This window comes from Hyperoodon ampullatus (genome assembly GCF_949752795.1).
Source record: "Hyperoodon ampullatus genome assembly, chromosome: 17".
NCBI lineage: Eukaryota > Metazoa > Chordata > Mammalia > Artiodactyla > Ziphiidae > Hyperoodon > Hyperoodon ampullatus.
The window spans coordinates 56,312,354-56,456,532 of record NC_136930.1 but is presented as its reverse complement, the minus strand read 5'-3'; positions in this window follow the sequence as shown (position 1 = coordinate 56,456,532).

The window sequence follows — 144,179 nt, the reverse complement described above, 5'->3', positions numbered from 1 at the left end:
AAGAGAAGGGAAAGCCTCAGGCAGGTTTTTTGGTTTTTTTATTTTTTTTCCCTGTGGAGGCACAGCTGCGGCTGTATCACAGCATTTCCCAAGTGCTTCCTTTGGATCTCTTTACCTGGTGCCAACCCTGTACAACGGAAGTAGAAGAGAGCTGCTTGATAGCAATCGAATCCCAGTCAAAACGCTGAGTTTTCTCCTGGCTACTTTCTGGAGCACAGGGTGGGTCTGATTTGCTTAGAAATGCAAGGGACCTTCCCTGTCTGCCTCCCATCTTCCAGTTCTGGAGGGACAGGCTGCAGGCAAGCTTTCCTGCTGCACCAGTGGTGGGAAGGTGGAAAATCTTGGCTTGCTGAGTCTGAAATGAGATGCAAGTGGACCCAGTACCACAGATCAAATTTTCTATTTTTGGCCTTTCAGCCACAGAAATGCACAGCTATGCCAGAGTAACCTTTTCTCTGGAGGAATCGTCTCATGGCTTGTTGCACATTAAAATCATCTAGGGAGCTTTAAAAATACTGATGCCAAGGGCCCACTTCAATCCTATTAAATTAGATGCCCTAAGGGTGGGAATCATGCATCCAAAAATTTTTTTTAGCTCCCCAGGTGATTGTAATTTGAAACCAGGGTTGAGAAATCGTGACCCAGAGCTCTTGAGCCCACAGACAGCCCTTTTCTGTCCTCTGGGTCCACTCTCCACCCAAAGAGCTCTGTGATCTCCATCAGTGGAAGCTAAGACTCTTTTAGTAGTTTAATTCAGTTCAATTAAAAACAGTTCAATTCAATAAATACTTATTCAACTGCTTTCTTACCCTTCATTTCTGATTGTGTCTCCCATGAGAGTGGTGAGAACCATGTTTCTCAAATAAGAGGATGGAGATACTTGAGTTTATCTCATTTTTTGGAGCCATATTATTTTTTTTTTAAAAACTGTTAAACACGGATTACAAATTTTTAAAAATTATGCATTGGATTTGGATTTTTTTTCTGACACACCACTCTGAACAGCATATGTTTGCATGTATGTAAAACATTGTTTTAAAAACATTTCTTAATTTTTTTAAAAAAATTATTTATTTTATTTATTTTTGGCTGCATTGGGTCTTCATTGCTGTGCGCAGGCTTTCTCTAGTTGCGGTGAGTGGGGGCTACTCTGTTGACGTGCGCGGGCCTCTAATCGCAGTGGCTTCTCTTGTTGCGGAGCACAGGCTCTAGGCGCATGGGCTCAGTGGTTGTGGCTCGCAGGCTGTAGAGCACAGGCTCAGTAGTTGTGGCGCACTGGCTGAGTTGCTCTGCAGCATGTGGGCTCTTCTGGGACCAGGGCTTGAACCCGTGTCCCCTGCATTGGCAGGCGGATTCTTACCCACTGTGCCACCAGGGAAGCCCTAAAACATCCATCTTTTAATGTGTTTCTGTATTCAGTGCATGTTCTAAAGCGTTGATGTGCTGAGATAAATAAGACAGAGTATTTAGCTTCTGAAGAGCTCCCAGGCTGGTGGGAGACCTGAGATGGGAACAAGAAATTAAAGGATTGTGAACTGTTGTAGCTAAAAGAGGTATGTATAAAAGGATGTTTCAGATGAATTCAGAAGAAGGAATTGTGCCTGGCAAGGCAGAAAGGCTCACAGAGGAAGTAGAGGGGAGTAGCCATTCTCCACGAAGGATTCAGGCAACGGGAGGAGGACGTGCACATTTTGAAGGTGAGAATTAAATGTTTGGCTAAAGGCTACACAGGAAACATAGGAGGAGAAGATAGGGGAGGAACTTGAGGCCTCCCAACTGTCTGTTGAGCTTTATCTGTTGAAGCATTTCTAAACCATTCTTGCCTCAGGGCTGACTTTTAGATTCATAAATTTGCAGCTACACTTGGGTGTGCTGTGGTGGACAGAACACGCTAGGTGGATGAGACCATAGCTGGTCTGCTTCTGGAAAGTGATGGACAAGCCTTTGAGGAGGCTCTAGAAATGGATTGACGTGGATTTCATACACTAACTGTGGAACCTTGGACAAATTCCCGAACCCCCTGTAAAGTGGAGATTCTCCTGCTCACCTCATAGGGTTTTTTGTTTGTGTTTTTGTTTTGAATAAAGACTCAGTGTATTAGGTGTTGTGTAAAGTGCTAAACAAACTGCCTGAACATAGGACATGTCAATGAAATGTTGCTCTCCCTGTTGAGATATTGAATTTGTAGTTCCCTTTAATTTTTCTTTGTGTATATTCGGCCTTCCCATTACACCTTCTTCCCAGGTACATACTCAGAGAGACCATCACCCTGGTTGATGATGAGAAGGGCATGACTTTGGACAAACAATATAAAATGTGTTTTAGGGAGTAGTTACTAAATCACCAGCAAGGAACAACACAGTTCTAGAAGGTTCTCTAATAAGCTCATCAAGTCTCTTTTACTGATAAGTCCATTCTGCTGTCCATTGTGTGTCTGCTTCCAAAATTAAAACCACCACAAAAATGACCAGGCTCAGTCCATCTGCAGCATCACATCTAATCTCTCCATGGCTTACTCATCATTCTTCCTTACACTTTAAGACATGATGAGGAGGATGATATTTGAGAAAGAACTTGAAGAATGCATGGAATGGCTTATGGTTGAGAATAGGCATTCCAGGTGGTCAGATTAAAATAAGTAATGGTATAGAAATATATGTAGGAACAAAAAGTAGTAAAATAGTTGTTTTGCTGGAACCCAAGTCGTATTTACAGGAAAAGTAGAGGAATAGACCTCACAATAGAAGCTGAGGCTATAAGGATCCTCCTTAGAGATTCTGCCTTGAGAATGAAAATTCAGAAAATTTATGTACATGCTATAAAATAGCTGACATCTCTTAAATAACTTGGCTCCAAATTTGTTTAAAATAATTTACCTCACCTTGTATTCTGTTCTTTTCCTTTCTTTGTATTTATTTATTTCTTCCCTTGTGTCTTATCGAGGGCATTTGGGGTGAGGTCCCAGTCCTGGCTTGCTGAGAGTTCATCTGCTTCCAATGCCTGTTCTTGCTCCACGTAAAGTCACAATCTGTTCCTGGGAGAACATATTCATTTGCACAATAACCAATTGTAATGTGAAAAAGGAAGGATTATAACGTCAGTTGGGCTATGAGTGGCTGGCATGGAAGAAGTCCAGCAAGGCGCAGATCCTGTTTCTGTACATATGTCCTTAATAATAATGAAGAAGTAGGGGGTAAATTATGCCAGAAGGGAGCGGAGTCATTTCTGAATAGCTGGTTTTCTGAGGGAGTACATATGATGTCAGCAATTAATTAAGGCCTCAATTCTGTTTTCCTATAAAAATCCTATTTTAGTTGCGGTATCTTTGATGCATCTGCTGGCATAAGCAGGATACAGGCCATAAATAAAAATTCAAAAATATCTCTTTCTTGTAGAACTTGGAAACAGACATTCTGAAATTGAAGGAAACCTACATAGTATCCAGAAGGATCCCGAGATCCTTTCTAAGATGAAGGGCCGTGAAGTCCATGCTAAATCCAGGCCCTGAGGGATTTGACTGGGAGGGAAGACAACTCTGACTGCAAGCAGGTCCAGGATTTATAACTGGACGATTTCAAATCCATGTTGGATGATACGTCAGTGGCAAAGGCATTTCTGGAAGAAATGTTAAGCAGTGTCCAAAGCGAAGAATTTACCCAATAATGACAGTAAAAACTTTAATGTTTCAAGGTACTGGTAACAGAGGATGGAAGGGTGACAGGACCAGGTGTCACAAAGTCCTTTTCTGGCAACTTTACCTAAAATAAGGACCAATGGGTTGTCATTAGAACTCAGGTGTCCTCTTTAAAAAATAAGCAAAGATACATCCAGAGCGATAGATTATTTGAGCCGAGAGTGACTTGATTGCACATTGAAGCCGACCTCCTATTTTGCAAGGCAATTCATGTCCAGTGATCACTCAGCTAATTTCCATCATAACCAGGGGCAGAATTATGGTCTTGTAAGAACTTTGTCCATGTCATTTTAACGCCCAGCACTCTCTTTATACATGATCCCAAGAGCATCCTAAATTTTGCTGGGTGAGTCCCAAGGTAGGCGTAAGGAGGAATGGGTATGTTACATGACCACTGTGGAAAATCTGACATGTCAGTGTAAACTACTGGGAAGAGCGAGTAGCCAAAAATCACAAAGAGAGTCCAAACGGCGCTGTGGCCAATTCAATCCAGTTTTTCTGGTCAGCTTCATGATTTGGGGGAAACAAAATAGCGATTTTTGTTTGGAAATGTAGAATGGAGTCGAGAATTTCCTCAAAAGCAGAGGAGGGAGATCCTTCTAAGTCAAGGCAGTAGGAATGAAGAGGAGGGGACCCAGATACCCAGGAAGGGAGTCCAGGAAAAAAGGTGGGGAAGTGGGTCCCAGGCCAGCCGGTGGCTCTGGAAGGCAGGTGGTGGTTGCAGTGATGGTGGTAGTGGTGGAAGAGCATTTGAGAGGCTCTGGATACTTGTGAATCTCAGGAAGAAGGGGGACAGGCAGAGCCATCCGGGGCTGGGGTGGGGTGTGGAAGCAGGAGGCTTCCTCTGTTGCTGACAAAGCATCCCAAACTCCAGCCGTCAGTCACGTCACTGATGGGATATGAACTCGCTTATGGGATACAAACCCAGTGATGTCTTACTGATTCCAGGGGAGGAAAAAAAGATCAAGTTGTTAGAGGTCAGAATTCTTTTTATTATAAAGTAACTCCTCAAAGGTCCATAAATGAATTCTGTTCAGTGAGGGAGACACATCAAGGAAGTATAGAGCTGGAGACTTCGTTTTTTCTCACTATTAATATTGATACATACATACATTTAAAAAAATGTGTCTTCTAGGGCCTCCTTGGTGGCGCAGTGGTTGAGAGTCCACCTGCCATTGCAGGGGACACGGGATCGTGCCCTGGTCCGGGAGGATCCCACATGCCGCGGAGCGGTTGGGCCTGTGAGCCATGGCCGCTGAGCCTGCGCGTCCGGAACCTGTGCTCCGCAACGGGAGAGGCCACAGCAGTGAGAGGCCCGCGTACCGCAAAAAAAAAAAAAAAAAAAAAAAAAAAATGTCTTCTAGTTCTAAGGCCGAACATAAAGATCAAAAAGTGGTCAGTGGCCCAATTCTTGGAAATCCCCCCCTTCCTGAAATAGCTGGAATACTCCTCCCACTCATTAGCCTATGGAATTACCCACCCCTATAAAAACTGACAACCCCATACCCTGGTGCTGCTCTCGCCTTCTGAGATGACCCACACTCTGTCTATGGAGTGTGTTTCTCTTGAAATAAATTCACTTACCTTAAAAAAAAAAAAAAGTGTCTTCTGATATACTTGCTTCACCATAATAACAAACAATCTTAATATATAATAATAATAATAATAATCTGCAGGCATCCATGTATCAAAATTATTTTCAGAGAATATGCTGGTGGAGAGGCTCTCCACAAAAAATATTAATAATGAAGAGCCTGAGTTCCAGAACTGTGGTTTTTATGAAGATCCTGTTTACTTAAGTTCCAACCTCTGCACAGTTACAGAAAGACTGAGAATTCTCAGCAGTTAGTGTTCTTGGCAATGATCTGGGGAAGTACAAATGCAGCATGGGTCAGCACAGAAGGTATACAGGAAGGAGGTAGTGACCAGTAGGCAGCATCCATGAAGGATATAAAGAGAAATATGACCTGGACTCAAAGAGTTGCCACCACCTTATGCTAAGGGCTCACAGTGAAGGCTAATTTTAAGATAAAAACATACCTATACTGCATGGTTTCTCTGAAGGATTTGTTAGTATTATTAAACACACATATATAAACAGTTAATTGACTAATAAATAGTATTTATTTCTTAAATAGTTTCTTCTTATCTCCTCAGTGAACACTTTTGGTTGTTGACATCAAGCTCTGAGTTATAAGAATGCCTGTCAAAGGCCTGTTGGAAAGTTCCTTGAAACCAGGTGGATCGGACTGGCCCTTTAGTCCAGTTGTAGATGCCCACTGTGGGCAGACTGAAGAAGCGACCCTCTTAGCAGGATGTGCTTGAACAAGGCCCAGGACATTTAAAAAAAAAAAAATCTTGCAATTACACTTTTCTACCACTAGATGATATGCACGTATAAGCCAGATGAAAACCCTCCTACCTTTCCTTTCTGCATCAGTGGCCACAGTGATGATAGGTAAGTTAAGGTATCCAGAATTCAATTCCAGATGTTAGTAAGAAAGAGAAACACAATATGAACATGAAGAACTGCCAGCATTGATTAGGTAATAAGTGTGATCATACCAAATTTATCAAACACTTATCCTTTCATCTAGGGGCCATCAAAGTTTACCACCTGCCTATGGGCCAAATCCAGTTTACCACCTCTCTTTGTAAATAAAGTTTTATTGGAACACAGCCATGCTCATTTGTCTGGAACTGATTTTGCTCCACAATGACAGAGGTGAGTATTGAGACAGAGACTGCCTGACTTGTAAAACTTAAAAATATTTCTATAGGGTCCTTTACAGAGGAGTTTTCCAATGCCTGGTCTAAATACATACAGGTCATACTAACTCATTTAATCTTTACAAATCTATGGTTGTGGGTATGTGTTATTACAATTTTTTTTAATTTAAAATTTTTATTGGAGTATAGTTGATTTACAGTGTTGTGTTAGTTTCAGGTGTGTAGCGAAGTGAATCAGTTATACATATACATATATCCACTCTTTTTTAGATTCTTTTCTCATATAGATCATTACAGAGTATTGAATAGAGTTCCCTGTGCTGTACAGTAGGTCCTTATTAGTTCTCTGTTTTATACATAGTAGTGTGTATATGTCGATCCCAGTCTCCGAATTTGTCTCTCCCCACCTTACCCCCTGGTAACCATAAGTGTGTTGTTTACATCTGTAACTCTATTTCTGTTTTGTAGATAAGTTCAATTGTACCCTTTTTAGATTGCACATATGTGATATTGTATGATATTTGTCTTTCTCTGTCTGACTTACCTCACTCAGTATGACAATCTCTAGGTCCGTCCATGTTGATGCAAACTATTTGTTTTACAGATAAAGAAAGTGATTAAGGACACAATGAATCCTGGCACGTACGTTAAATGACTGTAGCAGACATACATGACAAAGGCTGTAAGTATTGATGTACACCATGCTTGATACTCTTGGGTTTGTATAAACATGATGAATAACAGTTGGCTTCAAAGTTGTGGGGAACCTAGAAAGAAGAAATTAAAATTATTGCAAGGTCAGGCCAGCCTTCTGTGTGATCCACAGGTAGAAATGTAGCTGGAACTGAGTAGCTGCCCGTGAGCACCTTTTTCCCAACATGACACTTATTCTGAACATATTGTAAGAAACTCTTTTGACACAATAATTCATAAGACTGAAGATGACTCATCAAATGAAAACAGTGCTTAACTTGTGATTGAAACATCCGTGGTCAAGTGGAGAGACACAGAAAGAAGGCAGTCAAAGGAAGTCTTCTTCTTAGTGTCCTAGTTTTCCCCCAATCAAAGGGGGTCTTTGCTCCTTCAGTGCTGGGTATACTTGGGCCCTCAGGATATCTGCTGGGGATGGTGGAAGCTGGGAGTGGGGCTGGGTAGCAGGGTGGTATTCAGCTTTATAATTTCCTAGATTCCTAGTCATCCTCAGGAAGGTCTTTCCCAATAGTTTATAATATGCAGTGAAGTATTGGGATAACCCCTGATGGTTGGTTCCACATTTGTGATTACTGATCTTTCTTTTTTTTTTTTTCCTCCTGAAGAGTTTAGGTAACTAACTGCCTCAGAGTCATACATCCTGAGGCAGAGAGGGGAGAATCAGGAACTGGGTGAACCAACTTAATCCTTTGTCCCACATGAAGAGATGGGACCATACTGCCTAGATTCCAAGGGTTTTCCACATGGACATGCCCCAAGCTCCTTCTCTCCCCTTCCTTTGCTCCAAGAAGACCTCTTCTATTATTCGTCCACATTTTGATGTCCTCTTTTCTTAGGATAGATACCCCATCATCCCTACAGAAAAGGAAGGTGCACTGGACTGTTCCTTCCACTCAATCTTTGTTGACTCTAAGAAAGGGTAGGTGCTAATGTTTGGTGTCTCCTTGGGGTGAGCTGGGGGTGCGAGTGGTGGAGGGTCAGGGAGGGGAGCAGGAAGGAGACACTCTGAAGCCTGGCAGAGGGAAGTGGGGAAAGAGCAAAGGCTTCTGTATCAGGGAGCTACTGTTTTCTCCTAAAGAGTCTGAAATAAACAAAGCTTCCTGTAATAATAATTAATTTTCTTCTAAAGAGCATCCTATCTGAGTTACATGAGAAATTTATATTCCTCCTAATGACATAGTTTGGAACCCCTCCCCCTGCCTGTTTTTGTAAAATGATAATCCCAACCTCATTACCCTAATGGAGCTTTTGCCCCAGTTTTCATTACAGAATGAATGTCCCAAGTCCAGCTCTCTTTTCTTTAATATACAGGTAGGTATATACGTAGGTTCAAATATATGTATGTATTTATGTATTTACAGTTGAACTTTGGTCAGGACAGGGTATGTGGGATAGTGTTAAGCTGAAAATTGATAAAGATAATCTGGGTTTTTGGAATTTAGGAAAAGGGAAAAGGCTGAGTGAGCAGACATGGTCTTGTGACAGGTAAGTGAGTTAGGTTCTGAGGGAATTTGGATATGTAAAGGAAGGGGCATTTTAGACTATGTGGTGGAGAGGCAAGGGTATGGGCTTGCGTGTGGGCACTTTGGGAGAAGGTAATTCTGGTAAGGCCTGAATTTAGGAGTTCAGAGCTATCAGGTTAAAGTTTGAACTGGATCTCACAGTCCTGGAAAGAACCAGGACTTTTGACTAGAGAATTATCACTGACTATGAACATTTCAAGGGTAAAACCATCATGTTTACCTTTTCTTGTCAGTTTTTAGCTAAGTGACCACTGACGTGTGGTCAGGTTTCAGCCAATTTCAAGCGAATAAATGCACAGCAGTGATATTTTAGGAAAAGTAATCTGGGGACTAGGTATGGGATGGATTGGAGAGGAAAGACAGAAAATAGAGAAAGAACAGGAGTGAGTGCAAAGACATACACATATTACTTTCCTTCACCAAACGGTCCATGTAAAATGATCAAATTTTAAACCTCATTGCTAGTACCACAACTGTAGTTGGAAATGGCTGAACACGAATCAATCACCACAACAGTAACTGTAACCAGAAATAGGAAATGTTTCATAAAAAGTCTGTTTCACTTTTGACTACGTGGCCATGTCTTACTGTGCCCAGTTTAGGATATTTCACAAGTGCATCATGATGAAAAAAATTAATCGGGAAAGTAGATTTTGTGTTTGCCTCAATCACAATCATTTTCTAATTAGTGTGAGGAGTAGCTTATTTAATAAATATTATTTCTTTTTATTCTTACCATCTTCAGATCTATATCTGAGACAGAATTTTTTTTTTAAATTTACTTGTTTATTCAATGAAAGCCAGATAAGAAGACAGGGTTAAGTCTGAGTTATCAAAATAGGTTTTCTTCAATTCTTAATTCCTTATTCTGCCCCTGGTACTAGGTTGATGTGTTTAACTAGAAGGACTGACTTTCAAAATCTCTGTGTTATTGGGTGGAGAAATAAGGGCCCAAGTCCATCCCTGGTTACGTCAAGTGGTGTCAAATTTGGCTTGCAATTCTCACTTCCTGTTGACTCCAAGAGAAAGGCTGCAGTTGGCGTCTAAAAGTGAAAAACATGAAGCTCTGAGACCGGTCTGAATTACTAATCACTACATGTCCTGTTCAGTCTAACCACTTTCCAAGCGATTAAATGAACCGGCCAGGTCAGTGACTCAGCTTCTGAGGGGGTGGCCAGCAGTCCGAGCTGATCTGCACATCCCTGGTTTCACTTCCCAAGGTTTGATCCAGAGCTGCCTCGGAAGGGTGATTTCCCCTTGGAGCCTGTCTCTCTGGGGACAGGAGGACAGACACCGATGATGAAGTGTATAGTCTGCTGGAGAAGGGCCATCTCACCATGAGTCTTTGGCGGGAAAGAGTTGTAAGAATGTCGTCTTTCATCAGCTGGTGTCACTCTTTGGAACCAGTCACAAGTAGCTGGGTGTGGTAGGGTGAAGTTGTCTGAAGTCTGAACGAAGAAAAATATATTGAGTAGGAAACATGAACTTTTTTTCTTTTTTGGCTTAACTGTCAGTAGATACAGTATTCCCTTGTTTGTTTCAGTAACAACCAAAGGTTCTTGAAGACGTCACCATTTTAGAGTAGTGTATTCATTCGCCTGGTTTTCTAAGTGATTAGCTGAACTTTGCTGCTTTTATGAAGCTTAATGTCCAGTTACCATAAAAAAGCAGCACATGGTCAGTGGTGGAAATAGGGGTGGGATTGTAAGGGCCACATGGGAGTGCAATTCCAGGAACTCCCGGCCTCCTATGCAAATTAGATTAAGCTGCTCTGCGGCCTGGGCTCCCAGAGCAAAGAATTCCCATTCCCACCTCTTTTTTTTAACATTGTCTCCTGTGGGAATTAGGAAATCACTTTCCATTTATTTCAGCTACTGCCTGTTTTAAAAAAGGACATCACAGGCCTCAGTTTGTCCACCTTGCTTAGGACAACTCCTTACCAGGTAACCTCTTAAATATTTAAAAAGAAAGAAAAAGATTTTGAGATCCTTAGGAGAAAATACTGTAAGTAAATCAAAGTCCTATTTTCTCAGAAAGAAAGTTGAGTCTTTTGACTGGCTGGTGCCACCATCTTCTTCAGGCGATTTTCATACTTGGAATAAAACTTTTAGTCGTTTCTCATATTACCTTTGTTTGGATTAGTTAAAGCACGATAACTTGACAACCCTCAAATGTGAGAACTTGAGAAAGGGAGGGTGGTGGGGAGGGAAGAAGCCCTCCAGCCAGCAAAGCTTTCTTTAAAACTTTTTTTAAAAAACACGAATATTTTTCAAATACAGGGACTGAAGGTGAACTTGAAGAATACATGCAAAACCACAACCTAGATTCTCTGAAAGTGGCCATTTCAGAGCTCTCTGGAAGGAATGTGTGAGCATGTGCACACCAGAGAGCAAACATGCAAATCAGTTCTTTCCCAGGACACCCCAGTGCTGCTGCTTTATCTGCACAGATGTGCTGTGAGCCTTGCAGATAGCATCTGTTTGTTCTATTTATGGGGGGAAAAAAAGCATGTATTTGTGAGCTCGGCAGGAGCACAATTTTCTTTTTGGATCTTTGATTCCATTAGAATTTTTGAAATTTCACATTTTGGAACAAAAGAATTTGAGTCGTTGGCCATTCTAGGTGCTGTGTAATTTCCTCTCCCGTTTATTTCTTACCTGCTTCTCCTGCCTCCCAATTTCATAGAGTTAAAATCAGGGTAGGGGAGATGAAGAGACTTGCACAAGCACATAGAACATTTATTCTTAGTTTCATTCATCATGATTGATTTGTTTAGTCATTAACCAGATATTTATTGAGCATCTGTTATATCCCAGGCACTGTGCAACATTCTAGGACCCAGTGGTGAGCAAAAATGTCACTGTTCTTGTCCTCATGCATTTTATAGTTTACTGGGGGAAATGTATAAAAATAAGAATAATCACACACAAATATACATCTTCTTCTGTGATAAGTGCTAATTATTGCCCTAAGAGCCTAAAATAGGCACGTTTGAGATGGTCCAAGAGGTTACAGAAGGTTTCCTTGAAGAAATGATGATGCTTCTTAAGTGACCCTTAAGAAGGATGAGTATGACCTAAGGAGGCATATAAAGGAAGGGTCTTCCTGGCAGAGGGAAGGCTGAGAAAAGACCCTGCGATGGGTGGAAACATGAGAGTATGAGAACCAGAAAGACGGTCAACGTGGCTGAAGTGAAGAGGGAGGGAGAGCAGGAAGGAGATGGGCTGAGCTCTGAGTCAGAGCCAGACATCACAGCACACTGTGGCTCATTTTGAGCTTTGTTTTAGGAGTATTGGGAAGCCCAAGTAGTGAGCAATGGGAGGAGGGTAAGACTGGATGAGGAAGACCACGGGGGGCTACTGCAGTAGTCCAGGCAACAGGTAACAGAAGCTTGGTCTAAAGTAGTGAGTGGTGGAAGAGAGGGGAAAGGAGTAGATGCATTCAAGAGGTATTTATAATGTGAAAATGATAAGATATGGGGAGGGAGGGAGTAAGCAGGGGCAAGGATGACCCTAGGCTTCTGAGTGGGACAAATGGATGGATGGTGGTATCATTCAGCAAGACAAGGAGAGCTAGAAGGTGGGGGTAAAGGCATCATGATAAGTTTATTTTAGGAAGTATTGAAGTTAGATGGGAAGTTTTAGGTTGACTATATGGGTCTGGCCCTCAAAGACAAGGTCTGGGCTGGAGATAAAATATTTGTGAATGAGTTGTTTAAAGTTTTGACACTGATGTGATTTATTCCTCTTGAGCATCTTTCCAGAACAACATGTCTGTAAGTAGGGATAAATCAAATGGTTTTGGACACCAGGCTAAGTGAATTGTTGAACAACTTATTTTATATGACAGGGATTTGAAGGACTGTTGGGAGGTAGGTCTACTGTGGATGAATTAGGAGATGTATGGTTTCAAGTATATCAAAAGCTACCCCTGAGCCCAAATACCCATCTTTTCCCCCTTGACCTGCCAGAGGGCCTAATATTGCTAGCGATCATGTTGCTCTTTAAGGAATTCTCATTTTATTTGGCTTACAGTGATAAAACTTTAGTAAAAGTTGTCTACACCAAACTTCTCACTCAAAATGAGTCTGCTTTACAAAATCTCTAGACATAGGGCCTCAGCTTGAACGTGTATGTCTGTGATGGGGAATCCAATATTTGGCAAGACAGTGCCGATTTTTAGTTCTGTTCCAAAAATTCTTCCCTGTATTGATCTTCTCATCTAGCACGACAGAGAACAGTTCTCCTTTTCCCCAGAGCAGACAATCAACTGGTGTTAACCCATCCATCATCACTATTCTCAGCTCAGCTGCCAAGAGATGAATGAGTTAGATTCAACTGTCACTGGAGCCCTTCGATAGACATCACCTCACTTAGAGGTCATAACAACCCTTTGAGGTATGTATTATTCATCTAGAAAGAGAGGAGGAAACTGATTCTCAGAGTTAAATGACTTACCCAGTGATGTCACATAAGTAAAAAGCAGAGCCAGGTTTTAAATCCAAATATTCTGACTCCCAGTCCAGAGCACTATGCAAGCTGCCTCGATAATTTGGGTTTGGGCTCTGTGCTGACTTCTAAAGGTAACACATTAGGAAGGACCAGTGACTGATCAGCTGATAGCACTGAGGTGGTGCTTACCCACCTGACCCTTGTGGACTGAATGATGCCTGACCGGTACTTGACCTTATAACCTTGTATATCTTTAAGAACTGGATAGAATGCTCATCTTCACATTTTTTTTTTTCAGATTTCACTCCCTATTAGTTAAAAACAATGATCATGTATCCCAAATATATTTATATGTGTATCTTTGGATTCAGTACAAATATGAACATAACTTTTTTTTTTTTTTGCGGTACGCGGGCCTCTCACTGTTATGGCCTCTCCCATTGCGGAGCACAGGCTCTGGACTCGCAGGCTCAGGGGCCATGGCTCACAGGTCCAGCCGCTCCGCGGCATGTGGGATCCTCCCGGACCGGGGCATGAACCCGCGTCCCCTGCATCAGCAGGCGGACTCCCAACCACTGCGCCACCAGGGAAGCCCTATAACTATTTTTTTAAATTAATTTTTATTGGAGTATAGTTGCTTTACAACGTTGCATTGTTTCTACTGCACAGCAAAATAAATCAGCCATACATATACATATATCCCCTCCCTTTTGGATTTCCCTCCTATTTAGGACACCACAGTGCATTAAGTAGAGTTCCCTGTGCTATACAGTATGTTCCCCTCAGTTGTCTATTTTAAACATAGTATTGAATATAAGTTTAAAAAAACATAAAAATATAAATGGAAGTCATAATATTTTCTTTTTTCACCCCAGTGAATCATCTTCATGGATCATCTCTGTCTGTTCCCCCTTGAGGGACCACTGAAATGGATTCGGGGGACAGGACAGGAGAAGAGCCCAGTGTGACAGGCCATGGCTAGTTGGAGTACACCACCTGGGGAACGTCTGGAAACATTTCAGATGTGCTGATGGCAAGCTTTGCTCTCTGTGCTGCCCAGCTTCAGCTCGGTTTCTGCTAAGATCTCTCTGGAGGTTCACAGGGGGTGAAGGGCCCATTGCCCTGGTCTGTGTTGTTTGTCCTTGGCTTTAATTGCCACTTGTGTCCTGAGCTATGTGGTAATAGCACTAATAGCTAACATTTGTTGACTGCTTACTATGTGCCACTGTGTGAAGAGATTTACGCACATTACCTTCATTGATCTTGTTACAACCCTGTGAAGTTTTGCTATCCTCGTTTCACAAATGGGAAAACTGAGGTGCGGAAAGCTGTGACTTACCCACAGGGGTATGTCTAATCAGTGGTCCAGCTGGGATTTGAACCCAAGTCTGTTCTCCACCAAATCACTCATTCTTATCTGCCGTTCTGTACTGCCAGTAGGATTAGGGTTGAGATTCCTGATAGTGATCTGGAAGGATTTCCAGCACGAAAAGTGACTCAAATGGGAAGACTCATCAGTTGCACAGACCAAAAGGTTGGGCTCCCATCAGGTGTGGATAAATGAGAGGAAGCCATCAGCTTTACGGAAGTGCAAATGTGCCAGTGCAGTTACAAATGAACGTCTCCAGTCAAATCTGAGTCCTTTGTTTCGAGATAATCTGGCTCTCATTGTAACCCCCAGCTTCAGGTAGCAAATATATGCTGAATACTTTTCTGGATGAGACCACTGGAGGCTGTAGTTGTTGTTTAAGGCACCTGAGTTCCATTACATGGAACTATACATGGTTTAACCTTACATTTAAGTGTTTGAATGTGTGTGAGAGAGGTGTCAAGGGGTCCAGGAGTTTTCTTCATTATCTACCAGAAGGCTTCAGCCTAGTGGAGTCAGATAGACGTGGGTTCGAATCCTCACTCTGGTATATACAAGCCGCGAGAACTTTGGCAAATTATCGTTCTTCCAGTCTTAATTTCTTCATCTTTAAAGAGGAGATAATAGTACCTGCTTCAAGGTGGTACTGTGAGAATTAAATCCTATACATACGCAGTGCTTGGAGCACAGTAAGTGCTCAAAAATTGGTAGCAGGTATTGTTCTCGGTGACCCTGCTTTGTCTAAGAAGAGGCACTGATGGATTGTTGGTGGCGTTAAGTCCATGTCCTCTGCTGTGTTGGTGATGTCCTATTTGAAAATGAAAAGGAATTTTTTTCTGAATCTCCTCAGCATCTTGCTGCCACAGAAAAAGAAATCTGTTTCCAGAAAGAGAAGCAAGAGCTGGAGACACTGGAAGTTTATGGACTGGAGAAGGCGGCTCCGAGAAGAAGAGCATTCTGGCGATCAGTGACGCGCTCCTGAGCCGCCCAGATGTGGGCCAGATGCTGCAAATCTGTAGAGACACGTCGGGCTCAGTGACTTGTGACATGACTTTCATCCATGTGGGCATGGAGGATATTGACTGATCTCACTCCGATTATTAAGAGTGACTTCAGGGCTCTGAAAACATGGGTGTAGTAGGCTGGGACTCGAGGGGTAGTCTTGACAATCCTCCCAGTTGAGCAGAAGGGTTTCTGGAGCTGACAGCCCTGCTCTGGGGATACATGTCTACTTCACATGCCTCGCCCCACACCACCCATAGAAGAGGGCTCAGCAGGAAACACTGAGGGTACTTCAATGGGAAGTGATTTGCAATGTCTGCCTTTGCAGAAGTCATCTCTAGTGACTTTTATTTGGTGTTATTAAAGATGATTTTGATGTGATCTTAACTATAGTGATTCTCCCTATAATCACTTTCTCTTTAATCAGCCTGTATGGCCCCTTTTCTAGCTGGAATTTCACTACACTGCTCAGCCTTCCATTCCGTGCTTTTTAAAAAATATGAATACTTTATTTATTTGTGTAATTGAACTATAGTTGATTTACAATATTATGTTAGTTTCAAGTATGTAGCATAGTGATTCAGTGTTTGGCAGATTATACTCCATTATAGGTTTATTACAAAACAATGGCTATAATTCTCTGTACTATATAGTATACCCTTGTTGCTTATCTATTTTATATATAGTAGTTTGTATCTGTTTATCCCATACCCCTAATTTGCCCCTCCCCCTTCCTTCTCCCCTTTGATAAACACAAGTTTTTTTCTATATCTGTAATTCTGTTTCTGTTTTGCATATATATTCATTTGTATTACTCTTTAGATTCCACATATAAGTGATAATATACAGTATTTGTCTTTGACATGTCACTAAGCATAATATTTTCTAGGTCCATCCACGTTGCTGCAAATGGCATTATTTCATTCTTTCTCATGGCTGAGTAATATTCCATTATATGTATATATATATATATACACTACATTTTTGTTTTGATAAGCATATTTTGTTCTTCTAAATGGATAAGGATGGTGAAAATTTCTCTTTTTATGTTTGGCATTAGTAGAGACACATTAATATACCTCTTTTTAACTAAGGGCTAAATGCGGGAGCTGAAACCTGGACACAGAAAACAAAGAGTTGATCGTAACTGCTTCCCTGCCTTCAGTTTTGCCCTCTCTGTTCCCTGGCCAGTTCTCTCTACTGCAGCCATAGTGACATTTCTACTTTCATCCCTACTGTGTTCATTATTTATTGCTGCTGTAACAAATTACCACAGACTCAGTGGTTTAAGAGAACACACATTCATTCTCTCACAAGTTTGTAGGTCAGAAGACTGACATGAGTCTCAATGGGCTAAAATCACGGTGTTTGCTGGTCTATGTTCCTTTCTGGAAGCTCTAGGGGAGAATCCTTTTCTTTGCCCTTTCCAGCTTCTAGTGCATATTCTTTGGCTCATAACCCCTTCTTGCATCTTCGAAGCCGGCAATGTTGCATCTCTCTGGCCATGCTTTCATGTTCCCATCTCCCTCTGCCCAGAGCTGGGAAAGGATCTCTGTTTTTAAGGATCTATATAATCAGATTGACCCAACCAGTTAATCCAGGATAATCTTCCACCTCAAGGTCTTTAACTTAATAACATCTGGAGAGATAACTTTGCCATGTAAGGTGACATATTCACAGGTTCCTGGGATTAGGATGTGATACATTTGGGTGTTATTCTACCTACAACACCTACCAGTCTGCTCCAAGCCCATCATCTCTCTCCTGGACAACTGCAACTTCTTCTTAAGTGGTTTCGTTTTGTACAACCTGTTTTGCACCTTCACCTTTTGTTATTTCTCTTCCCATTCACTCTGATATAAAACCATACTGGCCTCCTTGCTGTTCCTTGAACACATCAAGCACAATTCTGCCCCAGGGCCTTTGCACTTGCTTTTCTCTCTGTCACAAAGACATTTTCATGACTGCCTCCCTCAGGATTCTGTTCAAATGTCACCTCTTTGGGGAGGAGGTCTTTTCCTGGACAACTTATATAAGTGAGCATCCTTTCCCCCAACTTTCATCAGACTATTCTTTGTCTCATGTTCTAACCTATTGACTCATGACAGATGATATATTTTTTTCTCTCTTTTCCTTCAAGTCTTTATTTCACTTTCATTTTGAAAGATAGTTTCACTGATTATGGAGTTCTAGGGTGACAGTTTTTTTCCAATATTTTATAGATATAACTACACTGTTTTCTGGATTGTATTATTTCTGATGAGAAGTCTGTTATTTTTAATTTTTTTCCTTCCAATATATATATATATATATTTTTTTCAGTATGCGGGCCTCTCACTGTTGTGGCCTCTCCCGTTGCGGAGCACAGGCTCCGGACGCGCAGGCTCAGTGGCCATGGCTTGCGGGGCTAGCCGCTCCGCGGCATGTGGGATCTTCCTGGACCGGAGCACGAACCCGTGTCCCCTGCATCGGCAGGCGGACTCTCAACCACTGCACCACCAGGGAAGCCCCCTTCCAATATAATTTTATGCTTCTGTGATTTTCTCTTTGGTATTAATTTTCAGAGATTTAATTATCATTTGCCTTGATGTGGCTTTCTTTATGTTTCTTTTGCTTGAAGTCACTCAGTTGCTTGGATCTGTGGGTTTATAGTTTTCATCAAAGTCTGACATTATTTCGTCAAATATTTTTACTGCCTCCCCCTTCTGAGATTCCATTTATACATATGTTAGTTCACTTAATATTATATCACAGTTCCCTATTCATTCCTTTCCCCCATGGTATCTTTTCTCTTTTATTTCATGTTGTATAGTTTTATGGCTCTATTTTATATCCTCTACTTCTGCCATATCTAATCTGCTGTTAATCCCACCTGGGGTATTTTTCAACTCAGATATTGCTATTTTTATTTCTATACGTTTCATTTGTATCTTTTCATATTTTCCACACCATCCTGATCATACTTAAATTTTCTCTACTTTAAACGTAAGAAGTCCATTTATTATACTTGATTAGCCTCCTTGATTTTTACTAAGTCTATCATTTGTCATTTCTGGGTCTGTTTATATTGATTGATATACCTCCTCATTATGAGTCATATTTTTCTGTTTCTTTGCATGACTAGTAATTTTTGATTAGTAGATTTTGTGAATTTTATATTGTTAGCTGCTGGATTTTTTTTATCCCTTTAAATAATTTGGTACTTCTTTCTAGAACAGAGTTATTTGTTGACAGTTTTGTTAAGGGAAACCTAGAGCAGCCTTTAGTCTAGGTTTAATTTGGCCCTGCTCCTGAGAAAATATTCTCTAAGGACTCTATTTAATGCCGTGTGTGTTAGGAGTTCTTTCTATTCTGGCTGGTGAAAGTAGTAACTCTTTTTCACACTGTATTTTCCCTGAAGATTATTTTAAATGCTCCCTTTCTTTCTTTGGCCTTTATAGTTTTCTCACACGTATGTCCTAATCAGTAGTTAGCCAAAGACTCCAGGGTCACTCTCTGCCACTGTGCAGAGCTTTTTGAGTGAAGCTCTCCCCTCCCCAGTACTCTGTATCCAGAATATTATCCACCTGGGGCTCTCTGAATCCCAAACTCTATCTATACAACTCAGGGAGACGGCTCAGCTCTGTCTGGGTGCCCAGTCCCTATGCTGTGGCCAGTATGTGCTCCCCAGGTATTAAGATGGGTCACTTGTAGGGCTTATCTTGTTTGTTTCACTTCTCTCAGACATGACTATCCTATAGTACCAGTTGTCCAGTTTCTGAAAACTGTTGATTCTCCTATTTTATCTGATTTTGTAGTTGTTTAAGCTGTTTAATTTTTTGTCTTTTATTATATTTATTTAATTTTATTTTTTTATACAGCAGGTTCTTATTAGTTATCTATTTTAGACATATTAGTGTATACATGTCAATCCCAGTCTCCCAGTTCATCTCACCCGACTCCCCCCCCCCCCACTTTCCCCCCTTGGTGTCCATACATTTGTTCTCTACATCTGTGTCTCTATTTCTGCCTTGCAAACTGGTTCATCTGTACCATTATTATAGATTCAACATATATGCATTAACGTACGGTATTTGTTTTTCTCTTTCTGACATACTTCAATCTGTATGGCAGTCTCTAGGCCCATCCGTGTCTCTACAAAAGACCCAACTGCATTCCTTTTATGGCTGAGTAATATTCCATTGCATATATGTATCATGTCTTCTTTATCCGTTCTTCTGTTGATGGGCATTTAGGTTGCTTCCATGACCTGGCTATTGTAAATAGTGCTGCGGTGAACATTGGGGTGCATGTGTCTTTCTGAATTATGGTTTTCTCTGGGTATATGCCCAGTAGTGGGATTGCTGGGTCATATGGTAATTCTACTTTCAGTTTTTTAAGAAACCTCCATACTGTTCTCCATAGTGGCTATATCAATTTACATTCCCACCAACAGTGCAAGAGGGTTCCCTTTTCTCCACATGCTCTCTAGCATTTCTTGTTTGTAGATTTTTCTGATGATACCCATTCTAACTGGTGTAAGGTGATACCTCACTGTAGTTTCGATTTGTTTGTTTTTTTTGGTTTTTTTTGTTTGTTTTTTTGCTTTATAACAAATTTAATCAGTTATACATATACATATGTTCCCATATCCCCTCCCTTTTGCGTCTCCCTCCCACCCTCCCTATCCCACCCCTCCAGGTGGTCACAAAGTACCGGGCTGATCTCCCTGTGCTATGCGGCTGCTTCCCACTATCTATCTACCTTACGTTTGGTAGTGTATATATGTCCATGCCGCTCTTTCACTTTGTCACAGCTTACCCTTCCCCCTCCCCATATCCTCAAGTCCATTCTCAAGTAGGTCTGTGTCTTTATTCCTGTCTTACCCCTATGTTCTTCATGACATTTTTTTTTCTTAAATTCCATATATATGTGTCAGCATACAGTATTTGTCTTTCTCTTTCTGACTTACTTCACTCTGTATGACAGACTCTAGGTCCATCCACCTCACTACAAATAGCTCAATTTCATTTCTTTTTATGGCTGAGTAATATTCCATTGTATATATGTGCCACATCTTCTTTACCCATTCATCCGATGATGGACACTTAGGTTGTTTCCATCTCCGGGCTATTGTAAATAGGGCTGCTATGAACATTTTGGTACATGTCTCTTTTTGAATTATGGTTTTCTCAGGGTATATGCCCAGTAGTGGGATTGCTGGGTCATATGGTAGTTCTATTTGTAGTTTTTTAAGGAACCTCCATACCGTTCTCCATAGTGGCTGTACCAATTCACATTCCCACCAGCAGTGCAAGAGTGTTCCCTTTTTTCCACACCCTCTCCAGCATTTATTGTTTCTAGATTTTTTGATGATGGCCATTCTGACTGGTGTGAGATGATATCTCATTGTAGTTTTGATTTGCATTTCTCTAATGAGTAAAGATGTTGAGCATCCTTTCATGTGTTTGTTGGCAGTCTGTATATCTTCTGTGGAGAAATGTCTATTTAGGTCTTCTGCCCATTTTTGGATTGGGCTGTTTGTTTTTTTGTTATTGAGCTGCACGAGCTGCTTATAAATTTTGGAGATTAATCCTTTGTCAGTTGCTTCATTTGCAAATATTTTCTCCCATTCTGAGGGTTGTCTTTGGGTCTTGTTTATGGTTTCCTTTGCTGTGCAAAAGCTTTTAAGTTTCATTAGGTCCCATGTGTTTATTTTTGTCTTTATTTCCATTTCTCTAGGAGGTGGGTCAAAAAGGATCTTGCTGTGATTTATGTCATAGAGTGTTCTGCCTATGTTTTCCTCTAAGAGTTTTATAGTGTCTGGCCTTACGTTTAGGTCTTTAATCCACTTTGAGCTTATTTTTGTGTATGGTGTTAGGGAGTGATCTAATCTCATACTTTTACATATCCCTATCCAGTTTTCCCAGCACCACTTATTGAAGAGACTGTCCTTTCTCCACTGTACATTCCTGCCTCCTTTATCAAAGATAAGGTGACCATATGTCCGTGGGTTTATCTCTGGGCTTTCTATCCTGTTCCATTGATCTATCTTTCTGTTTTTGTGCCAGTACCATACTGTCTTGATTACTGTAGCTTTGTAGTAAAGTCTGAAGTCAGGGAGCCTGATTCCTCCAGCTCCATTTTTCGTTCTCAAGATGGCTTTGGCTATTCGGGGTCTTTTGTGTTTCCATACAAATTGTGAAATTTTTTGCTCTAGTTCTGTGAAAAATGCCAGTGGTAGTTTGATAGGGATTGCATTGAATCTGTAGATTGCTTTGGGTAGTAGAGTCATTTTCACAATGTTGATTCTTCCAATCCAAGAACATGGTACATCTCTCCATCTATTTGTATCATCTTTAATTTCTTTCATCAGTGTCTTATAATTTTCTGCATACAGGTCTTTTGTCTCCTTAGGTAGGTTTATTCCTAGATATTTTATTCTTTTTGTTGCAATGGTAAATGGGAGTGTTTTCTTGATTTCACTTTCAGATTTTTCATCATTAGTATATAGGAATGCCAGAGATTTCTGTGCATTAATTTTGTATCCTGCAACTTTACCAAATTCATTGATTAGCTCTAGTAGTTTTCTGGTAGCATCTTTAGGATTCTCTATGTATAGTATCATGTCATCTGCAAACAGTGACAGCTTTACTTCTTCTTTTCCGATTTGGATTCCTTTTATTTCCTTTTCTTCTCTGATTGCTGTGGCTAAAACTTCCAAAAGTATGTTGAATAATAGTGGTGAGAGTGGGCAGCCTTGTCTTGTTCCTGATCTTAGTGGAAATGGTTTCAGTTTTTCACCATTGAGGACGATGCTGGCTGTGGGTTTGTCATATATGGCCTTTATTATGTTGAGGAAAGTTCCCTCTATGCCTACTTTCTGCAGGGTTTTTATCATAAATGGGTGTTGAATTTTGTCGAAAGCTTTCTCTGCATCTATTGAGATGATCATATGGTTTTTCTCCTTCAATTTGTTAATATGGTGTATCACGTTGATTGATTTGCTCATATTGAAGAATCCTTGCATTCCTGGAATAAACCCCACTTGATCATGGTGTATGATCCTTTTAATGTGCTGTTGGATTCTGTTTGCTAGTATTTTGTTCAGGATTTTTGCATCTATGTTCATCAGTGATATTGGCCTGTAGTTTTCTTTCTTTGTGACATCCTTGTCTGGTTTTGGTATCAAGGTGATGGTGGCCTCGTAGAATGAGTTTGGGAGTGTTCCTCCCTCTGCTATATTTTGGAAGAGTTTGAGAAGGATAGGTGTTAGCTCTTCCCTAAATGCTTGATAGAATTCGCCTGTGAAGCCATCTGGTCCTGGGCTTTTGTTTGTTGGAAGATTTTTTATCACAGTTTCAATTTCAGTGCTTGTGATTGGTCTGTTCATATTTTCTATTTCTTCCTGATTCAGTCTTGGCAGGTTGTGCATTTCTAAGAATTTGTCCATTTCTTCCAGGTTGTCCATTTTATTGGCATAGAGTTGCTTATAGTAATCTCTCATGATCTTTTGTATTTCTGCAGTGTCAGTTGTTACTTCTCCTTTTTCATTTCTAATTCTATTGATTTGAGTCTTCTCCCTTTTTTTCTTGATGAGTCTGGCTAATGGTTTATCAATTTTGTTTATCTTCTCAAAGAACCAGCTTTTAGTTTTATTGATCTTTGCTATCGTTTCCTTCATTGCTTTTTCATTTATTTCTGATCTGATTTTTATGATTTCTTTCCTTCTGCTAACTTTGGGATGTTTTTGTTCTTCTTTCTCTAATTCCTTTAGGTGCAACGTTAGGTTGTTTATTCGAGATGTTTCCTGTTTCTTAAGGTGGGATTGTATTGCTATAAACTTCCCTCTTAGAACTGCTTTTGCTGCATCCCATAGGTTTTGGGTCGTCGTGTCTCCATTGTCATTTGTTTCTAGGTATTTTTTAATTTCCTCTTTGATTTCTTCAGTGATCACTTCGTTATTAAGTAGTGTATTGTTTAGCCTCCATGTGTTTGTATTTTTTACAGCTCTTTTCCTGTAATTGATATCTAGTCTCATAGCATTGTGGTCGGAAAAGATACTTGATACAATTTCAATTTTCTTAAATTTACCAAGGCTTGATTTGTGACCCAAGATATGATCTATCCTGGAGAATGTTCCATGAGCACCTGAGAAAAATGTGTATTCTGTTGTTTTTGGATGGAACGTCCTATAAATATCAATTAAGTCCATCTTGTTTAATGTATCATTTAAAGCTTGTGTTTCCTTGTTTATTTTCATTTTGGATGATCTGTCCATTGGTGAAAGTGGGGTGTTAAAGTCCCCTACTATGATCGTGTTACTGTCCATTTCTCCTTTTATGGCTGTTAGTATTTGCCTTATGTATTGAGGTGCTCCTATGTTTGGTGCATAAATATTTACAATTGTTATATCTTCTTCTTGGATCGACCCCTTGATCATTATGTAGTGTCCTTCTTTGTCTCTTCTAGTAGTCTTTATTTTAAAGTCTATTTTGTCTGATATGAGAATTGCTACTCCAGCTTTCTTTTGGTTTCCATTTGCATGGAATATCTTTTTCCATCCCCTTTCAGTCTGTATGTGTCTCTAGGTCTGAAGTGGGTGTCTTGTAGACAACATATATATGGGTCTTGTTTTTGTATCCATTCAGCCAATCTGTGTCTTTTGGTGGGAGCATTTAGTCCATTTACATTTAAGGTAATTATCGATATGTATGTTCCTATTCCCATTTTCTTAATTGTTTTGGGTTCGTTATTGTAGGTCTTTTCCTTCTGTTGTGTTTCTTGCCTAGAGAAGTTCCTTTAGCATTTGTTGTAAAGCTGGTTTGGTGGTGCTGAACTCTCTCAGCTTTTGCTTGTCTGTAAACGTTTTAATTTCTCCATCAAATCTGAATGAGATCCTTGCTGGGTAGAGTAGTCTTGGTTGCAGGTTTTTCTCCTTCATCACTTTAATTATGTCCTGCCACTCCCTTCTGGCTTGTAGAGTTTCTGCTGAGAGATCAGCTGTTATCCTGATGGGGATTCCCTTGTGTGTTACTTGTTGTTTTTGCCTTGCTGCTTTTAATATGATTTCTTTGTGTTTAATTTTTGACAGTTTGATTAATATGTGTCTTGGCGTATTTCTCCTTGGATTTATTCTGTATGGGACTCTCTGTGCCTCCTGGACTTGATTAAGTATTTCCTTTCCCATATTAGGGAAGTTTTCAACTATAATCTCTTCAAATATTTTCTCAGTCCCTTTCTTTTTCTCTTCTTCTTCTGGAACCCCTATAATTCGAATGTTGGTCCGTTTAATGTTGTCCCAGAGGTCTCTGAGACTGTCCTCTGTTCTTTTCATTCTTTTTTCTTTATTTTGCTCTGCAGCAGTTATTTCCACTATTTTATCTTCCACCTCACTTATCCATTCTTCTGCCTCAGTTATTCTGCTATTGAGCCCATCTAGAGTATTTTTCATTTCATTTATTGTGTTTTTAATCGATGCTTGATTCATCTTTAGTTCTTCTAGTCCTTGTTAACTGTTTCTTGCATTTTGTCTATTCTATTTCCAAGATTTTGGATCTGGGAAATAGAATCTTGGATCATCTTTACCATCATTATTCTGAATTCTTTTTCAGGTAGACTGCCTATTACCTCTTCATTTGTTAGGTCTGGTGGGTTTTTATCTTGCTCCTTCTCCTGCTGTGTGTTTTTCTGTCTTCTCATTTTGCTTATGTTACTGTGTTTGGGGTCTCCTTTTTGCAGGCTGCAGATTCGTAGTTCCCGTTGTTTTTGGTGTCTGTCCCCAGTGGCTAAGGTTGGTTTAGTGGGTTGTGTAGGCTTCCTGGTGGAGGGGACTAGTGCCTGTGTTCTGGTGGATGAGGCTGGATCTTGTCTTTCTGGTGGGCAGGTCCACGTCTGGTGGTGTGTTTTGGGGTGTCTGCGGACTTTTTATGATTTTAGGCCACCTCTCTGCTAATGGGTGGCGTTGTATTCCTGTCTTGCTAGTTGTTTGGCATAGGGTGTCCAGCACTGTAGCTTGCTGGTCGTTGAGTGAAGCTGGGTGCTGGTGTTGAGATGGAGATCTCTGGAAGATTTTCGCCGTTTGATATTATGTGGAGCTGGGAGGTCTCTTGTGGACCAGTGTCCTGAGGTTGGCTCTCCCACCTCAGAGGCACAGCACTGACTCCTGGCTCCTCAATTTGGGATGATTTGTTGTCTATTCATGTATTCCACAGATGCAGGGTACATCAAGTTGATTATGGAGCTTTAATCTGCTGCTTCTGAGGCTGCTGGGAGAGGTTTCCCTTTCTCTTCTTTGTTCTCACAGCTCCTGGGTCTCAGCTTTGGATTTGGCCCCGCCTCTGCGTGTAGGTCGCCGGAGGGCGTCTGTTCTTCGCTCAGACAGGACAGGGTTAAAGGAGCAGCCTCTTCGGGGACTCTGGCTCACTCAGGCCGGGTGGGAGGGAGGGGCACGGAGTGCGGGGCGAGTCTGCAGCGGCAGAGGTCGGCGTGACGTTGCACCAGCCCGAGGCGCGCCGTGCGTTCTCCCAGGGAAGCCGCCCCTGGATCCCGGGACCCCGGCAGTGGCGGGCTGCACAGGCTCCCGGAAGGGCGGTGTGGACAGTGACCTGCGCTCGCACACAGGCCTCTTGGCGGCGGCAGCAGCAGCCCCAGAGTCCCACGCCCGTCACTGGGCTCCGCGCTTTCAGTCGTGACTCGCGCCCGTCTGTGGAGCCCCTTTAAGCAGCGCTCTTAATCCCCTCTCCTCGCGCACCAGGAAACCAAGAGGGAAGAAAAAGTCTCTTGCCTCTTCGGCAGCTCCAGAGTTTTCCCGGACTCCCTTCCGGCTAGCTGTGGCACATTAGCCCCCTTCAGGCTGAGTTCTCGCCGCCAGCCCCAGTCCTCTCCCTGCGCTCTGACCGAAGCCCGAGCCTCAGCTTCCAGCACCGCCCGCTCCGGCGGGCGAGCAGACAAGCCTCTCGGGCTGGTGAGTGCCGCTCGGCACCGCTCCTCTGTGCGGGAATCTCTCCGCTTTGCCCTACCCAGGTATGTGGGGAGTTTCTTGCCTTTTGGGAGGTCTGGGGTCTTCTGCCAGCGTTCAGTAGGTGTTCTGTAGGAGTTGTTCCACGTGTAGCTGTATTTCTGGTGTATCCGTGGGGAGGAAGGTGATCTCCCCGTCTTACTCTTCCGCCATCTTACCCGGAAGCGTCTGACTGAGCCTTCAGAATGTAATCTTTCATCTAGATGGCAATGTTCTTCTGTTAATTAAAAGTATGGTTCTCTCTGTGTACAGCCATCTCCTTTTTTTTTTTCCCCCTTTGGGCTTCGTCTAGTTTCACTTGCTCACAGGGTGCCACAGGCAGAGTCCTCACACTCGCACTTCGTACCAGGGTTCCTTGTGGGAAATGGCTGCGCTGACGCCTCAGCTCGGCGAGCCGGGTGCAGCGGTGCTGCGCACACCTCAATCCAAGATGGTGGCTGAGCTGTTTGTTTTTTTAATGTTAGCTTGATTCCATGTCCTGCAATGAACACTGTGGTACATGGCTCTTTTTGAGTTAAGGATTTCTCAGGGTATATGCTCAGTAGTAGTATTTCTGGGTCATATGGTAGTTCTATTTTTAATTTTTTAGGGGACTTCCATACTGTTCTCCATAGTGGCTGTATCAATTTATTTTTCCACCAACAGAGTAGGAGGGTTCACTTTTCTCCACACCCTCTCCAGCATTTATTGTTTGTAGATTTTTTTGATGATGGCCATTTTGATTGGTGTGAGGTGATACCTCACTGTAGTTTTGATTTGCATTTCTCTAATGATTAGTGATGTTGAGCATCCTTTCATGTGTGTGTTGGTAATCTGTCTATCTTCTTTGGAGAAATGTCTATTTAGGTCTTCTGCCCATTTTTGGATTGGGTTGTTTGTTTTTTTTGATATTGAGCTGCATGAGCTGCTTGTATATTTTGCAGATTAATCCCTTGTCAGTTGCTTCATTTGCAAATATTTTCTGCCATTCTGAGGGTTGTCTTTTCGTCTTGTTTATAGTTTCCTTTGCTGTGCAAAAGCTTTTAAGTTTCGTTAGGTCCCATTTGTTTATTTATTTATTTTTAATTTCCATTTCTCTAGGACGTTGGTCAAAAAGTCTCTTGCTGTGATTTATGTCATAGAGTGTTCTGCCTATGTTTTCCTCTAAGAGTTTTATAGTGTCTGGCCTTACGTTTAGGTCTTTAATCCACTTTGAGTTTATTTTTGTGTATGGTGTTAGGGAGTGTTCTAATTTCATTCTTTTACATGTAGCTGTCCAGTTTTCCCAGCACCACTTTTCTCCATTGTATATCTTTGCTTCCTTGTCATAGATTAGTTGACCATAGGTGTGTGAGCTTATCTCTGGGCTTTCTATCCTGTTCCATTGATCTATATTTCTGTTTTTCTGCCAGCACCATATTGTCTTGATTACTGTAGCTTTTAGTATAGTCTAAAGTCAGGGAGTCTGATTGCTCCAGTTCTGTTTTTTTTTCCCTCAAGATTGCTTTTGGCTATTCGGGGTCTTTTTTCTCTCCATACAAATTTTAAGATTTTTTGTTCTAGTTCTGTAAAAAATGCCATTGGTAAGTCGATAGGGATTGCATTGAATTTGTAGATTGCTTTGGGTAGTGTAGTCATTTTCACAGTATTGATTCTACCAATCCAAGAACATGGTATATCTCTCCATCTGTCTGTATCATCTTTGATTACTTTCATCAGTGTCTTATAGTTTTCTGAGTAGAGGTCTTTTACCTCCTTAGGTAGGTTTATTCCTAGGTATTTTATTCTTTTAGTTGCAATGGTGAATGGGATTATTTCCTTAATTTCTCTTTCTGATCTTTCGTTGCTGGTGTGTAGGAATGCCAGAGATTTTTGTGCATTAATTTTGTATCCTGCAAGTTTACCAAATTCATTGATTAGCTCTAGGAGTTTTCTGGTAGCATCTTTAGGATTCTCTATGTATAGCATCATGTCATCTGAAAACAGTGACTCTTTTATTTCTTTTCCAATTTGTATTCATTTTATTTCCTTTTCTTCTCTGATTTCTGTGGCTAGGCCTTCCAAAACTATGTTGAATAATAGTGGTGAGAGTGGATATCATTGTCTCCTTCCTGATCTTAGAGGAAATGGTTTCAGTTTTTCACCATTGGGAATGATGTTTGTTTTGGGTTTGTCATATATGGCCTTTATTATGTTGAGATAGGTTCCCTCTATGTCCACTTTCTGGAGAGTTCTTATCATAAATGGGTTTTGAATTTTGTCAGCAAAATTGTCTGCATCTACTGAAATGATCAAATGGTTTTTATTCTTCAGTTTGTAATATGGTGTATCACAGATTGATTGATTTGTGTATATTGAAGAGTCCTTGCATCCCTGGGATAAATCCCACTTGATTATAGTGTATGATACCTTTAATGTGCTTTTGGATTCTGTTTGCTAGTATTTTATTGAGGATTTTTGCATCTATATTCATCAGTGATATTGATCTGTAATATTCTTTTTTTGCAGTATCTTTGGGTTTTTTTTTTTTTTTTTTTTTTTTTTGGTATCAGGGTGATGGTGGCCTTGTAGAATGAGTTTGGGAGTGTTCCTTCCTCTGTAATTTTTTGGAAGATTTTGAGAAGAATGGGTGTTGACTCTTCTCTAAATGTTTGATAAAATTGACCTGTGAAGCCATCTGGTCCTGGACTTTTGTCTGTTGGAAGATTTTTAATTACAGTTTCAATTTCATTACTTGTGATTGGTCTATTCATATTTTCTATTTATTCCTGGTTCAGTCTTGGAAGTTTATACCTTTCTAAGAATTTGTCCATTTCTTCCAGGTTGTCCATTTTATTGGCATAGAGTTGCTTGTAGTAGTCTCTTAGAATGCTTTGTATTTCTGCGGTGTCTGTTGTAACTTCTCCTTTTCCATTTCTAATTTTATTGATTTGAGTCCTTGCCCTCTTTTTCTTGATGAGTCTGGCTAAAGATTTATCAATTTTGTTTATCTTCTCAAAGAACTAGCTTTTAGTTTTATTGATCTTTGCTATTGTGTTCTTTGTTTCTATTTCATCTATTTCTGCTCTGATCTTTATGATATCTTTCCTTCTACTAACTTTGGGTTTTGTTTGTTCTTCTTTCTCTAGTTCCTTTAGGTGTATGGTTAGATTGTTTATTTGAATTTTTCTTATTTCTTGAGGTAGGATTGTATTGCTATAAACTTCCTCTTAAAACTGCTTTTACTGCATCCCACAGGTTTTGGATCATCGTGTTTCTGTTGTCAATTGTCTCTAGGTATTTTTTGATTTCTTCTTTGATTTCTTCAGTGATCTCTTGGTTATTTAGTAACATATTGTTTAACCTCCATATGTTTGAGTTTTTTACTTTTTCTTTCCCTTAATTTATTTCTAATCTCATAACATTGTGGTTGGAAATGTTGCTTGATATATTTTCAATTTTCTTAAATTTACCAAGGCTTGATTTGTGACCCAAGATGTGATCCAGGAGAACTTTCCATGTGCACTTGAGAAGAAAGTGTAATCTGCTGTTTTGGGATGGAATGTCCTATAAGTATCAATTAAATCTATCTGGTCTATTGTGTCATTTAAAGCTTGTGTTTCCTTATTAATTTTCTGTTTGGATGATCTGTCCATTGGTGTAAGTGAGGTGTTAAAGTCCCCCACTATTATTGTGTTACTGTCAGTTTCCTCTTTTATAGCTGTTAACATTTGCCTTATGTATCGAAGTGCTCCTTTGTTAGGTGCATATATATTTATAATTGTTATATCTTCTTCTTGGATTGATCCCTTGATCACTATGTAATGTCCCTCTTTGTCTCTTGTAACATTCTTTATTTTAAAGTCTATTTTATCTGATATGAGTATTGCTACTCCAGCTTTCTTTTGATTTCCATTTGCATGGAATATCTTTTTCCATCCCTTCACTTCCAGTCTGTATGTGTCCCTAGGTCTTAAGTGGGTCTCTTGTAGACAGCATATATACGGGTCTTGTTTTTTATCCATTCAGTGAGCCTGTGTCTTTTGGTTGGAACATTTAGTCCATTCACGTTTAAGGTAATTATCGATATGTATGTTCCTAATACCATTTTCTTCATTGTTTTAGTAGGTCCTTTTCTTCTCTTGTGTTTCCCACTTAGAGAAGTTCCTTTAGCGTTTGTTGTAGAGCTGGTTTGGTGGTTCTGAATTCTCTTAGTTTTGGCTTGTCTGTGAAACTTGATTTCTCCATCAAATCTGAATGAGATCCTTGCCATGTAGAGTAATCTTGGTTGTAGGTTCTTCCCTTTCATCACTTTAAATATATCATTCCACTTCCTTCTGGCTTGTAGAGTTTCTGCTGATAAATCAGCTGTTAACCTTATGGGAGTTCCCTTGTATGTTATTTGTTGTTTTTCCCTTGTTGCTTTTAATAATTTTTCTTTGCCTTTAATTTTTGTCAGTTTGATTACTATGTGTCTCGTTGTGTTTCTCCTTTGGTTTATCCTGCTTGGGACTCTCTGCACTCCCTGGACTTATATGGCTATTTCCTTTCCCTTGTTAGGGAAGTTTTTGACTATAATCTCTTCAAATATTTTCTCTGGTCCTTTCTCTCTGTCTCTTCTCCTTCTGGGACCCCTATAATGTGATTATTGGTGCATTTGATGTTGTCCCAGAGGTCTGTTAAGCTGTCTTCATTTCTTTTCATTCTTTTTTCTTTATTCTGTTCTGTGGCAGTGAATTCCACCATTCTGTCTTCCAGGTCACTTATCCATTCTTCTGCCTCAATCATTCTGCTATTGATTCCTTCTAGTGTATTTTTCATTTCAGCTATTGTATTGTTCATCTCTGTTCGTTTGTTCTTTCACTTTTCTAGGTGTGTGTCCTTTAATTCTTCTAGGTCTTTGTTAAACATTTCTTGCATCTTCTCAACCTTTGCCTCCATTCTTTTTCTGAGGTCCTGGATCATCTTCCCTATCATTATTCTGAATACTTTTTCTGGAAGATTGCCTATCTCCTCTTCTTTTATTTGTTTTTCTGCGGTTTTATCTTCTTCTTTAATCTGGTACAGAGTCCTCTGCCTTTTCATTTTGTCTATCTTTCTGTGAATGTGGTTTGTAGGATTGTAGTTGTTGCTTGTGCTGGCTGCTCTCTGATGGATGCTCTCTGATGGATGAGGCTATCTAAGAGGCTTGTGCAAGCTTCCTGATGAAAGAGACTGGTGGTGGATAGAGCTGGCTGTTGCTCTTTTGGGCAGAGCTCAGTAAAACTTTAATCTGCTTGTGTGCTGATGGGTGGGGCTGACTTCCCTCCCTGTTGGTTGTTTGGCCTGAGGCGACCCAGCACTGGAGCCTACAGGCCTTTTGCTGGGGCTAATGTCGGACTCTGGGAGGGCTCATGCCAAGGAGTACTTCCCAGAACCTCTGCAGCCACTGTCCTTGTCCCCATAGTGAGCCACAGCCACCCCCTGCCTCTGCAGGAGACCCTCCAACACTAGCAGGTAGGTCTGGTTCAGTTTCCTATGGGGGTCACTGCTCCTTCCCACTGGCTCCTGATGCACACACTACTTTTTGTTTGCCCTTCAAGAGTGGAGTCCATTTCCTCCAGACCTGTTGAAGTCCTGCAGTCAAATCCTGCTAGCCTTCAAAGTCTGATTCTCTAGGAATTCCTCCTTCCGTTGCCAGACCCCCAGGTTGGGAAGCCTGACATGGGGCTTAGAACCTTTACTCCAGTGGGTGGACTTTTGTGGTATAAGTGTTCTCCAGTTTGTGAGTCACCCACACAGTGGTTATGGGATTTGATTTTATTGTGATTGTGCCCCTCCTACTGTCTCACTGTGGCTTCTCCTTTGCCTTTGGATGTGGGTTATCTTTTCTGGTGAGTTCCAGTGTCTTCCTGTCAATGATTGTTCAGCAGTTTGTTGTGATTCTGGTGCTCTCACAAGAGGGAGTGAGCGTATATCCTTCTACTCGCCACCTTCGATCTGTTTAATTCTTAATTAGAAAACCCTGGATCATTAGCTGTGGGCAGAATTTGGGCAATTGTTCATTATAAAAAATCTGAAATGGAAATTTTGGTTTGATTTTTATTTCTCTGACTACTAGTGAGGCTGAGTTTTCCCCAAACATGTTTTGTTTTTATTTCTTCTTTCCTGTGTAGACACTACCCATTCTCTACTTTCTATTGCTTTTTCTGTGTCCCAGAGGCCTCCACAGTGAAAACTTTTGTTTCTCCTGTAGTTTGGATAGATTTATGGGACAATTTTTCATGCTTAATTTCCAGTGCTCCCTCTGTCTAGCAAATGGGGATCTCCTTTCAGATGAAGGACTTTTATGCCTTGAAGTCTTCTTAGAGAGGTTTTTGTTTTAGTTTGAAATACTTATGGGTAGAAAAAAGCATCAGTTATTGGTTTTTCTTCCCATCAATTTACCACTCAAGATCAAATGCCAGGAACAATGCGTAATCACTGAACTTGATTTCTTTTAATTAATTTTGGTTCTGAAAGTATTTTGGCAACTAAGTCTAAATGAAAGGGAGATGAAAATATATCATGTAATGCATCCAACATGTTAGAGAGTGATTAATGAATGCTCTGCTATTGAAGCCTTTTGGGAAGAACTGATGGATGAACTGAGGACAACTGGGAACTTTACTAACTGTAGTTTCACAATTTAAGCACTGGCCTAAATCTTATCTGAGGGATGTTAGTGGATTTATTGATATAGAACAAGTCATTGAGTTACCATTACTCAAAACTGCCCTTGATTTTGCTGTATATGAAATTATCATCATTATAATGACTTTTAAATTTACTAACATATTAGGGTCAGTCACTAAATTTTTGTTACACAATGATTTGAACTCCTGATAGATTTTGATCATATCTGTAACACACAATTTAACTGTCTCTTCCGTAAGTCCAGAAATTATATTTTCCCTTTTTAATGTCTCTACAAAATGAAATTATATTCTAAGAGAACAGTTGGGGTAATGCAATTTTCCCAGCTTGTATGGTGGCTTCATATTAACGTCAAGATTGGACAACTTGTAATTTTCTTCATCTATGTAATAGAGAACAGTTCCTTAGTGATGCCTTATTTTCACTGATACTTTATATGTTGTTTATTTATTTTTATTTTTGAGGGGGAGACCAAAGTGTCAGGATATAACACACTTTTCTTATCTTTCCAGTTAGAGAGTTAGATCTGGTAGCAAGATAGATGGAGATCAGTGGATTGTGTCAGTTCTTTTACTGATAAAGTAAGTTGGAGTACGTGACCTGTATGCCTTGGCCAAGGGAGTTTGCTAATAGATCAACCCTGAATAGACAAACTACATCCACTTCCCCTTCAGTCTATGACACAGCAGGAAAAGTTCAGGTCTTCCTCGAATTGTAGCTTCTTACATTTGGTAGGAAGATATTTAGGAAGAGAGGAGATAGGAAAGGGCTAAGAGAAGCATGCCCTAGTTTTCATCCCAGAGCTACTAATTACCATTGGTTACTTAACCTCCATAGCCTGTTTCCTTATCTGTGAAACAGGATAATACTACCTGCTCATCTTATCTGATTGATATGAAAATTCAGTATGATAACACATATGAATGTGCTTTTTGTTTTTTTCCTTTGCGGTATGCGGGCCTCTCACTGTTGTGGCCTCTCCCGTTGCGGAGCACAGGCTCCGGACGCGCAGGCTCAGTGGCAGTGGCTCACGGGCCTAGCCACTCCGTGGCATGTGAGATCTTCCTGGACCGGGGCACGAACCCGCGTTCCCTGCATCGGCAGGCGGACTCTCAACCACTGTGCCACCAGGGAAGCCTGAATGTGCTTTTTAAAAAGTAAGTTATTCCTAAATGTGTTTCTGGTGGCCAGTTGTTGCTAAATGACAAAAATCTGCTTGAAGAATATAATAGCAATGTAAATAATATCAGCTACCCTTTATGTATGCCTTTTCATATCAAGCCACTGTGCTAAGGGCTTGACGTGCATTCTCTCCACATTCTCTTAACACATATTCTCTTTAAATGTTTTTTCTATTTTCTGTATAAATTCACCATAAAAATTATAACTGCAAGTTATTCTTATTCTCAGTTTACAACTTGAGAGGACTGCTCCTTCTCAAATAAATGTTAAGTTTTTGCTTTAACTCCTTGCAAAGCTTTCCAAGAGTTTGTTGCTTTTACTTCTTGGAAAAGGAAATCTTAACACCTCAGAACTCCTCCACAAGAGAAAATGGGGGCAGAATCTTGCCTTAAGTCTTCTCATCACTAAGTTTTCCACTGAAGACAAAAGTGCCTGTAAGGGGTATAAGAAGTGGACTTCGGGAGTGAGATGACTGAAGGAGAGAAGTCATGTCCTGTGTGTCAGCATATGCTCAGTGAAAGCAAAGAAATCTCTCCCCTCCCATCTAGCTCCTTTGCTGTTTCTTTGCCCTCTCTCCCTCTCCTCCACCGGGTTTGCATGGGCAATGGTCCTGGCTCTAGTCCCCTGAAGGTGGAAGGATGTGCTGAGCCTTGGCTATACTCAGCTTCTGGCTGGTCTCACTCTGCATCTTCTTTGCTCCCCTCTCTGCTCTCTCCCCAGATTTGGGCCCCAAGTTACACTGCCCATAAGGGCAGGACGACCTCTTCCTTCTTCTCCATTGTGCTTGGGGGAATTAACCACAGTAGATGCACTCCGTTCTGGCTTTGCCTCATTAAGAGGTCTCTATGGATTAATTCCCGAGAGATCAAGTCTCATTACTTTACTGTGGCAAAGTGAAATTAGTGCAAAGTAACAAGGATCCAGATTAATGTGACCCCAGGAAATAATCCATAAAAAACTTATGAGGCCTTTAGCAGGCTGTAAATTGGATTTCAGACAGGGTCAGGGGAGGGGAAAGAAACATGTTAAAACACAATCAGTTTTAATGAATAGAGCTAATATTTTATCACTTCCAAATAGAAGAAAACACCAGAGTAAATAACTCTGAGAGCCCAATGGCAATATTTTCTAATGTGTAAATAATTGAAATTGTGATTATAATCCTAACTGAATTTTTCTTGCTTTATGGCTGCTAGGAAGTGTATTGTTCATTAAGCATCACAGAACTCTAAATCAAAAGAACAGAAGAGAAGGGAAAGGCAAAAGAAAGAAATGAAAAAGAAAAATATCTTGTCTGGGTGATCAGTTGTCTGGCTTAGTCTATAGGCAGGAGAATATGTGGTCTTCAGCTTTTTGCAACAAAGCAGTCAGGCTGTTGCAAAGATATATCCCTTCACAGGTCATAGCAGTTGTAGCAGAGCCTCAAAAGCAAATAAACAACTCATTAGTTGTCCATATAGTGTTTTTCTGGGATAAAGAAACTGACTTTGAAAGAGGGGGAAAATTGTTTGGAGACTGATAGGATACCAATTTCTTCCTTTCCTTTCCTTTCCATTATTTTCTTTCCTTTTTAGCAATAACAGGAATGGTGATGTGACAGGCACTTTGTAAGTGGTACCCAGAAATCCTGTGTCATCAGGTGGTTAAGAAAGGGTGTCTTGGATATTTTACAGAAATAGTAAACATAATTCTAAAATTCATTTGGAACTGCAAAAGACTCCAAGCTGCCAAAGTAATCTTTTTTTTTATTTTTTTTTTATTTTTTTATTTTTTTATTTTTTATTAGTTTCTGCTTTATAACAAAGTGAATCAGTCATACATATACATCTGTTCCCACATCCCCTCCCTCATGCATCTCCCTCCCTCCCACCCTCCCCATCCCACCCCTCCAGGCGGTCACAAAGCACCGAGCTGATCTCCCTGTGCTCTGCGGCTGCTTCCCACTATCTATCTACCTTACGTTTGGTAGTGTATATATGTCCATGCCTCTCTTTCCCTTTGTCACAGCTTACCCTTCCCCTTCCCCATATCCTCAAGTCCATTCTCAAGTAGGTCTGTGTCTTTATTCCCGTTTTACCCCTAGGTTCTTCATGACATTTTTTTTTTTTAAATTCCATATATATGTGTTAGCATACGGTATTTGTCTTTCTCTTTCTGACTTACTTCACTCTGTATGACAGACTCTAGGTCTATCCACCTCATTACAAATAGCTCAGTTTCGTTCCTTTTTATGGCTGAGTAATATTCCATTGTATATATGTGCCACATCTTCTTTATCCATTCATCCGATGATGGACACTTAGGTTGTTTCCAGCTCCGGGCTATTGTGAATAGAGCTGCAATGAACATTTTGGTACATGTCTCTTTTTGAATTATGGTTTTCTCAGGGTATATGCCTAGTAGTGGGATTGCTGGATCATATGGTAGTTCTATTTTTAGTTTTTTAAGGAACCTCCATACTGTTCTCCATAGTGGCTGTACCAATTCACATTCCCACCAGCAGTGCAAGAGTGTTCCCTTTTCTCCACACCCTCTCCAGCATTTATTGTTTCTAGATTTCTTGATGATGGCCATTCTGACTGGTGTGAGATGATATCTCATTGTAGTTTTGATTTGCATTTCTCTAATGATTAATGATGTTGAGCATTCTTTCATGTGTTTGTTGGCAGTCTGTATATCTTCTTTGGAGAAATGCCTATTTAAGTCTTCTGCCCATTTTTGGATTGGGTTGTTTGTTTTTTTGCTATTGAGCTGCATGAGCTGTTTATAAATTTTGGAGATTAATCCTTTGTCAGTTGCTTCATTTGCAAATATTTTCTCCCATTCTGAGGGTTGTCTTTTGGTCTTGTTTATGGTTTCCTTTGCTGTGCAAAAGCTTTGAAGTTTCATTAGGTCCCATTTGTTTATCTTTGTTTTTATTTCCATTTCTCTAGGAGGTGGGTCCAAAAGGATCTTGCTGTGATTTATGTCATAGAGTGTTCTACCTATGTTTTCCTCTAAGAGTTTGATAGTTTCTGGCCTTACATTTAGGTCTTTAATCCATTTTGAGCTTATTTTTGTGTATGGTGTTAGGGAATGATCTAATCTCATACTTTTACATGTCCCTGTCCAGTTTTCCCAGCACCACTTATTGAAGAGGCTGTCCTTTCTCCACTGTACATTCCTGCCTCCTTTATCAAAGATAAGTTGGCCATATGTGCGTGGGTTTATCTCTGGGCTTTCTATCCTGATCCACTGATCTATCTTTCTGTTTTTATGCCAGTACCACACTGTCTTAATTACTGTAGCTTTGTAGTATAGTCTGAAGTCAGGCAGCCTGATTCCTCCAGCTCCGTTTTTCGTTCTCAAGATTGCTTTGGCTATTCGGGGTCTTTTGTTTTTCCAAACAAATTTTGAAATTTTTTGTTCTACTTCTGTGAAAAATGCCAGTGGTAGTTTGATAGGGATTGCATTGAATCTGTAGATTGCTTTGGGTAGTAGAGTCATTTTCACAATATTGATTCTTCCAATCCAAGAACATGGTATATCTCTCCATCTATTTATATCATCTTTAATTTCTTTCATCAGTGTCTTATAATTTTCTGCATACAGGTCTTTTGTCTCCTTAGGTAGGTTTATTCCTAGATATTTTATTCTTTTTGTTGCAATGGTAAATGGGAGTGTTTTCTTGATTTCATTTTCAGATTTTTCATCATTAGTGTACAGGAATGCCAGAGATTTCTGTGCATTAATTTTGTATCCTGCTACTTTACCAAATTCATTGATTAGCTCTAGTAGTTTTTCGGTAGCATCTTTAGGATTCTCTATGTATAGTATCATGTCATCTGCAAACAGTGACAGCTTTACTTCTTCTTTTCCAATTTGGATTCCTTTTATTTCCTTTTCTTCTCTGATTGCTGTGGCTAAAACTTCCAAAACTATGTTGAATAAGAGTGGTGAGAGTGGGCAGCCTTGTCTTGTTCCTGATCTTAGTGGAAATGGTTTCAGTTTTTCACCATTGAGGACAATGTTGGCTGTGGGTTTGTCATATATGGCCTTTATTATGTTGAGGAAAGTTCCCTCTATGCCTACTTTCTGCAGGGTTTTTATCATAAATGGGTGTTGAATTTTGTCGAAAGCTTTCTCTGCATCTATTGAGATGATCATATGGTTTTTCTCCTTCAACTTGTTAATATGGTGCATCACATTGATTGATTTGCGTATATTGAAGAATCCTTGCATTCCTGGAATAAACCCCACTTGATCATGGTGTATGATCCTTTTAATGTGCTGTTGGATTCTGTTTGCTAGTATTTTGTTGAGGATTTTTGCATCTATGTTCATCAGTGATATTGGCCTGTAGTTTTCTTTCTTTGTGACATCCTTGCCTGGTTTTGGTATCAAGGTGATGGTGGCCTCGTAGAATGAGTTTGGGAGTGTTCCTTCCTCTGATATTGTTTGGAAGAGTTTGAGAAGGATGGGTGTTAGCTCTTCTCTAAATGTTTGATAGAATTCGCCTGTGAAGCCATCTGGTCCTGGGCTTTTGTTTGATGGAAGATTTTTAATCACAGTTTCAATTTCAGTGCTTGTGATTGGTCTATTCATATTTTCTATTTCTTCCTGAGTCAGTCTTGGTAGGTTGTGCATTTCTAAGAATTTGTCCATTTCTTCCAGGTTGTCCATTTTATTGGCATAGAGTTGCTTATAGTAATCTCTCATGATCTTTTGTATTTCTGCAGTGTCAGTTGTTACTTCTCCTTTTTCATTTCTAATTCTACTGATTTGAGTCTTCTCCCTTCTTTTCTTGATGAGTCTGGCTAATGGTTTGTCAATTTTGTTTATCTTCTCAAAGAACCAGCTTTTAGTTTGGTTGATCTTTGCTATCGTTTCCTTCATTTCTTTTTCATTTCTTTCTGATCTGATCTTTATGATTTCTTTCCTTCTGCTAACTTTGGGGGTTTTTTGTTCTTCTTTCTCTAATTGCTTTAGGTGCAGGGTCAGGTTGTTTACTCGAAATGTTTCCTGTTTCTTAAGGTGGGATTGTATTGCTATAAACTTCCCCCTTAGAACTGCTTTTGCTGCGTCCCATAGGTTTTGGGTCGTCGTGTCTCCATTGTCATTTGTTTCTAAGTATTTCTTAATTTCCTCTTTGATTTCTTCAGTGATCACTTCATTATTGAGTAGTGTATTGTTTAGCCTCCATGTGTTTGTATTTTTTACAGATCTTTTCCTGTAATTGATGTCTAGTCTCATAGCATTGTGGTCGGAAAAGATACTTGATACAATTTCAATTTTCTTAAATTTACCAAGGCTTGATTTGTGACCCAAGATATGATCTATCCTGGAGAATGTTCCATGAGCACTTGAGAAAAATGTGTATTCTGTTGTTTTTGGGTGGAATGTCCTATAAATATCAATTAAGTCCATCTTGTTTAATGTATCATTTAAAGCTTGTGTTTCCTTATTTATTTTCATTTTGGATGATCTGTCCATTGGTGAAAGTGGGGTGTTAAAGTCCCCTACTATGATTGTGTTACTGTCGATTTCCCCTTTTATGGCTGTTAGTATTTGCCTTATGTATTGAGGTGCTCCTATGTTGGGTGCATAAATATTTACAATTGTTATATCTTCTTCTTGGATCGATCCCTTTATCGTTATGTAGTGTCCTTCTTTGTCTCTTCTAATAGTCTTTATTTTAAAGTCTATTTTGTCTGATATAAGAATTGCTACTCCAGCTTTCTTTTGATTTCCATTTGCATGGAATATCTTTTTCCATCCCCTTACTTTCAATCTGTATGTGTCTCTAGGTCTGAAGTGGGTCTCTTTTAGACAGCATATATATGGGTCTTGTTTTTGTATCCATTCAGCCACTCTGTGTCTTTTGGTGGGAGCATTTAGTCCATTTACATTTAAGGTAATTATTGATATGTATGTTCCTATTCCCATTTCCTTAATGGCTTTGGGTTCGTTATTGTAGGTATAGTCCTTCTGTTGTGTTTCTTGCCTAGAGAAGTTCCTTTAGCATTTGTTGTAAAGCTGGTTTGGTGGTGCTGAACTCTCTCAGCTTTTGCTTGTCTGTAAACGTTTTAATTTCTCCATCAAATCTGAATGAGATCCTTGCTGGGTAGAGTAATCTTGGTTGCAGGTTTCTCTCCTTCATCACTTTAATTATGTCCTGCCACTCCCTTCTGGCTTGTAGAGTTTCTGCTGAGAGATCAGCTGTTAACCTGATGGGGATTCCCTTGTGTGTTATTTGTTGTTTTTCCCTTGCTGCTTTTAATATGATTTCTTTGCGTTTAATTTTTGACAGTTTGATTAATATGTGTCTTGGCGTATTTCTTCTTGGATTTATTCTGTATGGGACTCTCTGTGCCTCCTGGACTTGATTAACTATTTCCTTTCCCATATTAGGGAAGTTTTCAACTATAATCTCTTCAAATATTTTCTCAGTCCCTTTCTTTTTCTCTTCTTCTTCTGGAACCCCTATAATTCGAATGTTGGTGCGTTTAATGTTGTCCCAGAGGTCTCTGAGACTGTCCTCTGTTCTTTTCATTCTTTTTTCTTTATTTTTCTCTGCATCAGTTATTTCCACTATTTTATCTTCCACCTCACTTATCCGTTCTTCTGCCTCAGTTATTCTGCTATTGAGCCCATCTAGAGTATTTTTCATTTCATTTATTGTGTTTTTAATCGATGCTTGATTCATCTTTAGTTCTTCTAGGTCCTTGTTAACTGTTTCTTGTATATTGTCTATTCTATTTCCAAGATTTTGGATCTGGGAAATAGAATCTTGGATCAGCTTTACTATCATTATTCTGAATTCTTTTTCAGGTAGACTGCCTATTACCTCTTCATTTGTTAGGTCTGGTAGGTTTTTATCTTGCTCCTTCACCTGCTGTGTGTTTTTCTGCTTTCTCATTTTGCTTATGTTACTGTGTTTGGGGTCTCCTTTTTGCAGGCTGCAGATTCGTAGTTCCCGTTGTTTTTGGTGTCTGTCCCCCGTGGCTAAGGTTGTTTCAGTAGGTTGTGTAGGCTTCCTGGTGGGGGGGACTAATGCCTGTGTTCTGGTGGTTGAAGCTCGATCTTGTCTTTCTGGTGGACAGGTCCACGTCTGGTGGTGTGTTTTGGGGTGCCTGTGGCCTTATTATGTTTTTAGGTATCCTCTCTGCTAATGGGTGGGGTTGTGTTCCTGCCTTGCTAGTTGCTTGGCATAGGGTGACCAGCACTGTAGCTTGCTGGTCGTTGACTGAAGCTGGGTGCTGGTGTTGAGATGGAGATCCCTGGGAGATTTTCGCTGCTTGATATTATGTGGAGCTGGGAGGTCTCTTGTGGACCCGTGTCCTGAAGTTGGCTCTCCCACTTCAGAGGCACAGCACTAACTCCTGGCTGCAGCACCAAGAGCCTTTCATCCACCCGGCTCAGAATAACAGTGAGAAAAAGTAGAAAGAAATAATTAGTAGAAGAAAGAAAGAGAGATTGAAAGAAAGGAAGAAGGGAAGTAAGGAAGGAAGGAAGGAAGAAAGAAAGAAAGGAGGGAGGGAGGAAGGATGGAAAGAAAGGAAAGAAAGGAGGGAGGGAGGGAGGAATGAAAGCAAAAGGAAGAGTGAATGGAAGAAGAGAGGGAGGGAGGGAGGAAGGAAAGAAAGAAAGAAAGACAGGAGGGAGGGAGGGAGGGAGGAAGGAAAGAAAAAGAAAGTGGAAAGAAGAAGGGTGGGAGGGAGGGAGGGATGGAGGAAAGAAAAAGAAAGAAGGAAAGGAGGAGCGGAGGGAGGGAGGGAGGAAGGGAAGGGAGGAAAAAAAGAAAGAGCAGGTAAAGTACAATAGAATAAAGTATGAAATATAGTAGCGTTATTAAAATTAAAAAGTAATTATTGAAAAAAAACACGGACCGAAAGAACCCTGGGACATATGGTGGAAGCAAAGCTATACAGAGAGAATCTTACACAGAAGATTACACATACACATTCACAAAAAGAGAGCAGGGGGAAAAATCAAAAATCTTGCTCTCCAAGTCCACCTCCTCGATTTGGGATAATTCGTTGTAAAAAGAGGAAAAGGGCGAAAAGTCTGAAATCTTGCTAAGTCCACCTCCTTAATTTGAGATAATTCGTCGTAAAAAGAGGGAAAAAAAGGGGGGGAAAGTCTTAAATCTTGTCCTCAAGGTCCACTTCCTCAATTTGGGATGATTCGCTGTCCATTCATGCACTCCACAGACGCAGGGCACATCAAATGGACCGTGGAGCTTTAATCCGCTGCCTCGGAGGCTGCACAGAGAGATTTCCCTGTCTCTGCTCTCACAGCTCCCGGGTCTCAGCCTTGGACCTGGCCCCGCCTCTGCGCGTAGGTCGCCGGAGGGCGTCCGTTCTTCGCTCAGACAGGACGGGTTTAAAGGAGCCGCTGATTCGGGGGCTCTGGCTCACTCAGGCAGAGGGGAGGGAGGGGAATGCCCTCTCCTCGCGCACCAGGCAACAAAAGGGAAAAAAGTCTCTTGCCTCTCCGGCAGCTCCAGACCCTTTCCCCGGACTCCCTCCGGGCTAGCACTAACCCCTTCAGGGTCTCTTCCTGCCGCCAGCCCCAGACCTCTCCCTGCGCTCCGACTGAAAGCCGATACCCGAGCCTCAGCTCCCAGCCCCGCCCGCCCTGGCGGCCGAGCAGACAAGTCTCTCGGGCTGGTGTGTGCCTGAGGGCACCGATCCTCTGTGCCAAAATCTCTCTGCTTTGCCCTCCACACCCCTGTTGCTGTGCTCTCCTCCGCTACTCCGAAGCTTTCCCCCTCCGCCACCTGCAGTCTCCGCCCTCGAAGGGGCTTGTAGAGTGTAGAAACCTTCCCTCCTTCACGGCTCCCTCCCACTGGTGCAGGTCCCGTCCATATCCTATTGTCTCTGTTTATTCTTTTTTTCTTTTGACCTACCCAGGTATGTGGGGAGTTTCTTGCCTTTTGGGGGGTCTGAGGTCTTCTGTCAGCGTTCAGTAGGTGTTCTGTTGGAGTTGTTCCACGTGTAGATGAATTTCTGATGTATCTGTGGGGAGGAAGGTGATCTCCGCGTCTTACTCTTCCGCCATCTTCCTCCGGCCTCCCTGCCAAAGTAATCTTTAGCAAGAAGACCAAAGCTGAAGGCACCGCACTTCTGGATTTCAAAGTATATTACAAAACTATAGTATTCAAAATAGTATGGTACTGGCATAAGAACAGACATATAGAGCAATGAAACAGAATAGAGTCCAGAAATAAATCTGTGCATATATCGTCAATTAATCTTCAACAAAAGCAGCAAGAATGCACAATGAGAAAAGAACAATATCTTTAAAAATGATGTTGAGAAAACGGAATACCTACATGCAAAAGAATGAAATTTGATTCTTCACATCATAAACAAAAATCAACTCAAAATGGATTAAAGGCTTGAATTTTAGACCTGAAACTGTAAAACTCTGGGAAAAAGCTGCTTGACATTGGTCTTGGCTATGATGTCTCAGATATGACACCAAAACCACAGGCAACAAAAGCAAAAGTAAACAAATAGGATTACATTAAACTAAAAAGTTTCTGTGCAACAAAGGAAACAATTAACAAAATGGAAAAGCAACCTATGGAATGGAAAAAAAATTGTAAACCATACATCTGATAAGGGGTTAATATCTAAAATATATAAGGAATACAACTCAATAGCAAAGAAACAAATAACCTGATTAAAAAGCAAGCAAAGGATCTGAATAAACATTTCTCCAAAGAAGATATTCAAATGCATGAAAAGGTGCTTAATGTTACTGATTATCAAGGAAATTAAAATCAAAGCCACAATGAACTATCACCTCTTACCTGTTAGGATGACTATTATTAAGAAAAAAAAGATAGCTAGTGTTGATAAGGATGTGGAGGAAAGGGAACCCTTGCGCACCATTGGTGGGAATGTAGATTGGTACAGCTATGATGGAAAGCCGTATGGAGGTTTCTCACAAAGTTAAAAAAAAGACCTACCATATGATCCAGCTATCCCATTTCTGGATATTTATCCAAAGGAATCGAAATCAGGATCTTGAAGAGATATCTCCACTTCCATGTTCACTGCAGCATTATTTACAATAGCCAAGATATGGAAACAACTTAAATGTCCATTGATGGATGATTAGATAAAGAAAATGTGATATACAGATGCAATGCAATATTGTTTAACCTTTTAAAAAAGGAAATCTTGCCATATATGACAACGTGGATGGACCTGAGTAACATTGCTAAGTGAAATAAGCCAGACACAGAAAAATGCACTGTATGATTTCACTTATGTGTAGAATCTAAAATAGTCAAACTCATAGAAATGGAGGATAGAATGATGGTTGCCAGGGTCTAGAGGGAAGAGGAAATGGGGGAAATGATGGTTAAAGGATACAATTTCAGTTATGTGAGTTAAATGAGTTCTGGAGATGTACTCTATAGCATGAGCCTATAGCCAACAATACTGTACTGTATACTTAAAATCTGCTAAGAGAGAAGACCTCAAGGGGGGACAGCGGGAGGGAAATTTGGGAGGGGATGGATGCACTTATAACTTTGATGATGGTGATGGTTTCGTAGGTGTATACTTATCCCCAAACTCATCAAGTTGTATACATTCAATATGTACAGCTTTTTATATGTCAATTATACCTAAATAGTTAAAAAAAAAAAAAAAGGATGCCATGGTAAGCCTTGTGTGTCATGTGCCCTGAGGCCTTTGAGTCTATACAAATTATTGCACCTCTGTGTTTCCCTAGAGCCTAACTCTTACTCCCTTTGAAGCCTGCCCACACAGTGAACTGGCTCAGGGTCAGGTGGTCTCAGGCATCCTTGTGGAGATGAAAGGGTGCAGCAAGAAAAAACCTGGGTAGGTTGGTTTGGCCACCAGGAAAACAGGCCCATCTAAGGAGGATACAGATGACCTCGGGTCAGGGGAGCACTGTAATGAGTTTGAAGTTTCAGGGCACCCAGGCATGAAGGCCAAGGGTGAAGGGTTTGCCCTGTAGGCTCCCACGATCCTGCGTGAACTGCAGACAGGAGCTGTCAGTGCCACATGTTAATCCAAAAAGAGTCTGGGCAGGGAACGAGAAGCAGGTTTCTAGTGTCTAAAGGGACAGAGAAGTTCAGGCCCAGCTGCTCAGCCCTACCTGCCTGGGCAGTCATTTCAGGTTAAATGAGGATTTATACCTTCCCTCGATTATTAGTTTAATGCAATAATTTAATATAATTCTAATCTTTGATGGAATTAAGAAAAGTCTCTGAAAATACCTGGAATAGTGAACAGGTAAGAATAGCTAAGGCAGTTTTGAAAACCAAGAGTAATGAGGGATAGTTATTCTGAAAGTTAACAAAACATATTATAAAACTATAATAAGTAAAGCAATATGGTAGACAGAAAAATAGATTACAATGGAATGTTTGAATCCAAATTACAGAATATTTGAACACTTAATATGTGGTAAAGCAGAAAACCCAAATTATAGGGAAGGGAATCATTTAATTAAAATATTGTTGGGAGGAAATTGCTTTGTCATTTAGAAAAAAAAGTTAGTTGAGATTCTCAGCCCTTATACAGAGCAATTTCCGAGACAGCATATGAGTTTGTGTACGTTTATATGTTATGGATTGACTTGTGTCCTCCCAAAAGATATAACTTTGTTTACAGCAGCCCTAGGAAGCTAACACTATGTATTTAAATATATGTATGTATATAATTATAATATTTTTAATGGTTGATTTGCATATTGAAGTGCTAAAACTAGCTAATATAATTTGATGAGGAAGCTTGAGTGGTACTTTGCCTTAACAGGTTTTTTTTTTTTTTAATAAATCATTTGCTTAATTTTTGGCTGCATTGGGTCTTCGTTGCTGTACGCAGGTTTTCTCTAGTTGTGGCAAGCAGGGGCTACTCTTCCTTGTGGTGCATGGGCTTCTCATTGTGGTGGCTTCTCTTGTTGCAGAGCATGGGCTCTAGATGCGTGGGCTTCAGTAGTTGTGGCTCGAGGGCTCTAGAGTGCAGCCTCAGTAGTTGCGGTGCACGGGCTTAGTTGCTCCGTCGCATGTGAGATCTTCCCGGACCAGGGCTCGAACCTGTGTCCCCTGCATTGGCAGATGGATTCTTAACCACTACACCACCAGGGAAGCCCCCACCTTAACAGCTTTTAAAACATTTTCTAAAGCAGTGATGATTAAAGCAAAAAGACTAATAGATCATTAGAATAGAATGGAAATTTAATGTATAACACTATAGGAGGAGAGTAAGGATGTGAACAAGCAACTCAGTCTTTTCCATGTGGACTTACCCAGGCTACTTCAGAATGTGGTGTCAGGGTTCTGTGAGCATCCTGAGAGAATAAGGCGGAAGTGTGTGACATTTTTTGACTTAGCCTCAGAAGTCATACAGTACCTTTTCTGACACACTCCATTGGTCACTGTAGTCACAAAGACCTGCCCAGGCTCAAAGCAACAGAGCATAGACTCACCTCCTTTATTTTTAAACCTATTTTATTGAAGTATAGTTGATTTACAATGTTGTATTAATTTCTGTTGTACAGCAAAGTGATTCAGTTATATATATATATATACATTCTTTTTCATATTCTTTTCCATTATGGTTTATTACAGAATACTGAATATAGTCCCCTGTGCTATACAGTAAGCCCCTGTTGTTTATCCATTCTATACATAATAGTTTGTGCCTGCTAACCCCAAACTTCCAATCCAACCCTGCCCCACCCTCACCTCCCCCTTGGCAACCACAAGTCTGTTCTCTATGTCTGTGACAGACTTCATCTCTTGATGGGAGAATGGCAAAGTTCTAGGAAAGCATGTGCAATGGGAAATATTGTCGCTACTGTCATAGGAAAATAGTCGGCCACAATTTGGGACTTGGGAAATCCTTGCCCTCTCCATATGTAAACTGTATTGATTATAATTGACTTTGCTCTCTGGGTTTCTTGGATTGGTTCTCACATTTGCTTCCCTGAACTCTCACTGCACCCTTTGCTTCCCTATCATTATCTTGGGGCAAAATTCCTGGATACTGGTGATAATTTTATTTTGTGAGGCATTTTGGGAAAAAATTTGAATTTAATTTCCAACAGGGTTAAAGTGGTTGTAGAATTAGACCCAAATATAACAGCACAAAACCTCAAATGTAAGGCACTGAGTTTTTGGTAGTTTCAGATGATACAAATGTGAGGAATTGTCAAAGAAATTGTGAGCATGCACACAGCCATACATGCAACCTTCCAGGTATTCCTAGGTGTGGAATGGCCACAAGAATCTTGATCTCTCACCACATTATTTTGGGGGTTCAAGTCAAGCCTGGCTTCACAAAACCTATTTCAGGGCCATGTTAAACCTGTCGACTAGAAATTGACAGCTCTATGGCTTTAGCATTGAGAAATTCCTTCTATTCTTTGTCCTGGGACTCCCTCTTCCTCCCCCACTCCAATCCCTACATCCTATCACCTATAGCCTCTCTAGGGTCCTCAGATAATGTAGAAGAATAAAAGATAAGTCTGTCTTATAGACTCTGAAGAAGTTGCTGACTTCAAAACTCAGCCCTGTATCATGAGAATCAGTTAGATCACGTACAGTCTCAAGTTAAGTTCAAAGAAGCAAACTTTGACAGAAGTTTATGTAAAGAATTTTCATTGTTCCTACATCACCATAGCAACCATATCCTATAACAAATAGCTGATGTTATCCGAAATGAACCTGCAAAAATAACCTTAACTTCTAAGTGGGGTTCTGATAATCTCATATAAGTGATTTCATAGCCCATGATACCCATGGGCTAATTAGCACTTGATAACTGTTATTTGGATGGAGGTCAGCAAATCTTTGATACCAGAGGTATTGCTCAGTCCTTTCTATGCCTTAATACCAATAAATACAGTCAACTCAGCCAATGTGGAGATGGCATAGAATTTCAGTTTTATTTATCTTATGCTTCAATAAAAAATAAATGAAAATAGAGGTACTACAACATTTTAGGTAATGGAAGAACCACTATCCAAAGGGGAAAGTTGTGTGTGGTTAGTTGGGTGCTAGCATGGTCTCAGGACTCAGTGCCTGCACCTATAGAGGATCAATATACATTCACTGAATAATGAAATGAAGGAAGGAAGGAATTGGGATTATGTTAATAATTAACTAGATTATGTTAAATAATGAACTAGAAGAATAGAGTGCAATAATGCATTATTGCATTCTATGCTTCAGTTGGCATTTTGAAGGAAGAGTCCGTTTGAAATCCTTTCCTCCTTGAGTTCACTATATTGGATAGATCAATTTGTTCTAAAAAGACTGCAAATTCTGTTTGTGGTTTAACTTTGAAAAATTCTCCTTTTTGGTTTAGAAGCACCTGGATGACGTTTTGGAGTTTGTTCTTTTTTTGCATCTGATGCCTCCATGACTGATTCCAGGTAGGCTTAGCATACACATTTCAGAATTGAGTGAAGGAAGTTGTTAAGATTATATTCAACTCATATCTAAACAGAGGGTGAGGAAATGCAATTGCAGGAATAATAAAAATGATGAAAAAGTCCTTACACAGGACTTTCCCAAGGCACTTGGGACACCGAAGATAATCATTAATGCTTATTAAAGTCCTATGGGGTTAGGAATGGGGCAAAGAGTATTAACTTGTTTTATAGGGGAAATGAAGCAAGAGAGCTTTAATAAACTCCCTCATATCAAGCAGTAATTATGTAAAAAAAATAAAGTGTAAAGCACCAAACTCCTTTTTCTCAAGCCCTTGCTCACCAAAGCATAAGACTGCTCCTGAATTGCGGTCTCAAGTAAATTTCAGCAAGCTTCAGACTTATCTTTTTTTTTTCTTTTTTTAAAAAACATCTTTATTGGAGTATAATTGCTTTACAATGGTGTGTTGGTTTCTACTTTATAACAAAGTGAATCAGCTATACATATCCATATATCCCCATATCTCCTCCCTCTTGCATCTCCCTCCCTCCCACCCTCCCTATCCCACCCCTCTAGGTGGTCACAAAGCACCGAGCTGATCTCCCTGTGCTACGCGGCTGCTTCCCACTAGCTATCTATTTTACATTTGGTAGTGTATACATCTCCATGCCACTTTCAGTTTGTCACAGCTTGCCCTTCCCCCTCCCCGTGTCCTCAAGTCCATTCTCTAGTAGGTCTGCGTCTTTATTCCCGTCCTACCCCTCGGTTCTTCATGACTTACCTCTTTTACCTTCATACCTTGTGCCTCAGATCAGGTGTTCTAAGCCCTTTTTCCACTGTGCAAACCCCAGCCCTCTACTTCCTTCTCTCTCAACAGAGGAAGTTACTTCCTACTTCACAGAGATCCTTCGGTGAACTCTCAATCTACTTCCTCTCTGACTAAAAATTTGTTTTTATCTTCACCCATTTTCTGCTCATTCCTCTTCCTTGTTTCAGTCTCATCACCTTTCACAGTCAAGTGCATCCATTCCCCTCTGGATTCCATGCATTACAGCCGTCTGGCGGGGGGTGGAGGGCAGCAGGGGCTTTTCTGCCACCTGCCACCCCACCCCTACTTCTTGCCTCCTGTCTTAATCGCTCCTCTTCCCTTAGCTCTTTCCTGTTAAGCTGAGATCAGGCTCAAAGCTCTCCTTCCCTGAAAATACTTTTCCTTGGCCCTGCTTTTCTTTCACGTGACTTCTCCATCTCTCTCTCTTCCTGGGATTGCTAAATTTCTGAAAAGAGCAGCCTGTTCTTATGGGTTTCTTTGCAGTGATCATTTGGGCTGCTCTTGTTTTCCCAGGGGCGTGGGGCCAGCAGGAGCTTTGGAATCAGACTGCCTGGGTTCAATCCCAATGAGAGGAAGACTGGCCTTATCACTACTCTGCTGTTGACTGGGAAAAAGTGATCATTCCTTTAATACTGCCTTTTCAAGCACCAATTTATACTGCTCTGCAGTTTACAGGAGCTCTACTTGGAGAGATAAATTGTTTGATTTTATTTTCAAATTTGAGCTCCTGTCTGATAAAAAGACTTGCCTTTCCTATAAAATCAAGCATGTATATTGTTAAGGAGAAACACATTTTTTAAATTTAGATTTTTATTTAATTGGAAATGAGGAAAAGAAGAAGAACAACTACCATGCATAGTGAAAAATATCTGTGCATAATGGTTGGTTACCATTCACAGCTCTTCAGCCTTTTCTATTAAAAATCTCTGTACAAACAGTATGGGATGGTCACTTCAGTCTGTGGGAAAGCAATTTTCTGTAGACTTCATGGTAAGGGTAAGGCAATCTTACTTCAGTACTTACCTGCAGGTCTTACAAGCATTTCTTTCCTACACATGGTTTAAAATCACTGATTTGATAGGTAAGAGAGGTCTAAATGTATCAGGGAGATAGTTGTAGAAAAAAAAATGTGCTCTAAGTGAGGGGAGAGGGAAGAAAGAGCAAAGGGCTAAGAACAGTTACTGGTAGTAGTTCTTTGGGTAAATAAAGCACTGTGATGCTAAAAATGAAACTTGATATCACTTATAACAAGAGACTGTCAATCTAAAGATACCAAAAAATGGAAGAGGACTTCAACTGCTGCCTCTAGCTGGTGGCCACCAGACAGACATCCATTTCATTCATACAACAAACATTTATGGAACACTTTCTAAAGTAAACACTTGGAAGGCAGGAGTGAACAACACAGTTTTTGTGCTGAATGAGTGCATGATGTAGGGCATGAGACAGATAAATATCAATAGTTTATGGTGATAAATGCAGTGATCCAGGTTTCCCTGCAGGTGTGATGAACTGATACAGACACAAGAAACAGGGCAAGTATCCTGGTGGAGGTGCTGACTGGGCTGTACTTGGAGGAGTAACCCTATCATGGAGGGGTGGGAGTGGAAAGGCATTGCGGAGAGACAGAAGGGAGAAATTGGGGAGCAAAGAGTCAGAAGAGTGGAGGGCGCAAGACAGGGATCAGAATTTAAACGATGTTGAAATAACACCAGTGGCAATAAAAAATGGGGGTAAAAATACAAATAAAGAATTAAACTTTGCAAATAAAAGATTATAGCTGGGAATGGGAAATGTAAACCATGACTTAAAAACCCCTGGGAAGAGGATTGTAAACCAGACTGTGTTTGGGTCTGAGTGACCTTGACCAAGCACAGTAATTCTAAGAGCCCAAAACTCTTTAAAAGGTCTCTCAGGCTCCAGACCTCAACTATACCATGTACTTGTGTTTCACGGGAAACCACTTTCTACCTATGTTTATTTTCATCTTTGTTCCTCGTGCGCTACTGCAGGGCAACAAAGACTAGATATGCCTAGTGAAGAGTGAGTTTGGTTTGGTCTCTAGATATTCCTTCTAGTCACAAGGATAGATGTGGAATGCTCTAGGCTGTGTTTGCTTTTTAGGTAGAAGTCTGGAGTGGCTCTATTTCCACCATGCCCCTTGAATTTTTCCTGCAGAAGTTATGACTCGTGGAAATGATACCTGATGCTTTCATGATCTCAAGTGGCTCACCTTTGTAAAAGAATTCTCATAGTGAAGCTGGCAGTTTTATGAAGAAATAGACAGTGTGGATAAAGAAACAAAGAACTACTTTTTTTTTTTTTTTTTTTTTACCAGTTTTACAGGATGTAGAACAACTTATACAATGCTTGGCAAATATTTTTAAACATGGCACTGAAATAAAAAAATCCAGCTTCTGAGAGGGTTATTTCTTTTCTTTTCTTTTCTTTTTCTGTTGTGTATTTGCTCTGTTGAAAGAAAGACTTAAAAGCAAAACTGAGAGAAGAAGCTGTATTTCCTCAGCCCTTGTTATGTTCTACTTGTTTTCACATATGTTATTTCACATATGTAACATATCCAGTGAGGCAGCAAGTAGTATTATTCCCATTTTCTAGAGGAGGAACCCCCCCAAACCAAAAAGATCAAATAATTTGTAGAAAAGCAGAGCATCAGTAAAAGAGCTGGGATTGTAGGTCTTGCCTACCTGAGCCTAAAGCTTCAACTTTCCCTACTGTACCAAGTTATAGCAGTTTGGGGCCTCCTTTTATGCTCATAGGACCCTATCCTTCCTCCTTTGTCAATAAAAACGTTGTACTTTTCATTGAAGTAAAATATGCCCCCAGAAAAGTGCACATGTACCTTAGGGGTATAGTTTAATGGATTTTTCACAGACTGACACATTCGTGAATTAGCTCCCAGATCAAGACACAAAGGATCACCAGCATCCCCCAAAGTCCCCTCATGTCCCAGCCCAGTTGGGAATCCCCATATCCAGAGTAATCACTATCCTGACTTCATCATAGAGAGATTTCGCCTCTCTCTACCTTATACACATGGACTCATGTAGTCTTCTGATTCTGGCTTCTTTCGCTCACATTGTTTGTGAGATTCACGCACAAGATTCCAAGTCATTGACAACTGTTTGTTCTCATTGCTGTGTAGTATTCCATCGTGCAGTCACACCCCTATTACCCACTCCTTTGTTGCTGGGAAATTGAGAACTTTCCTGTGTGGCGTTTGCAGTACAAAGAATAATGATTCCCCCAAAGATGTCCACATCCCAATCCCTAAGGGTATGCTACTTGTGGCAAAAGGGACTTCGCAGAGGTGATTAAGTTAAAGAACTTGAGAAGGGGACGTTTCTTGGGTTATCCAGGTGGGCCCAATGTAAGCACAAAGGTCCTTTATAAGCGGGAGGCAGGGGAAGCATGTCAGAGAGGAGATGCAAAGATGGAAGCGAAGGTTGGAGTGGGACGCATTTCTTCCTTTCTAACAGAGCCGGAGCCGAGGCTTTGCCTGCGCCCCGCCCACCCGCTGCTGCCGCTGCTGCCTCCGCCCTGGCTTCCGCCCTTGTCCCCGCCCCACCGCCAGGCGCAGGTGAAAGGTCAGTCAGAGCGGCGCCCCGCGCGACCTTACGCTGTGGCGTCTCCCGGCAGCCACCGCGGTGACTGGGCGGCAGGTTTCTCGCGCCTGGAGCTTCACATTCTCACCTCTCTCCAGCCCGCCCGCCCGCCCTCCGTGGTCACTCGTGGGATACATTTTGAAGATGTGTTTTGAAGGTGCAACCTAAGGATGGCAGTTGGCCTCCGGAAGCTGGAAAAGGCAAGGCAACAGACTTACCCTTAACTCCTCCAGAGCTTGACGCCTTGATTTTTTTATGCCATAAGACCCCTTTAGACTTCTGCCCTAGAGGACTATACGATAGTACATTGGTGGTGTTTTAACCCGTGAAGTTCATGGTAATTTGTTACAGAAGTAATAGGAAATGAATACAGGGCTATTATGGGTAGAATCACTATGAACATTCTAGTACATGTATTTTGGTGAACATACGAACACATTATTGTTGAGTATATATCCCCAGGAAGGAGATTGCCAGTCACAGGATATGCATGTTTCAGCTTTAGTCGATAATGTCAAATGTGTTTCCAAAGTGATTATACCAATATATACTCCCCACTAGAAGTGAGGAGAGTTCTGGTTACTTCACACCTTTGCCAACACTTGGAGTTTGCTTTTTTCATTTTGGAAAATTTGGGAATGTGCAGTGGTATCTCTTTGCGGCTTTCATCTGCATTTCCCTGATGACTGATGAGGTTTAGTACTCTTTCATGTATTTCTTGGACATTTGAATTTTTTGTGAAGCGTTTGTTCAAGTCTTTTGCCCATTTTTTCTTCCTACTGTCTGACTATTTTGGCTGCAGAATTCTATTCATCTCTGCTTTCCTGAAACCATACTCAATGCTTCATAATGATCTTTCCCTGGTCTTTCCCATTTTTCTAACTCTCATTTATTTAGTTGCCCCAAGAGAAATGCATCATAAGCTGATTCAGACCTAGTCATGATTCACTGTTAAAAGTTTGTGAATATCTCTTTTAGAGCTTTATGATTTCAAAAGAGGAGTTTGGGTCTTGACTGTGCCAGCATCTATGCAGCCTCTTAACCTAGGCCTGCATGATAAGGCCTAGCAACTCAGCATTTAGACCACTTGGGGCTTTCCACCAAAAAGCAAAGTCTGACACACAGCCTCTCCTCTCTGTAGCCAAATTTGACTGTTAGCAGGGAGTTAGAAAAAAGCTCAATGGTTAATGGAATTCAGGCTTTGTGGGTGACACTAACATAATTGTTGTCTTTCAGTTGCTTGTGTTGCCTTTCAAGAAGGAAAGTTTAAGACATTCCGTATTTGGCATTTAATATATACATTGCCATTCATAGGTGCATGCTTTTAAATTAATTTTAAATTGACAAAGAACATTGACTCTTTTTGGTGTACAGTTCTTTGATTCTTAACACATGTATAGATTCATGTAAGCATTGCCACAGTTAGGACAGGGTGGAGATCCATTACCCCAGACAACTTGCTTGTGTTATCCCTTAAAATGACATCCTCCTCCCACCTGTAACCTGGCAACCATTAATTTGTTATCCATCTCTATAGTTTTTGTCTTTTTGAAAATGTCATAAAATGGAATTTTACAGTATGTAATCTTTTAAAACTGGTTTCTTTAATGTAGCATACTCCCTTTGCAATTCTTCCAAGTCATTGCATGCTTTTTATTGATCCTTTTATTATTCCTTTCTGTTTTTCTATTTCATTGTACAGATGTACCAACAGTTTATCTATTTACCAGTTGATGGACACTTGTGTTCTTTCCAGTTTTTGGTAGTTATACTGCTCTCAACTTTTCAGCACAGGTCGTTGTGTGAATATAGCTCTCGTTTCTCTAGGGTAAATGCCCAGGATGAGTGTACTAACTTTATAAGAAGCTGTCAAACTGCACAATTTGCACTTCCGCCAGTAACATATGAGTGTTCTAGTTACTCTGTATCCGAATCAGCGCTTGATATTGTCAGTATTTTTTATTTTAACCATTCTAATAAGTGGGTTTTAATTTGAATCTTCCTAATGGCTAATGATGTTGAGCATCTTTTTTGTATGGTCATTTGCCATTTTTATATCTTCTGTTCATTTTGGTGAAATGTCTGTTCATTTTGCCTATTTTAAAAAAATGAATTATCTGCTTTCTTAGTAAGTTTTGAGAATTCTTTATGTATTCAGGATACAAGTCCCTTGTCAGATATATATGACTTATAAATATTTTCTTCCAGTCTGTTATTTGTCTTTTAATCCTCTTAAAAGTGTCTTTCACAACGAAAATATTTTAATTTTGATGAAAACAAATTTATCATTAAAAAAAAATGGATAGTGCTTTTGGTGTCATACTTTAGGGCTCTTTGCCTATGTCCAGGCCATAAAGAGTTTCTCCTGGAAGTTTTATAGATTTACATTTTATTTAGATGTATAATTCATTTTGAGTTAATTTTTGGATAACGTGTGAATAAACTTGTGTTTTTAAATTTTTTGCTCATAGATGCTCAATTGTTCCAAGACCATTTGTTGAAAAGACTTTTTTTTTTTTTCATTGAAATGTTTCTGCACCTTTGTTGGAACAGACCATATTTATGTGAGTCTATTTCTGAACTCTCCATTTTTTCCCATTGACATAATCCTTTAATCCTTTCACCAATACCATACTCTCTTGCTTATCGTGGCTTTATAGTGAATCATAAAATCTGTGTAACATATTCTTCTTTCTTTATTCTTCTTTTTCAAAATTATTTTAGCTATTCTAATTCCTTTGCCTTACTATATAGATTTTAAAGTCAACTTGTCTATATGTAAAAAAAAATCCTGCTGAGATTTTGATCTATAATTTAATCTGAGGCGAATTGATATCTTTCTATGTTGAGTCTTCCAGTCCATGAACATGGTGTGACTATTTATTTTGGTCTTCTCTGATTTGTCTTATCATCATTTTGTAGTTTCTAGTGTAAAGACACTTTATGTGTCTTGTTAAATTTATTCCTAAGTATTTTATTTTTTGGAGTTGTTATAAAGGGTGTTTAAATTTTTTTGTTTTCCAATTTTACATTGGTAGTATACAGAAATAGGATCAGTTTTTGAGTATTAATCTTGCAGCCTGTGACCTTGATAAATTCACTTATTAATTTTAGGAGTTTCTGTTGATTCCTTGAGATTTTCTATTTGGATAATTATGTATTTCATCTGTGACTAGAAAGAGTTTTATTTCTCTCTTTCCAGTCTGTATGCCCTTTATTTCTTTTTCTTGCATTACTGCACTGGCTGGGACTTCCAGGATAGTGTTGAATAGGAATGATAAGAGTGCAAATCCTTCTCTTATTCTTGTTCCTGATCTAAGAAGAAAAGTACTCAATCTTTCATCTTTAAGTATAATGTTAGCTCTCAGTCTCTTATACATCCTGTTATCAGGTTAAGGAAGTTCCCTTTTGTTCCTAGTTTGTCGAGAGATTTTATCATTAAGGGATGTAAAAACACCCAAAGTGTTTTCTATCTTGGTGAATGTTCCCTGCGAACTTGGGGAAAGAAGTCTATTTTTGAAGACATTTTTGGATAGATTATCAGCTGCTGTTGGGTGGAGTTCTACACACAACTAGATCCAGTTGGTTGATGGTGTAGTTCAGTTCTATATCCTTGCTGATCTTCTACCTGCTAGTTCTGTCTACAGAAAGAAGAGTATCAAAGTCTCCAGGTATAATTGTGGATTTTCCTATTTCTCCTTTTCCTTCTGCCAGTTTTTGCTTCATGTACTTTGAAGTTCTGTTGCTAGAGACATGCACATTTTAAAATTGTTACGTCTTCTTGATGAACTAACACATTTATCATTATGTAATGTCTCTGTAGGTGCATGGTTTCACTTAATCTTTTCATCTGTATATGGAATCTGAGAAGAATGTCTAGGGCATCGTGGATTCTTGAATGTAGACTTAGTCCTGATTATGTTGTGCTCTTTCTGTAAAGCTAATTTGTAAAGGTCTTGACTCTTTTTTTTTTTTTTTTTTTTTTTGCGGTACGCGGGCCTCTCACTGTTGTGGCCTCTCCCGTTGCGGAGCACAGGCTCCCGACGCGCAGGCTCAGCGGCCATGGCTCACGGGCTTAGCCGCTCCACAGCATGTGGGATCTTCCCAGACCAGGGCACGAACCCGTGTCCCCTGCATCGGCAGGCGGACTCTCAATCACTGCGCCACCAGGGAAGCCCAGGTCTTGACTCTTTTCATGTTAGTTGAGCCAATAGCCCCTGCTTGGCTATGTCTTAAATATAGAAAAGTTAGAAGAGCTTGTCACTGAGAATCTTTTAGTATAGTGAAGTCACAGACATTTGTTAGGACAAATGGGTTACTGCTTTTTCTCAAAAACTGTAGGGTAGGAATTATCTGTTTTTGAAAGACTTTGAAAGTTTCATTTTTCAGATTGAAAAATGGATGAGTGGATGAAGACTACTCCCAGGATCCTTGTCCAAGGGTTTTCTCCTTTGGTTTTCCTGCATCTCTGCCTGAGAAGACAGGCAGAGTTTCTAGGAAAGAGAAAATATCTATCTGTGAAGTGAGGGAAGCCAAACCTAAGAAAGGTTTTTTTTTTCTTTCCGTGGCAGCCTTAAGTTTTGGTCACTCACTTCCATTGCACTTCTGATAGACTGGTGATCTAACGGTATGTGGCAAATAAAACAGTCTCCAGCCCGTTCCACTTAACTCATGGCTCAGCAATGGAAATGACACAGTGCCAGTTTTTTCTGAAGCAACCTTTCCTTGTTCCCAGTCTGCCTCTCGAGCAGGAAATGACCATCCTGGAGAGCAACATGGAGATGCAGCGAGAGGTTAGGAAGGGAGGAAAAAGGAGAAAAGTCTCTGAAAATATTTCTCTTGCTTCTTCTTATATCTGTCAGGTTAATTATGCTTAAACTAAAATAATAGATGGTCACCAAATTGAATACAAGCCTGAAACCTATTTTCAGGATTAAACTACTGGGGATTAACTGCCTGAATAGTGAACTTTAGTTTATAGCATCAGCATAGCCCTCGAATGAGTTATGGACTTGTACTCACTCCAGAACAATCTGTTACCCTCCACATAACAGAAAATGCCATTTATTGCAATTTGTGCAAACTATAAATCAGTACATTATTACTTAGAGGCATGTAAGCTGTGGCTCTACTGCACACTCCTGCGTTTGGTAATGGTGTGTGTGTTTGGGGTTGGGGGAGGAATATGGATTTTCTAAGTCTCCATTTGAGCACTTGCAAAGATTCTCAGGAGAGTTAATGGTGGCTGCTGTCTTCTTATATTGCAAAGTGGCCTCTCTGTTCAAGCATTCCTCTGGGTCTCAAACAGGTACTGTCTCAAATAATCAACCTTTGTGGAGGAATTGATTGTATACACTCTGGAAGGACGTAGAGTCTTTTTGCAGAGATTCCAACCCTGGCTGTACATTAGAAGCACCTGGGAGGTGGGGCAGACTTGGAAGAACATTGATGCTTATGCCAAACCCCAAACCTTACAGTCAAAATTTTGGGTGACACCTGGACACCAGACGTTTTCAAAAGCCATCCGGATAATTTTAATGTGCAGCCAGGGTTAGGAACCTGTGCTCTACAGAATAGGAAGAGGAAGAAAACAGAAGATATGGAGGGAGGATAGCTGTGAGCTGTAATTTTCTCAAATCAAGGTGGAAATGCATCTTGGTTTCAGATACAAGCAAATCCACAGGCTGCTGCTTGGAGTATTTCTGTGCACACCCTGAGGAGTGAAAAAAGATAAAATTAAGTGTGCCTGACAAGAAGTAAGGGAGTACTAAATCCTTATGTTCTCCCTTAAAAATGCAGGTAACTAATAGAGACCTAACGTGCAAATAAGCATGTACCAGCCTTGCATAAAACTTTTTCCCCTTGGCTTGGTCCTTCACACAGTGCCTCCTGACTCTTTTTACATCATGGTACCCCGAGAAAATATTTGATTTGCACGCTGAACTGAACAGCTGAGGCTGCGGCCCAGCTGCCCCAGAGCTGAGGAGTCAATATCTGGTGGGAAACGGGTGCGGCATTTTGTCCCTGGAAGACTGGAGCGTTAGCAGGAGTTTCGAGGTATTTCCTTTATATTTCCGCTTTTCCTTTTGTTTTTCCTTTTGTGGTTTTGATGATTTTCCTTTGTATTATGCTTATGTTCTCCTCTTTTTGGTTTTTGTGAATGTATTGTATGTTTTTGATTTGTGGTTACCCTGTTTATCAAGTATGTTAACCCCTTCTTATATCTACTTGCTTTAGACTGGTAGTCATATAGGCTCAAACACTTTCTAGAAAAAAACCTACATTTTATTACTCTCCTCCCCCACATTTTGTGAGTTTGATGTCCTCTTTTACATCTTCATGTTCATCCTCTTGCTATTCATTGTAGCTATCATAACTTTCACAGAAATTTTTTGATTTTTTAAAAAAAATCTGTGTACTGGCTTATTTAGGTGATTTACATTTTTTCCCCCTTTCATCCTACCTGGTTATGTGGAGATCTTTCTTGTCCTTTCAGGTGTTTGAGGTTTGCTGCTAGTGTTCAGTAGGTGTTCTGTGAGAATTGTTCCATTTGTAGTTGTAGTTTTGATGTATTTGTGGGAGGGGGTGAATTCCATGTCCTTCAACTCTGCCATCTTGATTGGCGCAGTTAGGTATTTCTTGACTAGAGTGTACCCCTCAAGACTATTTTCATTTTACCTACAGCACCAACGAGACACTGGAAACCAATGAGATGGCTGGCAGGATGGAGTCTGTTAAAGTGAGTTATCTTTATGTACTTCTGTTTTATGCCATGTTGGGGAAGGAGTGTTGGTGAGACTGGCAAGGAGCCGGTGGCAGAGCTGGTGGTGAGAACCATTAGGTAGAGGCTGCAGGGAGTCTTACTAGGTGAGGTCTACTTAGTCCCCAGAACCCATCCTCGGCAGTCAGTTGGATGAAGCATAATAGCAGGACCACTGGACAGGGAGTCAAGACAGCTAGATTTACTCCCTGGCTCTGTCGCAAACCAGCTGCGTGACTGTGGACAGCAGCCAAATCCAAGTATCAAATTGGGCCCAGCCAGTTCAGGAAGCTCTTTCCTCTGAAGTCTCCTTAAAGATGCTTTTCTCCTTTGTTCTCAAAGACAAGACTGTAAAGACTCATTGAGAATGACGGGCTCATTCCCCTCCATGAAACAACACTTGTGCAAGATTTAGTAGAGAATTAACCTAAGCAAACGCTTATTTAATTTTCATCCAAGTATCCAAACAGAGGCACTTTTGAGAGTGAAAGGCAGTGCTACTAACAATTAAATTGGAACAACAGATATTGACTGGGATTTTCATAGACCAACCAGGATGTGTGGCCACCCTGCCTCTGACACTATTACACTTCTGTAATCACCTGTCTAACTTTCCCATCAGAATGTGCTCTCTCCAGGGCAGGACCATGTCTTTTTTATCTCTGGATCCCCAGAATTCTGTACAGGGTCTAGGACACATTAGGTACTCAGTAGATACTTGGTGCATGAAAGAGCCTATGAATGAACTAGTTGGGGACACATTGGGTGACCTTGAGCAAATCACTTGAGCTCTTGGTGCCTCTGGAAAATGAGCAGTAGACCAATGATCTTTAAGTTCCTTCCAATCTCCCACCCTATGTGTCTTCCTGTCTTGGGCAGTTTCTGCTTCTATCCCCCATCCTCCCCCTCATCTTGGATGATGGAGATGTGCTCTGTGAGCACCAAAGGAAAGCCCTGGTCCTGAGTTGGAGCTGATGGTGAGATGCCTGCCCTTCTCTGAGCCCAGGGAAAGGTCTCTTCACGTCTGTGGGAGTATGAATGGCTGAAAGGAGAAAGAAATTAAGGAAACCATGCCTGTGCCTTTCTAATTTATGGTTAGGTAAAAAAAAAAAAAAGGCATGGAGAGGAGGCTCAACAGTGCCAAGGTCATAGAATAAATTGGTGACCGGGATAGGAAGAGCCTCAGATGGCTATTTACTTAGGGAGCTCTTTCAACCTGAGCTGGGGAGATGTGAGCCCAAGGAGCTCCTCAGCATAAGCACAGGGCAGCATTCTTGTCAACAGCAGCCCTTTCAGGGAATCAGAACTGCAGTCAGATTGAATCATGAACTAGATTAGCCACATTAGAGGTTTAGCTACAATATATTTCAAAGTTAAAACACAGGCTGTGGCAGTGGTATCAAAACCTGTAATTTCTGTTGCAAATGAACAGCATGAAAAATGGCCCCTGGCTACTGGGATAGACAGAGGAATATGTGAGTGAAATAACATGGCAGTTATGTCAAAATTGGAAGAATAACTATATTGCAGAATAGTAAATTATTATCATGGCCTAACTGGTAGAGTAACCCATAAGGTAAGAGAATGTGTTTGTATTTTTTTTTGTACCTGGATAAAATTACATTGTCAATTTTGTTTAGTCCCTGTTTAAATCCTGAACATTCATTTTGAAAATATGTGTGGAACATAAGGTGACATTTGGAAAAAAAGAATAATTTTCAAAGAATACTGATCCCATTAGTTCTTATATTACAGATGCCGATGAATTTAACTTTTATAGTGTTGCTAACACATGGAAGGCATAAAATGGACTTTCAGCTACCTTGGGTTTTCAACAATGTCTTAGGGAAGTACCTGAGCTTTATAAAATGTTTTTTGGGGGCATACTATGGTATCAGGTTGCATGAGCACAAGTCCATGGAATCAGAAATTTCTAGCTTCAAGTCTGAGGGCCATTTCTAATTGATTGAGTGACCTTATGCTACCAACATAATTGTACTGAGCCCAACTTTTCTTATCTTTAGAATGGGGTAGTAATACTTTTATTACAGGGCCTCATAAAGATTAGAAATTACAATATGAGTGAAGTATTTAGCATAGTACCCTTCATATAACAAGACACTCTGTAAAGGAAGACTGATATTATTATCATCATTATTACTATTTAATGTTATACATGATATGAATCTTTTGAAGTTAATTATTAATTAACTCAGAGGTTAAAGCAAATATAGTGAGTTTACTATGCTGTTTTACATATTTAACTTTTGTGCATGTTTGATTTGACTCTGACAGTGGGTTATTTGTGTGTATGGTGAGTTAACTCATCTTTCCAAAGGTAGCACTTTAAAAAATTTTTAACAAAGTAAGCTGTAAAATTCTCCCAATCCGATGGAAAATACAAGTATATTTCACCTTTATTTATTAAAATATTATTTACTAAATATCAGATATTAAAATATAAAATATTTAAATGTCATTTTATATCCACTGTTAGCTTTAAATAGTCATACATGCACACACACAAAAAATTTATTTACTTACTTATTTATTTATTTATTTATTTATATTTTATTATTATTTTTTAACATCTTTATTGGAGTATAATTGCTTTACATTGTTGTGTTAGTTGCTGTTGTGTAACAAAGTGAATCAGCTATACGTATACATGTATCCCCATATCTCCTCCCTCTTGCGTCTACCTCCCACCCTCCCTATCCCACCCCTCTAGGTGGTCACAAAGCACCGAGCTGATTTCCCTGTGCTATGCGGCGGCTTCCCACTAGCTATCTGTTTTATATTTGGTAGTTTATATATGTGTCCATGCCACTCTTTCACTTCGTGCCAGCTTACCCTTCCGCCTCCCCATGTCCTTAAGTCTATTCTCTATATCTGCGTCTTATTCCTGTCCTGCCTCTAGGTTCTTCAGAACAATTTTTTTTTTTTAGATTCCATAAATATGTGTTAGTATACGGTATTTGTTTTTCTCTTTCTGGCATACTTCACTCTGCATGACAGATTGTAGGTCCATCCACCTCACTACAAATAACTCAATTTCCTTTCTTTTTGTGGCTGAGTAACATTCCACTGTATGTATATGCCACATCTTCTTTATCCATTCATCTGTCGATGGACACTTAGGTTGCTTCCATTTCCTGGCTATTGTAAATAGTGCTGCAGTGAACATTGTGGTACATGACTCTTTTTGAATTATGGTTTTCTCAGGGTATATGCCCAGTAGTGGGATTGCTGGGTCATATGGCAGTTCTATTTTTAGTTTTTTAGGGAACCTCCATACTGTTCTGCCTAGTGGCTGTATCAGTTTACGTTCCCACCAACAGTGCAAGGGGGTTCCCTTTTCTCTGCACCCTCTCCAGCATTTATTGTTTGCAGATTTTTTGATGATGGCCATTCAGACCAGTGTGAGGTGATACCTCATTGTAGTTTTGATTTGCATTTCTCTAATGATTAGTGATGTTGAGCATCCTTTTATGTGTTTGTTGGTAATCTGTATATCGTCTTTGGAGAAATGTCTGTTTAGGTCTTCTGCCCATTTTTGGATTGGGTTGTTTGTTCTTTTGATTTTGAGCTGCACAAGCTGCTTGTATATTTTGGAGATTAATCACTTGTCAGTTGCTTCATTTGCAAATATTTTCTCCCATTCTGAGGGCTGTCTTTTCATCTTATTTATGGTTTCCTTTGCTGTGCAAAAGCTTTTAAATTTAATTAAGTCCCATTTGTTTGTTTTTATTTCCATTACTCTAGGTGGTGGGTCAAAAAAGATCTTGGTGTGATTTATGTCATAGAGTGTTCTGCCTATGTTTTCCTCTAAGAGTTTGATAGTGTCTGGCCTTACATTTAGGTCTTTAATCCATTTTGAGTTTATTTTTGTGTATGGTGTTAGGGAGTGTTCTAATTTCATTCTTTTACATGTAGCTGTCCAGTTTTCCCAGCACCACTTATTGAAGAAGCTGTCGTTTCTCCATTGTATATTCTCGCCTCCTTTATCAAAGATAAGGTGACCATATGTATGTGGGTTTTCCTCTGGGCTTTCTATCCTGTTCCATTGATCTCTGTTTCTGTTTTTGTGCCAGTACCATACTGTCTTGATTACTGGAGCTTTGTAGTATAGTCTGAGGTCCAAGAGCCTGAATCCTCCAGCTCCATTTTTTCTTTCTCAAGATTGCTTTGGCTATTCAGGGTCTTTTGTGTTTCTATAAAAATTGTGAAATTTTCTGTGCTAGTTCTGTGAAAAATGCCATTGGTAGTTTGATAGGGAGTCCACTGAATCTGTAGATTGCTTTGCGTAGTATAGTCATTTTCAAAATGTCGATTCTTCCAGTCCAAGAACGTGGTATATCTCTCCATCTATTTGTATCATCTTTCATTTCTTTCATCAGTGGCTTATTGTTTTCTGCATAGAGCTGTTTTCTCTCCGTAGGTACGTTTATTCCTAGGTATTTTATTCTTTTTGTTGCAATGGTAAATGGGAGTGTTTCCTTAATTTCTCTTTCAGATTTTTCATCATTTGTGTATAGGAATGCCAGAGATTTCTGTTCATTAATTTTGTATCCTGCTACTTTACCAAATTCATTGATTAGTTCTAGTAGTTTTCTGGTAGCATGTTTAGGATTCTCTAAGTATAGTATCATGTCATCTGCAAACAGTGACAGTTTTACTTCTTCTTTTCCGATTTGGATTCCTTTTATTTCTTTTTCTTCTCTGATTGCTATGGCTAAAACTTCCAAAACTATGTTGAAAAATAGTGGTGAGAGTGGGCAACCTTGTCTTGTTCCTAATCTTAGTGGAAATGGTTTCAGTTTTTCACCATTGAGGATGATGTTGGCTGTGGGTTTGTCATTTATAGCCTTTATTATGTTGAGGTAAGTTCCCTCTATGCCTACTTTCTGGAGAGTTTTTATCATAAATGGGTGTTGAATTCTGTTGAAAGCTTTTTCTGAATCTATTGAGATGATCATATGATTTTTATCCTTCAATTTGTTAATATGGTGTATCACATTGGTTGTTTTGTGTATATTGAAGAATCCTTGCATTCCTGGGATAAACCCCACTTGATCATGGTGTATGATCCTTTTAATGTGCTGTTGGATTCTGTTTGCTAGTATTTTGTTGAGGATTTTTGCATCTATGTTCATCAGTGATATTGGCCTGTAGTTGTGTTTTTTTGTGACATTCTTGTCTGGTTTTGGTATCAGGGTGATGGTGGCCTCGTAGAATGAGTTTGGGAGTGTTCCTCCTCCCTCTGCTATATTTTGGAATAGTTTGAGAAGGATAGGTGTTAGCTGTTTTCTAAATGTTTGATAGAATTCACCTGTGAAGCCATCTGGTCCTGGGCTTTCGTTTGTTGGAAGATTTTTCTTTTTTTTTTTTTTTTTTTTGCGGTACGTGGGCTTCTCTCTGTTGTGGCCTCTCCCGTTGCAGAGCACAGGCTCCGGACGCGCAGGCTCAGCGGCCATGGCTCACGGGCCCAGCCGCTCCGCGGCATGTGGGATCTTCCCAGACCGGGGCACGAACCCGCGTCCCCTGCATCGGCAGGCGGACTCGCAACCACTGCGCCACCAGGGAAGCCCTGTTGGAAGATTTTTAATCACAGTTTCAATTTCAGTGCTTGTGATTGGTCTGTTTCTATTTTCTATTTCTTTCTGGTTCAGTCTCGAAGGTTGTGCTTTTCTAAGAATTTGTCCATTTCTTCCAGGTTGTCTGTTTTATTGGCGTATAGTTGCTTGTAGTAATCTCTCATGAGCCTTTGTATTTTTGCATTGTCAGTTGTTATTTCTCCTTTTTCATTTCTAATTCTGTTGATCTGAGTCTTCTCCCTTTTTTTCTTGATGAGCTTGTAATAGTTTATCAATTTTGTTTATCTCCTCAAAGAACCAGCTTTTAGTTTTATTGATCTTTGCTATCTTTCCTTCATTTCTTTTTCATTCATTTCTGATCTCATCCTTATGATTTCTTTCCTTCTGCTAACTTTGGGGGTTTTTGGTTCTTCTTTTTCTGATTGCTTTAGGTATAAGGGTAGGTTGTTTATTTGAGATTTTTCTTGTTTCTTGAGGTAGGATTGTATTGCTATAAACTTCCCTCTTAGAACTGCTTTTGCTGCATCCCATAGGTTTTGGGTCATTGTGTTTTCATTGTCATTTGTTTCTAAGTATTTTTTGATTTCATCTTTGATTTCTTCAGTGATCTCTTGGTTATTTAGTAGTGTATTGTTTAGCCTCCATTTGTTTGTATTTTTTACAGATTTTTTCCTGTAATTGATATCTAGTCTCATAGCATTGTGGTCAGAGAAGATACTTGATACGATTTTAGTTTTCTTATATTTACCAAGGCGTGATTTGTGGCCCACGATATAATCTATCCTTGAGAATGTTCCCTGACCAGTTGAGAAGAAAGTGTATTCTCTTGTTTTGGGATGGATGTCCTATAGATATCAATTAAATCCATCTTGTTTAATGTGTCATTTAAAGCTTATGTTTCCTTACTTATTTTCAGTTTGGTTGATCTGTCCATTGGTGAAAGTGGGGTGCTAAAGTCCCCTATTATTATTGTGTTACTGTCGATTTCCCCTTTTATGGCTCTTAGCATTTGCCTTATGTATTGAGGTGCTCTTATGTTGGGTGCATAAATATTTACAATTCTTATATCTTCTTCTTGGATTGATCCCTTGATCATTATGTAGTGTCCTTCTTTGTCTCTTGTAATAGTCTTTTTTTTCAAGTCTATTTTGTCTGATATGAGAATTGCTACTCCAGCTTTCTTTTGATTTCCATTTGCATGGAATATCTTTTTCCATCTCCTCACTTTCAGTCTGTATGTGTCCCTAGGTCTTAACTGGGTCTCTTGTAGACAGCATATATACAGGTCTTGTTTTTGTATCCATTCAGCCAGTGTATGTCTTTTGGTTGGACAACGTTTAATCCATTCACATTTAAGGTAGTTATTGATATGTATGTTCCTATTACCATTTTCTCAATTGTTTTGTGTTTGTTGTTGTAGGTCTTTTCCTTCTCTTGTGTTTCCTGCCTAGAGAAGTTCCTTTAGCCTATGTTTTAGAGCTGGTTTGGTGATGCTGAATTCTCTTAGCTTTTGCTTCTCTGTAAAGCTTTTAATTTCTCCGTCGAATCTGAATAAGATCCTTGCTGGGTAGAGTAATCTTGGTTGTAGGTTTTTCCCTTTCATCACTGTAAATATGTTCTGCCACTCCCTTCTGGCTTGCAGAGTTTCTGCTGAAAGATCAGTTGTTAACTTTACGGGGATTCCCTTGTTTGTTATTTGTTGCTTTTCCTTTGCTACTTTTAATATTTTTTCTTTGTATTTAATTTTTGATAGTTTGATTAATATGTGTCTTGGTGTGTTTCTCCTTGGATTTATCCTGTATGGGACTCTCTGCACTTCCTGGATTTTACTGACTATTTCTTTTCCCATATTAAGGAAGTTTTCAACTGTAATCTCTTCAAATATTTTCTCAGTCCCTTTCTTTTTCTCTTATTTTCTGCGACCCGTATAGTTTGAATATTAGTGTGCTTAATTTTGTCCCAGAGATCTCTGAGACTGTCCTCAATTCTTTTCATTCTTTTTTCTTTATTCTGCTCTGCAGTAGTTATTTCCATTATTTTATCTTCCAGGTCACTTATCTGTTCTTCCTGCCTCAGTTATTCTGCTATTGATTCCTTCTAGAGAATTTTTAGTTTCATTTATTGTGTTGTTCGTCATTGCTTGTTTGCTCTTTAGTTCTTCTAGGTCCTTATTAAATGTTTCTTGTATTGTCTCCATTCTATTTCCAAGATTTTGGGTCATCTTTACTATCATTACTCTGAATTCTTTTTCAGGTAGACTGTGTATTTCCTCTTCATTTGTTTGGTCTGATGGGTTTTTATCTTACTCCTTCATCTGCTGTGTATTTCTCTTCTCATTTTGTTTAACTTACTGTGGTTTGGATCTCCTTTTCACAGGCTGCAGGTTTGTAGTTCCCGTTGTTTTTGGTGTCTGCCCTCAGTGGGCAAGGTTAGTTCAGTGGGTTGTGTAGGCTTCCTGGTGGAGGGGACTGGTGCCTGTGTTCTGGTGCATGAGGCTGGATCTTGTCTTTCTGGTGGGCAGGACCACGTCCGGTGGTGTGTTTTGGGGTGTCTGTGACCTTATTATGATTTTAGGCAGCCTCTCTGCTAATGGGTGGGGTTGTGTTCCTGTCTTGCCTGTTGTTTGGCATGGGGTGTCCGGCACTGGAGCTTGCTGGTCAGTAGTGGAGCTGGGTCTTAACATTGAGATGCGCTCTCTGGGAGAGCTCCTGCTGATTGATATTACGTGGGGCCGGGAGGTCTCTGGTGGTCCAATGTCCTGAAGTCGGCTTTCCCACCTCAGAGGCTCAAGCCTGACAGCCGGTCAGCCACCAAGACCCTGTCAACCACATGGCTCAGAAGAAAAGCGAGAGAAAAAAAGAAAGAAAAATAAAATAAAATAAAATAAAGTTATTAAAATAAAAAATTAAAAAATATATTATTAAAATAAAATAAATAAAAAGTAATAAAAAAAAGAGAGCAACCAAACCAGTAAACAAATTCACCAATGATAACAAGCTCTAAAAATGAAGATAAACATAAAAATCAGAAACTGGTCAGTCACATACAGCAAACCCCAAGTCTACAGTTGCTCTCAAAGTCCACTGTTTCAATTTTGGGATGATTTGTTGTCTATTCAGGTATTCCACAGATGCAGGGTACATCAAGTTGATTGTGGAGATTTAATCTGCTGCTCCTGAGGCTGCTGGGAGAAATTTCCCTTTCTTTTCTTTATTCACCCAGCTCCTGTGTTTCAGGTTTGGATTTGGCCCTGCCTCTGCATGTAGGTCGCCCTCTGGCGTCTGTTCTTAACCCAGACAGGAGGGGGTTAAAGGAGCAGCTGATTAGGGGGCTCTGGCTCACTCAGGCCGGGGGTGGGGAGGGATATAGAATGCGGGGCGAGCCTGCAGCCTCAGAGGCCAGCATGATGTTGCACCAGCTTGAGGTGCGCTGTTTGTGTTCTCTCGGGGATGTTTTCTCTGGATCACAGGACCCTGGCAGTGGTGGGCTGCACAGGCTCCTGGGAGGGGAGGTGTGGTAGTGACCTGTGCTTGCACACAGGATTCTTGGTGGCGGCAGCAGCAGCCTTAGCATTTCATGCCCATCTCTGGTGTCCACGCTGGTAGCCGTGGCTCTCACCCATCTCTGGAGCTCCTTTAGGCAGTGCTCTGAATCCCCTCTCCTTGTGCACCCAGAAACAATGGTCTCTTGCCTCTTAGTCAGTTCCAGACTTTTTCCCGGACTCCCTCCCGGCTAGCTGTGGCACACTAGCCCCGTTCAGGCTGTGTTCACACAGCCAACCCCAGTCCTCTCCCTGGGGTCCGACCTCTGAAGCCTGAGCCTCAGCTCCCAGCCCCTGCCCACCCCGGGGGGTGAGCAGACAAGCCTCTCGGGCTGGTGAGTGCTGGTCAGCAGCGATCCTCTGTGCGGGAACCTCTCCGCTTTGCCCTCTGCACCCCTCTTGCCGTGCTCTCCTCTGTGGCTCTGAAGCTTCCCCCCTCCCACCCTTCGTCTCCACCAGTGAAGGGGCTTCTAGTGTGTGGAAACTTTTCCTCCTTCACTGCTCCCTCCCCAGGGTGCAGGTCCCATCCCTATTCTTTTGCTCTTTTTTTTCTTTTTTCTTTTGCCCTACCCAGGTACGTGGGGGAGTTTCTTGCCTTTTGGGAGGTCTGGGGTCTTCTGCCAGTGTTCAGTAGGTGTTCTGTAGGAGTTGTTCCACATGTAGATGTATTTTTGATGTATTTGTGGGGAGGAAGGTGACCTCCACATCTTACTCCTCTGCCATCTTGAAGGTCCTCCTAAATTTATTTATTTTGAGAATTGCATGTTTATCCTAAAGAGCAACAAGTCAAGGCAGGCAATAATGTGATTGAGATCAGGGCTTTGGAGTTACACAAAGCTGGGCTTGATTCGTGGCTTTTTTTCTTCCAGCCGTGTGACCTTAGCCTAAGCCTCTGTGAGCCTCAGCCTTTCTCATCTAGGAAATGAAAGCAATATCTACTACAGAATTGTTTAAGGATTAAACGAGATACTACCTATAATTGCTTGGCATGGTACAGTCTACATAATAGTGTTTGTTATTAAAAAAGTTATATGGGGCCTGAAACTATAATTTGATCAGAGGGAAGAAATATTTATAGGGTTATTTCATATCGGGAAATCATGTGAATATCCAAACAGTTCTTACAAGGTGGTTTGAAGAATGGATATAATTTCTGTGTAGGCAATGGGATCTTTCGGGTCATTTTCATGACTGGATGGGATTATTCACTTAGTGTTACAATACATTTCATAGCTCCCTAAACCAAGACAGAAAGAAAAGCAAAAGTGAACATTATACATGGTTAACTGAGTAATATATACATTAAGGAGAGGTGAGACCAGATAGTTTTTTTTTTTTTTAGAGAAAACTTATTATTTTTATTACCAGCATATAAGTGTGGTCTTGGGCTAATGTTATAGGTAAACTTAGTTTGATTCAGTGTAGTATAGGGTCAAAGCATTTTTCACAACCACTATTCCAGTAGGAAAATGTGGGTATGATAAAGAAGTGGGGCTGGGATTGGTAAATGTGAGGAAAGCTAGTGAAAAAGGTGTGGTTTGAGTGGTCATTTTTATAGACCAGCATATGTATAGAGATATGCTTTGCTGTCTGAGGATTTGAAAAATGGTCTACTTTGTCATCCAGTAATTTTGGTTGTGGGTCTCTTATTTTTGTTAAAAACCCTCAAATTCAGCAGTTTGCACTGGGTGTCCCCCTTGGCAAATATAACGCATTGCCGTAATTCAAGTCGTATTCCGTCAACTCTGTGGTTTCAGGGAGCCCATACATTTCAAATTTATTTCCAAGGTCACGAAGCCATCCCCTATGGCAAGTGCAAAACGCCTTTGATGTGGTGGGCACAACATCTGTGCAGACAGACACACTTAACTCATGCAGCGCTTTGATTTCACATTTTGGTTGAGAGGTAAGGTTTTTGAACTCGAATACGTTTAATGTTAAGTCACATCAAACAATTAGGCAAATGGGCCTTGGAAGTGGAGATGGCACTCTGGCTACAAAGTCCATCCTGGGACACCTGACAAGGAGAAAGAAGGACTCCTGCCCTGTTGTTATCACCATCATCTTGGGTTATGTGCTGGCAGTAACTCAGAATCAGCTCCTGAAACACATGTTTAACACTGAACTTCAGAGCTCCCAAATCTGTCTCTCCTCTTGGTTTCCGAGTTCAGTGAATAGCACCAGCATCCACTCAGGTGGCAGTGCCAGAGCTCTGGTGTCATTCTTAAATCATTTCTCTCCTTCATTTCCATCTCCATCTCCATATCCATTGGAGCCCCAAGACTGGTTAATCTTAAAGTTGCTCACATCTGTCTAGCACTGCTTTGTTCTCTTCTCTTGCTTGGATAATCATTACAAGTCTCCTGATTTCCTTCCTGACTTATAAGCTGCCTCACTCTTATCCTTTTCTGTTCTGTAGCCGTGATGAAATCTTTAAACTACTCCCTTTCTTAAAGAGTTTTTATGAGTTTCTGCTGCCTCCTGGATAAATAAGGTCCATATTCTTTTATCTGACCTTTAAGATTCTTCTCAGATCTCAGAGAGTCTCCTAGATGGGGGTCCCCAACCCCTGGGCCAAGGACTGGTACTGGTCCACGGCCTGTTAGGAACCAGGCCACACAGCAGGAGGTGAGCGGCGGGCGAGCGAGCGAAGCTTCATCTGCCGCTGCCCACCGCTCCCCATAGCTCCCCACTGTTCCCCACCGCTCCCCACCGCTCCCCATCCCTCCCCATCCCTCCCCATCCCTCCCCACCGCTCCCCACCACTCCCCATCCCTCCCCATCCCTCCCCACCGCTCCCCACCGCTCCCCACCGCTCCCCATAGCTCCCCACCGTTCCCCACCGCTCCCCACCGCTCCCCAACCACTCCCCACCGCTCCCCATCCCTCCCCACCGCTCCCCACCGCTCCCCATCCCTCCCCACCACTCCCCACCGCTCCCCACCACTCCCCACTGCTCCCCATCGCTCGCGTTCATGCCTGCACCATCTCCCCCCACCATTATCCATGGAAAAACTGTCTTCCACGAAACTGTCCCCTTGTGCCAAAAAGGTTGGGGACCGCTGTCCTAGTATATCCCTTACCACCTTGCATCCTGGGTCTATGCTGTTGCTTTTGGATAGAACATACTCTTCAGCTTTCTGTCTTGGCTAAAACCCATTCCTGTTTTGAGGCTCAGCTAGGATATAATTTCCTCTGCAAATTATAATTTCCTACCCTGACTGGCACCCCATACTCCAAGCCAGGACTGAGTTAGTGAGTATGCCCCTGCGCCTTGCACTCAATTTCTGCACAGGACTTCTTAGGTGTATCCTAATGCCTGGTCCCTGGTCCACATCACCTGCTGACTGTAAACTCCTCCGAGCAGGGAATTGTTCCAGGACCCAGCAGAGTGGTACATATTCAATTTTCAGAAAATATCTGTTAAATAAGTAAATGATTTTAAATCTTCCGCTCTGTCTCCCTGCAACTAAACTCCAGACCTTGATATAGGTTTACCTATCCATCTGCATCTGTGCTGGGCATAGGAAAGCTTCCTTTATAAAAATGCCACTGGCAAGTTAGGTTATTTTGATTGAATGAAATATTATTAAAAGATATTGGAGCATGAAGTTCCTTCTCTAGTCTGCAGGTAGTGGAAGTGGAGCAGCACTGATATATAGCTTCTTATAGAGAATAAGCAGGTGGAGGAAGTGCTGGGAAAGCAGGCCCAGTGGAAAGGATGCTTTATGCACACATCCCTTTCCTCTTCCCAGTTTATAGATCTTTTCTGAATTGTGGTATTTCTCTGGGTGATAAGGGAATTCATTTGTCATGTATACTAGTAATTTTCAAGTGCTGTCATTTATGAAAACCTGGATAGGCACCAATGGGACTATAAAAGAACATGGTTCCTGCCCCAAAAGGTTTTGGAAGGTTGAAAAGATGAGATTTTAATAGAAGTGTCAATTAGAAAGAGTCAAAATGGTATTTATTAAATGGTTGTGACAGTTGAGGTGGGAAATGCTGAATAGAAGAGATGCTACTTGGTAACAGGGCAAAAGAACTGTAAATTCCTCAATTACTGCTCCTCCACAAAATGAGAACAATTTGGGCACTGGAAAAAGAGTGGACTTGGAGCCACATGAATTTGTGACTCTGTCACTTTTTGGAACAAAACTGGAGGACCTTTCCAGTTGGAAAGGCTGCTTGATCATGCTGATCCTAAATTTTCTGATTAGAAAATGGGGATAGGACATACTTTATTAGGTTATCATAATATAAGACTACATGTGAGTTAAAATAACTCATGTAAACGTCTCTAACATTATGATTATTTACTTAAATGTCAGGGTTCACAGTATACTGGAATTGCTAACTGCCTAAGAGTTAGAGGAAAAACTTAGAGGAAAGTCAAGCTTTAGAGTAAGATTCAAGTATCAGTTGTCCAGGATCCAGGAGGCAACACTGTTTGCAAAGAAGGTAAGCAGGATGGAGCCATCACATAAGGGGACTAGGAAGGCTATGTGGGGGCAACCAGGCATATGATGATTAGGGCAGATGCCAAGTCAGGCACTACCAAGGCTGGCCAGGAATCCAGGAAGAGAATGATCTTCTGTATTATGTATTGGGTTGGCCAAAACATGCCTTCGGTTTTTAAGTAAAAATAAAAGACACAATTTTCAGTTTCACCAAGAACTTTATTGAACAACGTATTCATCCTTTTGTTCCACTGCCTTCTGCCATTTTTCAGGAACCTTCATAATTCCATCTTTCCAAAACTTTTAATCTTTTTGAGCAAAGAACTGTTCCAGGTGCCTTTTACAGTCTTCCAGGGAATTGGAATTTTTTCCATTAAGAGAATTTTGTAAAGACCTACATAAATGGAAATCTGAAGGTGCAATGTCTGGTGAATATGGCGGATGAATCAGAACTTCCCAGCCAAGCTTTAACAGTTTTTGCCTGGTCATCAGAGAAACATGTGGTCTTGCGTTATCCTGATGGAAGATTATGTGTTTTCTGTTGACTAATTCGGGACGCTTTTCGTCGAGTGCTGCTTTCATTTGGTCTGACTGGGAGCAGTACTTGTTGGAATTAATCGTTTGGTTTTCCAGAAGGAGCTCATAACAGAGGACTCCCTTCCAATCCCACCATATACACAACATCACCTTCTTTGGATGAAGACCAGCCTTTGGTGTGGTTGGTGGTGGGTCATTTCACTTGCCTCACTATCTCTTCCATTCCACATTACTGTACAGTGTCCACTTTTCATCGCCAGTCACAATTTGGTTTAAAAATGGAATGTTTTCATTATGTTTCAGTAGAGAATCACATGTGGAAATACTGTCAAGAAGGTTTTTTTCACTTAACTTACGTGGAACCCAAACATCAAAGCAATGAACATAACCAAGCTGGTGCAAATGATTTTCAGTGCTTGATTTGGATATTTTGAGTATGTCTGCTATCTCGTGCGTGGTGTAACTTTGATTGTTCTCAATTAATGTCTTGATTTGATCACTATCAACTTCAACTGGTCTGACTGACTGTGGGGTAGAAATATCCAGCAGGAAACTTCGCAAACCACTTATGACATGTTCAATCAGTCGCAGCACCTTCTCCATACACTGCATAAATCTTTTTTTTGCATTTCAGTTGTGTTTTTACCTTTCTTGAAATAATAAAGCATAATATGCCACGAATGTTGCTTTTCTTCTTCCATCTTCAATATTAAAATGGCTACACAAAAATTCAACAAGTTTGATCTTTTTTTTAAAATGCATGCTGATATGACAGCTGTCACATACTATCTAACAAAATTGTCTTGAATGAAGTTAAAGACATCTGGGTGCTACTAGGGCTAGCTTACGGAAAAAACCAAAAGAACCATTTGGCCAACCCAATATTACTTACTATGTAGGCAGAATTCTAATATAATCCTCCATTGACACATGCCCTTGTATAATTCCCTCCTCTTGAGTTTGGGTGTGGTTTACAAATATGATGGGATTTCTTTCCTGTAATTATATTGTATGGCAAAAGGGATTTTTACAGACATAATTAAGGTCAACTGAGCAGTTGACTTTGAATTGATCAAAAGGGAGAATATCCTGGGTGGGTGCAACCTAACCAGGTATGCTCCCAAAAGCAGCAGCAGAATCCTGCTGGCCTTGAAGAAGTAAGGCATCCTCTTTTGAGATGAGCGAGCCACATGTCAAGAACCTGTGCATGGCCTCTAGGAACCTGAGCAGTCTCTGGCCACAGCCAGGAAGAAAATGGGGACCTTGGTCATACAACTACAAGGAAATGAATTCTGCCAACAACCAATAAGCTTCGAAGAGAATCCTGACTCTCATATTAAATCACAGCCCTGGGAAATACCTGGATTTCACCCTGGTGAGACCCTCAGGACTAGGCTAAACCTGTACCCAGACTCCTGACCCAAGCAATCTGTGAGATAATAAATTTGTGTTGTTTTTAGCTACTAAGTTTGTTCTGCAGCAATAGAAAACTAACGTGCTTACTCTTCCTTGTCTATTCCACACAGAACTAACTGATACATCCTTTTAGCTCCCATAGCCTTCTGGTCACTCCTTAGATATAGAGCACCAATCACCTTATTTTGTAATGTTGGGTTATGGCTCTGTTTTTCCATGAGCTCTTTATGAGGATATATCTCTTTACAGAAGCTAAGAATAGTGGAAAAACTTCAATTCCTTAGGAATCAAGGAGACCTATGCTCTATTCCTGGCTCTACCGATTAATTGTATGAATTTTGAACCTCTCCAGACATTGGATTTCATTTACAAAATGCCAATAACATCACTAGACCAGTGGTTCTCAAAGGAAAACAATTTTTGCAATCCCCAGGGGACATTTGGTAATGCCTGGAGACATTTTTGATTATCCCAACACAGAGTGAGGGATGCCACTGGCCATCTGGTGTATAGAGGCCATGGATGCTATTAAATGTCACATAATGCACAAGACAACCCCTGATTACAGAGTATTATCTGGCCCAAAGTGTCAACAGGGTTGAAGTTGAGAAATCCTTTATTACCCTAATAATATTATCATAAAAACTGTAAAATTGGGGCTTCCCCGGTGGCGCAGTGGTTGAGAGTCCACCTGCTGATGCAAGGGACACGGGTTCGTGCCCCGATCCGGGAAGATCCCACATGCCGCAGAGTGGCTGGGCCCAGCCTGCGGCCAGAGCCTGTGCTCTGCAACGCGAGAGGCCACAACAGTGAGAGGCCCGCGTACCGCAAAAAAAAAAAAAAAAAAAAAAAAAATAGAATGTAAAATTGTTTGCACAGTGTCTGTTTTCTGTGGGGAGGCTAAAATTCTCTTTTGAGAGGACTCTCTAAATTATTGGAAGTACTTTCATAAACTACACATGTGCTTTCACTTTCCCTATATGGTCCTGAATTTGTCTTCTTACCTCTTTCTCACTCTCCCAAATCATCACATGCCTTAAGAGATGTTACAAATAGGAGTTTCTTGTGCAAAAAATAGCATGCAGCCAGAAAATAGTTTGAGAACCATTGGCTCTAAAACATAGTACTAAATAATCCTCTTTTCTCTTTCTGAGGTCTGTGATTTTGTCTGATCTTTAACACATACCTAGGAATATCATCAAATGCTCACTAAATGCCCAAATAGATGAATGCCCTTTTCTTAAAAAAATATTTTGAAATTTTAGCATTTTTCTCTTACTATGTTGTATTTTGAAAATTAAACCTATGGTAAAAATGGGGAGAGAATGAAATTGCAGTTGGAAACCAACTGTTACATTGAACCATTGATTTTACATTTCTGAACCTCCTCTAAAGGAGATATTATAATAACATTTTTCTCATAAAATTGCAAGAATTAAAGGAAAGCTGGTAAACTGCTCCCATCTTTCAAGATTCAGCTCAAGTCTCAGCTCCTTTGGGAGAACTTTGGTAACTCCCACTGTGACCATACTGTTCTGCTAAAGGAATTCCATCCCCATGTCAATTATTGCACATATTTATAGCACATTTATTTCTTTGCACTTGTGTTTCCTCCACTTGAAAGATGTATGGGTCATTTTTTAATTAAACTTGAAAACTTTGAGATAATTATAAATTCAAATGTTGTTGCAAGAAATAATACAGAGGGCTTCCCTGGTGGCGCAGTGGTTGGGAGTCCGCCTGCCGATGCAGGGGACACGGGTTCGTGCCCCGGTCTGGGAAGGTCCCGCGTGCCGCGCAGCGGCTGGGCCCGTGAGCCATGGCCGCTGGGCCTGCGCGTCCGGAGCCTGTGCTCTGCAGCGGGAGAGGCCACAACGGTGAGAGGCCCGCGTACCACAAAAAAAAAAAAAAAAAAAAAAAAAAAAAGAAATAATACAGAAAGATCCCATGTGCCCTTTACCTGTTCTCTCAAAGGTAGTATCTTACGATAGTACCAAATTACAACCATGATATTGAGGACAGCCAAGATACAGAATATTTCCATTACTACAAGGATCCCTCCTGTTGCCTTTTTACAGCGATAATGACAGCACTTCCACCCTAGCCCCTTCTTCACTTCCTGGTGACCATGGTTCTGTTCTCCATTTCTATAATGTTGTCATTTCAAGAATGATGTATAAATGGAAGCATGAAGTACATAACCTTTTGGCACTGGCATTTTTTCAGTCAGTACAATTTTCTGGAGAGTCGTCCAGGTTGCTGTGTGTATAAATACTTTTTATTTTTTATTGCTGAGTAGTATGTCATGATATGAATGTCCTAGAGTTTATTTATTCACCTACAGAAGGACATCTGGGTTTCCATCTTTGAGCTATTGCGAATAGAATTGATGTAAACATTCATGTGCAGGATTTTGAGTTAACTGGAGTATAACTCAAGTATAACTTGAGTATAACTTCATTTCTTTGGGATAAGTGCTCAAGACTGTTGCTGGGTATTATGGTAGTTGTGTGTTTATTACTTTAAGAAACTGCCAAACTATTTTTGAGAGTGGGTATAGCATTTTACATTCTTGCCAGCAATGTATAAATGATCCATTTTCTCCTCATCCTTGCCAGCATTTGGTATTCTCACTGTTCTTTATTTTAACTATTCTGATAAGTGTGTAGTGATATATCATTATTGTTTTAATTTTCTTTTCCCCAATGTGTCATGATGTTGAATGTCATTTCATATGCTATTTGTCATATGTGTATTTTTTTAGTAAAATGTCTGTTCATGTCTTTTGCCCATTTTCTATTCAGATTATTTACTTAAAGTTGAGCTTTGAGAGTTCTTTACATAGTTTAGATACTAATCTTTTCTTAGACTTCAGCTTGTCTTTTCATCTTCTTCACAGGGTGTTTCAAAGAGTAAAAGTTTTATATTTTGATGAAGTCTAATTTACCAATTTTTTCTTTCATGATTTGTGCTTTTTTTTTGGTCAAGTCTAAGAACATTTTTCCTAGCCCTATATCCTGAAGATTTTCTCCTATATTTTAAAAAATGTTTTATAATTTTACACTTTACAGTTAAGTCTGTTACACATTCTCAATCAATTTACAAAGTGTGAGACTTAGTTTGAGGTTAAGTTTTTGCCTATGGATATTCAGTTGCTCCAACAAATGTCTTTTCATTTGTTGAAAATATTTTCTCTAATTCAGTTGCTTTTGCACCTTTGTCAGAAATCACTTGGGCATATTTATGTGGGTCTATTTCTGGGTTCTGTATTCTGTATACTAGGCATATTTGTGTGAGGTTATTTCTGACTTCTCTATTCTGTTTTATTGATCTGTGTGTCTAATCTTCTGACAATACCACAGAATCTTGATTATTGTAGCCATATGATAGGTCTTGATATTGGGTAGATGGTTTCATTTCACTTTATTCTTATTTTTCAAAAATGTTAACAATTCTAATTCATTTGCCTTTCCAAGTAAATTTTAGAATAATCTTGTCCATATCTACACAGTATCTTGCTGGGATATTAACAGGAATTGTGTCAAACCTGTGTATCTTTTAGGGAGAACTATATTTTTACTACATTGAGTCTTCCAGTACAGGAATATAGTTGTATCTCCATTTACTTAGATCTGCCTTGGTTTATTTCATTAGCATATTATAGTTTTTAGCATATAAATCTTCTAAATGTTATGTTAGATTTACACCTGAGAATTTCATTTTTTGAGTGACTGTATTACTGTTTTTTAATTTCAGTCTCCATGTCTTTGTTGCTAGTATATAGAAATAAAATTAATGTTTTTGTGTTTATCTTGTATCTTCCTATCTTGCTGAAATTACTTATTAGTTTATATGAGGTTTTTGGGGTAGATTTCTTGGGATTTTCTATGTAGACAATTAGGCAATCTGCAGGTAAGGGCAGGTTTACCTTTTCTAATTTTTATGCGTTCTATTTCCTTTTCTTGTCTTATTGTATTGGCTAGAACTTAACAGCAGCATATTGAATAAAGGCAGGAGAATAGACATCATTGCCTTGTTCTTTATCTTAGGGGGAAAGCATTCAGAGTGTTACTATTAAATATAATGTTAGCTGTAGGTTTTTTATAGATGCATTTTATCAAGTTGAGAAAATTTTTCCTCTACTTCTATGTTTCTGAGAGTTTTGTCATGATCTAATGTTGAATTTTATCAGATACTTTTTCTGCATCAATTGATATGACCATGTAATTTTTCCTCTTTAGCCGGTTAACAGGGTGGATGTCATTGATAGATTTTCAAATATTGAAATAGTCTTGTATCTTGGAATAAACTCCATTTGATTGTGGTGTATAAGTCTTTTTATATATTGCTGAATCTGCTTGCTAACATGTTTTTAAAGAATTTTTACATCTGTATTCATTAGGAATATTTTTACTATTTTTGATTGGTTTTGATATCAGGATAATATTAGCTTCATAAAATGCATTGGGAAGTATTCCCTCCTCTTCTATTTTCTAGAAGCAATTTTGTTGAACTTGGTTAAATCTTTTTTAATGTTTGGAGTATTTTCCAGTGAAAACTTCTGGGCTTGGGGCTTTCTTTTCTGGAGACTTTAAATTATGAATTTGATTTCCTTAGTAATTATAGAGCTATTCAAAATATTTTATGTGAGTGTATTGTGGTAGTTTGTATTTTTCAAGGAATTGGTTCATTTTATATAAGTTGTCAAGTTTATGTGTTTAGAATTTATAGTATTTCCTCATTATCCTTTTGATGTCTGCAGATTCTGCAATTAGGACCTTTTTTTTTTTCATTCTTGAGATTGCTAAATTTTGTTTTCTTTCTCTGTCATGACTCCCCAGGGGGGGATGGAAGTCCAAGCTCCCCACTTGGTTTCCACTGACACTTTGACAGAGATCTAATGGGGATGAAACTCCTGGCCCTCTACTCTGCCGTCCTTCGTACTACCTTGGTGAGAGGGTTGTTTGTGAGGGGTGGGGTGCCTTGTTACAGCTAGGTAAGGGTAGAAGTCTAGGTTTCCTGTATTGACCTTTGTTGCTATGGGTGAAGGTGGGACCACTTTTATTTTTTTATTTTTTTGCCCATGTTTGGCTGGAGTAGACTGGTTATTGTCTAAAAATTTTCTGTTTTGTTAGGATGCCTTTTGACTAGACAGGGAAGGTTTTTGATGTTTTCATTTTTTTTCTGAGCCTGCCGGTACTCCCAGATTGCTGGCTTCTTCAGTTGTAAGTCTGGGGTACATGAGGGAAAATGAAAACCCAAGTAACTCACCACTGTGTCCTTCCTTGTGTTCTGAGGTCCCTAGTTGGTCTGCTTTATTCTTTCTGTGTTTCAGAGTCATTTATGCTCGTTTTGTATATGAAGTCTAGGGCTTTTAACTGTGCTTAGTGGGAAATTGAGAAAAGTATATTAACTCCATCTTCCTGAAAATGGGAGTTAAATAGTACTTTTTATTATTTTTCTTTTAACTGTCAGTACCTATTGGGGGGTATTTAATGAAGTTTAAAAGAGACAGTGGTAGATAAGTTATTTTAAAACTGTAAAGCAGAAAATATTTTTTCCATTATTTTTTGATATTATAGAAATTATGAAAGCTTCTACTTGTTACTAATGATGGTGGGTTTTAAGATTGTTTTTGTTTGTTTCCTCATTTGATTTTATTGGAGTTAACTCTAGTGAAGTGGAATAGTCATGATGGGACAGCACAAAAAGAAACAAATATCATTAACGTAGATGAGCTGATGCCAGAGAGACTGATAACCATTTCAAATTGCCTGGTAAACAGGAAGTCCAGGAAAAATATGCTTAATGAGCACTGTTCCTTTTGAATTAAGGCAAAATTATTGCTTTTGTATTAATATAGATCTCTCTATTTCATCAGTAAATGTTTCAGAGACTGAATTATTGTGAAGAAAGGATGTCACCGAGGGGTGGGCAGTCATGTGACCTGGGGGACGCTTTAATAGGTCAAGATGTGACATAGCTGAGACAACTACTGAGAATTGCTATTCTGTTGAGAAAAGAAACACAGCAAGTTTGACTTTGTGGAATAATTAATACTTACCTGAATGGTTGTCTGTAAAGCAAATTTCGGTAAGTTGGATTCCATTTTCCCATTTGGTTCTATTGCATGTTTAGAGTTAAATCCTCAGCATGTATAGTAGTCACATCACAGTCTAAAACTTTGCTTGCCAAAGAGCCTTCCCTGACCACACATGGCCCATACCTCTCGTATAACATTCATCCCGTGAAATCTGGAATAATACCTGGTTATTATTCCAACTTAAATATTTTCTTTGAAAATCTGAGCATTAATTTCATGAAACCAGTTTTCTTTTTGTAGTGCTTTCTCTTGACAGAAGCACGTCCTTAAATTGAAGTATTTGAAGCGTCATAAAATGATTATATGCTGTCAAATATTTTGGTTCAGTATTAAGAGTCTCTATTTTTTTTCTGCTTTTCTATATAGTTCACAGAACCCCTCAAAACAAACATCTTCCTTCAGTTCTTTCTTGCCTTTCATTGTCCATGTCTTCTTTCTACCTCCTACCTCCTTGGTAAGTTAGTGGGCTTTTATTTTTTTCTGGGAAATACATAACTCTGTTTCTTTTGCTATACTTTGCATTTCACCGTCAACAAATGGACCTTCACGATAAGGAAAGTGTCACAGGTATATTGATTATCACCCTTTCCTGAAGGTATAGTCTTGGGTTCTCTTCCTGGCCTCAGTGAAACTAGCTACCTGGTCATGATTCAGAGCATTGGGCAGTCATATAAATCAGCAGCATGAAGTAAGTGCAGCCACATTCTGAAGTTAATACTTCCGCTCATGTGACTTACATTGACTAACAGGCCAATTACCATTATTCTCCTTGCCTAGCATTTTCTTTCACACCTTGTTCATCTAGCTTAAATGTTGCCTTCATGGGAAAGTCATTGCCTCTGTTAGGTCATTTTTCTTTTATGTGTTCATAGCATTTATTATTTCATTCATTCAATCAAAAATATTCACTGTGTACCTATTATACGCTAGGAGTGATTCTAGCTTTGTATACTCCAGCACTCTGCCCGTCTCTTTGTGAATAATTATTCAGATTCGTAGTCACCTAACATCTATTGAGCACCTACTGTTTGGCAGACTTTGTGCTATGTAGGTTCCCTTGCATTGTGGGCATTTTTGCTTTTAGTTGCTTCTTTGTACAGATTGCGTAATTCTTAACAGACTTTGAACTCCTAGAGGGCAGAAACAGTGTTTTATACACTTATGGTGATGTTGATAGTGCCTAGTATGTAGTAGGTACTTGGAATATATTTGACGGATGAATGAATGGATTAAAAAAATAAGCAGGGCTGACTTCGGTGGTGGAGAAAGGTATGTGTGTCATTGCATGTGAAAGGGCAAGGTTGTCTCTGCTTCTGGCATCTGTGACACATCGATTCCATCACAAGCAGATCCAGCCAGATTGACTCTCCTCGGGCATAGAGATGTTTTCCCTCAATCAGATTCTGTGCCATTTACTGTATACAACTTGAGACCAAAGTATGCTCCCCTGATGAGCATGACATTTTATTTGCATGCACATAAGCAAGTCAGGGTGTTTAATTTGGAAGTGCAACCCCACTAAGAATGCATTTGTTTGTATTTATTTAGAAGCTTTGTTTGGATGGGCACATGGGGGTGACCTAGGACATGGAAGCTTGGAAAAACTGATGAAAGCTAGATCTCCCTTGAAGACTGCATTTGGAATGAAAACATGTAACCTTTAATCACCCTCTGACCTCTTTTTGCTCTTGTTCCAGAACATTCTCCCAGGCCTCTTCAGTTCTTTTGTCTTGATTTCTATGGACTGGGTATATAGGCCTTTGGTGTTTAAGGAAAGTTTTCTGGTGGTTAGGTAGAGTATGTTTGAAGGGAGTTTACTGATGGTTGGTGGGATATGTTTGAGGGGCGTTTGCAAGGACTGACATGCTCAGATTACTAACAAGGAATAGCTGTCACACTCCTTCAGGTGAAATTTAGCTATTACCAATCCATCAAGGTAACTTTATGCTGCCTCAAAAAAACTGGGCTGATTTTTTTTCTGATTTTCTAAAAAAAATGTCATGAATGTGGTGGGTGGAACAAGAGGTTCCGTTTTGCTTCGTTGCAAAGTTGCCTCCATCCAAGAGTGAGGCAGCCTGCTCTTAGTTTGTTAGGTTACAAGTATTTCCTTTGTTGGTGGAAGAGTTGAAAAATAAAATAAGAAGAACAAGAAGAAGTCAATTTCTGTTTCTCGTATCCAACAACATTGCATGGTATCTTTATTTAATGGATGAGTATATACCTCACAGGCTTCTTATGTGGAGAGATGTGACATGGGTAATGAAATAGGAAACCCAAAGCAAACACCGAGTGAAGGAAACGGTTAGTTTAGCACAGTCCCAAATGCCACCCAACTATTGCCTTCATTTCAGGCAGTCAACAGAGAAGGTGGCCTCTTTCTCCCTCAGGATATCTGTTCATTTTATAATTAACTAGGAAGAAGAAAATTTTTCTGAAGCTTTTTTTTTTTTTTTGCGGTACGTGGGCCTCTCACTGTTGTGGCCTCTCCCGTTGCGGAGCACAGGTTCCGGACGCGCAGGCTCAGCGGCCATGGCTCACGGGCCCAGCTGCTCTGCGGCATGTGGGATCTTCCCGGACCGGGGCACGAACCCGTGTCCCCTGCATCGGCAGGGGGACTCTCAACCACTGCGCCACCAGGGAAGCCCTCTGAAGCTTTTTTGATTGAGGGCTTATAATTTAAATGGAAGCTACTGCTTTCAGGATTAAGCACATTGCAAAGAAATGTCTCACAGGTTTTAGTTTTATAAAATTTGTGTTCACTTACACTTACACAAAAGATTAACCCTGTTGGTTTGTGCTGTTTCCTTTTTAATGCCAACTTCATCACACACAGAAACACCTGAATTTAACTGCAACGTAGGGAGTAAAAACAGATAAATTCACATATACGCAAGGACCCTTGAAAATGTTTTTCTTGTTTTATACCTATGAAAAGTGATTTATAACCAAACCAAGGAAAACCTCAAGTTACCAGTGCAGTGAGATTTATTATTATTACCCAAAGTCAAGTAGGTTGGAAAGATTATATTTTATTCCAAGATTCATCCAAATCACACTGGTTTGGAAATCACCTTAAACTTTAATTTTTCATTTTTTTTCCATTTAAACCAACACTTTGTATTCACTCTCATCTGCAGAAGTTAAGGTAATTTCAGTAGTGCTTTTGGTTTGTAATTTTATAGCTTACTTCAATGTTGTGAGATTGGCTTACAGAACTTGCTGTGCAATGCTTCCACAGTTTTCTGACTTTTCTCACATTGCTGTTGAGATGTGTATATTTTACATTCCCTGTATGTCCCTCAGGAAATATGAATGAAGTTGGTTAATTGCATTTACTATTTAGAAGACAATAATTATAATATCTACTTTTATATAGTGCTCTAGTTTACAAGGCACTTGCACATAATTATATCATTTGATCCTTAAAATAGTCCTTTGATGTCAGCAAGGAGGATATTATTATCTTTATATTAGAGAGGAAACGGGTTCAGAGGGGTTAAATGGCTTGTCTGAGGTCACATGATTAGTAAGAGGAAGAACTAGGATTAGAGAGTGTGAAGTCAGAGTCCACAGCTGCCCAATAACCGCAGTGCTCCTCCACTCTGCTTTGGACCAGAACCGAAGGAATAAGGTGATTTTCTCTAAAAAGGGTTCTTATTGCATGGTACCAAAGACAAAGTGTATACTCTTGAAACTGCCTCAAAAATACTTATAAAGCAGTAGAACAGCAACTATGAATAGGGTACTTAAAAATTTTAAGGGTACACCTTTAGGGAGTATTCATGAGGGAGAGTTTACTGTAGAAGACAAGTTTGGAAATTACTGCTTGAGCATATTGTGTTTGAGTCCTCTGAGAAGCAGACACCAAGACAGATAGGGTTAGACGTATAAGAAATTTGTTAGGGAAATGCCTGGGAGGGCAGAAGTGCAGGCAGGGAGCTGGAGGAGGTGGGGAGAGCCTTCAGATCATGATGGAGGTGTGATGCCTGGGAAGGAGAGAAGGAAGGTGCATTGATGGGTAGATAGGAAGAGTCTCAGACTGCAGCCCAGTTGTAAGGAAGTTTGCATTCAAGCTGACTGGGAGCCCTCAAGCCAGAATCTCCCATAGAGGGGTCCTCTATCTCACAGGATAGGGTCTGTGTTTGTAACCCTGCTGGGCTCAGCCACTGGCTGGGAGTGGCCTGCGGGAAGCCCCAGCATGAATGTGGTGAGGGATTCAGAGCACAGCAGCTGCAACCAGTCAGCCAATTAGATTCCCCACAGCAGGAGATCTGAGGGTGTACTTTCACAGTCACCATGGATTTGTACAACATTCATTTCCCACTTCTTCAAGAGTAAGGAGTAAACAAAAATAACAGCAAATATTCTTGGCAAAATGCAGGCACATTAAGAGTAAAATTAGATGCTCCATTATCACCATTAACAAACTGGCCTCTTAATGTAAGGCAAGGTTAGAAGAATTCTGGAAGACTTAGATTTTGGTTTTTCAAACTTAGATTTTGGTTTTTCAAAGGTTCTGTTTGTAATCCTTTTTGACAACCAAAGTGCATGCTCTGTGAAGGCAAGAATGGTGAGCTTTTTTTTTTTTTTTTTTTTTGGCTAACACAGGCACAGTGCCTGATCTGTAGTAAATGCTCAGCCAATTATTGTTGAACGAATGGGTAATTACAATTGAAGGGAAGGGGCATATTGTCATTTCTGAATGTTTTTCATTTCTACGGTATTTGAATGACATCTGAAAGTGTTTCTTTATTAAGCCTGTTAACAATGTTGATAAGCTAAGTTCCTGGAGTGGAGGTGGCTTTGGTCTAAGAAATCATTAAGGTCAGCCTTCTCTGATCTAATGACCTTGGATCTGAGGACATGGGTAGCTGACTTGACCTGGTATAGCCCCTCCCTCTGCACACTAGTCTGCAGATGGCCAAGTGTGTTTGTCTAAAATGGCTCGCACTTTCTTAGCATCCTTGTTTAGGCAGAGGCACTAGGGATGGCAAAGAGGAGATGAAAACTCTGGATACATAGGTGAGGCCGTTCCACATGTGCAACATCAGTAGTAATTCAGTACTTAAAAATAATTTGTTCATGAGTTTCAGGTTATGTCAAGGTTTATTTGTGTGGCATCCCAGTGCATGTTTCTGTCAATAAGACTCCTGATTCCCCAGGCCCTTTGGACACCTTTGATTCTTCCTTTCTCTCGTATCCAACTAGTCAAGGAGTACAGCCAGTTCTTTTGTCATTTATCTGTTAAGATCCCTCCTTCTGTTTTAGGAAACATTACTTAAGTGCCCTGACTACTATGAATAACCCTGATGGGTTTCCTTACCTCCAAGGGCAAGGGCTTTCATCCACGTGTACAGTACAGGTTCTCCTTATCCTTGGGTTCTGCATCCCCAGATTCAACTGATCTTTTTTTTCTTTTTGCTTGTAATTAAAAAAAATTTTTTTTTAATTGGGGTATAGTTGTTTTACAATGTTGTGTTAGTTTCTACTGTACAGCAAAGTGGAGTTTCCTGTGCTATACAGCAGGTTCTCATTAGTTATCTATTTTATACATATTAGTGTATATATGTCAATCCCAATCTCCCAATTCATCTTTGATCAAAAATATTTGGAAAAAAATTCCACAAAGTTTCAAAAAGCGAAACTTGAATTTGCTGTGCATGGGCAAGTGTTTACATAGCATTTACATTGTATTTACAGCTATTTACTTAACATTTACATTATATTAGGTATTATCAGTAATCTAGAGCTAATTTAAAGTATGCAGGAGGAAACATGTAAGTTATATGAAGATACTATGCCATTTTATACGAGGGACTTGAGTATACTTGGATTTTGGTATCCTGGAGCCAATGCCCTGTGCATACTGAGGGATAACTGTACATAAGTGTCATGTGTACTTGGACTTCAGTCTCAGATCTGCCTCGAGCTGGCAGTTGACTTTAATGCAGATCGTTTACCCTTTTTCAGTTTCAATCATCTCATTCATAAAATGAGGATAATAATTGAGTGGACTTGAAGTGAGATAATACACAGAACGCAGCTACTATAACACCTACAGATGATGGTTTCTTCCTGCAGCCAGGAAACCCAAGTAGAATCCCTGACACCACTGTCTGGTTAATCTTCTAAAAGGATAATTGCACCTGTCTCTTTAAGTCAACTCTGTTGCCTTTTTTGCAAACATCTCCTAAGGTGTGAGGTCAGGGAACCACAGAACAAATTTCAAGTTTATCAGACTGCCGTTCAGTGTCCTCTACAAGCTGCTCTTTTCCTAACTTGTTAATAACATCCTCTATTATTTTCTTAGAGAAAATCTCCTGTTCCAGTTGAGAAATAAGTTTGCTCATTTTCCCTTTTATGCCACATGTGGGCACACCTCTGAACCTTAATCACACCTCTGTAGAGCTGAAGTTCCCTTTTCTTCAAACATCCCAACCCACAGCCCACAGTGATCCTAATTCCATTGCTTGGCATGTGATCCAAGGGACTGACCTCTCTGGGCCTCCGTTTCATTATCTGCAAAATAATGGTGAATAATCATCACATCCTAACATTGTAGAGATTAAATGAGATAAGATATGTGAAGCACATGGACAGTGCCAGGCATATAACAGGGACTTATTAAATATTAACCAGTTATTGTACCTGCTTTGTTTCTGAACTCCACTTACTGTCTAGGCATCTGTGGCCTCAAACCAAACTCTCATGGGTCACCCAATATATACATATATATTTTCTCTATTTAATTTTACTGAAAGTACAACTTTTTAACTTGAGTCCTAAGTGATGTTAAAATTAAGTCTGCTATCTATTTGGGAGTTAGCATAGCTTGCAAAACATCTTGGTTCATCTTTTTAGAAAAATTCTCAGTCTTCTTAAATGAATTTTTCCATGTTTGAGGACAGAGATAATGTTTTTTGTTGGTGTCAAAGACAGAGCTTTTTGTTTTAACGGCATAGTTTACATAGAGTCAAATTTACCCATTTTAGCATGCAATTTTATGAGTTTGGGCAGCTGTATGTCATGTACTCACCATCGCATCAAGGAATAGAATGCTTCCATCATCTCCCTCCCCACCGAATTTCTTTGTCTCCTTTCTAGTGAACCCCTCCTGACACCCAGCCTCTGACAACACTGATCTGTTCTCTGTTCTATATTCTTGCCTTTTCCAGAATGTCATATAAATACAATCATAAAGCACATAGCCTTTTGAGACTGGCTTCTGTCACTTAGCATAATGCATTTGAGGTTCAGCTATGTTGTTGCATGTACCACTAGTTTGTTCCTTTTGTTTGGTGAGTAGTATTCCATTGTGTGGGTATAGCACAGTTTGTTTACCCACTTACCAGTTGAAGAGTATTTGGGTTGTTTCTAGGTTTTGGAAATTATGAGTAAAGCTGCTTATAAGCATTTATGTACAGGTCTGTGTCTGATCATAAGATTTAATTTCACTTGTATAAATAACTAGTATTTATACTAGTTGTATTTTGGGCTCATATGCTAAGTGTATGTTTAACTGTATAAGGAACTGTTTTCTCGAGTGGCTATACCATTTTCCCTCCCATCAGTAGGATATCAGAGTTTAGTTGCTCCACGTCCTCACCAGCACTTTTTATGAGGAGAGTACTTTTCACATAATAAGCACTGAATGTATTAAAAGAATTTTTAATCTGTGTTGCTTACGGGTAATTCCAATGCTCTTGCTATGACCACTATCTCAACAACCTCTCTTCTGAGTTAACTAACTCCTGAATATGACTCAATTTCTTTCTGGAAGCCAGAGCACCTTTTCATTAAAAACACAATATTGGGTTTGGCAGTTGAAGAGGCCACATAGGTTTTATGCTTCATTAGAATAAAACTCAAAAACCAAACACAATAGGCAGGGGGCTGAGGATTAATAATCTTCCATTTCTAGAGAGTAAAAGAATCCTCTGTATTAGTTCAGTTGAAATGGGATCCTGCTTTAGCTCACTGTCTGTCCCTGCCCCCAGGCAACCGCACGTTCTCTGGTTGCCTGATTGGACCATTCACAGTATTTCCTGTGAGCAGCTTCTTTCTGAGGCCAAGTAACTGCAGTTAGGGGGGAGGTGGGCAGAGAGAAGTAATGAAGCACTAACTAGGTGCTAACAAAGGGCTCAGCTAAGAGGAGAGAATGTGGAAATGTGATAATGAAGAACTTCTAATTATGTTTCAGGGGAAACAGAATCTTTAAGAAGCCCTACATTGAAAAGGTCATTAAAAGAAACAGAGATTCATGGATATGAGAGTTAACACCGATCTGCTGGAGTGGGTTGGAAAGGCAAGTGAGGGAAGGCTCTGGTGATTTACCTGTATGCATAGTCATGAGTGAAACACAAACGAATTCATGGAAACCAGCAACCACTTCATTTAGAAGGGGTGATTGCTTGGCCCAAGACATAGGCAGAAAATTAAAAACAAAGCAAAACTAAACACAAACACAAACAAAACCATATTTCTGTAAACTTCTTGAGCAAGCTTGAACAATTTTCACCAGGTTCTTCTTGTGCCAGTCATGCCTCTGTGAAAAGAGATGGGAAGTATTTACTGATTGCTTTATTCTAAAAGCAAAAGAAGCTTAAGGAAAAGAAGATTTAACACTATAACCATGGTAAATAGAACTAGAATGGAAGAGGTCAAATGGTGTAGCAGATAGAACTTCTGAATGGGGATTAGAGAACCCGAGTCCAAGACGTGAGTTTGCTGCCAACCAGCACTGTGATCTTGGGAGACACTTATTAATCTTCTTGCATCTCTGTTTCCTTGTGAATAAAATCAAGGTATTTGAGTGGCTGCTTTTTAAGATCCTTTCTAGCTTCAAGACCCCCCCATCATTCTAAATAGTAAACAAAATGCAAATGATTGGTTTTCTTTTTGGAAATACTTTTCTATGGTTTTTGGCTAGAGACTTAGGAGGTAGTCCTAGTTCCCATCGTTTACGGTGTTGGGAATCCACTTATAAGAATTGTCCCTTTAAATTGTCTTACAATTCTGATGCATGTTTCATGGACGTTTGGAGTTGTGAATCTTGTAATTATTTCCTAAAGAAATTTCAGGACTCTATTGTTGTCTGTGGGCAGATCAGCCGATGAAAACCACAAAGCAACCATCCTGAGACTTAACTGGAATGCTATGCTAAAGCGATTTTCCATTTTCATTAAAACTGCCGTAAGACTAGAGGTACGTCCTAGCCATTTTAGTTTTTGCTATTCCGTATTGCCTCATATGTTCTGTGAATTACAGGGGTGCGTGGTAGTTCCCACGTGCTCTGATCTGATTTACTGCTCCTTCCGGTTGGGTTTTTACCAACCTGTGAACGAGGAGGGTGGAACAAGAAACTGAAACTCCTGACAGGGGAAGGGTCAAAACAGTACTGAATCTGGGATAAGGAAGGAGTGTCAGAAAGCATCGATGACAGAGTTGCATTAATTGCCACTGCTCTCTGAGTCTTCTCTTCCCCTATGTTTGGATAAAAGCTGCAGAGGCAAGAGTATGGGGATCAGGATCCCAAGAACAGTGGATAAATCTCCCTCATTGAGCCTTCGTGAACGGGACTTGGATGACACAGTAGGGAGTCTCCCCATTATTAGGAAAAGTGCCTTAATGCAGAGGATCAGAGTCTGTTATATTGACATCACAGCCAGAGGTGTATCAAGATGGAAAGGGAGACAGTTAATTCATTCCCACTTAGGGAGTGCTTTAGGCTTAATGACCACATCATGATATATTCACTGAGTGGCAGACATCAAATACATTTTTGCTTACAACACTTTAGATGCCATTTTGTTATAGATAAACTGATCAAATCAATAGTTAATTAAGTGATATATCCTTTAACTGAACGACATTGGCAAAACCAAATGAGTCAGATTACATAATGTTACAAATTTTCTTTTTCACCTTGAGGCATTTATTTTTAGGTACAGTAATAGACAAATTATTATAATAAAAGTATTGATTGGGATTATAGCAGGATGCAGTACTAGCCACAGGCTAGGCATTTATGAAATACTTATTAAATAGAACCTTTTCTAATACTACCCACCACATTTCAAAAGATATCTTGTACATTTTGTCTTTTCTGATCTGTTAGCAGTGTAGTGGAGAGAATCCTGGTCTCATAGCTATTACCTGGTTGATGATTTGGATTAGTCATTTTAACTTATTCAGAACTTATTTTTATCATTTACAACAAGAGTCAATGAACTGTGGCTCCCAGGCCAGATCCAGCCTGCCACCTGTTTTGTAAATAAAGTTTTATTGGAATACAGCTGCTCTCATTCATTTACATAACACTTGTGTCTGCTTTCACCTACAATGGCCAAGGTGAGTAGTTGTGACAGAGACCATAGGGCAAAGCCGAAAGTATTTCCTCTCTGGCTTTTTATGGAAAAAGTTTGCTGATCCCTGATCTACAATGTGAGAGAGATGGGTCAGTAGCTTTCAACCTGTTTTAAACTTGTGAGACCTATTTTTCACTCTAATATATAAAATAGACAAACCAAAGTTTCTGTGGTTGAGGAAGTGGTTAGGGTTGAAGGGATCCACCCAATTTGGCTCTGCCTGCCTCCTAAGTTATTGCCAAAGACCCCCAGGGCTCCAGTGTAAAAAACCCTCTGAAGAAGTCGTCTCCAAGGTATTTTACAGCTTTGGAACTATACATATAGTTTCTTATTTTTTCAGCATATGTGGAAAAGTAGACTTCAGTGATAGATTTACCTCTTGTTTCTGATCTTCCATTCTAAGGCTGTGGCAAGGCTTCATTTGTCTTCAAGCCAGTTTCAGTTGGTAGGACTGTGGGGATTCGGCAGGTCTTAAAGTCTCCATGTTTCTTAGAAAACTTTGGTATACTGATAAAAGAGAAACTAAAGCTACACTTCAAAAACAGACCCCAAGGGTAGAATCTATCAAAGCGAAATGTCTCAACTGCGACATGCAAGTTTTCCTTTCAAAGCATGGACCAATGGGTAAATTGTTTATTGGCATACACTGTAAGCCAGCTTTTCTGATGATGGAGGCAGCAAAGGAATTGGATGTGGTCTAACAGCATAATGAAGTCCAATTCAGTTAGTGTTTATGGAGTGCCCACAGGGTGTGGGCTATTGTATTTAACAAGATAAAAACCTCTGTGATGCTCATTTTCTCATTAGTGCATTTCTCAGGCCTATTTTGCCTTCCCAGATAACCTGGAAACATTCAGTTCTTTGGAGCAAGTCCCCAGTGAAAGATATATCCTTATCCCTTGACTTTTTAGTATGTGAAGGAACGAAAATGGTAGTGAGGTAGGATGGGGTAGAGGAAAGGAATTAAGAGCTGTGGACTGTCTGATTACATGTCTCGTGCTGTACTCTCATAAAAATTTTCTCTTTGCTTTCTCACAACTATTTAGAGAGCGGGAATTAAATGATATAAATGTGAAAACAGCAACTTCCCAAAGTCACCCAACAAATAAGTAATAGAACAAGGATTCCGAGTCTGGATGCTTAAATGTATCCAACTGTAGTATCCATTAGCTCTGGTTTAAATACTTAAAACACATAATATGTATGCATGTAAATATTCATATGATTAAATATATCAACAACCACATTAAAGTTGGAATTGTCATTCTGAGCGCATTCTGAGCGCATTCTGAGTGCATAAGACAGTGTTAACTTTGCATTGTTAAGTTGTCTCTATGACTTGGGAAATGATCTTAGTCTTCAGTCCAAATAGATAATAGGGGGTCGTCTCAGTGAGAGATCAAGAAGGAGAATATATCCTTCTCAAGACCAGGAATGGGCAACATTTTCTGTAAAAGGAACAGACAGTAGGTATTTTATGCTTTGTGGGCCACATGGTCTCTGTTGCCTGTTCATTTCTGCTGTTGTAGCACCATAGTAGCCATGGCCATGAACACGGGTTCGTGCCCCAGTCTGGGAGGATCCCACATGCCGTGGAGCGGCTGGGCCCGTGAGCCATGGCTGCTGAGCCTGCGCGTCTGGAGCCTGTGCTCCGCAACGGGAGAGGCCACAACAGTGAGAGGCCTGTGTACCGCGAAAAAAAAAAAAAAGTAGAGTAAATCATTTCTTGTGTAAACAACAAGTGGATGAGATTGGAAAAAAAATTAATCTAATGGTCAGGGAGGGGAAACATCCAATATTAATATATGCTGTAATATATATATTATAATATCTATTCATATATTGAAACCTCAGATATTACCAGAGGGGCTGGAAGGTAGGGGAGACCAGTGATTTGGAATAGAGACACTTGATATAGGATCATGATGACTGGGAAAGCCTTCTGGATTTGGTTATTAAAAGTTTGATAGTGACCATCAATGTAGTACAGTTTCAATGGACTCAAAGGAAAAAAGCTAGGCTTACATGGTTTAAAGAGAGAGGGGAGGAAATGCAGGCTCCTGGGCGCACAGACCTAGGAGCACTTTCATTGGATTGCACGCACCAGAATCCTGAGCAAAGTCCACCTGACAAGATGGCCCAGGAGAGGAGAGGGCAGTTTAGTTTACAATTTTAAAAGGGTAATGAGAGTTTTAGAAAACTTCCGAGTTTCTAGAATTTAAACTTAGTGGTTGCCAGCCCTGAAGGATATAATTCCTGTAAAATATGTCCATTGAAAAGTATTGCTCCAACTTACTTGTTAAGACCTCTCAATTTCCAAGAAGGTGATTCCATAGCTGAAAAGTACTTTGCATGCTAAGAGGTGCTGAGTGTAAACATTATCTGAAGGCACAAGGGACTTTTCTACCAGTGGTTTCATCCATGTTCGGTAGACTTTATAGCAAAATCCTATTTCTTAATTCTTTTATGTTCCCTATAGCTGCCTGTATATAGTGGGACTGTCCAATCTAGTTTAGACAAAGAAGAAACACACATAAATATAAGCTAAAGGCTGAAAGCTAGATCTCTTGAGTTGATTTTGGTTCTTAAGGGTTGTGGAGCTCAAAGGCAAGAGCAAAGAGAACATTTCTTTGAGAAGGCGCCACTGTGGTCTACGATATTTTACAGATCCATTTGGCTTTTGCTTTTTGCATAATAACCGTCCATTTATTTTCCCATTTGTCTAAATTTATACATTCATATGGTTTACTTTATACATAAGAAGATACCACTCCCCCTTACCCTCCATCAGTATGAAGCAATGAAGAAAATCTGTTTGCCAAATGAAGAATTTAAGAGATTTTCAAAAGGGGCATTAATGAATTGGTAGTAGCTCTGGAAAAAAAAAAAAAAGAATGGCAATTTTCAAATTAGTAAGTTTCCTCTTTGCTCTTCCCCATAAGATTTTAAATGGGTTGTCCTAACCTCAAGCCAGAAAATCCACTTTTCTCTTTAATATCCTGATTATCTAATAAGTCCTTGCTTCATTACTTATTCTGCTGTTCTATCCTTACATTTTCGGACAGAGCCACTTCCATAGGAGTGTCAGGATAGAACTCCAATATTTCAAAGGAGCTCACACATAAGCTGTGGAAAACCTGTTCTGCAAAGATAGAGCTCTTCTCCTATTACCCTTTTCATTGACACTGAAGCAGAGCTTGAGAAATTATTAGACATTTTTCACTTGGAGATTCTTAGATAATAAGATAAAATATATAGCTGGAACTGGCAGTGACCAGACAAAATAAAGAAGTAACTAACTGACCAATCACCAGAGTAGCTTATTACCCTAAAACAAGTTTCCATTTTCTTTGATGAATTCTCTCTGGCTCTGGATATCTGATTAATTACGGTGTGTAAATCGAAACTAGCTCCTCAGAGGTGAGAAGCCACTAGAAATGCTCTTATAAAATGTTCAGTGAATTCTGTTCCCTGAATCATGAATTGCTGCTTAATCACAGGTTACTTTTATTCAGCAGTATAGAAAGGAATGACATAATAACTCTTTGGAAATTGCTGAGACTGCTTATTTTAACATATATGTATAAAATAAAATATCCTTCCTAAAGACATCTTTGAAACCAAAGATCTCAACTCTGTTGCTTTATTTAGTTTTTTTTTTAATAAAAAATTTTTGTATTTTATACTGGTGCATAGTTGATCAACAGCGTTCCGTTAGTTTCAGGTGTACGGCTAAGGGATTCAGTTATACATATGCATGTATCTATTCTTTTTCAAATCCTTTTCCCATTTAGGTTATTACAGAATATTGAGCAGAGTTCCCTGTGCTATACAGTAGGTTCTTATTGGTTATCTATTTTAAATATAGTAGTGTGTAATTTAGTTTTAAGAATAACCCCTTCCTCAATCCCCAGTGTTCTGCTTGGTTACCAGTATTTTTTGTTTGTTTGTTTGTTTTTTTTGGTTACTTTTCATGTCTATAATCTGTATCTTCCTCAAACTATTGTCTCATTTTCTTCTAGTTTGTTCTGTAAGTTACTATTAAAATATCAAACTTTTCTAAATATGACTATAAGATTTGGTCACCTCATAACTATAATTGTCTCCCAAACTGAGGATTGGGGGTGAGGGCAGCAGAGGTGGGAGTTGTGGGAAAAATAATTAAAAAAAAAATTTAAAGAAGATCACATTTACGATTGCACCCAAACATTAAATGACCTTATTTTATTATTTTTTTTATCAAAGCATAGTTGATTTACAATGCTGTATTAGTTTCTGGTGTACAGCAATATGATTCAGTTATACACACACACACACACACACACACACACACACATACTCTTGGGAAAAAATTTAAATGGTTCTCTTATCTCTTTAGTTTTTGGTATTTAAAAAAAGTTTGTATTTTAGGAGTAGTAGATGAAATGGAAAAGGGAACAGGAGGTGTGGAAGGAACTTTGAGGCACTCCTCATCTTCACAGAAGAGCATTTCAATGAATAATTTCAAACACACACACAAACAAAACAAAAAACGTAGAATGATGTTCTGATTTCCTATTTCTGTTCTTCCCATGTTCTTTGTTGTACTTTGCCCCTCCACAAATGCTTTCCAAAACTCACCTTTAAATCCTCAGGATGTAGAATGACATGCCTACAAGACGAGACAGAAGCCATGACTGAGGACAGGCCAAGTGTGGTGAGTTCCAGAGCCAACGCCCCTCTAGAGGAAGCAACAGTGATTTGGGAGGAATGTGAGCCTGGTGTTCCCAGATCTCTGTCTTTTCCAAGAAAATCTGGAAATCTGGATTTTTTATGTGAAATTTCTTGAATTTTGAATGCTGGAGACTAATTCAATTAAAGGAAAAACATTGCATGGGCCAGTGGCACACACATGCAGGCCAGATTGAGTCTTCAGGCCACCACTTTGCAACCTCTGACAAACATAGTATTATAGGCTTTGGCTAGATCCCTGCTCTTGGGACTTCACTGCCACCAAGAAGGAGAAATTGCTGTTCATATGCTTTGATTTTAGTATGAAAACAGAATGAAACTGACAAACTCAGAAGTACATTTATTTGCATGAGAGATCAAACTCTTGTTCATTGTCTTAGTGAGGAGAGAAATGTGGAATTATATATCTATTTAGGTTTTTTTTTTCTCCCAGGAGCTATTTTTAAAAAGTCTTCATTAGCTCACAGAAATACTTTCTAATTTCACAGAGACCTACAATTTATACATTTTTAGTTTTATATCAAGGAACTAGGATCAGTCAAATACACTTTCATTTTTTTAACATATATATTTAAGTAAGGTGTCAATCTTTAATTATACACTTTAAAATTTGCACATTGTAAAAGTCTTGGCTAATGTCATCATTAAACAGAGCTAGACTCTTTTTTTGTGTGTGTGTAAAATTTATACTTGTTTTGGTTCATAAAACAGCCAGCCAGAGTGATTAAGAGTACCAGCTTTTGTGTCCATCATCGGATGAATGGGTAAAGAAGATGTGGCACATATATACAATGGAATATTACTCAGCCATAAAAAGAAATGAAATTGAGCTATTTGTAATGAGGTGGATGGACCTAGAGTCTGTCATACAGAATGAAGTAAGTCAGAAAGAGAAAGACAAATACTGTATGCTGACACATATATATGGAATTTAAGAAAAAAAAATGTCATGAAGAACATAGGGGTAAGACAGGAATAAAGACACAGACCTACTAGAGAATGGACTTGAGGATATGGGGAGGGGGAAGGGTAAGCTGTGACAAAGTGAAAGAGTGGCATGGACATATATACACTACCAAACGTAAGGTAGATAGCTAGTGGGAAGCAGCCGCATAGCACAGGGAGATCAGCTCGGTGCTTTGTGACCGCCTGGAGGGGTGGGATAGGGAGGGTGGGAGGGAGACGCAAAAGGGAGGGGATATGGGAACATATGTATATGTATAACTGATTAAAAAAAAAAAAAAAAAAAAGAGTACCAGCTTTTGGGTGAAAACGATTTGAGTAAACAGTGGTTAACAGGGTAACTTTGGAGTGAGAAAAACTTGAGTTTGAATCCCACTTTTTTCACAGTATGTCCTTGATTAAGGAGCCCAACATCTTTAAGCTTCTGTATTTACCATTCACAGTGTTAACAGTGTGACTTGAGCGCTTCGTAGCTACTGGATGGACAGAGACTTGGTGAGCGGTTAGGATGAAGGCTTTGTTTCAGGAGCAACTAACAATGTGGGGCTGGTATGTGGAACCAGATAGTGGAAGATCTTCAATACCTGTGAGAAGTTTGTCGTCTAGGGTCCAATTTTAGAGTCCAAGTTGGAATCTAAGTTTGTAGATGAGCGTGAAGGATAAAAGCATTTGAGTAGGGGGCAACCTTGAGAGAGAGGGTGCTTTAAGCAGAGTGACTTAGCAGCAGTGTCTGGGCCGGATCAGACTCGCGGTAATCCATAGGAAAGATGCTAGCCGTCTGGATTAGATCATGATTGTGGAAACAAAAAAGCAGAAATGGGTTTAAAAGATATCACTAGATGTGACTTTCATATGAATAGACTCGATATGACATTCTTGTGTTTTTGGAGAAGCTACACTGCAGCAAATATAAGAATTTCAGGGTTATTTTAAAGGTAATTTATGGTTGGTGAAAGAGAAAGGAGAGCTAAGGCCTGAGAACTGAATAATGTCTGAGGTTCAGAATCGAGATGGGAAAATATACTAGAGGAAATGGAGAAGAAATAAGGAGTTTGAAGAAGAAACAGTATTCTAATGATAATAGTTATTTTTGTTTAAACATTTCAAGGTGCTCTTATATCCCTTATATTTTTAATGTTCTTGATATGATAATCCATATCTCACTTATCTTCTAGGAATACAACAGCTTTCCTCTCCTTGTACGCATATACCAGTTTTATATGCCATAGGAGCTGTCTCTCCTAAGAGGTTTTCATCACTTGGCTTCATATTATATGCCTGTCTTTGAGTTGATGTGGGGTTATATAGATGAACAAGATCAAGAAAAGTCACAATCTGATGTAAAATATGATACTTCATTTCCTTGTCCATTTTGTTTGTATCTAATATCAGCAAGGAGTCACAGGCTATTTCATTTTTTTCCTTGATGAGTTGTATGATTTTTTTTTCCTTAATTAGTTGTATGAGTTTCATTTTGTTAAAAATATGGCTGTCAGCTCTTGCAGGGCTGGGACCTTCTTCTGTTGTTGCTTCTACCCAGTAAAATTTTATATTATGCCTTATGATCTTGTCTCATGAAATATGAAATTGAACTGTGAATAGGTTTTTGCTATATTTTAAATGGTACTTTTAATTTATTTTCCAAACAGAAGCATGTCCTTATCACTTACTCTATTATGTCCTGTCATACTTAGTACAAACTATAATAAGAGATGAGGTAAAAATTTGAAAATGATTGATTAGTGTTTTCTGGATGTTTACATTTTTATTTAACATTATTTAATTAATTAACATATTTGTTCATTCATTTACTCTTGTCTCTGTCCATTTTAAATATGGCTAGATTAGGCCGCAGTTTCCTCTGGGTTTCTTTCACATCAGCTTGACATCACTCATCTGATAGTTTGAGAAACGAGTCTTTACAGCACTCCCTTCCCTTCTCTATCTACTTAGCTCTAATTTTATGTTTTTCCCATTTTCACGTATTTGTTTCATTTTCAAATGTCTCATTTAAAAAAATTGTTTTATTTTTTTCTATTTTTAGTTTTTTAAGGAACCTGCATACTGTTCTCCATAGTGGCTGTATCAATTTACATTCCCACCAACAGTGCAAGAGGGTTCCCTTTTCTCCACACCCTCTCCAGCATTTATTGTTTGTAGAATTTTTGATGATGGCCATTGTGACTGGTGTGAGGTGATACCTCATTGTAGTTTTTTTTGTTTTTTGGTGTTTTTTTTTTTGCAGTATGCAGGTCTCTCACTGTTGTGGCCTCTCCCGTTGCAGAGCACAGGCTCCGGACACTCATGCTCAGCGGCCATGGCTCATGGGCCCAGCCGTTCTGCGGAATGTGGGATCTTCCCGGACTGGGGCACGAACCCATGTCCCTTGCATCGGCAGGTGGACTCTCAACCACTGAGCCACCAGGGAAGCCCCCTCATTGTAGTTTTGATTTGCATTTCTCTAATGATTAGTGATGTTGAGCATCCTTTCATGTGTTTGTTGGAAATCTGTATATCTTCTTTGGAGAAATGTCTATTTAGGTCTTCTGCCCATTTTTGGATTGGTTTGTTTGTTTTTTTGATATTGAGCTGCATGAGCTGCTTGTATATCCCACTACTGGGCATATACCCTGAGAAAACCATAATTCAAAAAGAGTCATGTACCACAATATTCATTGCAGCACTATTTACAATAGCCAGGACATGGAAGCAACCTGTGTCCATCGACAGATGAATGGATAAAGAAGATGTGGCACATATATACAATGGAATATTACTCAGCCATAAAAAGAAATGAAATTGAGTTATTTGTAGTGAGGTGGATGGACCTAGAATCTGTTATACAGAGGGAAGTAAGTCAGAAAGAGAAAAACAAATACCATATCTAGCACATATATGTGGAATCTAAAAAAAAAAAATAGTTCTGAAGAACCTAGGAGCAGGACAGGAATAAAGACTCAGACGTAGAGAATGGACTTGAGGACACAGGGAGGGGGAGAGGTAAGCTGGGATGAAGTAACAGAGTGGCATTGACATATATACACTACCAAATGTAAAATAGGTAGCTAGTGGGAAGCAGCCCCATAGCACAGGGAGATCAGCTCGGTGCTTTGTGACCACCTAGAGGGGTGGGATAGGGAGACGCTAGAGGGAGGGGATATGGTGATATATGTATACGTATAGCTGATTCACTTTGTTATACAGCAGAAACTAACACAGCAATGTAAAGCAAGTATACTCCGATAAAGATGTTAAAAAAAATTGTTTGGTACCATTTTGATTTCCTTTTTGGTGTCTTGAGGCTTGCTTTCCTTTCCTTCTTCCCTTTGATGTGATTGAATTTAGTTATGGTCCTGGAGGATGGAGACTGTTTGTGGCCCCAAAGCTCAAGTTTGCACAAGTGGACAATAAATGCGTTCAGCACACAAATATTGAGCATTTTTTTGAGTGTGAAGCCCCAAGTTAGATGCTGGGATACAAATTCAAATAAGATGTTGCTCGGGGTCTCTGCAAACCGAAACTCCAGTAGAGAGATGGGCAAGTAAGTCAGCAGTTGTATAAGGGATGGCAAGAGCTCTTCTAAGAGCTGCAGAGGGTTGGGAGTTAGGGAAGGCTTCTTGGAAGAGGCAGCCCTTTTTGAATTTTGAAGGATAAGTAGGTGTAATTAGAAGTGATACAACCTGATCTTAGGTTGTATTAGTGGATGAAGAGATGAAGGGAGGAGGATAAGAGAAATATTAGGAAGATAGGCTCTGTAAGACTTATGACTGAGTGACTGTTGGGTGGTGGAGAAAGAGGAGGTGAAGGACGCCTCTGAAATGTCTACCTTGAACTACTGGGCAGGAGGTGGTACCTGTTGGGCAAATAAAGATGAATGGAAAAGGAATAAGTTTAGAAAGAAAGAGAGGTGATGATTCCAGGAATGGTCATTGCTCCTTTATCTCTACTCCTTCATAGTCATTCTTCTTCCTACTGGCAGAGTATTTAACTAGAAGGGATACAGCCTTGAACTCTGATAAAAACGTGGCCACCTAGTGGTACATTCCTTCCTCTTGAGCCTTACACGGTGGGGGAAGGAGGCCAGGACTGGGAGGGGGAGCATGGGGATGAGGGACCCAGATCTCCTCCAAGGAAGGACTTGCTGCCTCAGTCCTCAGTCATCTGGAATGACTGAGCATGATGCGGATACAAAAATCGAGGCATTCTCACCACGGGAGGTACTCTGGTGGAAAAATTCTTGCTCTAGAGCGCTCTGCTAGGTTGACCAAGGGTCTGTGGGATCTATCATGCAGTTTGATTTCCTCCTCTGCCCCATCCTGTTTCTTCTTTTTCCCTTCCTAAGTGTGATTTCTAAGAAAAATCTTGTACCCCAAACTCCTTCTTACTGTATGCTTTTGGAGAAGCCAACGTGTAACACATTTCCCTGGAGAGTTTTCAGAACTCTCAGCATTTCTGGGATTGCGCAAGCTCTCTTTCCCCCTGCAGTTCTAGAAGGAGAAGGGGGTCAGGGAATGTATCCTAGAATATAGTGGAGTAAGGAGCTGCAATTATGTCCCAATTGTTACTGGCCTAATAGGGTGAGGTGAGGTTGCCTTAGCTTGGGAAGAAATGAATCTGAGAAAACAAGTGAGCAGTGAATTTTATGATTGGGTTAAAAGTACTTCCAATCTCCAAGAGGGCTTTAGTTTAAAACCAACAGATTGCAGCAGTTGTCCTAAATGGGAGCTTCCTTCAAATAAAGAATATCAAAGAAACCATGGGAAAGTCTGAAGCAAGTTTAGTTGCTATGAACTGGAACACTTTAATCTCTTATTAGATGAATGCAGAGTGATAATAATATAATGATACCTTGCATTTAGATTGTGTATTTATTTTCCCCAAGACATTCCTAAAGCACTATAAAGCAGTCTTTTTTCCCCTTACTTCTGACTTTTCCTCAAGTGGGGGAAGGAAGAATAGAGGTAATTGAATCTTTAATAGCTAATGTCCCATTTTTTGATTCAACTGCTTCCCTAATCCACTTGTATTAGAGCTATGAAATACTAATAGAAATGATTTTCCTTCCTGTCCCTTTGGCAGTCTAGGGAAGGCTGTCAGAATAAGAAATGAGATGGTTTGTATGAATAGAGCAATGCAGGGTTGTATGGATAAGGAATCTGCCTACTGAATAATCTACAAACAGAAAAATCTACACGTTGATTGTCAAACATTGATACCGAGTCCTAAAGTCTTATCGTAATCATTAAGAAGCTATCATTATTGATCTTTGTGTATCTTAGCAGTGTGCTCAGCAGGTATTCTGCTAACATTTTATATATACTATTTAATTTATTCCTCATGATATTTCTAGGTGGTATTTTTTCCCTTATTTCAGAGAGTGAAAAACTCAGACTCCATTCGAGTGGTTGAGTAAGAGGTCCAAGTTCTCAGCTGGTAAGAGACAGTGCTGGGATTTGAGTCCAGGGGATGTTTCATTCCAGAGATGGACCTTCTAACTACATTGCTTACTGCCTCCCTAACGTGGAGCTCCCTGATCTGCAACTGCTATACTGACTCTACAGTTGGAACGATGGAGTGTCTGTGTGTGTGCACACGTGCGTGTGTGTGTGTGTGCACACGTGCGTGTGTGTATGTGTGGCAGGTTGGGGGTTGGAGGGGAGTCTACTGAAATAGCCCCTGAGAGTACAGCCTGCTGAATATGCTTAAAATAAAACAGCTTCACCAGCAGAACCCCAGGCTCCTACTGAATATTCCGTGTTCCCAAACTCCCCATTCATGGAAATCTTTGGCTTTTCCAGTACAACTCAGGGAAGAAGATTTGACATCTTCAAGGATGCAATCAAAAAATTAAGGAATAACAAACAATAAACATTGCACAACTATGCTAATTCATGCCCAAAAGGGAAGACAACAGGAAAAACCTAGAGTTTGCCAAATGGATAAACAACTGAACTGGTAGAGACAATTAAGACTTCAAGATGATAAAAGACTTGTTATAAACAATAGGAATTGGAAAAAAGAAAGTTGTACTCAGCCAAATCTCTCAGATATGTGTAAGCAACTAACTTCCAGTGAGATAGATGGATGCATCAGTTTCTTCATTTTAATGAAGACTACTTGACTTTGCATGTTCGCAGGGCTCTCTGTATTAAAGTCCTTTTCTGGTTGGTACTGATGAAGCAACTCATAAAAGAGTCAAATGCTTACACTGCAAGCAGGGCAAGAAGTGGGCTCAAAATGGAAAGCGCATGGCTCAGTTTGTCTTGGGTTCAATACCTCCTCCCTTAGTCCCTCATGGGAGGGAAGGAAGCATGCGTAGAATGGCTGACCCTATTTTTGGATTCCTGCTGGGCCATTATTATTACATGTTTGTTCAATATTGTTATCCTAGGAGCAATCTTCCCTAAATTGCTACCTTCTACATCTGATATTATTTAGAACAATGTACAATTAGCCACATTTCTGCATGAAGAACTTTTCTTCAAAGCAAACATGATAAACTTTGGTAGCATGGTACCCCTACAAATAATGCTTGATTGAGGCTGCTTAATTTAGTAATTTATTTATCAGCTTAAATGATCCCAGTCATCTTTGTATATGTCAACATCCATTTGTTTTGTGAATATATTGGGGTCAAAATCAGCTTCTCATTCATAGGAATATTTATCTGTACCCACAGATGCATCTGGGTGTGCAGTTGATATCGCCTCATGCTAATCCATAAAGAAAAATGTTCTCTCTAATTAAATTGCTTTTATATTCTTACTGGGAGATATGTTAATTTGTATTGTTCTGATGTAATTACTTTTGTTTATTTTTGTCTCTCCAACCAGATTTTGAACACTTAAGGGTAGAGAACAAATTTTCTATTTTTTTATAACCTTGTCTCTTTTCCCTATCCCAGTCATGAGTAACTGCTTTTAAAATTTTGCACCCTGCAGAAATAGGTGCTAAATAAATGTTTGTTAGGTGACTTGGTAGATTTGTGTATTCAGACAAGTAGGTAAATAGCCTTAGAGGTATAGCCTAGTTCCAAGTAGGTTGAGTTTTAGAAACCAATAAAAGTGAACCTTTGAAGATTTTGGTGGCCAAGCAAGGTTCCTCTGGTATTCCCCAGGATTGATGACTGTTTCTAGCAGAGGTGTAGTCATCAGAAGAAGCAAGTTTAGCAGCAGGAGTGGAGGAGGTGGGACCTACCTGGTGAGTCCATAGAATAGGTGTTCTCCCAAGACTCTTTCTCCTAAGCATCTCATGGTTTTACTTCTGACATTTCAATTATGCATTTTTCAATTATGCATTGCAGCCTCTGTTGACTTTTCATAACTATCTTTTCTACTGTCACATTCTCATATTACTTTAAATCTGTGGAAAGGGTGCCATTTTTGTAGAGTGTGCCTTGGTGAGAAAGCATTTTCCTCCAGCCCCATCTCAGAGGTCTCCCTATGGTTTTGTCTTTCCCCTGGAATTATGAAAAGTGCACTCTAAAGGTGAAGTTGTATAGTTTAGAATGCATAGGCCACACATCTTCCATACCTTGTTAGGGTAACCCACGCCATCCCCCCACCCTCTTCCCATTCTAAGTGACTTCTGGGCAGGTCCTTTTTTTTTTCAATATTTTATTTTTTCAAAGATTTATTTATTATTTATTTATTTACTTAATTTATTTTTGCCTGCGTTGGGTCTTAGTTGCAAGACGCAGGATCTTCATTGAAGCATGCGGGATCTTTCATTGCGGCACGTGGGCTCTTTGGTGTGGTGTGCAGGCTTCTCTCTAGTTGTGGCCTGCAGGCTCCAGGGTGCATGGGCTCAGCAGTTGTGGCACGCGGGCTTAGTTTCCCGACCAGGGATCGAACCTGTGTCCCCTGAATTGGAAGGCAGATTCTTTACCACTGGATCACCAGGGTGGACAGGTCCATTTGAAACTAGTAGAGAAAAAAAATCATTGGTACAGCCAGCCTTTGCTGATTGATTATTTCATACTTGTGAAACAATTTTCTCTACCAATTATGTCTTTGCAGATGACAGAAACCATTTAATCTAATGACCATAATAATTAATTTTCATCATGAAACAGATTGGTTAATGATGCTGAAGCCTAGATTTCATTATGGAACTAAAACATAAAACTTGCCCACACTCCCAGAACATAATTTTCAAGTTTGTAAAATCAGGGAGTAAATGCAGTCATTACTTTTCTGATAAAATCAGCTGAGGCAAAGTTAGGGTGAAAGTGTGAAGGGCTATACCAGAGTTTTTTGTTTTTGTTTTTTGCATCAGCTGCGATTCTCAAAAAGGAGCTCCTGGGCTGCGGCAGCAGCAGCAGCATTAGTTGGGAACTTGTTAGAAATGCAAATTCGTGGACCTCACCCTAGAGCTACTGAGCCAGAAACTCTGGAAGTGGGGACCTAACCATCTGCATTTCCACCAGGTGGTCCTGTTACGGCTCAAGTTGGAGACCTACTGGTTTAGAGAACAAAGGAAAGATTTCAACACTGGCTTTCTTGTATTTTTAGAGTCTCTTACTTAAGGTATTGGGGGCTATAGGCCTTTCCATATTTGGAAGGACCTCCACCAAAAAACCCAAAAGCAATATTTGTTATGCTGGAGTGAATTGTGTACCATTTGGGATGTTAGACGGACAAGCCAGAATTCAGGCAGAGATTTGTAATTTGGGTTCAAGGGACTCCCCTAACCACCGAGACATCCAATAGGTAGAATTCAGTAGATCTATAATCCCAGTAACATTGTAGGCAATTTTTAGTATATTTATTCACTTTTTGAACAAGTACCAATATTTATAGAGCAGCATTTTGTGTCAAGACCTGTTCTAGATGCTGGGGTTTTAGCAGTGACTGGAAAGACAAAATCTTTGCTAACCTTCTAGAGTGGAGAGGCAAGCAGCAGCAGACAAAAACACAAGTCTATATCAGCATGCTGTGAAGATAAATGAAGGGTGATAAGGGGATAGAGGATGAGTGGGACGTGGGGGGCTGCTGGTTTATATAGTTGATCAAGGAAGTTCTCTAAGATGAGCAGGCATGTCAACAGTGTAGGAGAAAGGCAAACAGATATTTGGGGAAAGAGATTTCAGGCAGAGTAAACAGAAAATGGCATGCAGTTGGTGTGTTTAAAGGAAAATAAATTTGGCTAAACTCATAAAGCTAATAATGAAGCCTAAATATGCTTGGCTGGTTCCACTATGCTGTACTGTCTCTTACTAGATGTCTCTGGAGGATTGTTATCTGAAAAGACCTGTGTCCATATATGCTTGATGACAAGATTTGTGGTTTATGTGATGGCAAAGCTACTATATTATACCCCAGGCTGGGCCTTCTGTTTGAACTGACCAGCTGAGGTTGTTCTTTTGGATGTATGACTGACTCGGTCACTTAAAGTCATGGTTATATAACTCGTGATGCTCTTCGGAGAGAGAAGAGGAAAGAAACAGAGCTTCCCTGTCATCCATGGTGACATAATTTTTTAAACTGCCATTGATTGAGCACTTGCTATGTTCCAACACCTAGCTAAGTAAATGACCCAGATTTTCTTCTTTAAAAACTCATTTTTGTTTTTGGTAGTGATCGGAATATACTAGTCTGTGAGCTCCACAAGGGCAGCAATTTTATCTCTTTTCACCCTTGAATTTTCCTGGAGCAATGCTTGGTCACAGTAGATACACAATAAATATTTGTCCAATGAAGGAATGGAGTAATTTTTGTAAGTCATACGGCTAACAAGTGACAGAACTGGTATTTGAATCCAGTCTGTGTGATTGCAAAGCTTTAACTACTGTTCTGCACCATGAGTTAACCTGGATGGAATGAGGGGAAAAGATGGAATATGGAGGTTGAACATAAGAGCAGTGTGGAAGAAGCAACTCATCTGAAGCTATTAATAAAGAAAGCAGAAGTAGCGGGTCTTCTCTCCTCATGGCTGAACTTGTCTTAGACTTTCTGGGGCTAAGCAGAAAACTGTAACAATGCCAATTCTCTGCCCTCTAAAAGAGCAGACTGGCAGGACTAACTCTCATGGAATAATTAGTCAGCAATACAATAAATTAAGTAGGATGGCATCTCATTTCATCCTGTCTACTCTAGAGCTTGCCGTCTTTGGAATCGCAAACATGAAAATAACAAATTTCCATGTTGGAAACTGAAATTATATCAATATGAGAATGACCCTCATGCTAGTTTTAATTGGTTTCATTTAATCCAAATTGCCACCATTTCTAATTTGCTGAAGCATGCTGTTCAGATACAGTGCTGGATGGATGTGTGGAGAGGTCTCTCCCCTCCCTCCTTTCCCTCTCTTTTTCATTCCCTTACTTACCCTCCTCTTTTCTTTTTTTCCCTTTCCTTCTCTTTCCCTCTCCCCCATCCTTCTTTCTCTCTTACTTTTAAAATTTATTTTTCTATTTCCAAGTTTGTGATTGTAACCTTATAACGTTGGTGTGGATAACACAGACGTAATTGTACCCACTTGACACGTGAGAAAAACTAAGTCATTGCAGACATTATGTAATTTGTGAATTTTGTGGTGAGGATGGAAAGAAACCCATATTTCATAACTTCAAATACCTTGTGCTTTTTGATAAAAGTCCCAAAGTAAAATCTCAGGTTCGACCATGGGTATCGATTTACAGTGTATAATGAATAATGATGCATTTATTAAAGTGAAAGTGAAAGAAAATGAAGGCTAGCTTGGAAGTCCTAGGGTTTTAGGAGCCTTTCCTAAAGGTAGGATTATATTAAAAAACATATTTTTGTGGGATTAGATGAACCATGCATCGAGGGTGCCTATCTTTAGGTATCATTTCCTGCCTACTCTTGAGTAAGAATCATTAGGTTGGTTCATTGTTTTGTTTTGTTTTGTTTGTTTGTTTTTGCCAGTAGGTGATACTAGCAATGTTTATAGTGTTTGTGAACCTGTCTTGATAGGAGGAAAAAAGGCATGCTTGGGTTTTTGGGGGGTTAAGTAAACTCTTCAGACTCTGTGGTCAACCAGGAACCTTCAGCTGGAAGCGTTTCCTTGGGTTCTGTGGTCTGCCTGCCAAGAACACAATCTCTAAATGGTTAAACGTTACTGTTTAAAGAGTTTTGGTTTTACAAAAGAAGAAGGAAAAAAAGGAGGGCACTCTTGTAATATTTCTTTTCCCAGAGCAATTAGATTACCAAACACTTCTGATAATGTGATAGCCCGCACCGACTCATTTTCTGGGGAACATGCTTTTAGATCAGAAGATAACTTTTCTCAAAAGATGTTTTGGTAATGAAGCTGTGTTTGGGAGAAGAGCTGCAAAACAAGCTCATGGCTTCTCTTGTCATTGTCCTGATCCTTACAAGGCTGAGATTTCTATAAGCAGGTAAGTCTTGTTGGAGACAATGTCCCAGTATAGCCTGGGGAGAAACAAACAAGCAAACAAACCTGTCAAATAGCTGAGATACTTGAAGTGGACCACAGAAGGTGCCAGGAGGGTTATGTTTCAAACGTGTTTTAATATGAAGCATCTGAGTTGTCAAAGAACTTCGTTGATTTACAGGCAGGTGGTGCAACACTAACTCTAATTAAAATAAATGATACCATTAATATGAAGGGGAGTGAACACGACCACCATCTCCTGTTCCCCTCATCGCCCTCCACAAAGCAGAATGAGAAATGAGACACGACCACAGTCTCACCGTTGCCTAGTTTGGAGGCAGGGTTAGGCAAAGTGGTGAAATTCTGAGCTGAGGACTTCACTGCAGACCCCAATTCTTGCATCCCAAGGGGCTGAGTTGGAAAGGAGCCCTTGGTCGTGAAGACTGTCACTCAAGCTGCTGGAGTTTTCATTAGTTACTCTTTAAACCCCACCATGTTATGTCTTTTTCTTCTTCATGCATTAATAGAGTTAAGGATTATTTGCTCAGTGCTAAAATTTTTAGTTTTGGTCCAAACTGGAATAATGCTCCTCTTTCGGTATCCTCCTGCTGGTGGGTGGGCAGGCAGGGGGCATCCTTATTTGCCTATCTGGCAGCACTATTGTGAGTTATATTTATCGACTGGAAACTTGGCAAGGCTAATATTTTTTCTTGGTAACAAGATGTTACCCTCAATTTTTTACGTACATGACTCCACAGCAACCAGGTGGAACATACATCATTAGCTCACTGAATAATGAATATATTTTAAACCAGGACTTAAAGCTGTTCATTTATAGTATATTAACCCCCTCCAAAAAAGTTTAATGTAAGCCCAGCTTTCTGCAGTAGAATTAACTAAATCAAAATGAGGCTTTTTAAATTTGGGGGTTTTTTTGGTCAGCTTTATTGAAACTCATTCCACTTTCCAAGAACTAAAGATTAGCATCCTGTCTTGCCTGTTTGGAATTACTTACTGTCATCTGTTTCAGACGTTAAAGAATGTGATTTAATATCAGCATTAAGGCCCTTCTTCTTCATTTGGCAGGTGTTAATTATTTAAACAGTACTCATTTTAATTTGTTTCCATCACTCTTTTGAGTGATTTGCTTTACAGGTTTCATTATGTGCATTTCTTGAAAAATAAAATCAAAAGGAAGGCAAGCTGTAGCCTTCGAACTGCACCGCGCACTCTATCTGTTGATAGGTGGGGTGAGGCAAGGCTGTATTTCATGTATTATGATCTTCATGGTCTCTGCTGATGGAATATAATATACAATACATCATTTTTATCTTCTTTATCATAAACAGTTGCTCTAGGCACAAAGCCTCAGGTTCCTGCATGCTAATGATCCTGGCTGACTGGAGTAGCCTTTGCATTTCCTGATCTGTTAATTAGGAACGAGCCACAGACAACCAGCGATTGAAAATATAGGGGGGGACATTTCTCCCTATGTAATCACTCCTGTCCTGCATTTTGGGTATCATCCTCTTTGTCAATTCCTGCTGCTTTGTTCCCTCCAGCTAAACTGGCTGCTCCTCCGTGATGATTCATGTTCTAGAAAGCCCCGTGCTTGTGTTTCCCCCAGTAAGGTGCTTGTCAGAGCTTCCTCTGCTCAGATGGCATGGCCCTGTGTGTGCTCGTATGGAAAATCAGCTCTGCACTGGGCAGAAATGCTGGTGTCACTTAAGTCAGGTACTAGTCTAAGTGCTTGATAGAGAACTTTTTCAGGAGACTAACATCTAAATTTGAAAAGCAGAGGGATAAGGAGAAAGAGAAAACCCTTTCACAAGCCCTCTGGGAAAGGAGAAGCTGACAACCCAAGGCTTTTTTTCACTTGTACACAGCGAAGAAATTTCATCTCAGTGTGAAATGGAAAAGGTGGGTGTTTGTTTAGATTGAGGCCATTCGGTAATGATTTTAACACTCACTGGAATCTCTTAGCCAAAGTATTCCAGGGACAAAGTCTGTAATGAACACTTCTCCTCCCAATTAAAGTTTCAGTCCCAATGAAAATGTTACCTGATGCCCTCAGCTTATTTTCAGTTTTTCAGTCTTTGCTCTGTTTTTACATTCGTGATTGGTGGCCTCATTCATCATTTTCCCAGTGAAAATTGTTCTTCCTTTGGCAGCCAGGAACAAAACCAAACAGGCTGATCTTCTTGCTTAAAAATCAGGTTCATCAAACTCACTGACACTTCAGATTTGAAGTCTAGAAGGTCAGATTAATTTCTGGATGAAATAGCTTCATTTTCTTGACTGAATGGAAGAGGAAGTCATATGTCTTTGTAAAAAAAATGTTAATAAAAGCCTTAAATGTTTCAGACATGACTCAATTATCTAAGTTAACTGTTATTCTGGGAGCTGTTTTCCAAATCTCTGAGATCACTTTAATTTTGGTGATAGAGGGATACCTGTGGATGAAGTGGTGGCAGAAGTATGTAATGTGAAGTGCACTTTGTAATGAAAAGCACGATAGCCTCTCTCGTCATTCTTCTCCACGTGTCCACAGAGCCTGTGAAGACAATGTGTGTGGCTTCACTGGAAATCATCACAAGATTTGGGAGGGGGATGGAAGTCCACATAGATGAGGAAAAGGATGAGAACTAAGGTCTTTGAAAACATTTCAATGATTATTCTTTCGCTTATTCATTTATTCAACAAATGTTAACTGAAGGCATATTCTGTGTTACGGCGAGAGTGCGGATGGGATACGTGTTTAACTGAGAGAGGTCACAATCCAGTGGATCAGACAGACCTGTGAACAAAGAATATTAATTGGCGTGTCACATGAACCATATCCGCAGTGTTCCATATGAGCCAAGAAAAGAGAGGTGCTCATATTCTGGGAGTTTGGGAAAGCTTTCCCGGGCAGGTAGTATTTGAGTTGGGTATTGAGATATGAGCAGGCATTCATCGTGTAGAAATGCTGATAGGCTGGGGAGACTGGTGGTGGAGGGCATTGCAGGTGGAGAGGAGGAGGGAGCTTGGGAGAGCACTGATGAAAATGTCAGAGAGGGCTCAGGTGGTCCAAGGCCGTGCTAAGAAGTTTATTTATTATTTTTTCTCCCAAAGTGAGTGATCCTCCAAAAGGGAGGGAAGCAGGGAAGAGTCAGCATTAGAGGAGAGTTTTAGAAGATCACTGTGATGACTGAAAGGAGGACATATTCAACAGAGGAGAGCAAATGAAGATGGGAGACCAATGAGGAGAATTAGAGGAAATCAGGAAAGGAGATAGTGACCTAAGCTAAGGCATGGCAATAGGTGTTAAGTCAAAAAATGTGAAGGATCTGAATTGTATTCCATTTGCAAGCTAACAAGTTCGTCTGCCACAGTTTTACATACAAATACCCGACAGAAAAGAGAAGACCCAGGATTAGTGACAAATGCTTTATTACAGCAAAAACAGCAGCCAGAGCAGCCTGCATGAGTTCCCCACGCCCCAACCCCCACTGGGTGACTAGACCAGGAGGTAATGGGGTGCACCACAGGAGAGGACCCCACCTTTGAGTACACTCTGAACTTTTATAAGGTCCCTAGCAAATCTTCGCATCTCCCCTCCAGAGAGGGAGATTATTCATTATCAGGAGAGAGAGGAAAGGCATCTCTAGGTTTATACCCTGGGGTGTAAATAAATGCCTCTGGAGAGATGCATCTCTGAGTCTCTCCAGAGCGATGCACAATCTCTAGCTTCCTAGGCTGTCAGCTATTTAAACATGTCCTTTGCTCAGAAGACCTACAGTGTACAAACGTGGGAAATCCATGCAGGATTGTTTCTCCACACGGAAATGGAGAGGAAGGGTTGAATCAATGACATTTATGGAGAATTGTCAATAACGAAACAAAACCAAACCCTGGAAGCTGATTAGATGGGGCAGACAGAGGTTGGGGAGTGAGGCTGAGGGAGGCTTAGGTGTGACTGAGGTTCCTGATTGGATAGATCTAGTGGTACGTGGGGGGTAAGAGAGGAGGAATTTTTTTTTTTTTGATGGTGGTGGTGGATCAGGGGTGCCGATACAAGGCACAAGTTAAATGTTTAGAGGTTGGTTTGTATAAATTGACTACACCTGAAGATACCATAGGGTTCTCTGAGAAGTGACTACTTTTTTTGCATCATCTGCCATTGCACAAATAGTAGGACAGGAAAATACAAATAGTAGGCAAAAGGAGCCAAAGTTCCAAACGTCATGTGGACTCATTATTGTTTTGGAGGGGAAGGTGGCTGTGGTGTCCCGGCCATGTAGGAAGAGCTAAGAGCTGTATAGTACGTACTCTTATTTTGGGAAATGGGCTTCAAGGGGAACTTGAGCTTGCCTAGGGTAGAGCTCCACAGAGCAATAACTCCTGCAGAGTAGACCCTTGACAGGCTCTGGACAGGTGAGAAGTAAAATGACATAGGGTGGGAATTGCCCAGTTCTTTAAAAGCTTCTCATGAGCTGCTGTAATGGCAGAGACTGGGAATCCTGGAATGCATTTTTCATTTTTTATGGAGAGGGTACAGCAAAGTGTGGTGGAGAGAGCACTGGACCAGGAGTTGGGAGGTCAGGGTGACAGTCTCAGCTGCATCATTGACTATTCACAGAGGCCTGAGAAATTGCTAGGCTACTTGAGCCTTTTAATCATCTTTAAAATGGGGAGAAGATTGCCTTCTGTGTTTTGCTGATCAGGTGAGAATATTTCATAAACTGTGACCATCTTGCAGTTGTAAGTTATTTCCACTATCAGAACCATCGCCACTGCATTTGAATCTGAATTCTACAGACATTCAATGAAGGTGCTTCATACGTATTAGGTATTTGAGTAAAAGATGTTGATGATAATTTTTTCTTCTCCCTCTGTATGAGAGAACATTTTCTTTCCCTTTTCCAAAGCTTCTGGGATGGGTAATCATGGCTTTTTATGTGTGTATGTGCCTTCCTCTGTTATATATGGAAAGTTCTAGAAAGCTTTACCTAAATCAATATAAGGCAAATAGAAAATTGCATTGTAATTAGATAAGAAAGTGTCTTATCATCCCTTCACTGGGTTTAAAATATGAGAGCCTCTTATGGAAAAAAATTAGAGGTTCTTTTACCCTGGTTGAGGTTTACTTTTAAGGAGAAGCCTTCCTTTTCTTTGGCGTCTATGGTATTTTAAATACAATTTTATTACCCATGGTATCAAATAACTGTATATTATCCAACGTGCAAAAGGTATTCTGTCTGGATTGTTATTAAAATGTCAATTATTATTACATCACTCTAGGGCTGGATATTTAATCTGAGAAAATAAACTAAGTATGTACCCTCCTCCTGCATTACAGGGCTTTGGGTTCTAACTTCCTTTCTGGTATATAACTACTGGCTGCTAAATACATGAGACTCTACCTGATCCTAATGTAATATATCAAATCCTTGTTATAACTTGTCTTCAGAAGTTCACATGCATTTCTTCTTTAGTCAGTTTAAAACATTACAAACTACCCTTTATCTTTAATTATTGCTCTTTTATATACTAATTGCACTGGGTGAGTTTATAATTTTGGTACTAGCTTGACCTTTTGAATCAGTGCATTTTATTCCAGCCTTGAGCACCTAGTGAAGGTGGGAGATTGAGAAAAGTTCGGTTTGGCTTCCCAGGTGCCATAGATGATATGTAAGATAGCTCCATTCTGATGTCTGGAGATTACAAGAAGAATGGGGAAAAGGTTGATGAGAGGAGATAGAATACTTTTCAGAGAAGTATGGAGACACATAATGTTAGCATCGCAAAGATTCTAAGAGATCCTTTCATCCAGAGTGACAAAGAAGTCACTCAACTGGACTTGTGAAAGCAGCTTTTTCTGAGGAGCAAAGCTGGGTGAAATCCTCTTCCTAGTTGAATCTTGTATCATCTTTGCTCCCCAGGTTGTGTTCTTCCTACTGGAAGTTTGAGAAAGAGCTCCAAAGAGGGGAGGGCCAAGGGGCAGAGAAATGTCGACTTAGGGAAGAGGTGTTAATGGATTTTAGCTCAGATTTCATTTCATGGAAAAGAAACCAGTGAGTGTTACGATCTCCTAAATGTGACTAGATTGCTTAAGAACTAGTGAAGATTTACAAACTCCTTGAGTTATTTTCTCTGAACTTCAGTAGATTTTTGTACAGTTCTTCCAGTTTAGGGCATGCTGGGTTGAATAATAAATTGGTGATTTTGCACTGCTCTGTTTCACACCTGTTAAGAGTTAACAAATTGCAGCTATTTTCTTTGAAAAACACTTTTCAAATAATTTGGATACTGCCCTGCCTTGGACATTACAAATTCTTTACACTTGACTATTTGTTAGAGTTGTGAGAATAATCACCTGAGTTCAAAACACCTGGAATTCTCATCAGTTCTTGGGAAACACTGCCACCATTGTCCTTTGGGTGGTTTGAGCTAATGGTAGAGTTACTGTGCAATACCCCTTTATTTGAGACTAATAAATTCATAACATCTTTGGAAAGTATGATGCTTACCCATTGGACTCTTGCATGTACTCAATAATGTCTGCATTTAAAAAGGAGAGAAATGGGACTTCCCTGGAGGCACAATGGTTAAGAATCGCCTGCCAATGCAGGCGACATGGGTTCGAGCCCTGGTCCGGCAAGATCCCACATGCCGCGGAGCAACTAAGCCTGTGTGCCACAACTACTGAGCCTGAGTTCTAGAGCCCGCGAGCCACAACTACTTAGCCTGCGTGCCACAACTACTGAAGCCCACGCACCTAGAGCCCATGCTCTGCAACAAGAGAAACCACCACAATGAGAAGCCCATGCACTGCAACGAAGAGTAGCCCCCGCTCGCCGCAACTAGAGAAAGACCGCGCGCAGCTACGAAGACCCAACGCAGCCAAAAATCAACAAACAAACAAACAAACAAACAAATAAGAAATAGAAAGTGTTACACACAAAAATGGAGAAATGGAAACTTTCTTCTATTGCTAATAGAAGAAACCATCTATTTACGCGTAAGGGCTATAGCTACAATATCTCTTGAGCAAGATTATGCAGTGTGTGTTCTGTGTGTATGTGTGTGCGCACACGTGTATGGATGTGAATGAGCATGTAGTTCTGTAAAGAGAAAACAAAGCGTGGAAGGTCTGGAGCCTGGAGGCGCAGATGTGCAGGGGGGTGTATTTGGTTGTAGGTGAGGACAGCTTGTCTCTAGCTCATTTCAACATAATAGGCGGGAGACATCATAGCTGAGTTTCCCCAAATGGCTAGTCCTGTAACCTATCTTTTTCAACGTCACTGGATTGATCGATCATTAAGATGCCTCTCTTTTTAAAAAGAGACAGCCTACTGACAAGCAGAATGGGTATTTTTTAAAAAAAATCGAAACAGGGAAAGAAGCCATACAGACTGAAAGAAAACGATTTAAAATATTATTTTGGAGAACATCACTACCTTTTGCTAATCTTTTAATTCTGATAAGTAGCAATGATTTCATTGGTGGACAAATCTCACTTTCTTGATAAAGCCTCCCCTGTCTCCTTGATGGGATCTCTTCTCTTGCTGATGTCCAGGGCCCTCTATTGTCTGTATCTCTCACTCGTCAGTGAATCTCATCTTGATTTGATTTGATTTTTGCTCATCATTTAAATTTTTTGTCACAGTTTGACTTTGTCTTTGCTGGTAAGTAGCTCACAAACTAGTTGGGGATAAGACTCTCATGCATCTGTGTTTGCTTAGCATAGTAACTTAAACAGCGTAGGTGATAAAAAAATGTTTGTTGACGTCACTGCTGGTGAATAACTTCAGTAGTTAAAGAAGCAGTTTTGCTCCTTTCCACAGCAGTAAACAGCCATTAGTTTGTAATTGTAAGGTTGCCTAAGGCCCAGTTTTCAGCCTAAAAGTGAGTGTGAGCCATCTATCAAGGAAACAGAAGTATTGAGCACAATAAACATTTGGGTGTACATTTGGCCTGGAGGAAGCTTTTTGTCTATTTGTATGGCCCAAATTCTTCAAATAATGACTTATTCCTTATTCGCTGTGTTTATGTTCCTGGTTATCAAGGAAATCTAAATTTAATCTAAAAAGGCAGAAAAATGCACTCTAAGTGTAGACTAATGGTGAGGAAAATGCAAGGATAATTTTGAGAGTGTCTCTTAGAAAAATATCAATAAACATTCCAACGTGAATCCAGGGCTCCAGGACTTAGATCTTGGGGTGAAAGCTTGCACTCAGCTCTATCAATGATTAAGATTACAGGTTGTTCTAAGTATTAATGTACTGTGTGCAGAAATACTTCTGCTCACTAGTCTGCCTGCAGTGAAGCGACTGCTACGATCCAGTGTGCCTCCCGACCCTAGGAAGTTTCAAGAATTCTTAATCAGTCGATTTCATGTTTTTAGGCTAATTCCATTTCCTAGTCTGAAGACCGAAAGAAAAACATCAGTGCTTAAAAAAACAGCTTAGGATTCTTGCTTTTATCTTAGAGAATGTGATTATTAATGGCTATTTTAGAAGTGCTTTTATATTTGGAGGCATTTTTCCACTCTTATTCATGTATCCTGAAGCTGCACCCAGTAAATCTCCCCTTTCTTCCAGACTCTTCCCTCTTGCTATTTCAAACCCTCAGGCAAGCCTTTCATCCTCCTTCTGTATGCCACAAAATAGACAAGCTAGTTGGAGGCCTGCAGCTTTTTGTGTGTGTCAAAGGAAGGGATCCAGACTTCTTTAATATGGCAGCACCCATTGGTCAATCCACTTCACTCCTTTCAGTAACCACTGACCACCCCCCAAAGTCCCTTGCCACCTCTTTCCTTGAAACCAAGGCCCAAGGAGGTCAGACAGCCTCTTTTGCTTTGCCAAGCATCACTCAGCCTCAGCTGAAGTAATGTTTACATATATGATCATTCCATGCCATTTAAAATATGTAATGGATACTGTGAAAACAATAGGCATATTCAAGCTGCAACGCTGTGGACAAATGGGAGAAATATTCCAATACTCATATCAGAGCCTAATAGGTATAATTTTGCTCAAGATAGAGTAATACGCAGCAGCTTTCCCCAGACTGCTGGGTACAACAAAGAAGTGGTTGTCAACCTTTTCAGAATCAGATGTTAATGATATTTTGTGTCTTTGTTGAGTCTGTGGAAAGCAGCTACTGCACCTAGAAGGGAAATGACTTCCATACCGACCGCCCTCAGCCAAAGTCATTGGGACTGGGAGAGCTGGACCGAGTCCATATTTACATTTCAGAGAGAGGTGTGAAAGAAGATTTCAAGACAGAATCGACTGAGCTGCCTCCCACTTGCCTTCCCCTATGTTCAATCTTATCAATGCTATGAGGGGTCTTATTATTTCCAACATATAGAAGGGGAAAATGTAATGTAAACAAAGGGCTGATGTGTTTTGGCAAAGGAGGGAAGTTTTTCTGCATTTCGTGTATTTTTGGAAACCCCTGAAATCCCAAAGTCATACATCTTCCAAGGTTTGGAGGAGCATTCATCCAAGCATCGTCTGTACTCAGCAGCTTGGAGAGCAGTAACTTTGCTGCATCTTTTGTAGTAAGCAGATAACTACTTGGTCTCTTTCTCTGAGCTGGTTGTAAAGAGCTGCAGCCATCAAATAGTTTGCTTTTCACATCTTCCTAAACCCCCCTTTTGTACCATTGCAGTCTGTCTTCAACAAAATTCTATTTTCATGTGTTTTACGAAAAAGTCTTAGTTCTCATTTCAAGTCCGCCCAAAAAGTAGGGCCTCTCAGTACTCTGTTCCAGCTGCTGGGAATCTGGCCACTCTTTTTGACGAGATACATATAATTTTAATTTAAATCTTTAGACACTGTATAGCTAAGTATTGAGATTCTGACAGACTCAGCTCTGAGGGTCAGATTCACTCCGTTCATAGGAATAACACAAGCCCTACTAATAATCTTAAAAGCAGAAATTATACCACAATCTCTTTTTAACACCATGCTTATATTGAAATGCCACTTTCACAGTAATTGTGATATGTTTTTCAATAAAGGCCTTCTGACAGTTATCCAAATTAATATTGGTATATTTCCCCCTGTCATGTGTGCCCACTTATGAAGACTATGTCAGCTCATCTCTGTAACTGTGAAAATTTTATTATAAAAATTAAATCACAAGCAACATGTCTGCCAATATGGAACCTCTTATGTTTATATATGTACTCCTGTCAGAGTTCCATGTAAGTTCTGAGATACTTTATAAACATGGTTGTGATTGTACAATGTGTCGAGTAAGACATTTTCCAGATTTGGTCAATTAACGGGACTTTGGCGAACCTAATTCAATCATTTCAGTCATTTTGAAGTCTGTTTCTGATTGCCACAGCTTAGTGTCTTGCTACTCCAAGTATTGTTTGTGGACCAGCAGCACTGGCAGCACTTGAAGCTTGTACAAATGCAGAAGCCTAAGCCCCAAATAAGACCGACTGCACCAGCCGCAATGCTGCTGGCCTGCCGACTACACATGAATAGCAAGGACCTAGTGGATCCTAAATTAGGTGTTCAGGTCATTTTGAGGTTAGACAGCTTTGGAAGTATGTATGCATTTTTTTTGTGTGTGTGTGTTTAGGAGGGAATTATTTTAAATATGATTAAATAATATAGTAACACCTTCTAAGTTATGTGGTTTCCAAAAAAACCTGTTTTATTTTTTAAGAGTGTGTACTTTTGGCAGAATCTGACTCGTTAATGTATTAATTTATGAATTCCTAATGGTGACTGTTGGAAAGAACATGCAAACAGTTTGTACATTTACAATCAAGTGTTTCAATGCTTTTAATGTAATAATTAAATATCATTGGTAATCTATGATAAAAAACTATTACAATAGCAATAGGTAATATTGATATAACACTTAGTATGAGCTAGGTGCTCTTCTAAGCACTTTACATATATGAACACATTGAATCTTTCTGACAGCCCTATGAGATGTCTTATTATTGTGCCCACTTTAGAGATGAGAAAACTGAGGCATTGAGAGATAGTGACTTACCCAAGTTCACATAGCTAGAAATTAGAGGAGCAGGGATTGTTCTGATTGCCCTTATAAATACTAGATGGTGATTAAGCAGTGACTCCTAGCTGAGATTGTCTCTTAGAGCCCAGTACACTCTCTTGTTTTACATCTGAGGGAAATGGGATTCAGAAAAGCTATGGGACTTGCTTAACATTACAGATAAATTTGTGCCAACTGGACATATATCTCAACCCCTGTATAGATTATACCCTTGAACTTCATAACCTCCCCAGGAAATAGGCAGGTGCCCTGATGTCATACCAGTGACAGCCCCATTTTGCCTCATTGCTTCGAGGAAAGAGATTGGACTAAGTACAGGTGATAACGCTCATACGTTGGATGTTTCTTGTGTGGCAGAATCGCTCCCTCTCTTTTTCATGCTTCTAGTCAACCCTGTCCATATGTGTAAGGTTGTACTAATCACTCTGATTTGCATTATTTGTTGACGTGTCTACTTTACACCAAGGCTTGAGAGCTAAGGCCGTATTTCATGCTTCTTTATAACCCTAATAATTACCATGGAATATGACACATGGTAAGCCCTGAGTAAATCTTTGTTATGTGGACAAATGACTGCCCCTTACTGCTGCTTCAGGTATGCAATCCAGATAGGTGTGAGGCCCAGGTGGCTGGGGCAGGAACGGAAGCAACTAAGCCCAACATAAACGTGGAGAGATGGGGGGTATAGTTTCACGGGCTACTGGTGGCGTTGGTAGTGCTGTGTGCATGTAAGAGCACAGTTTAGTGTTTAGGTGGTTGACTATTTCTTTCCTGTGTCTTTTCAGTTTTTCATTGTAGTTCTCAAAGGCTCCAACCCCCTTTCTTTACTTCCTTTGTATAACACCTGGCTTTATACCACATGCAGAGAAGAACTGGTGAATGCCTGTGGGGATCATAATGAAATTGCTAATCTGTACCTTGGAGAATTTACAATATTAGCCTTCTCTGGGAAGTGTTCTCCTTGAAGTATTTTATTTATTTAACTAGAAAAATGAAATAAGCACTAGATGAATCCGCTGGTCAGGGTCAGGGGGAATTGTTAAAACATAAATGTTTCAATTTTTACTAGCCTATGGTTTTAAAACAAAGTCACAATTACTTTTAATGATCAAGTGAGTCCTTACTAGTCCAAAGAGTCTGTGGTCAGAGTGTTTCCCAGTTATTTTTAGGGGTCCCCATAGGGTTGGCCCATATGTCCTCGTAAACCAGTCTGTCAGCTGTAGTTATCACTTGGTTCCTGCTTATTTTTTTATTTTCCCTCCTGTTCTAACTTGTATTTATCTACAACCACTGTCTGCCAAGCCCTTGTGTGAAGTGTCATGGACTTGGTGACAGTAAAATGTATTAGGAAAAGCCAGGAAAAGTCATCTGAAGAAGAATGAGAGTCTTACCCTGTCAGATTTATTTTTTAATTAAACTATTTTAATATGATTCACATGTATTTCTAAGAAATAATTCAGTGAGGTCTTGTGTACCCTTCACCTAGTTTCCCTCAGTGGTAACATCTTGCAAAACTATAGTACATTATCACAACCAAGATATTGATAGTGATACAGTCAAAACAGAAAACATTTCTGTTACCACCAATATCTCCTATGTTGCCCTTTTATAACCACATTCACTCCCTCCTGTCCCCACCAGCTTCTGAACTCCTAGCAACCATTAATCTGTCCATTTCTGTAAATTTTTTTTATATCATGAATGACATATAAATGGAAACATTTAGTACATAACCTTTTGAGACTGGCCTTTTTCACTCAGTACACTTCTCAGGAGATACATCCAGGTTTTTGTATATGTCAATATTTTGTTCCTTTTTATTGCTGTATAGTATTCAATGGCATGAATATACTATGGTTTAACTATTCACCATTGAAGAATATCTGGGTTATTTCTAAATCTAGGCTAGTACAGATAAGGCTGCTGTGAAATTTGTGTACAGGTTTTTGTGTGTACATAGTTTTCATTGTTTTGGGATAAGTGCTAAGGAGCACAACAGCTGGGTTATATTATAGTTACATGTTTTATTCTTTAAGAAACTATTTTCCAGAGTAGATTTTTCACTGCGTATAGGATTCTGGGATGATAGTTCTTTAAATTCATCAGTTGAAAACTTTTTGGTGACTTCCTTTAGGTCTCTAGGACTTCTGATGAGAAATTTGCTGTTATTAGATTCCTCTCCCCCTCCAATTATTGGTAAGGTATTTCCCTCTCATTGCTTTTAAGATTTATTCTTTGTTTTTAGTTTTCATAAATTTGACTATGATGTGTCTTGATGTGAATTTATTGGGATTTATCCTGTTTAAGATTCACTTAGCTTCTTGAATTTGTAGATTTGTGTCTTTTTGCCATATTTGGGAGTCTCCAGCCATTATTTCTTTGAGTTCTTTTTAGCCCTGCCCTCTTTCTCATTTTCTTCTGGGTCTCTGATGACATAAATGTTACATCTTTTGTTATAGTCCCACAGTTCCTTCAGACTCTGTTAATTTTTTCAGTCTATCTTCTCTGTTTTTCAGATTGGGTAATTTCTGTCTTCTAATTCAGTGATTATTATCTTTATCTCTTCTATTCTGCTCTTGAGTTCATCTATTCAGTTTTTGATTTTGGTTCTTATAATTTTCAGTACTTAAACTTCCATTTGGTTTTATTTATATCAACTGTATCTTTGCTGAGATCTTCCAGTTTGTATCTGTTTCAAGTTTACGAGTATAACTCGTTTTAATGTGCTTTGCTTTATTGTGCTTTTCAGATATTGTGTTTTTTACAAATTGAAGGTTTGTGGCAACCCTGGGTTAAGCAAGTCTATCAGTGCCACTTTTCCAACAACATTTGCTCACTTTGTGTCTCTGTGTCACATTTTTGTGATCTTCACAATGTTTCAAACATTTTTGTTATTATTATATTTGTTATGGTGATCTGTAGTCAGTAATTTTTGATGTTACTACTACGACTTGCTGAAGGCTTAGATGAGTGTTAGCATTTTTTAGCAAGAAAATTTTTTAAATTAAGGTATATACATTTTTTAGACACAGCACTATTGCACACTTAATAGACTACAGTATAGTGTGAATAGAACTTTTATATGCACTGGGAAACCAAAAAATTCATATAACTCACTTCGTTGAAGTTGTCTGAAGATTAACACACAATATCTTTGAGGTATGCCTGTATTCATAATTGTGCATTGAAGCCTTTTTATGATGGCTCCTTTAAAAATCTTTTTCAGATAATTCTAACATCCCTGTTATCTCAGTGTTGGCATCTATTGATTGTCTTTTTTCATTCCATTTGAGATATTCCTGATTATTGATATGATGTGTGATCCTTGGTTGAAATCTGGACGTTTTGGGTATTATACGACTCTGAATCTTATTTAAACCTTCTGTTTTAACTGGCTTATTTTGACTCTGCTCAGCAGGGGAAGAGGGAGGAGGTACCACCTCTTTCCTGCAATGTGAGGGTAGAAGTCCAGGTTCTCCATTGGCCTCCACTGACACTTGAGCAAGGATGGGGAATCTCCTGGCTACTACTGAAAGGCATTGGGAGTTCCTGCTGCACACTAGACCTCCATGATACCTCCCTGGCTGGCAGAAGTCAGAGTGCTTCATGATTGCTTGCCACATGGTTTCCACCAACGCCACTGGGCAGGGGGCAGGCAGTGCCCTCGTTACCACTGGGTGGTGGTGAAAGTCCTGATTTACTAGTTGTCCTGTGACATTACTCCAATGCGGAAGGGGCAGGGTGCCTCCTTACTCTCAAGTGTGGGTGGAAGCTGATACTCTCTGCTAGGCCTTTGCTGGCTTGGCTGGGATGTGGGCACAGTTTTTTTTTTTTTTTTTACCCCCTGTGGTGTTTGGCAGAAGTAGAGAGACTATTGTCTAAAAGTTACATGTTTTTTCTAGGCAGCCCCTTTCTGGTCCTTTGGCTAGAGAGACAACTGGCTTTGTTGAGGCTTTCTTTCTTTTTTTTTTTTTTTTTTTAAATTATCTGCACTTGTTGGTATTTCTGGATTGTTAGCTTCTTCAGTTCCAAATCTGGATATATGAGGCAAAAAGAAAGCATAGGGAGCTCACCACTATATAATTCCAAAGCCCCTAGCTACTCTGCCTACTTCTGTGTTTCACTGTCTTATTAAGTTATTTTTATGTATAATGTTCTATGGTTGTTATTCATGTTCATGGGAGGATTAGGGGAAAATATGCCTACTCTAGATAAAAAATTGTTCATTCAACCCATTGATTTTTAGTGAATGGTCTTTTGGCTGATTGATGTTTGCTGAGTTGCCCTGGAACTGTTATATCAATATATATGAAGCTCTACCAGGGAAAACTGGGTGGAAAAGTTTGTAAGCATATTGGAGCTGTGCTCTGATATCTTTTGGATAATTCTTCTTGAGTGGCCATAGGAAACTATAAAATCATAGTTGCACTCCCTTTTGCGAGAGCACTGGAATCACAGCTAACTGCTGAACAATCATCAACAGGAAGACACTGGAACTCACCAAAAAAGATACCCCACACCCAAAGACAAAGGAGAAGCCACAGTGAGATTGTAGGAGGGGCACAATCACAATAAAATCAAATCCCATAACTGCTAGGTGAGTGACTCACAAACTGGAGACAGATTATACCACACAAGTCCACCTACTGGAGTGAAGGTTCTGAGCCCCACGTCAGGATTCCCAAGCTGGGAATTGGCAACGGGAGGAGGAATTCCCAGAGAATCAGACTTTGAAGTCTAGCAAGATTTGACTGCGGAACTTCAACAGGTCTGGGGGAAACAGAGACTGCACTATTGGAGGGCACACACGAAGTATGTGTGCATCACGACCCAGGGAGAAGGAGCGGTGACCCCATAGGAGACTGAACCAGACCTACCTGCTAGTGTTGGAGGATCTCCTGCAGAGGTGGGGTGGGGTGGGGAGGCGGCTGTGGCTCACCGCGGGGACAAGGACACTGACAGCAGAAGTTCTGGGAAGTACTCCTTGGCGTGAGCCCTCCCAGAGTCCGCCATTAGCCCCAGCAAAGGGCCTGTAGGCTCTAGTGCTGGGTCATCTCAGGCCAAACAACCAACAGTGAGGGAAGTCAGCCCCACCCATCAGCACACAAGCGGATTAAAGTTTTACTGAGCTCCACCCACCAGAGCAACACCCAGCTCTACTCACCACCAGTCCCTTCCATCAGGAAGCTTGCACAAGCCTCTTAGATAGCCTCATTCACCAGAGGGCAGGCAGCAGAAGCAAGAAGAACTACAATCCTGCAGCCTGTGGGACGAAAACCACATTCACAGAAAGACAGACAAAATGAAAAGGCACAGAGCTATGTACCAGATGAAGATACAAGATAAAACCCCAGAAAAGCAACTAAATGAAATGGAGATAGGCAGCCTTCCAGAAAAAGAATTCAGAATAATGATAGGGAAGATGATCTAGGACCTCGGAAAAAGAATCGAGGCAAAGATTGAGAAGATGCAAGAAGTGTTTAACAAAGACCTAGAAGAATTGAAGAACAAACACCTAGAAGAATGAAAGAACAAACAAACAGAGGTGAACAATGCAATAACTGAAATGAAAAATACACTAGAAGAAATCAGTAGTGGAATAAGTGGGGCAGAAGAACGGATAAGTGACCTGGAAGACAGAATGGTGGAATTCACTGCCGCAGAAAGAAAAAAGCATGAAAAGAATTGAAGACAATCTCACAGACCTCTGGGACAACATTAAACGAACCAACATTCGCATTATAGGGTCCAAGAAGGAGAAGAGAAAGAGAAAGGACCTGAGAAAATATTTGAAGAGATTATAGTCAAAAACTTCCCTAATGTGGGAAAGGAAATAACCACCTAAGTCCAGGAAGTGCACAGAGTCCCAGGCAGGATAAACCCAAGGAGAAACATGCCAAGACACATAGTAATCAAATTGACAAAAATTAAAGACAAAGAAAAATTATTAAAAGCAACAAGGGAAAAATGACAACACACAAGGGAACTCCCATAAGGTTAACAGCTGATTTCTCAGCAGAAACTTTACAAGCCATAAGGGAGTGGCATGATATATTTAAAGTGATGAAAGGGAAGAACCTACAACCAAGATCACTCTACCAAGCAAGGATCTCATTCAGATTCAAAGGAGAAATCAAAAGCTTTACAGACAAGCCAAAGCTAAGAGAACTCAGCACCACCAAACCAGCTCTACACAAATGCTAACGGAACTTCTCTAAGTGGGAAACACAAGAGAAGAAAAAGACCTACAAAAACAAACACAAAACAATTAAGAAAATGGTAATAGGAACATACATGTCGATAACTACCTTAAATGTGAATGGATTAAATGCTCCAACCAAAAGACATAGGCTTGCTGAATGGATACAAAAAGAAGACCCATCTATATACTGTCTACAAGAGACCCACTTCAGACCTGGGGACACATACAGACTGAAAGTGAGGGGGTGGAAAAAGATATTCCATGCAAATGGAAATCAAAAGAAAGCTGGAGTAGCAATACTCATATCAGATAAATTAGACTTTAAAATAAAGAATATTACAAGAGACAAGGAGGGACACTACATAATGATCAAGGGATCAATCCAAGAAGAAGATATAACAATTATAAATGTATATGCACCCAACATAGGAGCACTTCAATACATAAGGCAAATGCTAACAGCTATAAAGGAGGAAATCGACAGTAACACAATACTAGTGGGGGACTTTAACACCTCACTTACACCAATGGACAGCTCATCCAGACAGAAAATTAATAAGGAAACACAAGCTTTAAATGATACAATAGGCCAAATAGATTTAATTGATATTTATAGGACATTCCATCCAAAAACAGCAGACTACACTATCTCCTCAAGTGCACATGGACCATTCTCCAGGATAGATCACATCCTGGGTCACAAATCAAGCCTCAGTAAATTTAAGAAAATTGAAATCATATCAAGCATCTTTTCCAATCACAGCATTATGAGATTAGAATTAAATTACAGGGGATAAAACGTAAAAAACACAAACACATGGAGGCTAAACAATACGTTACTAACTAACCAAAAGATCACTGAAGAAATCAAAGAGGAAATCAAAAAATACCTAGATACAAATGACAATGAAAACACGACCATGCAAAACCTATGGGACGCAGCAAAAGCAGTTCTAAGAGGAATGTCTATAGCAATACAATCCTACCTCAAGAAACAAGAAAAATCTCAAATAAACAATCTAACTGTACACCTAAAGGAACTAGAGAAAGAAGAACAAAGAAAACCCAAAGTTAGTAGAAGGAAAGAAATCATAAAGATCAGAGCAGAAATAAATGAAATTGAAACAATGAAAATAATAGCAAAGATCAATAAAACTAAAAGCTGGTTCTTTGAGAAGATAAACAAAATTGATAAACCTTTAGCCAGACTCATTAAGAAACAGAGGGAGAGGACTCAAATCAATAAAAAGAAGTTACAGTGGACACTGCAGAAATACAGAGCATCATAAAAGAATACTACAAGCATATCTATGCCAATAAAATGGACAACCTGGAAGAAATGGAAAATTCTTAGAAAGGTATAACCTTCCAAGACTGAACCAGAAAGAAACAGAAAATCTGAACGGACCAATCTCAAGTAATGAAATTGAAACTGGGATTAAAAATCTTCCAACAAACCAAGGTCCAGGACCAGGTGGCTTCACAGATGAGTTCTATCAAACATTTAGAGAAGAGCTAACACCCATCCTTCTCAAACTCTTCCAAAAAATTGCAGACGGAGCAGCACTCCCAAACTCATTCTATGAGGCCACCATTACCCTGATACCAAAACCAGACAAAGATACTACAAGAAAAGAAAATTACAGACCAATATCACTGATGAATATAGATGCAGAAATCCTCAACAAGGGACTTCCCTTGTGGCACAGTGGTTTAGAATCCACCTGCCAATACAGGGCACATGGGTTCTATCCCTGGTCCAGGAAGATCCCACATGCTGCAGAGCAGCTAAGCCCGTGCACCCCAACTACTGAGCCTGCGCCCTTGCGCTCACGAGCCACAACTACTAGGCCTACATGCCACAACTACTGAAGCCCACGTGCCTAGAATTCATGCTGCACAACAAGAGAAGCCACTGCAATGAGAAGCCTGCACAGCGCAACAGAGAGTAGCCCCCGCTCACCACAACTAGAGAAAGCCCGTGGGCAGCAACGAAGACCCAACATGGCCAAAAATAAATAAATAAATGAATAAATGAATAAATAAATAAATAAATAAATTTATTAACAAACATCCTCAGCAAAATACTAGCAGACAGAATCAACAATATTAAAAGCATCATACACCATGATCAAGTGGGATTTATCTCAGGGATGCAAGGATTCTTCAATATATGCAAATCAGTCATTGTGAAACACCATATCAACAAACTGAAGAATAAAAACCATATGATCATCTCAATAGATGCAGAAAAACTTCTGACAAAATTCAACACCCATTTATGATAAAAACACTCCAGAAAGTGGGCATAGAGGGAACCTACCTCAACATAATAAAGGCCACGTACGACAAACCCATAGCAAACATCACTCTCAACGGTGAAAAACTGAAAGCATTTCCTCTAAGATCAGGAACAAGACAAGGATGTCCACTCTCACCACTATTATTCAACATAGTTTTGGAAGTCCTAGCCATGGCAATCAGAGAAGAAAAGGAAATAAAATGAATACAAATTTGAAAAGAAGAAGTAAAAGTCACTGTTTGCAGATGACATGATATTATGCATAGAGAACCCTAAAGATGCCACCAGAAAACTACTAGAGCTAATCATTGAATTCGGTAAAATTGCAGGATACAAAATTAACACACAGAAATCTCTGGCATTCCTACACACTAACAACGAAAGATCAGAAAGAAAAATTAAGGAAACAATCCCATTCACCACTGCAACAAAAAGAATAAAATACGTAGGAATAAAACTACCTAAGGAGGTAAAAGACCTGTACTCAGAAGACTATAAGACACTGATGAAAGAAATCAAAGCTGACAGTAACAGAAGGAGAGATATACCATGTTCTTGGATTGGTAGAATCAGTATTGTGAAAATAACTGTACTACCCAAAGCAATTTACAGATCCAATGCAATCCCTATCAAATTACCACTGGCATTTTTTTACAGAACTAGAACAAAAAACCTTAAAGTTTGGAGACACAGAAGACCCCGAATAGCCAAAGCTATCTTGAGGGAAAAAAAACAGAGCTGGAGGTATCAGACTCCCTGACTTCAGACTATACTACAAAGCTACAGTAATCAAGACAATATGGGACTGGCACAAAAACAGAGATATAGATCAATGGAACAGGACAGAAAGCCCAGAGATAAACCCATGCACCTATGGTCAACTAATATATGACAAAGGAGGCAAGGATATACAATGGAGAAAAGACAGTCTCTTCAATAAGTGGTGTTGGGAAAACCAGACAGCTACATGTAAAAGAGTGAAATTAGAACACTCCCTAACACCATACACAAAAATGAACTCAAAATGGATTAAAGACCTAACTATAAGACCAGACATTATAAAACTCTTAGAGGAAAACATAGGAAGAGCACTTTTTGACATAAATCACAGCAAGATTTTTTTGACCCACCTCCTAGAGAAATGGAAATAAAAACAAAAATAAATAAATGGGATCTAATGAAACTTAAAAGCTTTTACACAGCAAAGGAAACCATAAACAAGATGAAAAGACAACCCTCAGAATGGGAGAAGATATCTGCAAACGAATCAATGGACAAAGGATTAATCTCCAAAATATATAAACAACCCATGAAGCTCAATATAAAAAAAAAAATAACCCAATCCAAAAATGCACAGAAGACCTAAATAGACATTTCTCCAAAAAGACATACAGATAGCCAAGAGGCACATGAAAAGCTGCTCCACATCACTAATTATTAGAGAAATGCAAATCAAAACTACAATGAGGTATCACCTCACACCCGTCAGAATGGCCATCATCAAAAAATCTACAAACAAGAAATGCTGGAGAGGGTGTGGGGAAAAGGGAACCATCTTGCACTGTTGGTGGGAATGGAAATTGGTACAGCCACTATGGAGAACAGTATGGAGGTTCCTTAAAAATCTAAAAATAGAATTATCATATGACCCAGCAATCCCACTACTGGGCATATACCCAGAGAAAACCATAATTCAAAAAGACACATGCACCCCAGTGTTCATTGCAGCACTATTTATAATAGACAGGTCATGGAAGCAACCTAAATGCCCATCGAGAGACGAATGGATAAAGAAAATATGGTACATATATACAGAGGAATATTACTCAGACATAAAAAGGAACGAAATTGGGTCATTTGTAGAGACGTGGATGGACCTAGAGACTGTCATACAGAGTGAAGTAAGCCAGAAAGAGAAAAACAAATACCGTATATCAACGCATATATGTGGAATCTAGAAAATGGTACAGATGAACTGGTTTGCAAGGCAGAAATAGAGACACAGATGTAGAGAACAAATGTATAGACACCAAGCGGGGAAAGCACGGTGGGGGGTTGTTGGTGGTGGGATGAATTGGGAGATTGGGATTGACATATATACATTAATATGTATAAAATAGATAACTAATAAGAACCTGCTGTATAAAAAAAAAAATAAAATTCAAAAAAAAATAAAAGCATGGTAAGAATACTTAATATTTTTATAGCAATTTTTTGTTTAAAAATACTTTCTTAAATATCCCATATGAATATATGATTCATATTAAAATACACCAAGTATCTCTTTGTGAGCAATAACTACAGTTTAATAGTTGAACAGTTTTAAGTATAACTGATTAAGACAAACCATAGGTTCTTAGGTGGATCCTTGAGAATAAGAAGGGTTTACATAATTAACTAATGCTGAGTTACTAAAGGAAACTAAGTTACGAGATTTCCTTTCAAGAGTAACCAAACCAGTTGTGACCTTTCATTTTCAAAGGCTACTACTACTTCATGTCCTGTCTATAGTAATGATTCAGAATCTTATTGATTTTCCCTGTGACAGCCGACAACTTCCTTGAATTGTATTACATCATAGATTTCAAAGCAGTGACCTATCAACTACATTCAGGGCTCTGTTAGGAGTATTTCATACCATGCAATGTTAAAAATCTTTGAGAATACATTTAAATCAGTGGATTTTACATAATAACAATGATTTTTGTCTTATTCTGAAAAAATTGAGTAATCTAGAAATGATTGATCCACATTCCCTTGGCCAAATGTAGTTTTGAATTGACATCTGACTAATTCTAACTAGTCTCATTTGTGTTACCTGTCAGTTCTAAACGAATGAATTAATCTGAATACTTTTCTTTTTTAAAAATAAGTTTATTTATTTATTTTTGGCTGCATTGAGTCTAAGTTGCTGTGCACAGGCTTTCTCTAGTTGCGGTGAGCGGGGGCTACTCTTCGTTGTGGTGTGCGGGCTTCTCATTGAGGTGGCTTCTATTGTTGTGGAGCACAGACTCTAGGCACGCAGGCTTCACTTGTTGTGGCTTGTGGGCTCTAGAGCACAGGCTCAGTAGTTGTGGCGCACAGGCTTAGTTCCTCCGCGGCATGTGGTATCTTCCTGCACCACAGCTCGAACCTGTGTCCCCTGCATTGGCAGGCAGATTCTTAACCACTGTGCCACCAAGCAAGTCCAGTTTGATTACTTTTCAAAGATTACTTTTGAGGTAGGCACATTCCTATACCTACAGTAATGTAAGAAAAGAATATGCTGAGATATCCAGAATTGTATCCAAAGATGTTTTCTCATTTAAAATAAGTATATTACAATGTTTCAAGGCTTTCAGTGTAAGAACTAGAACCTGGAATTAATTTATCATCTATTTAGTGGATCTCATAATTATTCAAATATTGTCTCATCTTTGTTAGTGCATTTTAAATTTCAGCTACATGCTTCAATGGACGATGTGTATAAGATAAGCTATGTTTCATTAAATGAGATTATAGATTAGACTCACATCATTGGAGAAATTAACATCTGTTGGCCACTATATGGTAAGCATTGTGCTAAGTGATTGTCAAAATCACCTCCTATCATCTGCCCAAATAACCTAGTTTTCACATTAGGTAGCAGGAGACTAATGAAAATTAAGTGATTTGTCCAAAATCCACGCACAGAAAACAGAGCAAATCTATTTTGGAAACCCATAAACTTCCTTTAAGCCTTGTCTTCTTTATTTCTCTTAATTTCCCCCTCCATTTTAGCTTACTTGTTTACAACTTTTCCTTTATTGGTACTGCACGCCAGTTATTCTTTTCCATGAAACCATCTTTCATGAGTCAAGACTGTTTTTCTTGGAAGGCAAATTGTATAGTAAGAGTTGAGGATATTTTCTGACAGATCTTATATTACTTTTTTTCTACCATTGTTCTCCCAAAAACTCCCTATACATTTCATTCCTTAAAATCCTGTGAGTTTTAACATTTCTGTTCTCTCTGTCATCACTGCAGCATCTCAGAAAAGAATCTCATTTCATATGCTTTCAGGCGCTCAAGGAACCAAAACATGAAAACCTGGAATTTGTCATTACCCATTTGGCCTCTGGTCCCTGAAACCCAGTAGCTTGCCTCCAGGAGAGATCAGTCCTTGACTCTTTAAAAGAATCTCTTCTCTATATTATGTATTTGGTTAATTGGAAAAGGCTGTTTTTTAGGTAAAGGATCCTGCTTCATTTGGATAGCAACCAAGTCAACCATATGGGAAGGAAAATAATCTAGTGAGTTGCAAAATAAGAAATCATGGTCCATGTGTTCCCTCGGATGGCTTTCTATGGGATATGAGGCTCTATCTCTTTGAGTTTCAGTTTATAGCTCTTTAAATGGGGATATCCTTGGCTCTATTACTAAGATTTGAGAGTATAATAAATATGCATATGATAACTAAATCTCTCTACCAGGAGAAGGAGCTCTTTTGGAGTTTTCCCCTTTCCTGACTACCAAGCAATATTAAATCAGCTGATCTGACACTGTTCACAAAGTTAGGGATTTTGCCTCTTTTCATTTCATGCACTAGTCTATTTATGAACATGTGTTGAGGACATTAGAAGTCTTGGATGATGGCCTTGCTGCAGAAACAGATTGGCCAACAAAAGTCAATGTTTCCTGTATTTACTCTTCTATTCCTATGGACTTGTCTTAGACTAAATTCACTTGACCACAAAACACACTACTAAGAAATATGGCAGAGCCAATGACAGGGTAAGAATGAAGGTATCAGTCAAAGTGGGAGTAAGAATTCTATTTATTTATGCATTTCTATGTAACTCTTTCTCTAGAGAACAAAACACCAGAGAAGAGCTATATATTCTCTGCCTAACACTGAGGCCTATGAAAGAGAACTGGGTCTGGAAGAACCTCTGGTATCAGACCAGTTGACCAAGTGAACTATCCAACAGGTATTATGTGTTGTCAAGAAATCTTCTCCTTCCAAAAACAAAACAAAACAAAAGCCTTAGTCTTTCATGAGAAGTGGAGCAATGCTTGGTTGAGATTGCCAAGCAATGTATTGGCCAAATTGAAGACTCTGACATGTGTAAAGAAATCAAGAGATTAATGAGGTGCAAAAAATGTTATTTCTCTCTGGAAACTACAGGAATCTTAAACTATTGTAGTTGTCATTCAAATACTGAAATTAGGTAGGTGCTTCAAAGGGGTAATGCCAATGAATTCGTTTAAATTGTTTCCCTAGAATGATTCAACTTTAAGAAATGTCAGGGATTTCATACTCTCCAAAGTGACCTATGTCAGTTCATCTTGTTACTTATATGAGGGTAATATTCTTCTAAGTACAGTGTGAAATTCATTCCCCTGGAGAATGGGATAACCCTTTCTAGAATGATTTAAGTAGGATCATGTCTAGAAGAAAGAGAGTTAATAGACTATTAGCTTGCTTGGGCTTTTGTATTTCTGTGAAACCCAGAGGAAAAACACCAGAGATGATGAGTGGACATGGGACACTGTGGTTTTGTGACAATTTTTTTTTTTTTGTCTCCACACATCTTCAGAGAATCTCCATCACTGTACTTAGGAATAGGACCAGAAAATAGACAAGGTTGAAAATGTCATCTGGAGAAATTGCCACACAGGAAGTATAGCTGAACCTCTACAGGAAGTATGGCTTCTTGTACCTGATTGGCAAAGGACCCATAAGTCTATGTGCATTTATTTCATGATCATGTTTCATAGTTGTTCTGGAGCTAATTACTTAGAAGTCTATCTTTGTTTATTATGCATAGGTTTGTTATTCTGCCAAAGTTCAAAATTTGGCCATAATAGACCAATTAGTGAAAATGCATAAAAGTTTGAATAAATTTGTTGGTTATGAAGTAGTAGCAAAAAGTATAATATTAGCCACAAAAAGAAAAAATATCTATGAAAAACTGAAAAGATTTTGTAGACTCTCTTGCACAGAACAGGTGTTGTGTATTCTTTGGGTCCTCTTTCTTGTGTGGAGGCAGCCTTTGACCTATAGTCAAATTTTGTCAATTATTTGTACCTTTCATAATTCAGACAAATCGTTACTCTTTGCTGAGCCAGTAAACATCATCAACTTGTTCTCAGTAATTTGTCAACATTGCAAGCAAAAGAGAACTTTGACTTCTCCCCTGAAGCATCTTTGACACAATCCAAGGAAATTCAACAGATTTGTTAGTGCACATGATAAAATTGCATAACATCTCAGTCACTTTTAAGGAAACCTCATTAATATACTTCTATTAAGTCACTTGTCCACATTTCCCCTTTTTCAAGAGGGGGAAGATGCATAAGGAGATACAGAAAATGGGTTTCTGTACATTGATTCAGATATTGCTGTGAGATTACAGATACAACATGAATGCCATTGAGGGCTGGTTCCTTCTAATACTGGCTATTTTGCTGGCATGTGAGTGGCCACTGGAGGGGTTAACGAATAGCTACAATTTGAAATATCACATTTATGTGATTTAATTACCTTTAAGTACCTGAAGAACATTTAAGAGATCTGGTCCATCTCTTGAGGTGTTTCATGTAATAAAACATTATGATAGACTTAGGGGTATTGGATTTTATAGTGTCTTTATACTAAACATACCACATCTGTCATCTCTAACTGATAAAGCTAATTACTCAGGTTATTTAAATGTGAAATAATGACCTAATGGAGCTTTACGCCTGATAATAGCCAGGTAGAAGAGAAAAATATGAGTAACAAGTTCCCTGTTCTATGGATAGATGATAAGCAAGACCACATCTTTAAGTTTTTAAAAATTTTAATAAAGCAACAACACTTTACTTGACTTTATCTCTTTTCTCTGGCATCATTACTTGGTTAGGGCAACATTCTGAACATGAGTTTGTAAGGTGAAGAAATTAACATGGAAAAATTTTGAAATTGCATCAGATTGATAAATTTAGCTCAAACAACTATGGAGTACAATATGAATATATTAGACCATCACTAGACATTAATTCATTCTATGCTTATGTGGATATAACAAAACTAGTATCCTCACATAATGGTAGCAAGATGGTATGACTTTTGGAAGGTAACTTGGAAATATGTGTTTGCACCCAACTAATTCCCCTGCTGGGATATTATCTTAAGAAAATAGTTCAAAATATGCGAGAAAAAGCTGTGCCTACTAATATATGCATAGCATCATTATTATATACTAGTAAGTAATTGGAAATAAATTAAATGTCCAACAATAAGGTAGCTGATATTATGGCATGTTACCTAGCTATTAAAGTCATAATTATGGAGTCTATTTATCAGCATGAAAAATGCTTACGTCATTTTCTCAAAAAAGACATAGAGGTGGACAACAGGCACATGAAAAGATGCACAGCATCGCTAATTATCAGAGAAACGCAAATCACAACCACGAGGTCACCTCACACTGATCAGAACGGCCATCATCAAAAAGTCTGCAAATAATAAATGCTGGAGAGGGTGTGGAGAAAAGGGAACTCTACTACACTGTTGGCAGAAGTGTAAATTGGTACAGCCACTATGGAAAACAGTATGGAGGTTCCTTAAAAAATAGAGCTACCATATGATTCAGCAACCCTGCTCCCGGGCATATATCTGGAAAAGATGAAAACTCTAATTTGAAAAGATACATGCACCCCAATGTTCATGGCAGCACTATTTACAATAGGCAAGACATAGAAACAACCTATGTGTCCATCAACAGATGAACAGATAAAGATGTGGTGTATATATATGTGTGTGTGTGTGTGTGTTTGTGTGTGTATGATGGGATATTAGCCATAAAAAAGAATGAAATAATGCCATTTGCAACAACATGGATGCACCTAGAGACTATCATACTAAGTGAAGACAGAGAAAGACAAATATTATATGATATCACTTATATGTGGAATCTAAAAAATAATACAAATGAAGCTATTTACAAAATGGAAACAGACTCAGAGACATAGAAGACAAACTTATGGTTACCAAAGGGGAAAGGGAGGTAGGGAGGGGATAAATGAGGAGTACGGGATTAGCAGATATACCCTACGATATATAAAATAGGTAAGCAACAAGGACTTACTGTATAGCACAGGGACCAATATTTAATGTATTGTAATAACCTATAATGGAAAATAATGTGAAAAAATATAACTGAATCACTTTGCTATATATGTGAAACTAACACAATATTATAAATCAACTATACTTCAATAAAAAATGCTTATGTCATAATGTTAAGTGAAAAAATTTATAGAAAACTACATACATACTGTTATTATAAATTTTATATGCTTATTATTTATGTTGTTTAAAATATTTGAAGCAGAGTTACAACTAAGTTAAATTTATGCACAAGAAAACAAATCTGAAGGAAACATGTAATTGTGTGTTTGGAAGTGATTGTCCAATTTTTATCATTTGTAATGTGTGTTAATTACCTTTATAATACAAATTATAATTAAAAAATAAATCCTATTGCATATAATAACTTCACTCCCAATCCACAGGGAGAAATTTAGATAGAGGAAATTATGGAGCTATGAGAAGAAGAAAATTAAAGAAGGTCAAGTTGAAAGTTAATGACAAAGTGGTGGATGAAGAAATACATAAGGATGAGGAGAGCGTTCTGGTGGGATGTTAGGCAAATATGGACAGGTACCTAGATGGCTTTGAAATTCACTGCAGATAACTGAAATCTGGTGATCAGTTAAATGGGGAAATTTAAAAAAAAAGCAGCTAAAATATATAGTGGAAGCATGATGTGAAAAAAAAATCAGCAACATGGCAAATGGAGAGATAAGGGACAACAAATTATCTGAGTTGCATTCAGCCTCTTGAACAATCTCACAACATCATCTATGAATTTTGGTGAGTGCTGAGCAGCGAGGAGGGTTATCAACACTAAGGACTTGGATTAAAGCCAGAAATTGTCCCAAGGGAACTTGGCTGAGCAGGATCCTATTCAAAGAATTGAAGATAGAAGGCTATTTAAGCAAGCTGTAAAATGTTGAGCTGAATTGGTGGCCACTTGTGAAAGGAACATTCATATTACACCATTCTAACTTTGAGAGAGGAATAGTATCCAAAAAATTGCAAGATAACTTTGAGTTGACCTTGGCAGGAAACAGAGCAATGATTGCAATAAAACGTGGTTTTTGAGAAGTCATATCATGTTTTAGTTGGTCTGTGGTTTTAAGCTTTAATTTATCTGTCACATGTATCCACATATTATTAATAAGTAATACACATGTATTTACATATGCATATAGAGGGACATGTTTGTTGAAAAGGTCAGTTGATATAGAAAAGGTCAGTTGATATAAGAATAAATGTTGCATTCTAAAGGGGAATCATTTGGTCATCTGATGAACTCTATGCCCAGATAGTATGAGTGTTTTATTGTATTATACTAGCTTTTTATGTCTCTGTACTGGCAAACTCAAAAGTAGTCTTATCCTTGCCTCCATTTTCTTACCGTACACTTACTGTTGACTGCTCTTTAATTCCCTGGAATTTGGATTCCATTTTCCCTGCTTCATCAGTGTTTTTAAAAATATCCATTACTTACAAATAGCCATTGGCCTTTCCTTTGTTCCTTTACTTTTTTTCCCTACATTCACAAGCCTTTGGTTTTGTTTAGTACCAGTTGACTTTTTCTTCCAATTGGATAAAAATAGCTAACAGCTAGTGACCATTTACTCTGTGCCAGAGACTGCACTAAAAGCATCATTAGATGCTACTTTTGAGTTCTCTCCCAGCTGAAGTTAGAGCAAGGGGTCCTCCAGTGCTGGGCAGGGGGAGTTACCTTGATTCACTTCCTTCTTGAAATCAATTGCAGGTATAGTTCCCTAAGGTGAAAAACGAACAGAGGAGCTTGTTTTCAAAAAGAAAATCGTTTCAATTAAGTACAGTGGATATGCTCTTTACTGTAGAACAACATTTGGAAATTATATGAGGAAGGAGCATCTTTACAAAGGAGATGCTTTTGACTGTTTGTAGCATTTGTCTCTGTTTCTTTCCCAGCTCAGTGTTAAGTGAACTTTTGGTCATCTGACAAAGGAAGATTTTGGCCCAAGTTATCCAGTTATCTGTCCACACTGGTAATATTAAACAAGGAGTTATCCTTGTGTTGTGTTGACCTGAGTAAAAAAATATTTTCAAAAATGCCACAAAGAGTCCTTGCTATTCCATTGATATAGAGAAATTTATTATAGGAATGTAAATATCATAAATATGGAAGGTTTGAAAGTTATAACAAAAAGAGGTTTCTTTGTAACCACTTCAGTGAGTTCAAAGTTTGAACTGAAGAAAGTAAAGGCAGAAAAGATGAAATGATATTCCAACCAAAGGCACATTCCAGGATGATTTTATTTATTTATTTTTTTGGCTGCACCGTGCAGCTTGTGTAATCTTAGTTCTCTGACCAGTGATCAAAGCTGGGCTCCCTGCAGTGGAAACGTGCAGTCCTAACCATTGGACTGCCAGGGAAGTCCCCTCCAGGGTGATTTTTAACTCAGCCTCTCAGCCCTCCCCTGTCTCCCAGTTTTAGCATTCTCTCTCATCTTTTTTCCTTTTTTCTTTCCCCCTCCTTCCTTCCTTTTCCTTGTATTTAGAAACCCCTGTTGAAGTCAGGACATAGCTAGGGTGCTGTGACAATGGCCAGAAAGAGAGAACAGAGGTGCTGTTTCTATTCAAACCTTCTCTATCTTTTCTCATCCTCCCTTCCTGCAAGCATCACCTGTTAAATATGGAGAAGACACACACACACACACACACACACACAGCCTTATTCTATGCCAGAGCAGACCTCCTGAAAATTGCTGCCAAGTGGCCACCGCCACCAAGAGACTGCAGAATTTCTGGCATGAGGCAGAATTGATGACTGAGGCCAAGTGATTGTTGCTGAACTTACCTGTGTTGAAAGGTCAGCTTTGTGGTGTGAAGGCTGGGCACAGTCACTGAGGCAAATTGGATTGTGAATGGAGGCCCTGAGGCATGTTCTGCACTTTGCAACTGGCCTGGCAGGCTCCTCCCCCTCCCGAGTCCGCCAAGGGCATGGGAAACACCTGGGCAGTGACAGAGGCACGTCAGGCAGCTCCGCCAAGGTACAGTCTCATCTACCTTTGTTTTGCACACAAAACCTACATAATGGCCACGTTCTTAGCAGGCGAATTTCCAGCACCCTGTGTCCTGATGACAGAGCCCTACATCTTTGCAGGAGACATTTACTTCAACACTTCAACTCGAAGATCACGTATTATTTGAGTGTATCCTGTACCGATTTGTAACTTAAGTATAAATGTTATCAATTTGAGAACATACTAATGAGTCACAGGACAGCTTAGACCTTGTTTTGTGTACAAATTGGTGTGTGTGTGTGTGTGTGAGATGGTGGGTTCATGGATTTAAAAAAAAAGAACCATGGGCTTCCCTGGTGGCGCAGTGGTTGAGAATCTGCCTGCTAATGCAGGGGACACGGGTTCGAGCCCTGGGCTGGGAGGATCCCACATGCCGCGGAGCAACTAGGCCCGTGAGCCACAACTACTGAGCCTGCGCGTCTGGAGCCTGTGCTCCGCAACAAGAGAGGCCGCGATAGTGAGAGGCCCGCGCACTGCAATGAAGAGTGGCCCCCACTTGCCACAACTAGAGAAAGCCCTCACACAGAAACGAAGACCCAACACAGCAAAAAAAAAAAAAAAAAAAAAATTAATTAATAAACTCCTATCCCCAACATCTTAAAAAAAATTTTAAAAAAATAATAAAAAAGAACCATGGATTATCAATAGAATACACCAATAATATTATGTAACCGTTGACCATCTTACATAATTATTTAACTATTGACCATTCTTGTCCCTCTATTCTTGCAAATGAAAAATGGATAAAAGAAAAAATACTATCTAATTTATGAGAGTCAGAGGCATGGGTGATGTAGCAACTTCTTTTATTTATTAAAATGGAAGTCATCAGATGGGAACTTTTTCAACTTCCTGTGACTGGCTCAGTGCCCAAGGAGCCACCCTTTCCCCCTTCCCACTTGCTGCTATGAAAGATGAACCTGCTCTCTTCCTTCTATCATCTAAGCCTAATCCCTCCACCTTTCTTCAAGATCACGTATGCTTTTGCCTTTTCAGGAACCGTGTTCTACGGCACGATTCCTCTTCTTGAAATTTCAACGAACTTCTTCCCTTCGGTATTTAAATGTGATTGAGCCTTCCTCAACTTTTAGGAAAACCTCTCTCAATTCCACTGTGCCCTTCAACTTCCTTTTATCTTTCACTGTCAAACTCATTGGAATGCCGATACCTGCCATTTTGACTACTTCACTTCCCATTCTGTCCTCAGCACACTGGAGTCTGGTGTCCACCATGACCATCAGACTGAAATTGCTCTTCCTAATGAGCTTGGTGACCCCCAGTCCAGCCAGGCACTTTAAATTCTTATTTGATCATTCAGCACCACTTAATCTTATTGACTGTTTGCTCCATCTGAGGTAATTATTCCCTTGGTGGCTGTGACACCACACTTTTGCTGGTGTTTTCTGACTCTCTCAAGAAACCTGTCCTTCACAGTCTTTGTTGCATTTAGAAAGGTAATTCAGGCTGATTCTCAAAGATCCAGTGTAATTGTTTTAATTTTGTTTTCATAATAAAAGGTTGAAATATTATTAGTGCATATCTATGGAATGCTAGTTAACTTTTGATTATCAATTTTAAAGCTATCTTATTACTACCATTACTTTATAGTGGTGGACCTAGGAGGGTCCATCACTTGACTCCAAGTCTACTCTTGTCCCTCTTTTTTCCTAGGAAATTCTGAATGTATCCTCAGCACTGTTGTTTTTGTCTTAATGAGATTCTTCATGTAACCATCACAGTATCACCCTAATTTCATCTAAAGCTATTGTAACAGCATCAGTATGAAGTATTCATGTTATTATCAGCTTACATTTATTGAGCACCTGCTATGTGCCATGTATTTCACATTTCTTATTATCTCAACTCCCTTCTGGTAAAAGATACACTATAGAAATAACAATTAACAACTAATCATTCTAGTCCTTATGACACATCTGCTGAGTTAAGTATTCTTATCTCCCAACATCAGATTATCAAAGGCAGGACTCACACCAGGCCCCCCTAACACCCCCAACCCATGTTCTTTCCACTGTACATACTTACATTCTTTGCTATAACCCAGTGTCCTTGTTCACAACACTGCAGTTCAAGATTGTCTAAATAGTTAAATGATGGCTTCTTATTGGGTCTTTCCTATTCTAAAATCATCCTATGACTTAAACTGTGAGAGATGAAATCAACATTGAAGCCCTCAGACTCCAACCTTTTTTGGAGTCACCAGAACTATTTCTCAGATTTCTTTTCTTTAGATTTTCTTTCCCCCTGGATTGGTTTTTTGCTGTTGAGTTTGACATGCCTTGGGACACCATCCACTACATCTCAAAAAATTACTGTAAAAAGACAGCACACATTCTGATTGTCACGTGAGGGCTTGAAATGGAAGTGAGATAGAAAGAAATAATGCAAGGAACCTGCAAGAGAAAATAGGTAGAACAAATTGGCTGTGTCAACTATAATTGGCTGGGGGAGGGCGAGTGATTTGCCTCTCTCCTCTCAGAGGCTATTTGGTAAAGTCTGGAGACACTTTTGGTTGTTACAGATTGGGGAGTGGGCACTGCTGCTGGCAACTAGTAGGAAGAGGCTGGGGATGCTGCCAAACACTGTAAAATGCACAGAACAATTCTAACCTCCCTCACTGGACAGAGAATTTTCATGCTCAAAATGCCAGCAATGCAGAGCTTGAAGAAACCCTGCTGTAAAGAAAGAAGGGAAAAGGGAGACAGAGGTGACTTGGCGATTCTGAGTCTCTGTGACTACAGACATGAAGATGTCATCGAGAGCAATTAGAAGCCCAGAAGTTTTGCTGAATTATTGGATAAGGGGATGAATCATTTCAACCAGCTTGAGCTTGAGGTTCATGTGAGAGACACAGCTGGCGGAACCAGTAGGCAGAAACGTTGTTAAACTGAAGTGAGTGGGAGAGGAAATGTGGAAATAGAAGTAATTCACCTTGGAGTGATGGTTCAGACCGCAAAAGTAGTTGAAATGTTCAAAGACATGTGGGAAAAGAAGAGTAAAGACATTTTACTGGTACTTTAGAAACATAAATCCTTCACATAAATAGTGAATTTTAAGGTGATATACAGTAAGGATTATTCCTGCTCTGCCCATCTGTTTCAACATGAGGAATCAAACTTTGAATACCAACCTTTCTAAAATAAAGGTTCCTGGAGATATTTAATTTTACTTACAACAGTTTGCTTTGTTTTAAACCTTAATACCACTCTTTTCTATTTGAAATAGAGGTTATCAAATTTAGTATTTACTTTTGCTTAGGGTTTACAGTTAAGATTATAACGTGTCAGTGGTGAGAGGGATTGAAGTTATTTTTGCTGTAACACAAGATCAGAAAAAAGGATGTCCATAAAGAGAGGTGTTGTCAGGACTTTGCAGTGTGCCTGCTTTCTGGCTAGTTTTCAAAACGCTTAATAGTTTCAGCTTATAATTGGTAAACATGGAAACTTCGAGACACCACACCCTTGTGTTAACTTATAATGAATGGTGGCTTCAGCACAAACATATTTTTGTCAAGGCACCTAGAGACAACCAGCCACACCTGTCATGTTATTAATCAGCCACCATCTCTGGCTGCCTAGTCTTCCTTTGGAGAAGTTGCTGGGGAGCAGGCTCCTAAGCAACCTGCAGCCGACTTATTTTAACGAGCAGGCTAAGGATCACTCTACTGCGTCCCTTCCTCCCTCCAAAGCAAGACCCGTAATCATATTAAGAAGTTCTTATTTATGCATTCTTCATTTATCTGATCCTAGAAAACTCCTAGGTTGTTTGGAAATGTTGCTAATGAAGAATCAAATGTTGGTGGCTGGGATGCCCAGGGATTCTGCAGAAGGATGTGTTGGCAATAAATGGGCCCTGCAAGGCCTTCAGGTGCAATGAGATTTGGAGTTTTCTGGATTGGAGGAACAAGTTTGGTTCTTCTTAGATCCCTTATAAAAATTTCTTGACTTTATTGTTTGTGCCTTGTGAGTATTCATGGCTTCATCTGCTCTGTCTTTTGAATAATATTTACAGTTTTGCTTGCTGTGGCCTTAAAAATCATCTTCACCTTATTATTCAAAGAGATGTCTCATCATGCTGAGTAACGCATGACCCACACATGCTAAGAATAAGCTGAATGGTGCCATGGAATCTTCTACCCACGTAACTGGAAATTCATGGCATGCAAAACTGGAACCCAGCTGCAGTGCTCTCTGCAGAGATGGCTCTTCATGTAGGTGGAGGAAGCCACCTACTCATCATTCATTAGAGGGGTCTGGAAATATCTGTGTGGAAATTTCTCCCTCAGGCCTGCCATTATATCTGAAATTCTCACCATTAGAGTGAATTCTTTGTCTAAGAGATCATTTCAGTAAGAGCACCTTTAAAATGCATAGAAATATCCTGCGAGCGTAGGAACACTGAATTCAGTTGAAGCCTATTTTTAGTTTAACATAGATAGGCTTTTCTTCTTTTCTAATTTTGCCGCTTTTTCTTAGAACGTAGAGCCTTG